This window comes from Balaenoptera acutorostrata, chromosome 12 (genome assembly GCF_949987535.1).
Source record: "Balaenoptera acutorostrata chromosome 12, mBalAcu1.1, whole genome shotgun sequence".
NCBI lineage: Eukaryota > Metazoa > Chordata > Mammalia > Artiodactyla > Balaenopteridae > Balaenoptera > Balaenoptera acutorostrata.
In genome coordinates, this window is record NC_080075.1 from 9,666,632 (window position 1) to 9,776,086 (window position 109,455).

The 109,455-nt window shown below is 52.5% G+C and overlaps 3 protein-coding genes across 3 annotated transcripts in view; 2 read left to right on the top strand and 1 right to left on the bottom strand.

The window, feature by feature from the left end:
* The window catches only part of LOC103015197 (cytochrome c oxidase subunit 5B, mitochondrial), a 1,835-nt gene extending 1,520 nt beyond the window's left edge, over positions 1-315 (bottom strand). The window contains exon 1 of the mRNA XM_007197330.3: positions 156-315. Coding sequence (XP_007197392.1) covers positions 156-258 — 103 coding nt within the window. The 5' untranslated portion in view covers positions 259-315. The remainder of the gene's footprint in view (positions 1-155) is intronic.
* Positions 316-22,977: 22,662 nt separating this feature from the next.
* LOC103015199 (protein FAM178B) lies at positions 22,978-85,391 on the top strand. The gene is made up of 15 exons (XM_057558671.1): positions 22,978-23,023; positions 23,127-23,659; positions 24,659-24,720; positions 27,398-27,502; positions 32,236-32,388; positions 38,644-38,749; positions 39,694-39,792; positions 42,330-42,414; positions 42,645-42,710; positions 61,959-62,073; positions 66,940-67,033; positions 67,306-67,482; positions 67,726-67,823; positions 83,080-83,167; positions 85,353-85,391. The coding sequence occupies exons 1-15, from the start codon at positions 22,978-22,980 to the stop codon at positions 85,389-85,391; spliced, it is 1,866 nt and encodes a 621-aa protein (XP_057414654.1).
* Positions 84,821-107,639, top strand: LOC130709408 (protein FAM178B-like). The gene is made up of 5 exons (XM_057558478.1): positions 84,821-84,856; positions 90,955-91,080; positions 104,713-104,790; positions 105,111-105,263; positions 106,614-107,639. The coding sequence occupies exons 2-5, from the start codon at positions 90,985-90,987 to the stop codon at positions 106,644-106,646; spliced, it is 360 nt and encodes a 119-aa protein (XP_057414461.1). The 5' UTR covers positions 84,821-84,856; positions 90,955-90,984; the 3' UTR covers positions 106,647-107,639.
* Positions 107,640-109,455: the final 1,816 nt, after the last annotated feature.

The window sequence follows — 109,455 nt, forward strand, 5'->3', positions numbered from 1 at the left end:
GAGACGCCCGCGGAGTCTGAGGTTCTCGGGTCCGTTGGGGCGGTCACTGGGGCCCGGAGGAGCTGAACGGCCTCAACCCCCCGCTCCTTGCTGCCTTAACACCACCCCGGGAGGGCAACGGCGCGGGTTCCCGGCGCTCCCGGCAGGCGAAGTACCTCCAGACGCCAAAGAGCGCACCACGGAGACTCCACTTGGACCGCGGGCCCTCAGGGCCTGCGCGGCCACGGCTCTAGCTCCGCGGAGTAACCTTGAAGCCATCACGCCAGCTACAAACACCAGCACTTCCGGGAGCAGGCTCCGGAGGCAGAAGGGACTTCCGGGGGAGGGCTTCTTTCCCCTCCGTGCCCACCTTCCACTTCCTTCCGGCCTGGAGCCCGCCCCACTCACCTGACTCTGCCGGGGGGCGGGGCCGCGGGAAAGGCTGCGCATGCGTAGTTCTGCTTCAGTGCGTCCGCCGTGCAGCCGGGCAGGCGTGGGGGCGGTCAGGGTCTCAACTGTAGGCTTCTGGCGGCCCTGCCGTTTACTAACGCTGGGATTGGGTGCAACTCGTTTTGCGTCTGTGGGCCTCAGGGTCCTCGTCCGTGGAACGGGTCAACCACACTGGCGTTCCTGTGCTTCTTGCATGATCGTTGTGCTCAGGCAGCGTGGAGGCAGCAGCTGATGGAAGACGTGAAGCCAGTGCCTGTCAGGATACTTGCTGCACACCAAACTGTCCAGATTTACGAGTGGACTCCCAAAGGCCACTGTTTTAATTGTGATGCATGCTGTTCTCCTTGCAGTGTGTGAGCCACTGCAAACTTGTGGCCCAGCTTACAAGAACTTGGGCAGGACCTGCCCGCAGTCCTAGCATCAATTTCCTGTTACGGTGGTTTTGAGGTGATGAGGTCCAGGCCTGAAGCGAGGCTGGGGAGGGGGAGAAAGGTAGGGCCAGATTGTGGGCCTCTCCCAGTACCAAAGACCTTGGTGATGTGGGGTAAAGGGGTGGCTACTGGGAGGCTGTTAACTCAGAAGAGGTTAAGGGCGGGGAAGCAGGAAGCGGAGTTGATAATGGAAAATGGAGTCCCAGAACGTACTGGGACCGGAGTTCTGCGTTTAAAACTGAAAACATCTTCCGTAGCTCCCCCATTGCCCACAAGCTAAGTTGTGCAAATTTCTTAGGGTGGGCTTTGTAAACACTGCCTGCCATGGGCTCCTAGGCCCTAGTTCCCATTGTCAGTATAGCCCTGTCACAGTCTGGCTGCATGCAGTATCGGTTTCCCTACCGGATAGAAAACCCCTCCAGAGCAGGAATTATGCTCTATTCACCTTTGAATTCTCAGTGCCTTGCAGAGGCCCGGCATATAATAGGATCAAGTAAATTTTAGTAAATTTATTTTTTGGAGAGAGTATACAGAATCAGTTTTGTAGGGCTTCTCCTGGCCCAATGAGGTCAATTTGAGGTAAATTGGGGAGGGTTGAAGTCCCAGGTGTTCCCACCTGTCCCGTGGGGGTTATATTTTCAAAAGGACCTGGTGGAGCATTTTTTCACATGAGCACAGCTGGTCTTCGTGGGTGCCCCTCCATCAAGAAAAAAAAAAAAATCATCTCTAAGGCCAAAGATGTCTTGATCCTCTTTAAAGGTGTGTTTTGCTTTGAATGGCTTCCGCTGTTACTCCCTTCTTCCTTACCTCCACTACACCCCTTACAAATTAAATTGGAAAAAGGTTCCCTTAAGTCCTAGGAATGTTCCCCAAGAATCTATAGTTGATTTGTACCTATGGTTAGATGTTTAATGCTGGGGGGAAAAAAAGCATTGGTCTGGAAAATAGGTGTTCTGGGATGGAACCCCACCAGCCAACTCAGCAAGTCACTTTTTGTTTTGGCCACCATTTCCTCATCAGTAAAACTATGATTAGACTAGATTAGTATCTCCCAAAGTATATCGCATGGACTCCTGGTCTCCGGATATACTCTCAGTAAAAAGGACTTGGTCAAGATAGGGAAGTTCTGCATTTGATAACCACCCTTTTGGAGATGAAGACACTAGCATGTTAAAGACTGATGAGGACTGCATCAGAGAATGCTGTTTAATTTTCCCATCATAATTGAGCAAGCACTGTTTGCCAAGAAACACCTGCTAACCCAACTCTCAGCTTACCAGGGAGAAATTCTGTTCTGATGTGTTATTGTTCCCTCCTGCCTGACCATAAGATGGTTTATTCCAGGCTATAAAATGGAAATAGAGTTGAGGCTTGTTTCTCCCTCTCACAGTAGGCTTGCCTAATCATAGGATGTTTTTTGCAGGTCTTTGTTCAGCTCACAAAAGCCCTAGGATTATTCAGTCCAAGCTGGTGAGCTCCAGTGTCGGGGCCAGGCTCCAGGGCAGCCCCACAGGTCCCGTCCCTGGCTTCCTCGAGCTCTCACCACCCTCCGCTTACACCCCTGCCCTCAGATGTCTCCTTGAGAAACAGATTGGCTTGGGGAACGGCCTCCCACTCCTTCCTACTCCATCGTCTTTGCCAAAACAAAAAACTTTTATTGAGTATTATTTTTTACTTTTATAGGATAATTCCTATAGTGGTCAAAATAAACACTCATTGTAATACGTCAAACAACATGTATGTTTAAGGAAAAAGTTGATTGTTGACAGTTTCATGTTTATCCTTTTTTTTCCTTTTTTCTATGCCGGGGTTTCTCAAGTTTAGCGCTATTGACATTTTGGACTGGAAAATTACTTGCAGGGTGTTGGGGGGGGAGGTGCTTTCCTGTGTGCATTGCAGGATGTTCAGCATCTGTGCCATTAGCACTCCCCAGTGGTGACAACCAAAAATGTCATCAGCCATTACTGTATGTCCCCTGGAGGGCAAAATTGCCCCTGATTGAGGATCACTACTCCATTCTCCTACAGTCATATTCAAACAAATACACATATTGTGATGTTTCTTAAAAATATACAGAAATGTAAATGAATAGAAAATAGAAAAATATATCACTATTATACAAATCATGAGTAAATTCCTTTTTTCACTTAAAAAATATGTTGTGGGCATCACAAATCGATACATAGAGATCTGACTCGTTTTATGTAATTGCTGCATAATATTCCCTACTATGAAAGTACTACCTATGAGTTTACCCAACCATTTTCCTCTTGATGAATATTCAGATGGTTTCTAGTTTTTTGCCTCTCACTGCTGTGATGCACATCTGCAGCACATATAGCCTTATATTCTGGAGTCTTCATTTATGAGGAATAGGGTCAAAGGATGCGTACATCAAATATAACAGTAAATTCTGCCCAAAAAAACAAAAAAAAAATCTTATTGCAATATATAATATAAAAATTAGTGCAAAAATTTCTGTATAGGATAAGAACAAATCTATGAGCCTTCCAACCGGGTCAAGAGAGCTTTTTTTTTTTTCGTGGCCACACCGTGTGGTATGTGGTGCACCCCCTGCAATGGAAGGGTGGAGTCTTAACCACTGGACTGCCAGGGAAGTCCCCAAGAGTCAAGAGAGTTTTGATAGTGTCTGTAAAGCTTTTTTTTTTTTTAAAGGAAGCTCTGAAGAAAATACGGCAAAATATTAATAATTTAAAAATCTACATTGTCATTAAAAAAAAAAAAATTCTGCCAGACTGTTTTCCCAAAAGTTTGAAGCAGTTCATTCTCCCACCAGCAGGGCACGTGAGTGCCGGTTCCCACCTCCACATGTGAGTGTTACCCACCTTTTGCCATGTCTGCCCACTGATGGATGGAAAATGAGATGCTGTTGGAGTTTGTATTTAAGTTCCCTGAACTCTAAGGCAGCTGAACTTCATTTTATAAGTTTATTGATTATTTGCATTTCCTCGGCTGTGAACTGCTGGCCTGTTTCATTTCTTTAAAATGGGCATACCATCTACCTCTGGAGCTGTTTTGAGAACTAAACGAGTTAACACAAAGTGCTCAGAACCATGCCTAACACATTGTAAGCGCTCAGTTAATGCTGACTTAAAAACTGTCTATTCAAAACTACCATATGACCCAGCAATTCCACTCCTGGGTATATATCAGAAAAAAACAAAAAAAACACTAATTTGAAAAGATACATGCACCGCAATGTTCATAGCAGCATTATTTATAATTGCCAAAATATGGAAGCAGCCTAAGTGTCCATCAACAGATGAATGGATAGAGAAGATGTGATATATATAGATAGATAGATAGGTACACACACACATACATACAACGGAATATGACTCAGCCATAAAAAAGAAGGAAATTTTGCCACTTGCAGCAACATGGATGGACTTGGAGGGCATTATGCTAAGTGAAACAAGTCAGACAGACTGTATGATATCACTTACATGTGGAATCTAAAAAAATACAACAAACTAGTGAATATAACAAAAAAGAAGCAGACTCACAGATATAGAGAACAAACTAGTGCTTACCAGTGGGGTGGGGGAAGGAGGGAGGGGCAAGATAGGGGGAGGGGATTAAGAGGTACAAACTATTATGTTTTTATATAATAACATGTAAGGATCTATTGTACAACATGGGGACTACAGCCAATATTTTATAATAACTATAAATGTAGTATAACCTTTAAAAATTGTGAATCACTATATTGTACACCTGTAACTTATAAAATATTGTACAGCAACTATACTTCAATAAAAAAAATTTAAATCATTAATGAGTATTTTTTTAAAAACTGTCTATTCAGTACATTCATAGTTGCTCATATTTACCTAAAGGAACTCTGGAAGGATACACAGGAAACCAGTACAAGTAGTTACCTCTGTGTCCATGTTGGGTGGGGGAGGGAACTGGGCCCCTGAGGATGGGGTGGAGCGAGACTGTTCCCTGCAGGCCTCTTATACCATTTGGGGGTCTTGTTTTAACTGTGTGAATGTATTATCTATTCAGAAATGAAATAAACATTTTTAAAATTGGCTATTCATATTATTTTGGGAGATTGTTTAATTGATTTGCAGAGACTCAATGTTAGGGAAGTTACATCAATTCCTTTCCATGGGCCAAGGCTGGTCACTATTCAAGAGTGAATCAAATGTGGCTTCTGCCGTGAATCTATCACGAGAAATTGGAAGGGGGGAGGTTGTTCTTCACTTGGGCCAAGTTCACACCAGCTTGAAGGAATGGGGTCAAAAAAAGGACTTAATCTGCATTTCTGTTGCCAGAAAGAGCAGCTCTGACTGGATCACAGAAGCCCCACCTCTTACAAAAGCAGATGTAGGACCAGTTTTTAATTATAACAAGGGGTGAGGGAGACAGTTGCCGCGTGAGGCCTGGCCCCACCCGGCAGCGTTCAGGGACAGCTCGGAGCCCCGGCGCCCCCTAGCGGGGGCTGAGGATCATATGACACAGGGGCTGAACCTCTGGCAGGCTGCTGGGGGCCAGAACCCTTCTGGTGGAAAAGCCAGGTCAGAACCAACTGAATGTTTTTGTGCAGATGCTGCAAATCCAAAATGGGTCACCTGGCGCCGTGTCAGCGTGGGGCCTGGCCGGGGCTGGGGCTCAGAGGGATCCGAGGGTGCTTCTTATTTACAGTGTGTGTGTGTGTGTGTGTGTGTGTGTGTGTGTGTGTGTGAAATGAAAGCAGTCTGGTGAACCAGGGGGCAGTACAGGGCACCTCACACAGGAGAAAGGTGAATTGCCGCCCTTCCTCCTCCTCCCAGGACCCTTCTCTCGCCTACTGATCCCCCTGCCCAGCCCCATAGAGCTCTGTTTATTCTTTCAGGGAGGAACCTGAGCCCCACCTGGGAAGTCCTAGTATTCCTCTCTTCCTCCACATCCACTTCTTCTTGCCTCTCCTTCCCCCTCCTTCCCCCTCCCTCTGGGCCAAGATCTGTTGTTCCCAAGTCAGTTGGGGCCCCACTGCACTGCATGAAAGAGGTTAGAAGAGGACTGTTTGCAGAGGGTGCACAGGGTTTAGGGAGCCCCAGGGGATGGTGAGGACCAGGGACGGCCATGGTGGGGTGCTCTGACCACCTGGGCCAGGCGGTGTTGGCACTTGGTGACCACTGTAGCAGCAGGAGGCGCTGTGCCAGGGCCAGAGCCTGGCAGGGGCGGGGAGGGCCCCTGCTTCCCCAACCTCTCTCTCCTCCCACCCTCCTCTCTGCCTGGCTGGCAACCAGAGGGCAAGGGAGTCCCTGGATGTGGGCCATGAAGGTTAGTGCTCCCCAAGCAGAGAGAGCGGGGAGAGGGGTGGAGGGTGGACCTGGGGGACCAGGCAGGGAGTGACCAGCATGACTCTCCGCCTGGGACAATCCCTGCTCAGATGGCTCAATCACACTGTCACCGACATTTTCAGCTCCTTGCTCCCTTGCCCACTGATCTCAACACTAAATTTACCCAACCATGTTTTTTCTGCTTTCCTGCTTCCAAGGTGGCTAGCACTGCTGGAGAACGTCACACACTATGACAGGCTCGTGACTGTTGCCCTTGGCTGAGCCATTGTTATTGGGAGCTTGGCAGTTCTTTTGCTCACTGTTCTTTCTTTCTTTCTTTCTTTTTATTTATTTATTTTTGGCTGTGTTGGGTCTTTGTTGCTGCGCGCGGGCTTTCTCTAGTTGCGATGCACGGGCTTCTCATTGCCGTGGCTTCTTTTGCCATGGAGCACGGTGCTCTAGGCACGCGGGCTTCAGTAGTTGTGGCATGTGCACTCAGTAGTTGTGGCTCGCAGGTTCTAGAGCGCAGGCTCAGTAGTTGTGGCGCACAGGCTTAGTTGCTCCGCAGCATGTGGGATCTTCCCGGACTGGGGCTCGAACCCGTGTCCCCTCCATTGGCAGGCGGATTCTTAACCACTGCGCCACCAGGGAAGCCCTTGCTCACTGTTCCTAAGCGCTAGCCCTACCCACTTGTATTTTACTCAGCCTCCCTTCCCTCCTCTTCCTCTTCGACCCTCCTCTTCCCCTCCCTTCCTTCCTTCTCTCTGGTCTTGGAGGAACTGGGTCGCCCCTCCCCAGGGCTGCTCCTTCACCTGCCGGGCTCTTCCTCCTCTCCCTGCATCAGGCACCTTCTCTTGGCCTTCAAGCATGCTGAGACATTAGTCTTTCCTCCGCACAGCACCTCTCTGTCCTCAAACTGTCTTCTCATTCCAGACTTCTTGCAAGAGTTGCTCCCTCCCTGAGTCTACATCTTCAGCAACCACTTACACGTAGTCTCACCCAGCCGGCCTTCTGACCACACTGCGCCCTGAAATTCTGTCCTCCTATTTGCCAACCCCCAGACTCCTTTTACAACCTCGTTTTCTTAGATACCTTCCCAATGTTAACCGCCTCCTCCTTGCCTCCCCCAAACTAAACTTCATCGACCTTGCCTTTCAGCATCTCTTTTTGGGTCTTCTCCCTCTGCTGGAGGCTGGATCTCAGCTGCCATTTCCTTCACTCAAGCCCCACCAGAGCCCTCTTCCCGCTCCCAGCCCACTCTCTCCAACTAAGCTGCCCAACCCCATCTGCACCTTGTGGTTCTTTAGGGACTGCAGAATCAAGTTATCCAAACTCACCATCTTTCCCCTCCAAGCGTCCTCCACCTCTTCCCTGCTTACAAACCTTCCGTGACTCCCCCTCTCCTAGAGAATGAAGGCCAAATACCCTGACAAGTCTTTAAATCCTGCCTCTGCTGCCCTTGCCCTTAGCTTTCCAACCACAACTTATTCTTTGCTGTTTTACCAAAGGCCTCTCTGCTTTTTCCCTTTAGGGATTTTAGGACCAGTCCTGACACCTGCCTCCCAGGGTGGAGAGTTCTTTGTTCCCCCATTGTGTTTTCTCATAGCACTTTAGACAAATCTAAGGAGCTGGGTTTGAATCCAGTGTCTTCTTTATTAGCTCTGTGACCTTGGCCAAGTAGCTTAATCTCTCTGAACCTCTGTAAAATGGTAACCTGTAACCTCAGTCCAGAAATAACCCTACACATTAATGGTCAATTGATTTTCAACAAGGGTGCAAAGACAATGGGGGAAAGAATAGTTTTTTCCACAAATAGGAAATGTCCAGAATAGGCAAATTCGTAGAGACAGAAAGTAGATTAGTGGTTGCCAGGAGCTGGGGGAAAAGGGGAATGGGAGTGATTGCTAATGGGTACTGATTTTTCTTTTGAGAATGTTCTAGAATTAGTGATAATGATTGCCAAACCTAGTGCATATACTAGAAACCACTGAATTGTACACTTTAAAAGGATGACTTATGGTATATGAATTATACCTCAATATTTAGAAATCAAGCACACACAAAAAAAAGAAAGAAAGGTCCACTTCACAGGGTAGTTGTGAGGGTCAAATGAGGCAACATATGGGAAATGGCTGTGTTGCCTTTGATGCTGAGAGAGTGGTTGTGTATCCACCTTTCTCTCCCACTAGAGTATGAGCTCCCCCTGGGCAGGACCTGCTGGACCACGTTCATCTTGTTCCTCTCCTTATCCAAGTACCTAGCATGGAGTCCAGCATGTAGTAAGTGTTCAACAAATCCCAGTTGTCTCCATAAAAGACAGCTATACTGCTTTTGTTTTTTTAATTTTTAAATTTTATTTATTTATTTATTTTGGGGGGTGCTGTGGTGTGCGGCTTGCGGGATTTTAATTCCCTGACCAGGTCTGGAATCGAATCTTGACACCACCCCCTTCTGTCCGTGTGCCTTTGGCAAGTGGCCCTTTCCCCCGGGGCCTTGGTGTCCTCATCTGTAAAATGGACACCATCGTGCCCGGATGAGGATTCAGCGATTTACTGAATTTACTGAGGGTCAGCGTGGGGAGGCAAGCCGTTGCGGGCGGCAGCCAGGGCTGGTGCGGGGAGCGCGCCTGCAAAGCCGCCTGCACCCTCGCGGGGGCGCGCACGTGGTGCGCACGTGGACGGAGCTGCGCATGCGGCCCGGAGGCTGGGCGGGCAGGGAGCAGCGGTCACGGAAGCTGTGACTAGAGGTTAGTGGCCTAATGAGGTCGACCTTGAGGCGCGGAGAGGCCCCCACGGTCCAGGAGGTAGGGACCCGCGCCTGTCCCCGGCCGGCCCGTCGGTCCCCCGTCCTCCACCCCCACTATCCTGGAGGCCTGTGCCCGCTCCCTTTCCCCGCTAGCCGGCCCTGTCCCCTGCTACCCTCCCGGGCCTCCTGAGCCCTGCCCTGCCCCCCCTTCGTGGCGAGGGCTCCCTGTGCCGGCCTCCTCCCGAAACTCAGGGGGTAGGCTGGCCAGCTCCGTTTTACAGGTGAGGAAACTGAGGCTGAAGATCCTCGAGAGGCGCATGGTGGCCACACAGTAACTTCCCCCCTGGGACTCTGGTCGGTCCCAAGCCCCGTGTCGGTCAGCTCTCCTCCCGTCTTGCACTTTCATGGATTTCTTTGTTCCACGTGTGCATTTGCGTTTGACTCTGATCTGAGCACAGGGATGGCCCCGAAGAAGACAGGCCAGGCCCTCCTCTCCCCGGGCGGCACAGTCACCAAGGCATGGTTCGCTTTGTTGGAGTGGAGATTTCTTCAGGCTAATTTGGAATTGGTTTGTGTTTTGATTGATTTGGTGATTTGTTGTTGTTTGCGCGTTTGTTTTTCATGTTCCCCAGGGCACAAAGGGTCGCTGTCGTTTTCCTTTCCAGAAAGGCTGTCTGTTCCCAGCCCCTGCCCAGTCTGATGGATGTGTGGTTTATGATACTGGAGACTGTTTGGCTTTTCTTTGTGGATAAAACTCATCTCATTTCATCTTTCAAGTTGTGAGCTGAGTCCTTGCTGACCAGAGCCTCTGCCCTCACTAACATTCCTGAGCTATTAAATATTTGTTTAAAGGGACAGACATAAAGCATGGTGTTAGGAATAAGGCATCTTGAAGAAATGGTCTTCATAAAAGCACAATAGTTGTAATATTCTGAGTTAATCTTGGATCTTAATGTATCAAGGCTCAAAGCACTATGGAGTCCGTAATTATTTGGCCTGGTGGTCACACTTTAAGACAGATTATTTTATTTTTCTTGTAGCCTGGAAAGTAGAAGAACAAAAAAGTGAAGTGATGTGTTGAAATCAAATGTGAGACTGTGATGAAGAATGGGAGAGGCTGGGGACAGAGGCTGGACATTAAAGGCTTTGGACTTGGGTTTGCAGGGCTTGGGGTCCTGCAGTGGGGTACGTTTGACAGATGGAGCCCCAGTCCCTGGGCTGCACTGGGGAGGTGGGAACATGGCCGGACCAGGGAGCCGTGCTCTAAGATGGTCTCCTTAATGTGGAAGGAACTGAGTGAGATTGAGGAGGAACAGGCCCTGGATGGTTGGGTGTTGCGGGCCTGCGGGGGAGACAGCGGAAGGAGAAGTAAAGTTTAGACAATAAGTGTGTCTCCCCATTTGACTGCAGCAGGGCCTTGACATCATCGCTTTTGTCCCCTCCTGTGTTCCCGTCTCGACACCTAGCACACAGTGCTCGGAGCCTGTCAGACTAACCAGAATGATCGTTTTAATTGATTCTAGGATGCATCTTTGTTCACATTTTAACAGCTTGATGTTGAGCTGGGTCCCACAGTGGATGGTGTCTTCCTTTGTGCCATCGTTCATTCGGCAGCTTTTTGTCTTTCTCAGTTGCACAGAAAGTCACAGTGCTCTTAAAATCTTAGCTCTGATGAATTGCAGGTTTCAGAGTTGGAGACTCAGGCAGAAAAGATGACCTGTTATCAGACTGTGTTCTTCTACTGTGGTTCATTTCTTCTTCTTTGAAAATGCTAATGTTTTCAAGGAACTCGAGGGAGGGGGTGGGTAAAAGCCAAGAACAACAGGTACAAGTAAGAAAAATGTATTACTCTGTGGGTTGGAGAGGGAAGAAACAGCTGGTGGATGTGTCTCCTTTGCAGGGAAAATTGGACTGCTGTATAACCACTGGCAGAGCAATACCTTTGAGGGACACGTGCTTTACGGCAGCCCTAGCCCATAAGCCTGCTCATGACCAGCCAATCTGAACACACCTTTTCGTACAGTGGGGCCCAGGCTCCATCATCCACTGGAGTCTTGGTGACGCCGGGTCTGTCTCTTAGCAGACACCTCCCACTGCTGCAAGTTCAAGGGCAGAGGCCCTATCTTCCCCTTCCTTGGTATCCCAGGGCTCAGCACAAGGCCTGACACATCAGAGATGCTAAATTGGGTTTTGCTGAGCAGAACTGTACTGGACAAGTTGGGGCAAGTTGTCTTCCTGGTGCCTAGGTCAGTCTTCATCTCGTAGGAATCATGTTCTGGGTCAAGGTTCCGTTCACGGCCCTCAATCCTCCCTGCAACTGCTTCGTGAGTTACTGGTTTTGTGAGCTAACCTGGAGACTTTCTCTCTAGCCCCCATCTCTCTTATTTCTAACTCCTGGCTTTCAGAATGAGCTTTGGGGACTTAGTCCTCTTATAAATTAGAACGTGTTTCTGTGTCAGCTCACTTGGTGACATTGCTCCCAGGGAGCCTGACTGGTTAAGCTGCAACATAGCAGGATCCCAGCTGGTGCAGCAGGTTGTCTGTGCTGGGTTTGGTGTTTAAACAGGTGAGCAGGTCGCAGCCTGGGGAGAGCTACAGAGGTGAGAATCTCCTAGAAACACAGTCTGAAGTTCGCCTTCTGCTTTGTCTCCAGAGAAGACATGAGCGGGACCCTGGGGACCTCAGGATCAGCCAGCCTTGACACCTGCTCCCCATCCCTGCCCTGGCTGACCTTATATGCTCCTTCTAGAATGAGATGCTTTGAGCATGCAAAACGTCTTTTCTCAGCCTGCATCAAGATTGTCTGCGGGTGGTTTGTACAGAATCGGAGACTTTTAGGAGAGTTGTTCTCTCTCTTCTCTGGCTGCCTCTCAGGCCTTCAGGGGAGGGTTACACTTTGCCTGAGAACGCAGCCACCGCCGGCGCCACCACCAGTTTGCCAGTTTTATTCTTTTAATCTTTGAAGGTGACTCTGGGGATGTTTTTGTGGTAAAAGTCTAATGATCTTCCAGGCTTCCATTTGATTTGTGAGAAGTACTGGTTATTACTGTAAGATTTTTGCAAAATTTGAAGTTATTAAAAACAAACAAAAACTAGTTTTCAACCATTCGCATAAAAATTGTTTCAGGCAAGAATCATCAGTGGATGCTAAAACTAGGAAATGAAAGTATGATGAGAAACAGGATGTTTACATGGTCTCAAAGCATCTTCCCATAAGATGTTAATTAATTACAAAGGGAAAATTGTAATATTATGGTGGAGAAACCTGGCAGATACCACCTTCGCCAAGTGAAGAAAGTTAGCAACGTCAGTAATGGGACAAATTGACATCTGTGCCTTCGAATATGAGGCTCTGAGAAGGACTCAGCACCACATCTGTGTGTTCCTGCCCAAAACATACAACCTGAACCCAATTGTGAGGAAACATCACACAAACCCAAATGTACAGAATCTACCAAGTAACTAGCCAATACTCTTCAACAGTGTCAAGATCACATATTTACACACACACACACACACACACACACACACATACACGCACGCACATACATATTAGAGAGAGGTAATGATAAAGCAAGTATAATGAAATCTTAACATTTGAGAAATTTAGATGAAGGGCATGTGGAATTCTTTGTGTTATTTTTGTAATGTTTGGTAAGTCTGAAATTATTTCAAAATAAAAAATAGAGAAAACTGGTTTACACAGTTCTTTCCAATAAGAATTATAGATGTTGGAACTATAGATGTATTATAGATAAAATATGCTATATGTTTTTGGCAGGGAGAGCTTGACAAATCTAAATGTTTTTCATAGTGTGGTAGCATCAAAGTTTTGTGTATCCTGGTAGATATCCGACATAAAAGAGTGTTTATGTCCTTCAAAAGCATGTACAAGAATATTCATAGCAACTTTATTATTCATAATACCTTGAAATAAGAAACAACCTAATTGTCTCTCAAAAGGAGAGTGGGTAAAGAAGTTGTGACGGGGACTTCCCTGATGGTCCGTGGATAAGACTCTGCACTCCCAATGCAGGGGGGCGCAGGTTTGATCCCTGGTCGGGGAACTAGATCCCGCGTGCATGCCGCAACTAAGAGTCTGCCTGCCGCAACTAAGAAGCCCACATGCCACAACGAAGATCCCATGTGCTGCAACTAAGACCCGGTGCAGCCAAGATAAATAATAAATAAATAAGTAAATACTAAAAAAAGAAGTTGTGATGTATTTATATGATGGAAGAATACTATACAATAATGAAAATGAATGAACAGCTGCAACATGCAACAACATGGATGAATCTCAATGTTAATCAACATTAATGTTGAGCAAAATATAATCAGACCCAGAAGAGTACAAAATGCATGAGTCTGTGTATCTAAAGTTCCAAAACAGGCAAAATAATTGATGGTGATAGAGGCAACGTATTGTTATCTTTGGGGTTATTGACTGAAGGAGGTATGAGAGATCCTTCTAGGGTGTGAGAAATGTTCAATATTTTGATCTGGGTGGTAGTTAACATATATGTATATAAATTCATCAAGCTCAATACTTAAGATTTGTGCACCTTATCTAAGTTATACACCAATAACAATTTAAATGTATCTTGTGTGGATTATAGATCCAAATATGAATTGTAAATAACAGAAATTCTAAAAGTTGACATATGAGGATATGTTTGTGACTTTGAGATAGGGGAAAATTTCTTAAGCAGGATGCAGAATGTGCTAATTATAGAAGACACTGTTGATAAATTAGTCTACATTAAACTTACAAACTTCTTTTAAACACACCTTTAAGAGAGTGAAAAGACAAGCCATCTAGTGGGAGAAAATATTTGCAGCCCATATAACTGACAGAGAGTTCGCCTTGAGAATATATGAAAAATGCCTCCAGATGAAGAAATTTTGAAAAGGACAACTCAATAGAAAAATGGACAACAGGCACTTTATAAAAGAAGATATCCGGGAGGACAATGCAATAGGAAAATTTGCTCAATCTCATTATAATTGGGAAGTACAAATTGAACAATGCAATGAGAAACTAGTACATACCTCCTAGGATGGTAAACATTGAAAAGACTGACATTCTCAATTGTTAGCAAGGGTAGAATGAGGGGAACTGACAAATGGCTGATAGGAGGGTAAATTCATTCTACCACTTTGAAATCGTTTGGCCTTTGCTACCACAAATGGACATAACTATTTCGTGACTCACCAATTCGACCCCTAGGTGTGTTCCCAACAGAAATGCATGTGACTGGGTGTGTGGGTACATGGCTGTGTGTGTACAAAAGGCAAGTATAGCAATGTTCATGGAAGCACTATTCATAGTCAGAAACTGGAAACAACAAAGATATCCATCAATAGTAGAAGAGTTGAGCCTGTATTCGTACACGAGAACACTACAGAGCAATGAAAACGAACATGCACAAACATAACCCTGAACAAAAGAAGCCAGACACAGAAGAATCCGTACTGTGTGATTCATTTACGCATTATTCAAAAAACAGGCGAAACAAATCTATGGTATTAAGTCCTACCTTTTGAGCAGAGGGTAGGGGTCCTGACTGGGAAGGAGTGTGAAGAGGGCTCTGGGGTGCTGGTATATGCTATTGTTTGGACTTAGATCATGGTTACCTGGGTGTGTTCACTTGGTGAAAATTCATCAAGCTGTATTCTTACCCTGGTTCCCTTTTCTGCATGTATATTGTCCTTTAAAGTTGATTAATTTGATTTGTCCCTGGTGTAGTGATCTTTGGTATATTGCACGTCACAATGGGCTGAACTGTGTCTCCCCCGCAGATTCTTGCGGCGAAGCCCTTACCCTCAATGTGATAGTATTTGGAGATGGGGCCTTGGGAGGTAATTAGGGTTAGGTTAGGTCATGAGGGTGGGGCCCGTGCCGGGATTAACATCCTTAGAAGAGAAAGAGACCAGAGCGCACACACAGACTTGCTTTCTACCCACCCCCATCCTGTGAGTGCACAAAAGAAAGATCGAGAGAGATGGCAGCCTCCCGTGAGGCACAAGAAAAGGCCTCACAATATAACCTACCAGCCAGCACCTGGATCTGGGACTTCCAGCCTTCAGAGCTGTGAGAAATAAATCTGTGGTTTAAGCACCCCCCAGCCTATGGTATTTTGTTAAAGCAGCCCAAGCCGACATATAAGTGTACAATAGCATCGACTAGTTTTCTGAGCTTCCTTCTGGGCTGGGCCCTGGGCTTGGCGCTGGGGTAGGGACATAAGACTCCGTCTGTGCACTCAGGTGACGCAGGAAGAGCTGGGACTCCCCAGTGTGGTGATGAGGGTGCAGAGGAGGGGCTGAGAGACTGTGCAGCTTCCTCACTCAGCAAGGACAGCCACCCCTCTAGCCCGCCTCACCATGCTCCCGCCCTGTGCCCTGCACTCCATCTGAGCCCTGAACTGCTGAGCTGTCAGGGACCAGAGCGTGCTGCTTGTCATGATCTTGAAATTGGAACAGCAAAAGCCATCGACTCTGGACTGGAACAAAGGCTGTGCTGTTTTTCCTAAACGTAGTGGGCTCCGCATTGTTAGGAAGACACAGAAAGCACTTGTGCTCAGAAAAGAAACCGATTTAAAAAGGAGAACATAGCCTCTCCTCCCACCCCCTCACCCCTCCCACCCCGTTGCACGCAGCTTTTTCTGCATGGATTTGGTCTCATTATATCAGCGGTTTCTGATTCTTTTTATATTTTATCATCTCCGTGGACTTCTGCTCACCAAAGCATTTGCTTGGTTTAGGCAAATGTTCTAGACTCAGCTTTGCACTAAGAACCTCAAATAAAAGTGTTTTTAAAAAGAGTAGCTGTAATCGCCCCCAAAATTCCCAGAAGGCGTTGTCATTCACATAGAATATTTCTGGAAGATTTTAGTGATACTTTTTATTCTTTGGTCTTCTTTTCCTTCTTGCTTCTTGATCAGCATCTACAGTGTGAACAGCTTTGACCTTGTTTCCCAGCTTCCTGTTACTGAAGTCCTCTGCCCTCTCAGAATCTTCAACTTCATCGACAGCGGTGACCTTTAGTTTTACTCTCCTTGTACTTACTTCCTTTTTAAAAGAAGTTTTATTGAGATAAAATTCACGTACCACACAACTCACCCATTTAAAGAGTATAGTTCATAGAGCTGTGCAGCCATCGCCAAAGTCAATTTTAGAAGTTTTCATCACCCCAAAAGAAACCCAGCATCCCTGAGCTCTCACCCCAACTTCCCTCATCTCTCTCAGCCCTAAGCAACTATGCATCTGCTTTGTGTCTCTATGACTTGGCTATTCTGGACACTTCATATAACTGGAACCCACAATATGTGCTCTTATGAGTCTGGCTTCTTTGCTTGGTGTAATGTTTTTGAGGTTCATCCATGTCATAGCACATCTCAGTACTTCATTCCTTTTTATGGCTAACAATATCCATGTTATGGATATTGCACATTTTGTTTATCCACTCAATGACTGATGGGCACTTTGGTTGTTTCCACTTTTTGGCTGTTGTGAATAATGCTGCTGTGGACATTCATGTGCGAGATGTTGTGTGGACAAATGTTTTCATTTCTCTTGTGTACATACCTAGGAATGCTTTTGTTGGGTCATATGGTACCTCTGTGTTTAATCATTTGAGGAACTTCCAGGCTCTTTTCCAAAGCCCTTTTCTGTGTATTATCAGTAAGCAAAGGGAATATTTTATTGCTCTTTGACTTTTGCAGAATTTTGAAATTTTACTCCTGACCAACTTTGCAGTTTGTCTGTTAAAATGCTTCCATGGACATTTAAAAAAAAAAGAAAAAAAAAAATGCTTCCATGAAAAAGCTGGAGGTGTCATCAGCATGCTTAGACCTTCGCTCCACGTATGTCTCATCCTCTGCGAGCACTGCTGGGGGAATCTGGGTCTTAGTCCCCAGTTTTCTCAGGAATGGAGACATTTTCCACCAGATGCATTGTTATTTGTGGACCAAACAGCTTTTCAGATATTCTGGCTATAAGAGCAATTTTTTTTTTTTTGTGGCTGGTGTTTACCTGTCATCTCACATATTAAACCATTGAGAGTTCAGATAGAAGATTGCTCACAATTTTTGTTTGCCTGAGCTGATGTCTGGGTTGTCCACTGTGATCATGCTGATGTCATGGCCATATTGGCAGTAAAATGATGTCCGAATCAAGAACGTGGGAAAGACCTGGGACTTTCAGTATCATCCTTTCTGATACACATCAAGAATTTTCAGCATTTTTAGAGGCCTCTACTACCAGCCTCCACCTTCCACAGAGCTCAAATGCACATAATAATGTGCTGCCAAATGCACATAATAATGGGCTAAATTGTGATCCCCTAAAATTCATATGTTGAAGTCCTAACCCCCAGCACCTCACAATGTGACTGTATTTGGAGATAAGGTCTTTAAAGAGGTCATTAAGGTTAAATGAGGTCATTGAGAGTGGGCCCTAATCCAATATGACTGGGGTCCTTAGAAGAAGAGGAGCTTAGGACCCAGGCATACAGAGGAAAAACCACGTGGATGACACAGGGAGGAGAGAGCCATGTGCAAGCCAAGGAGACAGGTTAAGAAGAAACCAACCCTGCTGACACCTTGATCTTTGACATGTAGCCTCACAGAATTGTGAAATAAATGTCTTTTATTTGAGGCCCCCAGTCTGTGATACTTGTTACAGCAGCCCAAGCTGACTAATACATGCACCTTGATGCTCCTTCACCCTGACACCCTGCCTGCTCTCCTGTCCTGCGGGCCTGATGGACAACTGCTCTCCTACCTCCCAGACTGTATCCTCTGCTTGGCTCATCCTGAAGCCTCCATTCTGGCTCCCTTTCCACTGGGCCCCACCCTGGTCCTTCTTGTTTCCCCAGGGCCAAAGGGGCCTGCTAGGTAGAAGGCACACCATGGCCCAAGTATCACCCCACAGCGGGAGGAAAAAATGCCACTGGGGGGCTCCTATCAAGACTTGAACCCCCACTGCTCCCACTTCTCCTTTACAAGGGGAAGTTCAGTGATTTCTTAACACTTGCCAGAGTCCCCATTGAGGGCAGGACTGGGAAGGCCAACAGTGGACACTTTATGTCCAGAGATGGCTTAGATTACCCCAGAAGCATTTTCATTTCATTTAACAGAATTTGTATGTTATGTTTTCCTCCAGATGATTTCTAATGTGGAAATAATTTTATATGTTGAAAAGTCTCAATATTTGCTAAGTGGAAGCTGGTGTTATTTGTTAAGTTAGGTTTATGGAGGTATAATTTACATCCAGTAAAATTTACCCTTTCTAGATGTGCAGGTCAGTGAGCTTTGACAATGGTATGTAGTTTTTGAGGAACCACCACCACCACCACAGTCAAGATAGAGAATATTTTCATCACCTTCTAAAGATGCCTCACGTGTGTACCTTTGTCCAGCAATGGCTTCTGACCAGAGGAGGTTACACGATTGAGTTGATGCTTAGGAAGGTTGAATCAGAAGCAATTTTCAGGAAGGACTGGAAGGAAGAGTGATTATTTTTTAAGGCAGAAAAACTAGAAAAAAATCCCACTGGCAAGTGGGAGGATGGGCAATCCTGGGCAACACCTCCTGAAGGCCCAAAGGAGGGCAGGATGTCAGAACCAGGACAGGATGATTTTTAGTGCCATCCTTATCTCACTGGTCCCCTAAAGTCTTCTGATGCTGCCCTCCAGTGCTTAGATAGGCACAAATTTAGAACATTTTATTATTTAAACAATTTTGCAAAAATTACAACCATAACTCCTTCACTTAATATGGTTATTTCATATTTCTGTAATTTTTTTCTTTTTTTTATAAGTATTTTTTTTAATTTATTTTTGGCTGCATTGGGTCTTTGTTGCTGTGCGCGGGCTTTCTCTAGTTGCAGCGAGTGGGGGCTACTCTTCTTTGCGGTGCACGGGCTTCTCATTGCGGTGGCTTCTCGTTGCAGAGCATGGGCTCTAGGCTCACGGGCTTCAGTAGTTGTGGCACGTGGGGTCAGTAGTTGTGGCTCGCGGGCTCTAGAGCGCAGGCTCAGTAGTTGTAGTGCACGGGCTTAGTTGCTCCGCGGCATGTGGGATCTTCCCGCATGTGGGATCTTCCCAGACCGGGGCTCGAACCTGTGTCCCCTGCATTGGCAGGGGGATTCTTAACCACTGCGCCACCAGGGAAGTTCTATTTTTTTTCTTTTTAATTCGTGATTTCTACCGAGTTGTGTTGACCTCTACTTACTTGACATTATTTTGCATACACTTTTCGCCCATGTATAATTTATATATTTATTTATCTTTTATTGTGGTAAAATATACATAAGACTTACACCATTTTAAAGTGTGTAATACAGTGGCATTTGGTACATTCACGGTGTTGTGCAAGCGTTAGCGCTGTCTAGTTCTAGAGCATTTTCGTCATACAAAGAGGAAAGCTTACGCATTAAGCAGTCACTCCTCATTCCTCCTCCCCTCCCCCCACCTCCCACAGCACCTGGCAACCACTAGTCTACTTTCTGTCTCTGTGGATTTGCCTACTCTGGGCATTTCGTATATAGAGAACTATATATATGATTCTTTTGTGTCTGGCTTCTTTCACTTAGCATAACGTTTTTGAGGTTTATCCATTGTTATAGCATGTATCAGTGCTTCATTCCTCGTTGTGGCTCAATAATATTCCATTGTGTGGATATACCACATTTTGTTTATCCGTTCAGTAGTTGATAAGCATTTGCATGATTTCCACCTTTTGGCTATGTGAAGAGTGCTACTGGGAACATTCATGTGCAAGGATCTGTCTGAGAACCTATTTTCACTTCTTTCGGGTATATACTTAGGAGTGGAATTCCTCCCGTCATTTGGTAATTCATATGGTAATTCTATCGTTAACTAACTGAGGAACTGCCAACCTGTTTTCCACAGTGGCTGTATCATTTAACGTTCACAACAGCAATGTATGAGGGTTCCAATTTCTCCAGTCCTCACCAACACTAGTTATTTTTTGTTGTTGTTTTTGTTTTTGATGATAGACATCCTGGTGGGTGTGAAGTAGCATTTCATTGTGGTTTTGATTCGCACTTCCCTAATAAAGTGACTGTTAACATTGAGCATCTTCTCATGTGCTGGTTGGCCGTTTGTGTATCCTCTTTTGAAAATGCCTATTCAAGTCTTTTGCTTATTTTTTAATTGGATTTTTTACCTTTTTGTTGATAAGTTGTAAGAGTTGTTCGTATATTCTGGATCCTAGACCCTAATCAAATAAATGATTTGCAGATATTTTGTCACATTCTGTAGGTTGTCCTTTTATTTTCTTGACAATATCCTTTGAAGTGCAAAATTTTAAATTTTGATGAAATCCTATTTATCTATTTTTTCTTTCGTTGCCTGTGCTGTTGGTGTCATATCTTAAGAAACCATTGCCAAATCTGAAGCCATGAAGATTTACCCCTATGTTTTCCTCTGAGTCATATGGTTTTAGTGCTTCTGTTTAGGTTTTTCATCTATTTTGAATTAATTATTGTGTATAGTGTCTGGTGAGACAAGAGTCCAGTGTCATTTTTTTTTTTTTTTAATTTTATAGCTACTTTTTTTTTATTTTTTTAATTTATTTATTTATTTTTGGCTGTGCTGGGTCTTCGGTTCGTGCGAGGGCTTTCTCTAGTTGCGGCAAGTGGGGGCCACTCTTCATCGCGGTGCGGGGACCGCTCTTCATCGCGGTGCGCGGGCCTTTCACTATCGCGGCCCCTCCCGTTGCGGGGCACAGGCTCCAGACGCGCAGGCTCAGTAGTTGTGGCTCACGGGCCCAGCTGCTCCGCGGCATGTGGGATCTTCCCAGACCAGGGCTCGAACCCGTGTCCCCTGCATTAGCAGGCAGATTCTCAACCACTGCGCCACCAGGGAAGCCCCAGTGTCATTCTTTTGCATGTGGATGTCCAGTTGCCTAGCACCATTTGTTGAAAAGACTCTTCTTTCTCCATTGAATGTTCTTGGCATCTTTATTGAAAATCAGTTGACCATAGATGTATGTGTTTATTTCTGGAACTCAGTTCTATTCCTTTGGTAAATATATATATATATATAGTTTAAGAGTTTGTTTTACTTCTATGTATTTGTGAAATTCCTTCTGTCATTTATTTCTAGTTTCTATTGTGATAGGGAAAGATACTTTATATGAATTCAGTATTTTAAAATTTACTGAGACTTGTTTTCTGGCCTAACATATAATTTATCCTGAAGAAATTCTACGTGTATTTGCAAAGAATGCATATTGTGCTGTTGCTGGGTGAAGGGTTCTGTGTATGTCTGGTTATGTTTAGTTGGTTTATAGTGTTGCTCAAGTCCTCTATTTTCTTTTGATCTTCTATATAATTTCATTGTTGAAAGTAGGATATTGAAGCCTTCAGCTATTATTTTATAATTATTTCTCCCTTCGGCTCTGTCATTTTGCATCACATAGTTTGGAGCTCTGTTTTAGGTGCATATGTGTTTATAATTGTTACATATTCTTGATGACTGACCCTTATATCAATGTATAATGGCTTGCTTTGTCTCATAGTAATTTTTGACTTAACATCTATTTTTTCTGATGCTAATATAGCTACTCCAGGTCTCTTTGGGTTTCTATTTACATGGAGTATCTTTTTCATCCTTTCACTTTCAATCTATTTGTATCTTTAGATGTAAAGTGAATCTCTTGTAGATGGCATATAGTTGGATCATGTTTTTTTAGTCCATTTTGCCAGTATCTCCCTTTTGATTTGAGAATTTACTCCATTTATGTTTAAACTAATTACTGATAAGGAAGAATTTCTGCCATTTTACTATTTGTTTCTTATATATCTTACATCTTTTTTTGTTTCTCAGTTCGTCCATTACTGCCTTCTTTTTTGTTTAACTGATTTTTTGTAGTGTGTGATTTTGATCCCCTCCTCATTTCCTTTTCTGTATATTTTGAAGTTATTTTGTTAGTAGTGACACTGGAGATTATAATTTATGTCTGAAATTTATTACAAACTTGTTTGAATTAATTTTGTGCTTAACTGATTTTTTTTAATGTGTGATTTTGATTCCCTCCTCATTTCCTTTTCTGTGTATTTTAAAGTTATTTTGTTAGTAGTGACACTGGAGATTATAATTTATATCTTAAATTTATTACAGACTTGTTTGAATTAATACCAGCCTAGCTTCAATAGTATACAAAAACTCTGCTCCTATACAACTCCATCCCTCCTCTTTATGATTTTTTTTTTTTTTTAAGATTTGGAGTTTTCCATACTCTAGTCCTTTTTATTTATTTATTTATTTATTTATTTATTTATTTATTTATGGCTGTGTTGGGTCTTTGTTTCTGTGCAAGGGCTTTCTCTAGTTGCGGCAAGTGGGGGCCGCTCTTCATCGCGGTGCGCGGGCCTCTCACTGTCGTGGCCTCTCTTGTTGCGGAGCACAGGCTCCAGACGCGCAGGCTCAGTAGTTGTGGCTCATGGGCCTAGTTGCTCCGCGGCATGTGGGATCTTTCCAGACCAGGGCTCGAACCCGTGTCCCCTGCATTGGCAGGCAGACTCTCAACCACTGCGCCACCAGGGAAGCCCCTCTTTATGTTTTTATTGGCACAAATTACATGTTTAAACATTGTGTGTTCATTAACATATATGTATGATATTTCTTTTTTCTTTTTTAAATGTTTTTCTTTTTTTGCAATTGTATTAATATATAATTGATATATACCATTTTATAAGTCTAAAGTGTACAGAATAATGATTTGACTTACATACATCATGAAATGATTACCACAATAGGTTTGTATAATATTGTTTTATGCAGTATTTCATACAGGTTTAAAAAATGTTGATGTCTTTACACTTGCCCATCATGTCCTTGAAATGAGAGGTCAGATCAAGCCTCCTTCACCTCAGCAACTTGATCTTTGTGGTACATGTGCCGAGTCCTTGGGGTGGAGCTGGAGGGAGAGTTCCTTCCTGGGCACCCAGGGGCCCAGGACCTCCTCTAGAGCACTTAGCTCTCTTCTGGAGGCTTGCCTCACCTGACAGGTGGTTCCTTCCAGGATAAAACGCCCAGTGGTGTGCAGATGGCCAGGCCCGAGAAGGCTGTGCTAGCCCGTCCTTGGAGAGAAGGTAGGTGTAGCTCCCCTGTGCAGGTAGAGCCTTTCTGAGGTTTGGGGCCACGAGGGAGTGGAAAACCCACAGTTGAGGGACTCCCCTTGCATGCTGCCCACAGCAATCCCAAGCCACCCCTCTCCTCAGCCAGTGTGGCGCCGTGGCTGGGATGGTGGCAGGCAGGTGGGGACACTGCAGGACTCTGTCCCGTCCACAGGGGTTCAGGCAGCCGCCGCCAGGCCCATCCGCTTGCCCAACCTGAAGGGCAGCTGCCTCGACCACCCCCTGCACCAGGGGCTCCTGCACCCCTCGCGGTGCCTTTGCAGCCCCTCCTCTGCTCCAGCTCCCAAGTCGAAGAAGCCCAAGATGCAGGCCGCCGGAGACATGTTCCCCAGCGACTGGAGCCCGCCGCCCGTGGAGTTCCTGAAGCGGAGGACCGTGCCGGCTGACAGCGGGGCCCCAGCCCAGAGGCTGGCAGGCACGGCAGGGCCTCGGGGCCTGAGGAGACTGGCCCACCAGCTGCCCGAGGAGTCAAAGCAGGAGCCCCAGGACCCAGACCCCGTGCGGGGTCTGGCCTCACTGGAGGAGCCGTTCTGGAGCACGGCAGGCACCAGCCCAAAGGCTGCAGCGCCACGGGTGGACGCCCGCACCTCGGTAAGCTGGGAACTGCCCCTTGGCCTCCTCTCCTTGCCGCCCCTCTTCAGCCACCTCTCCTTAGTCACCCCCAAGCCACCCCTTTTTGGCCACTCCTCCTCAGCCACACCCCAACTGCCCTCCCTCGGCCACTTCGCCTTGACTGTCCCTCCTTGGCCACACACACCCCGCCACCTCTCCCCACCCCCTGGGCCCTCGTGGCTGGGAGCTTGGGCCCCCAAGGCTGGGCTGCATCTCTCCCTTTATTTCTGCTCCTAACTCCTGCTAATAAAAATGCGTGGGGTAGTGCCGTATTTGATGTCGCCCCTGTGTGGGCCCTTCAAGGCTTTTGCAGCTGTGGTTGGGATTATGGGTCTGGGCGAGGTCAGGCACAAAGCCTCAGGCTAACTGTGATCCAGCGACCTGGGACTCCTAAATGGAAACTCAGTGATGAACTTTAAGCCGGGAATAAACTGGTTGCTGGGAAGACTGTGGGGACATTTGAGCCCATAGATCCGGGAAATTTATTCTAAGACTAGGATTTATTTATTTGTAATAGCTCAAGATTGCCAATAACCAAAATGCCAATCACTAGGGAACTAATAAATTATGTTCTAATCATAAATCAGAATACCATGGAAGTGGTTTTTAAAAAAAAAACAACTATCTCTTTAGTATTGGTATGGAATGACCCTGAAGACATATTGTTAACTGAAAATCAGCAAAGTGCAGAATAGGGGGTGTAGCGTGCTACCACCTGTGTTGAAGGAGAGAGTCTATGATGTATTACTGTTTGCTTGTCTGTGCGTACAGTATATCAGAAAGCACAGCCAGTAAACACCTGTGGTCACCTGTAGGGGGGGACCTGGGTGGCTGGGGATGGAGGTGAGCGAGTGAATGTATTGCCTATTCAGAAAAGTAAACAAAATAAGTAAAGGGCTTAACGTAGCTTCAGTTTTATTCTTTTTCCCTCCGTCTTTGTCTTTCTCTTTCTTGCCCATTCCCGTGTGGCTTCTCCAGCTCGCCTCTGGGGGCTCCGAGTGCTACGTCAACAGCTTGGATTACTTACTGCAGGAGAAGAGGTGAGTGGGGAGGGTCCATCATGGGGCTCTTCATTTCTGTGGGGTTGGCAGTAATTTCATGGGTTTGTCCTCAGAGACTCAGAGCAAATTCCTCTCAGGATAAAGCAGCCTACCCCCGCCATCAGCATGCCTCCTGAGTGCCCTGTGTGCCCTGGTGAATAAGGAGTGTGCAGAACAGTAGCGGGTCAAAGGGCAGCATCTCTGAGGCAGAGAGCCCCGGACCCTCACCACGCACAGAGCCCTCGTTCCGGTTCTCTCTCCACCTCGGCGCTATTCTGCCCAGTTCATGCCAGTTTAGGGCTTGCTCAGCTGCCACTGAGCGAAGCGGAAGACGCACACTGCTTTGATACTGAGGCGCACAGCCTGACGATCGACTCGACGGTGACGGAGGTGGAGTGGGAGGGGTGGGGGGTAAGGTGCCAGCTTTCCCTGCGCCCTGCCCCACGCCGCCACCTGGGCACGCTTTGCTCGTTATTCCGTAGCGCTTGGTCCAGTTCACCTGCCCTCCCCCCGGGATTACGGTGAGCGTGTCTCACGTGGAAGTTGGTTTCTAAAGGCAAAAGTCACATCCCATGAGAACTGGAAATCCCTTAGGGAGGCGGAGGTGGGGATGGAAACCAACCCCGGTGCTCTTTCTTTACTGGAAAGCAGGTGCCATGGTTGGCTTGCACTGAGGGCCCATTTAGTGGTGAAGACACCATTCTAGTGGTGAACACACTAGAATCCTGCTCCTCCATTGCCCGCGAGGACTGGGGTGGCTGGGGTGTGGTGGACTTCACCCCTGGGCTTGCTCTTTGATGCACGGGAGCACGTTGCCCACAGACTTATTCTTCTGTGTTCTCATCCCTTCTCTGGTGGTGTTTGCTCAGTGTGTGCACACTCTCTTTGCGGAAGTTAAGAGGCGGGGCTGTTGTCTGATGCTTGGGTTCTTGTCGGAATGACATCTCACTGGTCTCTGTTTTTCCCAATTCCCAGCCCATGTTCTTGCCCGCAGGAGGGGGTTAAACACACGTGTGGGATGAATGATTGTTTTCTCTCCTGAGAGAAAACACCCCACCGCAGAGTCATCTCCCTCCTCTGGGCTCTTAATAGCCCATGACTTTTGTTGTTTAACTCCTTTACCTGAGTATATTTTTTCCTAACCAGAGGGTAAGTTAGGGAAGGGGCCGTGTCTATATGTTTGTACGGTATCCAGCTGTAAATATATTAGATACTCAGAAGTGTCAGCAGGAAAGTGAACACGCGTGGGGAACTACCCACTCCTCAGTGCCTGGCATGGGAAGGTTCCTGCTCTGCGCTGTGCCCTGTGCCAGGCACCGGATATACAGATATGATGGTGAGCCCCACTCACCTGGAATTGAATGCAATGATTCTAGTATTTCCCATGCTGTAAAGCTGCTATGGAGGGGCCTGGAATAATGGCATCTAACTTAGCCTGGGAGTTAGGACAGGCTCCCCAGGGGGGGTCCTTGTCCTTGGACCTTGGAGGATAAGAGTTGGGAGGGCAGCAGGAGTGAGTTCACGTGTAAAGGCAGGAAGGACAGACCGTGCCTCTCCTGGCTGGCTAGGACTGGTGTTCTCGGTGCCAGAGTGTGGGGAGTGGACAGAGCAGAAGATGCAGCTGAGATGTGAACGGGAGCCTCATGAACACAGGGTCAAGTCGTGGGCGAATTTTAAGCAGGTCCTGATGTGTTTTGCCACGTGTTTAAGAGAGGGCACTCAGGCTGCGTTACGGAGAATGGATGGGAAGCGTGAGGGGGAAATAGGGTGAATGGTGATGAGACGGGGCCTCAGGGAGCTCCCGTGGGACCTGCTGCCCTGGGTGGCTGGGGCCTGTGTAGGGAAGAGTAATTGAGAATTGGGTGCGCGATGTCGGGAGGACCGGCCACATTTGGCTGGAAATCATCATCTAGTGGCTGGCTCAAAGGATCTGAACCCAAGACAGGCTGGGCTGGAGGCGAAGCGTTTGAGAACCGAGGACCAGTGGGCAAAGCCAGGGTGAGCACCCGGAGGGCAGGGTGAGGGCCGGGGGGTCCCAGGGCTCCCTCAACAGCCGGAGGGAACAAGGACACAGAAGGCCAAGCGGGGACTGGTGCCCCCTTGGGGTTTGCGTGTGGTCAGGGCAGGAGGTGAGGGAGCCGGGCTCCGGCAAGATGATGGTCGGCACGCAGGGCCTCTGGTGGGGCCAATTGAAAAGGGAAGTGAGACGCTCAGGCCTGGAGGGAGAAAACGGACTCGGGCAGGGCAGGTGCAGTAGGGAAAGAGCAGGCCCTGGGGGTCTGCCACTTGGGGTCGGAGAGGCAGGCCCGGGGGAGCCATGGGCACAGGGGCTACTCCTGGTCAGTGTGGCTGGACCAGGGAGGAGCAGAAGGGCTAGGCCCTGTCCCTGGTGTGTTAAAAAGCGAGCAAATGCCAGAACAAAGTACACAAATAAAGGTGCGTTTGAAGTTGTGTAGTATAAATTGTCTTCTTTCAGGCAGCACAGCTGATGCAGTGCAGTCCCTCCCCCACCCCAGGAATCTAAGTTTGAGAGCTTTCTGCAGGGAGACAGGGCCCCGGGCTCCCTGGTCCCCATGCCGAGGCCTTGCTGTGCCCAGGGAGGCCCCTGCGGCCCAGTGACGGGGCCGGATGAGCAGGCACTGCACTGACCCTGTTGTCACCTCTCACCTTCTGGCAGGGAACAGGCCCTGGAGCAGGAGCGAGAGAAGCTGCTTCTGCAGGACTGTCTTGACCTCAATTCCTTGGATCCTGATGAAGAAGTGCCGCTCACACCAGAGCACAGGTGCGGGGAGTGGGCACAGGTGGGAGGGGAGGCGTGTGCCCACTCAGGGCCAAATCCCCACACCCGCCTCTCCAGGCAGAGGGTTTAAGTGCTCACCTGCCCTTGGTTTTGGACGGTTTCAACCGTGATTTGTGTGCTGTTGATGAGTTCTCAAGCTGCATCCTTCTCTTAATCCCACATCTGTTCATTGATTCGAGAAGCATTTATTCACCTACTGTGTGTCAGGGTCTAGTGTGGGCCTTTGAAGACAGAGAGGTATAAAATACGGCCTGCTCTTCCCCAGTTGTCTGCCCAAACGTGTGGAACCAGGTCTCAAACTACAGTCTGAATGAACACTGACTTTAAATGGGAAAATACAGCCATGTGACGTTTTCTGTCTTCCCCTGTGTGGGGAGGGAAGGCGGCTTCTGTCAGAGCTGTCGTCTGGGCCGGAGTCTGCTGGCCCATTGTCTGGAGGGAGGGCTGGAGTCATCTGTACCATGGAGTCTCGGAGATACCTGAGGACCACAGTTGAATTCATCTTCAGGGTACCGTTATCCATCCATCCATTTGTCCGTCCGTCTGTCCATCCGTCTGTCCACCCATCCGTTAAACATCTGTTATGTGCCAACTTTGTGCTGGGCTCTGTGCAGACTCTGGGGATACAGCAGGAAGAGAACCAGACAGAGGTCTCTGCCCCCGTGTTGCTCGCCGTCAGGGCGGGGATACCACCAGTGCACACGGTGAATGAAGGAAGCTGTGTGACAAGTGCTCGTGAGAAAGGAGAGAGTGGGGAGGGGGCATCAGCAGTGCTGGGAGGGCTGGAAGGTTCGGAGGAGGGGTCAGGGAAGGCCTCTGTGAGTGGCTGCCTTTTCAGCAGAGCCCTGAAGATGGTGAGAGGCGGCCCTGGGAGGGCCTCGCGGCGGCCGCAGCAGTGAGGGGAGAGGAGGTTAGGGAGGCTGCAGGAAGCTGGCTGCCGCTCGTCTGAACAGGGTGGAGGGTAGACTGGGGGGCGCGGGGCGCGGTGGGGGCGGAGGGCGCCGTGGTAGTAATCCGGGAGAAGTCAGGGCCGGGTGGTGAGGAGGAGGCAAACTCTGGGTACGTTTTCAGGGTAGAACCGACAGGGTTTGCTGACGAGCTGGGTGGAGGCTCTGGGAGAAAGAGAGGAATCAGAGGGACCCCAGGGTTTTTGGCCTGAGCAGCCGGGAGGTCGGAGTTGTCTTCATTTAATGGAGGAGGGCTGAGTGACGTATGCTGTGGGGTGGCAGGCACGGGAAGAAGAGTTCACTTGGGGGACCCCCGGGGTGAGACCAAGACAAGGACCCCCTTGTCTAGAGAGGCCAGCTTGGGAATCACCATGTATAGGTGACATTTAGAGCTGCAAAACCAGATGAGATCAGCTGGGAGCCGGCATAGAGAGAAGAGCAGGGGCCGGAGGGCACAGCGTAGAGGTCACGTGACCTTGACAGGAGCAGCCCTGGGGGGCGACTGGGGGCGAGCCTGCCTGGAATAGGTTCAGAGGAGAACGAGAGGAGATGGCAAAAGAGAAGACTGGGCAGCAGCCGAGGGGGAAAGTGGAGCCAGGACAAATCTGTCTGTCTGTCTATCTGCCTTCCTTTCCTTTCTCCCCTCCCTCCCTCAGGCCCCACGTGCCACCATGTGACTGAGGGCAGGCTGGTCCACACGCCCTGGATTGCCTGCCTGTCCGGGCTTTGCCTTTTCTGTGCGTCCGGGTGACGTTATTCAGGTCCCAGCCATGATGGTCTGGTTTGGGTGCTGATGCTGAGTCAGCATTCTGCATCCACTCACCTCACCGAGGGGCGTGAGCGATGACACACAGACACCTGGGGGCCCCCACTCTCAGGACCCCCAAATGGTTCCCACCGTCACTGATGCCCAGAGAGGATCCCAAGCAACACCTTGGCTGCCCGTGTGCTTTTTTTCTCAGGTCTTTCTGCTAATTGTCTTTGGACTTGATCGGGGATCGGCAGACTTTGTGTAAAGCCTGTGAATAGTAAATATTTCAGGCTTTGAGGACCACACAGCCTGTCAGCGGCTGCGTGGCTGTGCTGCCGTGGCGGGAAAGCACCCGTCAACCATGTCAGCCATCCGTAACCACGAGCCTCCTCGTGTTGCACTGAGACCTCGTTTGCAGAAACAGGCGGGCGAGAGGAGGCCACAGCCTGTGTGCAGTTGCCGGCCCCTGGCCCGGATTAGGGGACGCCGGTCTCCTAACTGGTCCCCGTTTCCACACGCTGCCCAGGGGCAGGGAAAGGGCACCTCGCGGTCTCACGATGGCTCCCTGCACAGCATGAGGACTGAATGGCATCAGCGGGTTTGGGCCAAAGGCCTTGGTAGCATCATGAGTGATGAAGCGGTTTTCTATGTCGGGGGCCGTGGATTCGCTTTCCAGGTTCCCCGCTCACTGGATGGATAGCCTTGGAAGTAAACATTTTGAGGCATCTCTGTAGCCAGAATAATCTTTCTAGCTCTTTGCCTTTCTCCTGAGTGCATCCAGGATTCTGGAAATCATGGCCTGGATGTTTTGAAAATTCCCCACAGAAAGGGAGTTATCTGGGCATACGGTGTTCCAGGCTATGAAATTGCTGATAATTTTCTGGGCACGTGACATTTTCAAGTAGTACTTTGAGAAAGTCTTTTTTGACAGCAGCCACTGAGGTGGTTGTTTTGATGTGGGATCATTTTGATGGGACAGTTCAGTTCTCTGCTTCAAAGAAAATTACTCACTGATGTACAAAGCCAGCAGCCTCTTCCATCCCTGAATGAGGCCGGGGGTGGGATGGGGGGTGCCAGGCAGGGGTGTGGGTCTGGAACGGGTGAGGCCGAGGCTGAGGGCCGGCTACCATCTGGCGGGCAGGTCGCCCGTGACCAGGAGTCATGTGACCACCACAATTACGCATCATAGAAAGGCCCCCAGTCATCCTGAGCAGATCATCTGCTCCTGCTCCAAGGATTGCTTGCGTCTTGAATAGACAATGTCCTATATTCTCTGTTCCTTAAAGTTAAAAGACCTTATGTGTGTGCTGGGGCAGGGGAGGGGAGGATATTTATACCACAGCATCATGCTTTATCCTCAGTGCTGGGCTGCACAGGAAATCCTCAATTAGATGCGAGAGAGTCATCTCAGAGTTCTTAATAATGCACATACATTATATTTAACATCACAAAAGTCCCTTTGAACGATGGTGTGGGGGACAGGAGCTGAGACCTTTTTACAGATGAGCCTAGTTCTTACAGACTTCTAATAATTTGTACCTTTCTTAAAATTATAAAAACAACATAGGGAACCGTAGATAGCCAAAAACTCAAAGAGCAAAGAAGTTAACAGAACAGAAAATTGTTTCACCGTTTGTGTGGTGGTTTGCCAAGGCTACTTCCAAAGGCTGCGGGATCAGAATCTTCCCCAGTTTTCCGACGTCATTCCCATTCATTGTGCCATTTCATCCTTAGGATGACCCTCCTTACCTTGGGTCGCTTGGCCAGAGAGTGACAGGTTTCCTCTGGCCGGCTGGTGGGCCACCAGCTCCGCACCTCCACTTCCAGCGCCGGCCACTCGGTCCCAGATCCTCACGGGAGTCCCTGGCAGTGTCCCCTCCGAGTTCACTGCCTCAGGTCTGGCTGAGAACCTGGGTATGGGCCTTCTGCTGGTGGGAGGAGGGGGTGCAGTGCCTGTGGCTCGTTTTATTTTGTTATTTTTATTGTTAAGTGTATGTTATGTTACTGCAAAATCAAGCCGAACACAGTTGCGAGAAATAAACAGGAAATGTCTCTTCTTCCTTCCCCTCCCCCATCCCGTTCCCTAGGGACGACCCCAGACCTTGGTTAGGCACATCAGATGTGTGTGGGTGTTGCGTGTGTCTAAGAACGTGCGTGTGCATGTCTGTGTGTTGACCTGCACGTGCGTGCACACACACACACACACACGCACTTCCTATTCTGCAGCTTGCTATTTTCACCCACTGCGTACTGTGCTCAGGGGATCATTCCATCCTGCGTGGTGCAGAGATCTGCCTCATTCTTAGGAATCCTCTTCACCGCCTCCCTTAGATGCGTGCGCATAGAGTCGGAATGTATCCCCTCTCCTTCCCCCTGTTTCTAACCTGTCCGTGGGGCCCAGCTCTGGTCCACTAAATGAGCCTCTCAGGGCAGCGTGGGCCTGGGTGTCTGCGTTTAGCAGGCTCCCTGGAGAGTCCTGCTCACGGGAGCTTGAGGACGCTGCTCAGAGGGAGAGTCCGAGCAGGGACCCTCCCCGACTTGCTGCGCCCGCCCAGCGCTTCTCTCCTCTGCCCCTCGAGGCACCGTGTGGCGGCTCTGAGGCTGGTCCCCTTGCTGGAGGGCATTGCCGTGATCCCGTCACACTTTTCCTGGCCGTGCAAGGGCAACCCACGCCTGACTCATCCTTCAGCGCCTGACACCCACAGTCGTGGGCACTCAGTGAAAGTTTGAACAGAGCCCATGGGTGGGGCAGGATTTGGGACCAGGATTCTGGCTCCTGGACTAAGGCCCTGAGGGAGGGGTTGGGGTCTGACAGGGAGTGGGAGGGGGAAGGGCTCCTCAGTCTGCATCTCTCGGGCTCCGCCTCCGTCGGCAGGTGGCGCCGTGTCCCTGGTCTGGTCTCCACCAGGCGGGGGCTGCAGGGCGGGGGCAGCCATCTGGTCCTCCCTGGCCTCCCTCCAGGCTGCAGACCAGGTGTGCCTGCTGATGCCCGGCTCTCCTGCCCCTTGCTTTGCCAGGAAGCTGGTGGAGAGGTTCTCCGTGTCACTGCAGGTCATCCCAGCAGTACATCCAGGCGAGACTGTGTTTCTACCCCGGCATCACCCTCTGCCCTGCATCCTGGACTGTTCACACCTGAAGCCACGGAGCCGCCTGGAAGAGCTGTTCCTCAGGTAAACACCGGCGTGGCATTACCAGGCCCCTCCCTCAGGGAACCCCGTGGTAAGGACCACCCCAAATGAGGCAATCCAAAGCTGTGTTTTGCCAATTTGGATATGTCAGCTTTTAGGGAAACAGATGAAATAGCACGCATCTACTTATAATATTTCATTTACTAATTTAGATGTACACACTTTAAAAAATCTTACATTACAGCAGATACTAGGCATCTGTTCTGTGATTGTGTTGCCTCTTCCTCCCCCATGCCCCAGTTTCATGGAACGGCTCTGGTCACACCCATCATACATGCCTTCGGGGTTATGTCTCCATCAACACTGGAGCCACTTTCCCGGCCATCCAGCAGTTCTCCAGAGCCTGTCATGGCCGCTTCCTCCTCCTCCTTGGGTCTGTGTGTGATGCTGACCCTGAAAAGTTTGTCCCCAGCCCCAGGTACACTCTGTGTAACGTTAGGACCGCCACCCTGGTCCTCCTCTCGTTAGAAGGTGTTCATGGTCATTATCACATAACCCCTGACTATGTTGATTTTTTAGGGGATTTTTGAAAACTTTACCACAATACCATGCAATGCTTGCAACTGTGAGTTCACATGTCTAAGAATAAGAGAGAGAGAAAGCGCGCAGGATACAGTGCAGCGGCCCTCCAGGGGGCTGGTGCCCTGCTGGGCCTTGGCGGCGAGGGGATGGAGGAGAGGCCGCCAGTGCCCCCCCCCAACCCCTGCCCCAGCCTGTAAGGCACGTGGAGGTTGGGGCCACATTAGCACTGGAATGCAGGAATCTTGTTCTGTTTTCCCGCTAGTCCATCTTATTTTATAATAGAAAGATAACAATGTTTTGATGTGTTTCCTTTAAAACTCTTTATCATGGGAAGTTTCAAACATACATAAAAGTAGAGTGTACCTCCATGTACCCATCACTCAACATCAGTTACCAACTCAAAGCCAATCTTGGTTCATCTCTACCCCTGCCCACTAATGTTGTCCCCTCGGGATTATTTTTAAGCAAATCCCAGACACATACAATATAATTCTGTAAGTACTTCAGTCTGTGTCTCTAAAAGACTCTATCTTTAGACAAAACTTCAATACATTATTACACCTAAAAAATATAGGAATTTCTTAATAGCATTAATATCAGTCAGCATTCAGATTTCCTTGATTGTCTTTTAAGTGTTTTTTAATATGTTGTTGAAATCAGGATCCAAACAAGGCCCAAATGTTGCAATTAGACAAAGAAATGTTAATGGTGAAACTATATCCCATGGCATTGATGCCCGAACATATTTAACCATTTTCCTCATTTTCCTCAACATACAGGTTGTTTCCAATTATTCCCCCCATTGTAAACAATGTGGTAGAGAGTAGCCTTATACAGAAATATTTTGCCTGCAGTTCTGGAATAGATCCCTGGATGTGACGTGAGGTGATTGGGTCTGAGGGTATGAATATTGGTAGAAGTTCCCATTGCCAAATTGAAAATATTTCTAATAAAGAGATGATGAAAAGTGGGGGGAAAGGAATGAAGGGAAAGAAGAAAGATAGTGGAGCTGGAGGAAGGAGAGGGACAGAGCACGGCTCCACGGCAGTGGAAGAGATAAGAGGGGAAAGGCAGGCGGCTTCCTGAGCTGCTTCTCCTCGGGCTTTGTGCCAACAGCAGGTTTTCTGTCCCAGGCTGGATGGCCAGCAGGAAGTGTTTGACAGATGAGATGGCCCGTGGTGCGGTGGCCTGGGATCCGAGCGGCCATGCCAGATGGGGCCAGGTGGCCAGCCAGCTTCCCTGGAGCGGGGAATCCAGACCCTGCGCCCTCAGGTTTGCTCACGAAGCAGAGCAGAGATGGGGCTGCAGGGCCTGGCTCGCAGGGCTTCCTGGAGGAATGCCCGCGCCCTGCCCGCGGCCGGGTCAGGGGGCGCCTGCCATGCACTGGGGAAGGGCCACTTCCTGAAGGTCACCCTTTAGCCTGGGGAGGGGGGTGGGTCATCTTTTATTTCCTGTTTGTGCCAAGGACTTCAAGCCCAGACACAAGAGTGAGGATTACTTGCTAGCCGTTCAATAATTATCCCGTTGTGCGCAGCCGGAAGCATGAAGATGGAGGAAGAAGAAAATGTTACTTGATCTCTCAAAGAACAGTATGGTTCAATTTCTCACCGGAGAAAAAGTGAACACTTTGTGAGATTGCAGGTGACGTTTATTCTCCTCATTAGACTCCTCTGTATTTTCCACACTTTCTGTGATAAACATGTATCGTTTTTATCATTAGAGGTTTGGGGGGAGAAGTGAAGGAGATTTTTAAAAATCACTTCTTGAAGTAGATTCGCTTCTTCTTGCTGTTCGGTGAAGAGGGATATTGTCTTTCTTTCCACTGCACAAGGTGGGAAATCTTGGCACAGATTAAGCCAGCAGTTTGTCTCAGATTGCGGAGCGAGGGAGGGCGCAGGGCCTGGTCCTCCCGGCTCGGACCTACACAGGTTTACATGCAAGAAATCTCCTCCCAGAACCCACAGCTGTGGGACTGGAGGTGGCCCGGGCCATCCTCTCTCGTTTGTCACCTGGCTGGACGTTTGACCTCAGGTCGGTTCCTGGGACCAAAGTCACATGCTGTGACAGACGCTGGTACCAGGGTCTGAACTTTTTCCTCCTCCTCTAATCCACCCCCCCCAGCCCCGAGTGGAAAAGCTGTAGGACCCGCGCGCACAGGCAGCTCCAAGGCAGGAGCCAGTGCCTTGGGGCCGGTGAGGGGGGGCGTGGAGATTGCCCGCTGAAGTACCCTGGGCCCCCCCCCTGGCCCCCGCAGTGTGTGCGGGAGCGTCAGGACCCATGTCTGTCATCTGGGTGCACCGGCCGCTCTCCCCGTGAGGTGTTTGCAGTTTGTTCTCGGGGTACCTGATAAGCCAGCGGGGACCTCCCTCCGCGATGGCTTCAGTGGGCAGGGAAGGGGGTGGGTCGGAGCTTCACGGTGTGAATGATGCACGTGCACCGGACCTCCCTGAGGCCCAGGCCCCAGCTCCTGTTTTGCCAGGGGGAAGCCCGGGTGAAATAAGTCCAGCAGTTACAGAGTGTGGGCGGGGCTGAGCTGCCCAGCTGGCTGCGCCTGCCCCCAAAATCCAGAGCCGGCAGAAGCGGCCAGCCGGGTGGTTGCTGGGATCCCTGGGCTGCTAACCAGCGTGGCGCTCACTGATGTTTAAACAAAGGAAGGAAGACGAAGAGGAGCAGGGATGAGCGCTTGGACCGCTATCTGTTGCTGTTCTTTTCCTCGGCATTTCACTTAAGCTAACATTTGGGTAGCCTGGCAGAGGCGCGGAAACTGATACTGTATAAATAACGGCACTCGCTGTTTAGCCCTCTGCCATCACTTGGGATTCCCGAGGCATTTAGAGACTTCGCCCTCTGGGACGGCTGCCCATAAAACAGACGAGAGATGGGGGCTGGAGGGGTCCTGACGTGGGCCTTATCAGGAACCCACAGTCCAAGCAGAAGGTCGGAGCTCCGCCAGGAGCCCAACCTGCTGACCCAGGCTAGGGCCTTTGTGTGATTCCCCTTTTGGGCTGATCACCCCCGCCCCCCGCGACCTTCCTTCCTTCTGTTCCTGTGGCCCCGTGTCCTTGCCACGGTGGCTGGGGATTAGCGCATTCTGACTGTGGCCGCTCCTTGTCCGGGTGGGGACCTCCCCCCGCTGGGATCCTCAGGGTTGGCAGCTGGGGCTTCGCGCTCAGCTGGGCCTGCCTGGCATCTGCTGCCCAACAGGAGACTCTGCTCCTCCCCTTCTTGCTCCACGACATGCTGACATTCTCAGGATAACTTCTGACCTTGGCCTTGGCTTTGCCACAAGCACAGGCACTCACCTGGACCCGGTGTCAGCATTCTTGGCTTGCGGACACGCCGTGGATTTGTGTAAATCTGACAACAGTTGATTCTGTAACCCTCGGTGTCTGAGTTTGCAGCGCACACACCTGCCACCCGCTTCCCTTCTCCTCCAGGCCTCCCCACGTGCTGCTGTGCAGACTCTCCTCCTGCCTCAGATCAGGGCGGTGTCTGCACGCCAGGCCCATCCCCACCCTTCCACCAAGCGGGAGGTTCCTTCTGCCGCCGGCCTGTCCTTCCACCGAGTGGTGACGGGACTCGTGGTGCAGCCGAGGCAAGGCAGCACTGCCCTCACGCCGAGCTCCCTCGGAGGAGATTGCTCGCATCTCATCTAGCTGTCGGCACAGAATTCCTTGAAAGCCATTCGCTTCGAGGCACAGCCGGACCGTGCCCTTTCGGCGTATCTCCAGCTCCTGGTCTTACAGACTAAGCCTAGCTGAGCAGCAGTGAACTCCGAGGCAGACTGATCATTTCTCTGGCAGAAACTGCACTGCAGAGTGGTGTAGCAGAAGGGAGACATTGTCACCCAAGGGGTATCTCTCCCTCTGAGCAGCAGTCGGAAATGTGTTTATCTGAGCCTACAGGGGCTTGTACAATCAATTCCCCTACTGAGAAGCTGGCGGGTGCCCCCCGAGCAGAATGCCAGAGCCAGAGTCTCCTAGAGTCCCCGGAGCGCCAGCCTCCTTACCACATGGCCCCTGGCCAGGTCCTGCCAATTTGTGAGGCCCTCCAGACACGGTGTGCTTGGGTATTGTCCGTGTTCGGGGTGCTGTGCTTGAGCCACGCGTGCATCGCGGGGGTCAGTCCATGAAAGTATCCGTGTGACTGAGCACGTGGAGCAGAGTGGTGTGTGCCAGCAGCCCTGGGGTGCACACGTGTTTGTGTGTACAAATAAAGGACTGCTTTAGAACGGCCAGCTTCACAAGCACAGGAACAAAGCTGCTTTCTCCTCTGAACCTAAATGATTTGAAAAAAAAAAAAAAAAAAAAAAAGACATACACAATTTGTAAATTGCCTGGATATACTCAAGCAGACAGCAGCTTGGCTCCGAGGAGAATCTTTGTTTTGGAGCATTCTGTTCCTGGCAGATTAAGGAGGAGGTTGGGCCGACCGAGGAAATTTCTCTCTAGAGTCATGACTTTAAATGCTGTCTGAAATGTTCTTTGCCTGGATTCGGCCATTAAAAAAGAAGAACAAACATGAAGTTACTTCTTCATTTTCTGGAATCCTTATTAATTGCCTTTAGGACGTTATCTAGAAAGAGAGCAAAGAGGCATTCACCAAACACGGACCGAGTAGGAGAATCCTACCCCACACCCAGCCTCCACGGGATGCCCAGGACTACAAGAGGGTGATGAAGTCTAGCCAGCCCCTCTGAAATGAAACACCTTCCACCAGAGGCCCTAAAACCACACAAAATATATCAACTCCTCGTTGTACAGGGACCTGGGATCCTGTGGGTCCAGATGATCTGTCGGGGCAACAGTGTACTCAAAGCAGGGCTCCTCTCCACGCCAGCAGCTCCTGGCGGGAGGGAAAGGCCCACCGGATCCAGTCGGGAATGGAATCACAGGTTAGGGCCCCAGGAGCATGGAGAGTCTGAGCGCCCTTCCCCCTTGACCCTGGGACCGTCGCTGCTCATGTGGTTTCCAAGGAATCCCACGTGGCACCCTTGGTGGTTATTTCCTTCCCAAAACTTCCCTGTCTTGGGCCCCTTTCTGTTACTTTCCCATCTTCTCAGGTGTCCCCTTTGTTTCGGAAAAACACAAGACAGGGCAGACACACTCTGTGTAACCAGACCCCGGATGCTGGCTCCACGTGGGCCCCACGGGTAATTCTGTCCGCCCGCTGCAGCCTGGAGCCCTTGGCTAAGAGGTGCCGCTCCCAGGCCCTCTCCTCATTGCAACGCAAGTCCTTTTCACAACCCTGGTAAATGCCTCAGTTTCCTCCCACCCCCGTCAAACGGGAAGGACAAACTGTATTCCTCAGTCGTGTGTTTAAAACACTGTGAAGGGAGTTCCCTGGCAGTCCAGTGGTTGGGACTTAGTACTTTCACTTCCGTGGCCCGGGTTCGATCCCTGGTCGGGGAACTAAGATCCCGTGTGCCGCACGGCGTGGCCAAAGAAAAACAAAACCAACCAAAGAAAAACCCCACTGTGACATGTGTTTGTGGACAGCAGGTGATTCTCATGGTGCCAAGGGTTGTTTTACCTTCCAGCGGATGCTTGCACCAGGGCTCCACCAGCACTTTTGTCCAGAGTAGTGACTGATGCGCTTCTAGCATCCCGGTGAAGCGGAAATCTGAACCATCCCCCCCAACCCAGCCTCGCGGAGACAGGCGTGTTGAGAAGGCTACCTCCCTGACCTCGCCCCTCTGTCCCTTCGCTCCCACAGCTCCCCGCTGGCCCAGCAGCTCTCCTTCCTGCGCAGTGGCCTCCTGAGCAGCCTCTACCTGACCTCGGGCCACCACCCCGTGCCACTGCTCCGGTGGCTGTTCCAGGTGAGGACCGCGGCCTGCCGCCAGGTGGCGGGAGCGTGCCGGCACAACAGCCTGGGCAGGGCTGCTGGCAGGAGGGGCTGGGCACCCACCCTCTTCTGGCCTTGGGTGCTGCTGGGTTTGTCCCAGCTGAGGCTGGAGGAGGGAGGGAGGCTTGTGATGACGGAGTCAGGGAGGTGCAGGGACCGGCCTGTGGTCTCATTCCGGTCCCCCCAGAGCATGTGCCTCACAGGGTGTTGCTTTGCCCCCAGAGGCCCTCTGTGTGATTCGGCCGGGCCACTCAGCAGGTGCTCGCATTGTGTCCAGGCTCATCTCCAAGTCACAGGTCCTGGCCCTTGTCCCATGGGCAGCGGGAGCACAGCCCTGCAGCAGCCTTGCAGGCGTGAGGGCCCTGGTGAATTTTGAACTGGGGTGCTCGGGTGTTTGCCTCCCGCTGTGGAGTTGTAGGTCGGCTGGAAAAGCCTAGAACAGCTGCTCTGTCTTCCCCCCCCCTTCCCTTCTGGTTGCTGCCAGGGGGACATGCATTCTGCCCGGGGCTCAGAACCTTTGCACTGACAAAGACAGTGAGAAGCCAGCAGGGAAAGCCCGGGAACCAGCTGCTGGGACCTGAATGCCGGGCACGGGGATGCAGCCTTGGCCCCCACCCAGGACCTTCCCTTGCCCGGGGACCGGCAGGTCCCAAGTTCCAGCTGGTCCCATTCCTGCCAGTTGGAGCCTGGACCCCAGCCGTAAATTAGAGCCAGCATGCGGGGTGGATTGTTCTCGGAACTCCTCGGCCTCGGCAGGCTGGCTGCCTTCCAGAAAGAGCCCTCTGGCTCTCTCTTCTTCCCTCTGGGGTCCTTCCCATCCGCCCTTCGCTGCCCCTCCCCCAGGCCCAGGCCGCACAGGGAACAGAGCGGCCATTATTCTCTGTCCACAGTCAGTGCAGCTTCTTTCTCCTTGCACAGTGCTCGACAGACGCAAAGTCGGGCGTCGGAGGCACAAAGAGCCGGTCTGAGATGTCGCCCACAGAGGGTCCTTGTGTGACCCTGACACGGCGTGGAGGCGTGAGCGAGCCCCGCCCTGTCTCTTCCCCCACCTCTGTCACCTGGCGGGGGGGTCGCCTAGAGCAGAGGACCCCTGCTCCTCCACATCCTACTGTGTGACTTGGGGAGTTATTTAACATCAGCTCCGTGCCTCAGTTTCTACTCTGTAAACTGGGGCCGGCAGTCCCACGTGAAGGCTGAGTGAGGAAATCCTGTGACCTGCCTTGTCCTTAGAGTCCCCCGAGGTTCTGCCCAGGGTCTGGGCATCATCTGGAAGAAATGAAGTTAGCACAGAGGTCAGGTTCTCCATCTTCAGCAAGGAGAAACAAAGCTCCTCCTCTCCCTGCCCGCGGCTGAAGTCAGATCAGTGAAAGGGGTGCACTTGGCCTTGGGGGCCTCTTCTGGGGGAGACCCTGCCCAACATCTTTGTCTCCGGAGGGGAAGGAGGAGCAGGGCAGCTGCTGTCTGCCACTCACATGATCACACTACAGGCTTTAGGATGGGTTCTGATGTTTCACTTCCGAGGTTTTGGTTTTCTTGTCACTTGAAACATTTTCCCACAGCAACAGTAGCATTGGTTCCTTTGCAGACCTTGGTTCAGGACAGGCTACATGCTGAGCTGTAGGGACAGAAAGGTTCTGGAAATGGTGTCCCAGCTAGATGCGTAGAACGTGGCCGTGGGGCTCCGCGTACTTCAGAACTGCACGCTGTTAGTGAGAGGCACAAATCCACGGGGGCTGCCTGAAGCTGCTGGGGTGGGTGGCGCTCCGATGAAGGTGCAGGGGTGGTTCGTGGGATCCAAGGGCAGGGATACAGCTGGGCCTCAGGACGAGCTGGAACCAAGTTGTACAAGGGTCGGGATGCTAGGACAGGCTTTCGGCTTCTCTCTGTACCTCAGGCTCCATGGTTAAGTAAATTCCCAGGAAAGAGAGTCTGATTGGCCTAAGAGGGGTTCAGTGACCACCCCCAATCAAAGGCAGCTAGGGGAGCAGGCTCACAGGGCTGCTGGGGTCCCACATGCATACCCGGGTCCCACATGCATACCCGGGGTTGATTCTGAGAGCTAGGGGGTGGGGGAGTTGGGCAGACTGCTCCAACCCTGCTCCTTCAACTGTCTCTTTGGAAAGGCCATCCTGAGTCCCCATGGGGACTAGTTCCTGCTGCCCGCCACCCTCCCTGAAGCCAGGGGCTTCAGTGGGGTGAACAGTGGGCGCTGGGTGAGTAGGCTTCAGCCTTAGTGCTCATGAATTATGTGAGCTCGTCACTGGAGCCCTAGTGTATGCCTCCCAGGTGAGCCTTGCTGGGGAGGGTGGACAAAAGCAGGAAACTTATGCTGTCAGTGAATTTGTATTCTTGTTGGGGAACGATCACGTGTTCAACTATGAAAAAGTTAGGAAAGGAAGAGGGAGGCAGGGTTCTGGTGTCTTAGGTCAGATCCTTGGGAAGCAGGAAGCCACCCCTGTGAGGGAGGGAGGGCAGCAGGGCCGGGGCAGAAGGAGAAGCTGAGTAGCAAAGCAAATGCAAGACAGGCCACGGCCAGTCCTGGGGGACTCTGGAACTGGGAGTACCCTTTAGAGTTGTCCCATTTGAGGCAAGGGGTCCTGGCCTTTGGACCCCAGCATCGGCTAGTTATCAGACGAAGGCTGCACTTGGAGAGGGGGGTGTGACCTTGGGTGAGGGACTCCCTCTGTCCGAGGTCAATGCCCAGAGCAGCACTCGGCTCAGGGCCCTCGGCCAGCAGCAGTGCCCAGCCCGTGGGGGTGGGAGCCTCAGTCCTGAAGGGGCAGTGCCCGGAGCGCCCACTGCAGCGGGCTTTTCTCAGCACTCTCCGGAGGGAGGATGGTGTGCTGCACGGCGTGGCCTGGCCTCGCCTGTGTGTCCCCAGACTGGATGGCGCTGGTGGGGAGGGTGCACGTCTCCATGTCACACTCTGTTCACATTCCAAATCCCCAGCTGTGACCACAGACTCAAGGAGTGTTCGAATAAGAATCCCAGTGAGTTTGAGTCAGGTGGGTGCCCTGCCCACCCTCCCCCCACCAGCTTGTTGAGGATCCGCACTCAGTACCAAGGACCTCCCAGAGCCAGTGGTCTCCCGAGGCTCAGATGTTCGGAGTTAAGGCACTGACCCGGAAGTGATGTGAGGGTCACGAAGAGGGGCCGCACTTTACCTTGTACAGCTGACGGTAGTCAGTGCTTCTGAGCTCTTTCTCTTCCCTACACCGGTTCCTGCCCTGGAGGGGCATGGCTGTGACCACAGGGAGTGAGGGGCAGAAGGACCAAGACTCCCACACAGGGAGGTGGACAGAGTAGGAGATTTCAAGTCACATAGACCTGGGATTGAATCCTGGCTTTTCTGCTTCGTTGCTCTGTGACCCTAGGGAAGTTGCTTGACCTCTCTGAGCTTGGTTTCTTCATCTGTAAAGTGGCAATAATGACAATATCCTTCTACCGTGTGGATTTGTGAGGATTAAATGGGACTTATTTAACATGGCGTAATAAAGGTTTCTGCTATTACTCCATAGGAATGACCCAGCTAACCTGTTTTTTTCTCCTCCTAGCTGCTGACATGGCCTCCAGAAACTTCTTTGGGAGCCTTTGTTCTCCTGTGGGACCTCAGCGTGGACGGACTCTTCCGTCAGTCTGGTCAGTACCTCGGGTGCAGGGCGGTAGCTTGCATGCTGGGTACCCAAGCTCGAGAGCCTACATAGTACTCAGCTCTCAGCCCCGCACCGCCCCAGCCCAGTGTGTGGGCGAGGTGCTAGTGGGGATGTTGCATCACCGGGACACGGAGACATCAGGCCATCTTTGGCTCTGGCTCCTGCATTAGTAAAAAGCTGAGCCAACAGGCTCCCCAGCACCTTATCTGGCCTCAGATCCATGTCACCGGGGCCAAGTCCAGGCTGACTTCACAGACTTAGGATCCCGGAACAGTCTGGAAGGTGGGTTCTCTGGATTTACAAGGACAGCTTGCCTCCAACTTCTTCCTGAGAGCCCCAATTTGCTTGGGTGGGTTCCAGGAACATCTGCATCAAATCAGGGAAGCTCTTTGGGTTGGAGTCACCAAGGGGGAGGGCCCTGAAGCTGTGCCCCTACTCGCAGCCCTCCTCAGCTCCTAGGGCATCAGAGGAGCCCCTAAGTTTGGACTGGGCTGGAGTGAGAGCCTTGAGTCTGTACCTTGGTCCTGACCTGTAAGGGATACACTTAAGTTATTTTTATTTGTTTTATTTTTTTAGTTTATTTACTTATTTTTGGCTGCATTGGGTCTTCGTTGCTGCACGCAGGCTTTCTCTAGTTGCGGTGAGCGGGGTCTACTCTTCGTTGTGGTGCACGGGCTTCTCATTGCGGTGGCTTCTCTTGTTGCAGAGCACGGGCTCTAGGCGCGTGGGCTTCAGTAGTTGTGGCACGTGGGCTCAGTAGTTGTGGCTCGCAGGCTCTAGAACGCAGGCTCAGTAGTTGTGGCGCATGGGCTTAGTTGTTCCGAGGCATGTGGGATCTTCCCGGACCAGGGCTCGAACCCATGTCCCCTGCATTAGCAGGCGGATTCTTAACCACTGCGCCACCAGTACCTGAGTCATTTTTATCCTTTCAGATGTTCAGAGTTCCACAGAAGCAATTAGTTTCCCCTTTTGTGGCTGCACCCTTCCTGGGCTGTCATCATTTGGTGCCTGAACCTAGACACTTTGGCACCAAAAAATATCATGTAACCTATTGAAAGCTGCTTAGGGCAGACAGTGAGAGGGATCCACAGGTGTCCAGACCGTGCCCTTGCCCACCAGCTGCAGTCTGCCCACCCTCCCGCTAAAACACAGAACCACGTAGCTCTGAAGGCCAAGGTTATAGACCCATGATGCACCATTAACGCCCCCTGCCACCGGCAACCAGCCCTTTGAATTTCTGCTTTTCTGCCTCCCCTGCTTCAGGCGTTGGCTGAGCTGGGGGCCATCTGTCACATTAGAGCATTCCAGAGTCCTCCAGCTCCCCCCTCCCCCGCCCCTGCCCCTACGCCTGGGACCCTCTAACTGAGGTCCCCTGAATAGCGCCAGTCTCGGCCTCCTCTCCCTTTGCATAACCTCTGCCCCTGCAGCCTGGGCTGCCCTTTCGCGCCCCTGTGGCCGCCTCTGCGGCAGGCCTGCCCTTTGGGGAACAGAGGCTCCCTTGTCCCACTCTTCTCCTGCACGAGGTGGTCTGTGTCTCCTCCCGCAGAGTCAGAGGGGATGTCCCACTCTTCTTTGCTTCTTGCCACGTTGTCCCTGATTCGCCCTCCACTAGGAGGGGGTGGGGCTGGGAACGGGCCCCTGAGTTCAGCTCTGGTAGCTCATTCCACTGCAGAGCGATTCTCCGGCATCATGGGGGAGTGGGGCGGTGGTGGGGGATGTCTCTTTCCCTCCCGTTGGAATAGAGACTGGGCCACAGAATGCCGTGCCCAAGGTCAGGATCTTGATTGGTTTGGGCAAAGGCGAAGGCCTGGTTCACAAAAAAAGGGAAAGCAGGGACTATTTGTACCCCCGTGTTCACAGCAGCGTTACTCACAGCAGCCAAATGGCGGAAGGGACCCGAATCCCAGTCGTCCACTGACGCCTGAATGGATAAGCAAAATGTGGTCTATACATGCAGTGGAGTATTATTCAGCCTTAAAAAGAAAGGAAATTCTGGGACTTCCCTGGTGGTCCAGTGGTTAAGACTTCGCCTTCCAATGCAGGGGGTGTGGGTTCCATCCCTGGTCAGGGAGCCAGGATCCCACATGCTTCACAGACAAAAAACCAAAACATAAAACAGAAGCAACATTGTTAACAAATTCAATGAAACGTTTAAAAATGGTCCACATCAAAAAAATCTTTAAAAAAAAAGGAAGGAAATTCTGTCACATGCTACAACGTGGATGAACCTTGAGGACATTATGCTAAGTGAAAAAAGCCAGCCACAAAAGGACAAATACTGTAGGATTTCTCTTATATGAAGTACCTAGAGTAGTCAAATTCATAGAGACAGAAAGTAGAATGGTGGTTGCCACGGGCTGGGGGAGGGGAATGGGAGGTTAGTTGTTCATGGGTACAGAGTTTCAGTTTGGGATGATGAAAAAGTTCTGGAAATGGGTAGTGGTGATGGTGAACAATGTGAATGTACTTAACACTGCTGAACTGTACACTTAAAAATGGTTAAGATGAAAAAAAATGGTTAAGATGGTAACTTTTACGTTATGTGTTTTTTACATAATTTTTAAAAAGTAAAGGCCAGGTCCAGAGTCAAGAGCCAGGTGCCAGGAGAGAATCTACCAAAAGCTGGAACTGGAAATCAACTGCCAGTTCAGGGAGCATTTGTATGGTTAAATTAGATCCAGGATTGATGCAAAAGGAAGTCATGTTTCTCAGATTTGTCAACGACTTGAGGTGCTCTGAGTGTCCTTGTTCTCTGTGGGGCATTGCCCTCTGGGGCAGAACTGTGGGGCTTTGGATCTGTGATTGGTATGTGAGTTTTCAAGTTGCCTGGCCTTTCTCTTTTGTAAAATGGGGGAGACTTGCAGGTGTGTAAATTTCCATCTTTTTCTGGAATATGTAGCTGACCAGAAGTTCTTCCCAGATTATCCCGGGAAAGGTCTTACACAATCGCCTTCTTCACAGCATGCTTCCTGAGTAAGGGGAGAGCCCGGGTGGGTCCGGGTCTCTGGCAGGGCCTGGGATCCAGGCTTCAGAGTTGACTGTCATGGGTGTGCTCCAGGCGACTGGGGCTAAGGGCTGAGAGCCCAGCGTTCGCTGGAGGATTGGAGTAAGGTGGGAATTGTTTTCCTGGTTTAAGAAGCAACACACGTCACCTGTTAAAAGCTCCTTGATAAGCTTGGAGAATGGGATATTCTGGAACACCGACATTCTTTATTGTAAGAGTATTTACTCACGTATTCAGCAAACAGACATTGAGTGCCTCCTGTGTTCATGTACCTCACTAGATGGCAGAGGGAGATACAAGGATGAATAAGGCATGGTTCCTGCCCTCAGGGGGCTGATAGTCAGGTGGGAGGGGATTAAGTGTCCAATTACAATAGGAGATAGAGAGGAGGCAGAGGCAGAACTGCAGGGAAACTACTTCTAGTTAGATGGGGGAGGCAGGAATTGGGAAGTGCTTTGTAGAAGAGGGAGCGGTTGATTCATCTCTCAAAAGACGTGTAGGGCAGGGATTGCAAACTTGGTTGCAGTGGGGACCTAGTGACATCAGTGACTAGAGAGCTCCTGGCCTGTCTAAAGAGGCTGGCTGGTTCCGTGTTGCCAGATCTGTCCATTTTCAAGAGATGCTGTGTTTTAGTTGGGATGTATTTGGACTCTAAGTAACAGATGTCCAATTAAGAACAGTTTATCATCTCACATGGCAAGAAATCCAGAAGCAGGTTGTTCCATGGTATGTTCAACAGATTTGCATCACCAGGACTCTGGCTTAGCTTGTGTCTGCCTTCCCACTACTCCCCCTCAAGGCTGAAAAATGGCTGCTGTAGCTCCAAGCATCATCATGTTCTCACAAGACAGCAGTGTTCAAGGCAGAAAGGATAAGGGTGAGGGATAAGAGATCATTGCTTCTTATATTTTTTCCTCTCTTTTTATCAGGACATTCTTTCCATTTTGTATCATTAGACAGAACTGGATCACAGGCTCTAGAAGACCCTTTCTAACTGCCGGTACCCTTTGAACACCGTGGCTTTGTCTAAAGAATTTTCAGCCTCATGAATCCTATACCTCCAGGGTAGAATCCAGGAGACTCTTTTTTTTCCAGCCTCCTTTCAAATATTTGAATTTTTAGTTTTGGAATTTCCATTTAGTCCTTTATTGTTCTTTTATAGTTTCTGTTTCTCTATTGGGATTTCTTATTTGTTCATTCAATATGAGCAAATTTTCATTTACCATCTTGAGCATAGTCATAATAGCTGCTTTAAATCTTTGTAATGTTAACATCTGGAGCATCTAATTCACTACATGGAAAATTAAGTATGAAAGTGAACATTTACTGAGAATGAGTCAAGAAATCATACCAAGTAAATACCAGGGCTCTTTGTCCTAGATCTCTTTAGGATATTTTCCAGAACTGTTCATGTAGAATTGCCTGCTGATTGCAGCCTGGCTTCCCTACCTAACCTAGAACACTCGCAGGGCCGTGCAGGTGAGGTGTCCTGGAGCTTAAGCTTCATGAGCTTTAAGGTCAACTGGTTTTTGACATATAATAAAACTGTTTTCTGCCCAAACAGCCAGAGCCTGTTTCTGTTGCTGTGGCTCACCACCATGGGATGACGTGGTTTCTCCACTGGGGTGGACCCACTTTCCCTGAGCAGACACCAGGACGAAACCAGCGTTCCCTTCCTAGGGAAGAAGGGGAGCATGGCTCTTGGATAGGCAGCCGGCAGAATCTCTTGTAGCCAGAATACGGATGTTTATGTGAAATCTCCTGTTGGTAACTAATTCTGTTAAAAAACAAAACCCAAAAAACCCCCACTGTGAACCCATCTGCAGACTATTTGACTGTAGATAGAATATAGTTCTACTGGTTTGCAGCCCTGGGCACAGCCCTGGCTGTGGAGAGATTCCAGGGAAGCCAGGAGCAGCGAGAGTGGGGCTTCCTTTAAGGGGCCGAGTAGGAGATAAGACTGGACGTTTCGGGCCAGATCTTGGAGGACAATGGGGGCCATTACAGGTGTAGTGAAGCTTCATTAATATTTGGCAAGACCAGGACAGATTGTTGTTGTCGTTGTTGTTATTTAGATATAATTCACGTACCATATAATTCACCCTTTTAAAATGTATGATTCAGTATGATTCACAGAGCTGTCCAACCATCACCACTATCTAATTCTGGAACATCTTCATCACCCCCCAAAAGAAACCTCAGACCTCAGCAGTCACTGCCCACTCCCCACTCCTCCCAGCCCCTGGCAACCTCTAATCTACCTTCTGTCTCAGTGGACTTGCTTATTCTGGACATTTCATGTAAATGAAATGAGACAATATGTGACCTTTTGTGCCTGCTTCTTTTACTTAGCATAATGTTTTCAAGGTTCATGCATGTCGTAGCATTCCTTTTTACGGCCGAATAATATTGCATTTTATGGCTGTACCACATTATATCCATTCATCAGTTGATGGACACTTGGGTCGTTTTCACTTTCTGGCCCTTGTGAGTAACACTCCTGGGAACATTCGCACAACAAGTGTTCATGGGGACATATGTTTTTAGTTCTCCCTGGTATATGCCTAGGAGTGGAATTGCTGGGTAATACGGTGGCTCTATGTTTAACGTTTTGAAGGACTGCCAAACTATTTCCTGAAGTGGCTGCGTCATTTTACATTCCCACCAGCCGTGTCTGAGGGTTCCAGTTTCTCCACATCCTTGCCAACATCTGTTACTGTCCGTCTCTTGATAATAGTCATACTAGTGGGTGTGAAGTGATATCTCCTTGTGGGTTTGGGTTTGCATTTCTCTGATGACTAAGCATGTTGAGCACCTGCTCCTGTACTTGTTGGCCATTTGTATATCTTCTTTGAGGAAGTATCTCTTCAAATGCTTTGCTCATTTTTTGATTGGATTGTTTGTATTTTTTTGTTGAGTTGCAGTTCTTTATATACTCTGGATATTAGACCCTTACCAGATGTGTGATTTGCAAATGTTTTCTCCCACTTTGTGGGTTATCTTTCCATTCTCTTGACGGTGGCCTTTGATGCACAGAAGCTTTTAATTTTGATAAAGTCTAATTTAGCTGTATTTTTCTATTGTTGCCTATACTTTGATGTCAAACAAGACACCACTGCCTAGTCCAAGGTCATGAAGATGTTCCCTTATGTTTGTTTGTTTTTTTTAATTAAGTTTATTTATTTATTTATTTTTGGCTGCATTGGGTCTTTGTTGCTGTGCGCGGGCTTTCTCTAGTTGCGGCGAGCGGGGGCTACTCTTCGTTGCGGTGTGTGTGCTTCTCATTGCGGTGGCCTCGGGCTCTAGGCGCGGGCTTCAGTAGTTGTGGCTCGCGGGCTCTAGAGTGCAGGCTCAGTAGTTGTGGCGCACGGGCTTAATTGCTCCGCGGCATGTGGGATCTTCCCGGACCAGTGCTTGAACCCGTGTCCCCTGCATTGGCAGGCGGGTTCTTAACCACTGCACCACCAGGGAAGTCCCTCTGTTATGTTTTATTCTGAGAATTCTATAGTTTTAGCGTTTCCATTTAGGTCTTTGATCCATTTTGAGTTGATTTTTGTATATGGTGTGAGATAGGGGTACAGCTTCAGTCTTTTGCATGTGGATATCCACTTGTCCCAGTATCATTTGTTGAAAGACTGTTCTTTCCCACAGTGAGTTATCTTGGCACCCTTGTTGAAAATCAGTTGACCATGGATGTACGAGTTTATTTCTGGACTCTCAGTTCTATTCCATTGAGATATATGTGTGTGCATGTGTGTGTGTGTGTGTGTACACACACATATTTGTTTTTATGCCAGTACTGCAAATTCTTGATTACGGTAGCTTGTAGTAAGTTTTGAAATTGGGAAGTGTGAGTTCTCCAACTTTGCTCTTTTCAAAATTGTTTTTGCTATCCTGGGTCTCTTGTATTTCCATATTAATTTTAGGATTGGCTTATTAGTCTCTGCAAAAATGACAGCTGGGCTTTCCATAGTGATTGTGTTGAATCTGTAAATGACTTTGAGTGTTACTACCATCTTAATAATATTGAGTCTTCTAATCCATGCACAGGAGATATCTGTCTATTTATTTAGATCTTCTTTAATTTCTTTCAAGAATGTTTTGTAGTTTTCAGTGTACAAGTCTTACACTTCTTTTGTTAAATTTATTCCTAATTATCTTATTCTTTTTGATACTATCGTAAGTGGAATTCTTTTCTTCGTTTCCTTTTCAGATCATTCCTTGCTAGTGTGTAGGCATACAACAGATTTTTGTGTATTGACCGTGTATCCTGCAACCTTGCTGAATTTGTTTATTAGCTCTAATAGTTTGGTTTGTTGTTTTTTTTTTTATGGCAGAGTTTGGTTTTGAAAGCAAACATATTCTTGTGCAACTAATTGCTTGCGAGAAATGACCTCATGTTTCTCTAACAAACATGTTTTGGCTGTGCTAGTGTAGGACTGGCCAGTAACCCAGTGCCAATCATACTGACCAGGCAGCAGTGCCTGGAGAAGAGCAGCTCCGTCAGTGAGATCGAAACACTTTGGAAGAGAAGTAAAACAGGTGTAGCTTCTTTCCCACTGGTTTCCAAGACAGTGTGGTTCCTTCTGACCTACTCATTCCATTCCCTGCCAGCTTCTGTGATAGTTGTGTGGGAGGGGGACAATATAACAAAATAAAAAGACCCTGGCCAGTACATTCTTTGGATGTTTTTTAAGTGGGCGAGAAATTTAGCTCTCAGAACAAATTCCTTTTGTTTTCATGAGCAGTGTCTTTGGACACTTTGTCCTTTCTCATTTGGTCACCATGCTTTTCCCTTTGTCCCCAGAGCTCCAGGGTCGTAATTTCTCTTGGGCGAGCCCCGTTTTGCGGGTGGCTTTCCTTTCTGTCATTGCTTGCTTGCATCCTCTCTCCTCCTCTTTCTCAACCTTCCTTCCTTCCTCCCTCCCAGATAATATCTATAAGATAGTTTCTTGTAAAAAGAATAACACAAACCAAAAGATGACCAATAAACTCACTAGCCAATGGAACCCGATTTTATTTTTTCAAAAGTACCCTAGGTACCAAGTGCTGAAAATTCAAATACAAGAGAAAGGTGCAAAGTGAAAAGCGAACGCCTCCCTCCCTGCCCACTCCCCACGGCCCCTTCCTCTCCCCAGGTGCTCATTATTAACAGTTTCTCGTGATGATTTCCAGGAGCAGAATTAATGCACAATCCACATAATGTATGTTTTTATATTTACAGGTTGTATTTACACCATCTTTCCTCCGTCATTTCGGTATTCATCTGAAATTGCCTCCAGTGGAGAGTTCCTCTTCTAAGAGTTTCCCAGCTCTCTCCCTGGGTGTCAGGAGAGCCACAGCCCACATAGCACAAGTTGGACAGGGTTTTCTCCAAAGTCGGGGGGGTCCTGGAGGTAGATGAGCCCCCAGGGTGTGAAAAGAAAACATTAACACTTACATTTACATTTAAACTCATCTTTTAAAAAAAAACAGTTTTGTTGAGGCATAATCGACATACATTAACCTATACACATTTAACGTGTACAACTTATACACGAAACACAGGTATATACCCATAAAACTGTCACCACAATCAAAAAATAATATCCGTTGTCCCCTGCCCCCCAGATTTTCTTGTGCCTCTTTGTAATTAATTGATCTCTCTCCCCTTTTGTCCCTAGGAAACCACCGATCTACTTTTTGTCACTCCAGATTAGTTTGCATTTTCTGTAATTTTATATAAATGGAGCTATGCAGTAGGTACTCTTTTTTTTTTTGGTCTGGCTTCTTTCAATTACTTTGAAATTCACACATGCTATTGTGTGTATCAATAGTTTATCCCTTTCAATAGCCCGGTGGTATTCTGTTGCAGGGCAGTACCACAGTTTGTTCATCCAGTCACCTCTTGGTGGACATTTCGGTTGTTTTCAGTTTGGGGGCTATTAAAATAAAGCTGCTATAAACATTGTTATGCAAGTCTTTGTGGGGAGGTCCCTTAGGGTAAACATCTACAAGTGGATAGGCTGGGTCATACGATAAATGTGTGTTTACGTTGTTAAGACATTGCCAAACTATTTTTCTCTAAGTGGTCATACCATCTCCACCAACGGTGTGGGGGAGTTCCAGTTGCTCCACATCTTCCCTACCACTTGGTATAGTCAGTCTTTTTAAGAAGTATGTAGCGATAGCTTATTGTGTTTTAATTTGCATTTCCCTAAAACCTGATGATCTTTGCATAGGCTTATTTGCCATCTGTATAGCTTCATTTTTTATATATAAATTTTATTTATTTATTTATTTATTTATTTATGGCTGCGCTGGGTCTTTGTTGCTGCACGTGGGCTTTAGATGCAGCTAGCAGGGGCTACTTTTTGTTGCGGTGCACGGGCTTCTCATTGCAGTGGCTTCTCTTGTTGCGGAGCACAGGTCTCTAGGTGCGCGGGCTTCAGTAGCTGTGGCTCGCGGGCTCTAGAGCGCAGGCTCAGCAGTTGTGATGCACAGGCTCAGTTGCTCCGCGGCAACTCCGGGATCCTCCCGGACCAGGGCTCGAACCCATGTCCCCTGCCTCGGCAGGTGGGTTCTTAACCTCTGCGCCAGCATGGAAGCCCCATATAGTTTGTGCTTTTTACATCATATTTAAGAAATATTTGTGAAATGTGTGTTACTGAGATCTTTTCCTATTTTCTTCTAAAAGTTTTATAATTTGGTTTTATAATTTATAATTAAAATAAGTTTTATAACTTATAATTAGCCTTTCATTTAGGTCAGTGATCCATTTCCAGTTAATTATGTTTATGGTGTAACTTAAGGTTAATTTTTTTACATATGGCTATCCAATTGTTCCAACACCATTTGCTGAAAAGATTATCCTTTCTGAATTGAGTTACCTTAGCACCTTTATCAGAAGTCAGTTGATCATGTGTATGTGGGTCTGTTTCTGAACTCTATTCTGTTTCATTGATTTTTTGTTTGTTTCATTGATTTTTATGTCTTGATTACTGTAGCTTTATAAGTGTTGAAATCAGATAGTTTGAATTCTTCAACTTTGTTCTTTTTCGAAGTCATTTTGGTTCTTCTAGGTCCTTTGCATTCTCATATAAATTTTAGAATGAGCTTGTCATTTTCTATAAAACAAAACAAAAAAAATACCGCTGCAATCTTTATTGGGATTGCACTGAATCTATACACCAATTTGGGGGAAATTGACAGTATTAAGTCCTCCAAACCATGAACATGGGATATCCTTCCATTTATTTGAATCTTCTTTAGTTTCTTTCAACATTTCAGTATACAAGTCTTGCAGTTCTTCTGCTAAATTTATTCCTAAATATTGTATTTTTTGATGCTATTGTAAATGGAATTGTTTTCTTAATTTCATTTTCAAATTATTCATTTCTAGTGTACTGATATACACTTGATATTTGCAGATTGACCTTGTATCTTACTATCTTAATAAACTTGTACTTTGCTGATAATTTTTATCAGGAATGTATATTGGATTTTGAGATAATTATATGGTTTTTCTTCTTTAGTCTCTTAATATGGGGAATTACACTGACTGATTTTCAAATGTTTATTCCTTCATCCTTGCATTCTGGAATAAATCCTATTTGGTCATGATATATTAATTTTTTATGTATTGTTGGATTCAACTAGGTAAATTTTTGCTGAGAACTCTTACATTTATGTGCATGAAGGATATTTGTCTGTACTTTTCTCTTTCTGGTTCTGGTATCAGAGTAATGCCGGTTTCATAGAATATGTTAAGAAGTATTCCCTCCTCCTCAATTTTCTGTAAGAGTTTGTGTAGAACTGGTATTATTTCTTCCTTAAATGTTTGGTAAAATTAGCCAGTGAAGCCATCTGAGCTTTGTTTCATTGTGGGAAGATTTTAAACTACAAATCTGGTTTTTAAAAATATATATATGGTTATTTATGATATCTGTTTCTTCTTAAGTTTTGTTAGTTTGTGTGCATTCATCTTAATTGTCAAATTTATTTGATATAGACTTTTTCATAATATTCTCTTATTATCCTTTTTTAAAATTTATTTATTTATATTTTATTTTTGGCTGCATTAGGTGCGTGGGCTTCAGTAGTTGTGGCTCATGGGCTCTAGAGCGCAAGCTCAGTAGTTGTGGCACGTGGGCTTAGTTGCTCCGAGACATGTGGGATCTTCCCGGACCAGGGCTTGAACCCATGTCCCCTGCACTGGCAGATGGATTCTTAACCACTGAGCCACCAGGGAAGTCCTTATTATCCTTTTAATGTCCGTTGAATCAATGATGATGGTCTCTTTCTCATTCTGATATTGGTAATTTGTGTTTCTCTCTACTTCCAGATCAGTCAGGTCACAGGTTTATCAACTTTATTGATCTTCTCAAAGAACTAGCTTTTGGTTTCATTTATTTTCCTTATAGTTTTTTGTTTCTATTTCACTGATTTCTGCTCTTACCTTTATTTCCTTTCTTCTGCTTGTTTTGGGTTTGATTTGCTTCCCTCCCCACCGCCCCCCCCCCCGTTTCTTAAGGTGGAAACTTAGATCACTGTAGCTCATGTTAAGTTCTCTTTTTAATATGTTATATCACATACATATTAGTATCACTGTGCAATTACATAGCTTATAAACGTGTATTTGTTGGAGGTATAACTTAAAAAATTTTAATGACAGATGTGTACCATCAAAAAAGTTTGAAGACCAGCAGACCCAAATGAGAAGGAAATCCAAAAAAGAGGGGATATATGTATATGTAGAGCTGATTCACTTTGCTGTACAGTACAAACTAACACAATATTGTAAAGCAACTATACTCCAGTTAAAAAAAAAAAAAGTTTGGAGACCAGCAAAAGCATTCTTTGATTGGAGCTCTGGGCAGACTCATTATTGGAAATTTTGAGCAGCGACATATCATGGGAACACAGGGATGCATGATTGGTGATGGTGTGTAGGATGGGGTGGATGGAGTGGAGACAGGGTGTCCGACAGTCACTCCCTTGGCAAAACCCTGCAGCAGCGTTGGAGTGGCATCAGGACACAGGTGGAACTGGGCAGTCAGATGCCCAGTTCTCACCTGAGGGGCCAGCACTGAGCACCAAGGATTGTTTTCAGAGTTCGCAGCAATTATGTATGTGAAACACCTGGTGTACAGGGGACACTCAAAATGATAGCTGTTATCAAAACAAAAATGTACTTCTTTATAAATCAGAGATCATTAGATAAACTGAAGGAACTAAGCAGCACAAATGTTCTAAATACTGTCTGTACCTCTTCTTAATTTTTGTAGTCCTGTTTTGGCCATTTATCTCTCAGACTATTCTCAGCTGGTTGGTTTTTGTTTTTCTTTTTGTTTCCTCACATGGTTTTCAAGCAGTCAAAAACCCCTTAGTCTATAAGATCCAGTTGAGGCTTTCTACTCTTCGCGCTTCGCGGTCTTACAAGGAGTTGTCCTCCCTTCACCTGATCTGTCTCCCGTGGTGGGCGGGGCAGTCTCCAGCTGGAGTGGCAGGAAGCAATCCATCCAGAGCCCCTGGAGCCTCCCAGAGTGGAGGCCCAGCCTGTGGACAGTGGCTCCTCAGGGCTCCACACGGCCTTGTTATTCGTGGATCACACACGTGCAAGGAGCACTTACGTGCCAGGCCCAGGGCCCACTCTGTGCTCATGTGTGGGTGCCCTTCACTTCTGAACTTCACAGGGCAGGTGCCTCTATCCCCAGGCCCCGAGAGTCAGGCCGGGATCCAGGTCTGCCGCCCCAGCACCCTGGTGCTGCGAGAGTGTTGTGTAGACCCACATGGGCAGGAAGACACGTTGAGGACCACCCGGGAGATCCCCACCCGGCACCAGCTCCCTCAGAACTGTGAACTGTCGTTGGCTCAGCACGGCCCCTCCAGAGCCCTCAACTGGAACACGACAATAACAGTAATTCAGCTTCATAATTGATCCACATTTTTGAAACATGTTATTGTCTGTGGTGATGATAAAAGTAGTTTCATTAAGGATAATAGCTAACATTTCTAGAGAGCTCGTGCCAGGCACTGAGCCCAGGGCTTTGCCAGTCTCATTCAGTCACCACAACCATCCAACAAGAAGATACTATTATTTTCCCATTTTACAGATAATTAGGGGGCTGGAAAGCCTGAGCTTCATACTCTCTGTATGGAGTGCACAGTTTCCTATGTGGTCAGCCTGACCCCCCAGTCCAGCTCATTTTATCTTTTTCTCTGTCTTGCTCTCTGTGCTCCGGCCTCACTGACCTTCTTTCCCCCACCCCCGATCTGTCCTCCTGCTGCAGGGCCTTTGCATGTGCCGGTCTCTCCGCCCAGGATCTCTCTTCCCTCCTCCCAGCAGCTCCCTGGCTTTTGCCTTCTTCACTCCACCTCTTCCTTGGGCTCACACGGCCTCTCTAGCATTGCCTCCTGAGGGAGGTCTGCACTGCCCCCGCTCCCACCCCCCATCCAGCCCCGCCTTCCTCTACTCCCACTATCCCTTTCCCACTCTTTGTGGCTCTGGTTATAGCTGATGTGTGGATTCTTTGATTCATATTGTCTCTCCCAATGGGCTGTGAGCCCCAGAGCTCAGGGACCATGTCTTTGCTCGTTTTTGTTGTACCCTTCACTTGCATTCCTGGCAGCTCCATGAGCTGAGTACACAGTAGGACGTGGACTATATCCGTTGAATGAGTGGCCACGTCTCCGGGACCGTGTGTGTTGCCCACAGCAGATGTCAGCATCTCTCCCCACCAGGTCCTCTGAAACCCTGCGGTCAGTCAGCTAGGGAGCTGCCTGTCTGCTCCTCCAAGGTCAGGACACGGGGTCCGCGGGCCCCGTGGGGACCAGCATGCGTGCTTTACCCCAGCTCAGCGGGCATCTCCCTGCTCCCTGGACCTTTGACTCCGACCCACCACCTGTACAGCCAGGTCACGGGGTGCCGCTCCGTGAGCTGCTGGGCGCAGGTAGCTTTGCTCTCCCAGAACACACATAGAACAGTACCTGGCACAGGATTTTTTTCAACTCCCAGGTGGTCGTGACGTGCAGCCAGGCTGAGAAAGGCTGGGAGCGAGGCTGTGAGCCCTGAGAGTGATGGGGAACAGGGGCTGCCTTCCTTTCATTCCTCCCTCTCCCCCGCCCACATTATCAGCCAGAGCAAGTGAGGATGGGCCCCAGGGTGCCGCTCTGGAGTGAGGGCCATGGCTTTCCTTAGCTCAGTGGTTTCCGAATTTGGCTGGTATTAGAATCACTTGGGAATTCTTAAAAATTCCAGAACCCAAGCCACACCCACACTAATTAAACCACAGTCACTGGGGGTGGGACACAGGTGGCAGCAATTTTTGAAGCTGCTCTCTAAGTGATTCCAAACTGTACAGACAAGTCAGAGAACCACTGCATCAGGTTCTTAGCTGGGCCCCTGATCCAGAACATACAGCAGACACCACCTTCCCTTAGACTGTCTGCTGCCCAAGCTGCTGTGTGTGGAGACCTTTTCTTCTGTTGTTGTTGTTGTTGTTGTTTGGGGTTTTTTTTTTTTTTTTTTTTTGGCTGCGTTGGGTCTTCGTTGCTGTGCACCGGCTTTCTCTAATTGTGGTGAGCGGGGGCTACTCTTTGTTGCGGTGCGTGGGCTTCCCATTGCGGTGGCTTCTCTTGTTGTGGAGCACAGGCTCTAGGTGCGCGGGCTTCAGTAGTTGTGGCTTGCGGGCTCTAATACGCAGGCTCAGTAGTTGTGGTGCATGGGCTTAGTTGCTCCACGGCATGTGGGATCTTCCCGGACCAGGGCTCGAACCCATGTCCCCTGCATTGGCAGGAGGATTCTTAACCACTGCGCCACCAGGGAAGTCCCTGGTGTCTTCTGTTTCATTTTATTCCAGAGGTCAGGACCATTCCCCAAACTGCAGGTTCAGAAATCCAAAGTGAGAGAGAACCGATGGGCCATGGATTCAGGGACGTTACTGGGACTTCTTTGGTTGAGTTTGAATCAGTCTCAAATTCTTGCTTTTGAAACTTGAGAGGGTAGTTTGCTGCTGCCTTCCTGAGTCACACTGAAGGGGCCTTGCATCCTTAAAAACAACCCAAGAATGTGTACTAAAGTAGCAAAGTGAGGAAGTAGCTGCCTGGAGGTGAGACACAATAGCTGGGCCTCTGGCAACCACCCTGGGCTGCCAGGTGGTCTTGAGAAGGCGGGGCACCTGCTGAGAACGGTGGAGCAGCACCATCACCCAGGCTCCCACAGATCAGTCAGCTCCCCACTGCGTGGCCGCCCACTCCAGGCTGCTTTGTCATCAGAGAGAAATAAAACTCTAGCTTATTAAGCCCAGGTGGGTTTTTGTTTTGTTTGGGGGCTTTTTGTTATTTGCAGCTGAATCTAATTCTAGCCGATACCGTGGATTCAGTGGTTTGGCTCAATGCAGGTCTGTCCTACACACGGGGCCTGGAATGCTCAACGGTGTTAGGTGACACAGGGCAGTGGTGTGAGTTTCGGAGGGCAGGGGAGAGGAGAGGTGGCCTGGGGACGGCATCACCTGCCCTGCACACACCCTCAGCTCGTGGGTCAACGGACCAGGGGCTGACAGAGCCTCGTGTGTGTGTGTGTGTGTGTGTGTGTGTGTGTGTGTGTGTGTGTGTGTGTGAATGGGTGGTGTGTGCGCGCGTCTGTGTGGTGGGGCGTGTCGGTACGTGTGTGGGGATGTGTGTGAGTAGCGTGGTGTGTGGTGTGTACGTGTGGCTGTGGAGGGCGGGCGGATGGGTGTATATGTGTGTGGTGGGGGGGTGCCCGCTGCGTTACATGCAGCGAGGTAGGCAGGGAGGCTGTAGGGCCCCGTGGGGAGGGCCTGAGCTCCGGGGGGATGGCGAGAAAAGGGAAAACAAGGGGCCAGCAGGGTGGGTTGCCCAGCAGAGAAGGAACAGGAAGGAGATTAGGAAGAAAGCAGGCGGCGCAGGTCTGGAGGGGGAGCCGGGGGGCGTGAGAGGCCGGAGCGGCAGCGAGCGGGTCTGGGTCGGGGCGGTGCTCTGTGGGGAAGCCGTGAGGGGCTCTGTCCCGTGCTCATGCTGCAGCTGGGGCAGCGAAATGTGTGTGTTCTTGAAATGCGGGCTGGGTAGGATTTTGTGTTTCTACCACACACTCGGATCATCCCTCTGATAACGTCTCCTTCGCCCTTCGTCCTACCCACAGACGGCTGGGTCTGTGGGCCGGACCCCTCCCCTCCCCTCCCAGGCCTCTCTGGCCCTGTCCTCGTCCCCTCCCGCCGTCCCCCACCCCTGGGCCTGGCACCAGCTCCAACACGCCGGGCTCCTGGCTGGACCCAGGTCTCTGCAGGGCTCTTCCGCCCGCCCGTAGCATCGCCCTGCGTCACCCTGACCCCTTTCCTTCCCCGCCACTTACACACCCTGGCACGGCATGATTATTTTTCGTGAGCGTTGTCTGTTTCCTCACGAAACCTTCAGCTCTATGACACCAGAACTTTAATCGCCTGCTGTTCACTTGCTGTTTGTTGACTGAATAACAGCTTTAAATGACTAGGGCTAGAGCTGATTGACTAAAGCCCGTGATGTAGAACAAGTTTAAGTCTAAATACAAGAGTGCTGAGGGGAGTTAAGTAATCAGAGTTGGGAGGATAAGAAACCATACGATTTTAAGCCTCCCCTAAATGTTATGAGCCCCACCCACACTCGGGTGTGTGATGGGTCGGTAGCTTGCGTTCCTTTGGGAACCAGCACCCCCGTGACAGCTGACGGGGAGTCCGCCTGCTGTGGCACTGAGGGGTCTCAGACGGTGTCAGAGAATCAGGACCCAGTCAGATGGCGCCCGCAACACCCAGAATGCTCCTTAGCAACTCAGTTTGGGGGCGGGGAGGGGGAGGACAAGGACAGATGTCTGAAGACTCCGCTCCCCTAAGGCCCAGGATGGGACCTGGTGGGTGTGAAGAAGGGGTGAGGAGGCCCGGGCAGGGGTGCTGGCATGGCCGGTGCTGGGGAGGTTCTCGGGATGTGTGTGGTTTTCCCATTCTGTGCAAATGGTGCCAGGAGAGTGGGTTACGTGAAGCAAAGCGGCTTCGGAGTCGCAGATGGAAAAGTCACTTTTATTTCAGACCTGATGCCTTTCTTCCCCTGACTTCCCCCGAAGCCTCAGTTCCATCCCAGGAGAGCTTTCAGGCTCACAGTTAATAAACAGAGCCCAGATGCACGGGGCCGTTGGCGCTGGCATTGGACACGGCCCAGGGCCCTGGTGCTCCCCCGGGGGATCACCTCAGATGACTGTGCTGTGGGCGTAGAGGAGCTGAGTTCGCGAGACTTTTCTTCTGTGTCAGCTCTCCAGAAAACCCTCCTTCGGGGCAAACCGTGCTCGGGAAAAGCTGAGCGCATGGCCTACTTACGGGCAGCGTTAATTACGGGCTCTCGGGTGCCTGTCCTCACTTAACCAAATTCCCGGGCTGTCAGATGGGGACTGATTTACCCCGAGGTGACCCAGGCCCCTTTCTCTGACCGCTCCTGACACCTCAGCCCGGGTGAAGCGGGGGTGTGGAGTAATCGCCAGGGAGGCGCAGGGAGAGGGGCCGAGGCCAGGCTGGGCCTCTGGCCGGCGGGGTCCACACTGCTGCTGTCATGGGGCTTCAGAGCAACAGAGGCACCTGCGGGGGCCGCCGCGGGGAGCCGGGTCCAAGGCTGCGGGCAGGATGTCGCCGCCCAGCTGGGTCTCTGGGGCCTTGCCCTCGGTTGATTGTCTGGCCACACCGTCTTCCCCTCCCTGGCAAGGTCACCGGCCGCCCACACCGTCCCCCATGGCTCAGGCTCAGGGAAACAGTCCTCTCTCATTGTGTTCTGCAGCCTTCATTCTTCACAGCTCGTTTGTGAAGCGGGCAAGGGGTAGCATTACCTTTCTCGGACTTGTTAAGCTGCCCAAGAGGAAAAAAATAAACAAGAAGGTTTTTCCTCCTCCCAGAGTCTCATTACTTGTTGGGTGAGCCTCGACCCGTATATGTTTCCAGAGAGAGACACTCGATGCCGACCGGCCGAAGGCTCGTCCCTGGACGGGACTCAGACCCTCTGCCGGCCGTTCCACCGTCTGCTGGCTCTGCAGCCGCACGGGACCGTTGCCGAGACATCTCAGCTCGTTTAGGATGCCCTGTTTCTTGCGCTGGGTCGCTGGATGTGCCGTGCTCTTTGTCATTTCTGTCCCTTTGCCGGGCGTGTGCTTCCCACCTGCCGTTCCGCCCCCCCAGCCCCCAGTTAATTTCCTCTCCCCTGCGTAGGCTCCACACCTTTCACTGGCTTAGATTTTTGCAGGAACACACTCTCTTGTATTTGTTTATCTGCCTGACTCCTCTCCCTCCTAGACTTGAGCTCCCTGAGGTCAGGGGTTCTACTGGGTCGCCTTTTTGTCTTTGGTGACATGGTGGGGTCCATCGAGGGGGGCCCTCAGGTGGGAAGGTTCAAGCCTGAGCTGCTCATGCGCTCCTGGCCCAGCTTCCACACTCTCGATTCCCACAACTCACCCGCTGTCAGATCCCTCATTTGCATTCTCAGCACTGCCAGCTTGTGACTTTTTTCCAGTTTCCCTCTTAGTCATGTACTGCTTGGTCAGGTTTGTGTAGGATGCTCTCCATTCATGTGTTCATTCATTCATCATTCATTCATTCATCCATCCATCCATCCGTCTACACACTGGCCACTCCTCTAGGCTCTGGGTGTGCAGGGATGAACAGCACAGACCTAGTCCCTGTCCTTGTGGGATTTACATTCTAATGGGGAAAGACAAACAAGAAGCAATCAAATCAATACATAAGATGATGTGGAGGAGTGAGAGGGTGGAGACGTGGGCTCTGCCTCTTGATGAGGCTGTGGACGCCGCAGTGCAGAAGATCGGGATGCAGAGGTGCAGCCGTCCCTGGGAAATACGCTCCACCGCGTTGCCTTTGATTTCTCTATTCTCCCGCTTCAGAAAATATCCCTAAATAGCCTGACAGGAGAAAAGGCCCTCAGTCTGTAAGGTTTTTCCCCTTTGTTGATGTGGTTAGATTATCGTTCATGTCTTGTTAAGAGAGAATGTCCTCGAAGCTCGAGCTTGCTGAGAAGATGCATCCTGGGCTGCAAGGAGGGCCCCTGGCAGGGACAGTGGACCTGGGAGTGCCCAGACATTGCCGCCAAGGCGCTGTTGAGTCCGCAGTAGGTGCAGAGCTGGCCTCAGCCCTTGGTGGCAGAGAGCCCAGGGCCGCGGAGCCTGGTGTCTCCTGAGTCTTGCTGTCTTGAGGCCTCTGGTTCAGGACTTGGCATCTGGCTCAGCTCGGGGCAGCTCAGTGCCCCAACGGCTGCCTGGTGGAGATGGTCAGTGTGCCGTCCTCCCCGGTCCCTTGCACGTCAAGGTGGCCATAGCTTGAAGACAGGACAATGAATGTCCAGGTTCCCAGAGCGCCAGCAAGTATCTGAAACCACTGGTGGCTTCACCGCTCCAGATAACACCTGTGCTGCCCGAGGATGGGGCTACCAGCCCCGCTTGTGGGCGCCGTGCGGCCTGTCCTGCTGTGCCCGCCCTAACCCCCCGCCCTTCCTTGGCCTGACAGATGCGGACACGAGCTTGTGGTGCCCCTCGCTGCAAGAGGTCACGGCTGCGTTCCACAGCCTGGGTGCCCACAGCCCTGCTTTGCAGCCCCCGGGTCCCCTCCAGCACGGTGGGAGGTGAGTATCTCCCCCTCCTTGGTGTCCTTCCTCATGCAGTCCACAGCCACTGAACGCAGTTCCAACCCATCTAATCGTGTACATTAAATGTGTGTAGTACCAATTACACCTCAGGAAAAATGTAAAAAAAAAAATATTACCCCCAAAATAGACTCTTCTAAACATATATCCATGCTAGGAAACACTAAAGTATTTCCTTTTCTGTAAATGTAATACGCCTGGCCGTTCATTGTACAAAGCTCCATTTTCATTATTGTTGGTGGTATCCAGCCTTGGCTCAATAAGCATTTTACGAGTTAGAGAAAGGAAAGATTTCCTCTGAGGATTATTTTAAATTATGTGCTTTTTTTTTTTTTTTTGGCCATGCTGTGCGGCTTGTGGGATCTCAGTTCCCCGACCAGGGATTGAACCCGGGCCACAGCAGTGAAAGCCCGGAATCCTAACCACTAGCCCACCAGGGAACTCCCAAATTATGTGCATTTTTTGAGGTTAAAAAAAAAAAGTTACCAAGCTCAGGCTCTAGCCCAAATGCTGAAGCACAGGGTCTGGGGAATCGCAGCACACAGGTACCCCTGAACATGGTTTCGCACCACGAATGAACCGCATGTGATACAGCCTCGAGGCGATGGGAAGAGCCAGGCACGGCTGAGTCTTGCTGCTCTGACTGGCATTTGTTCCCGCCCCTTCCTGACTCAGCTCTCGCCACCCCTCCTCTCCTAAGATGTGTCCCAATCTCTTTGGTCTGTCTCCAAGCCCCTCCTGGCACATTACCTAGTATCAACTCACGGCCAGCAAGGCACAATTTTACATGTAATTCCCACAGTGCTCCACTCTGTGTCGTGGGCGCCCCCTTTGTGCCCTGGGCAGCGATGCTCATTTGTCCCCACCCTCTAGGGACAGAGCCGTACGATACGTAGACGACTCGCGTTGGGTGGATGGGTTGTAAAGGTGTCAGTCATGGCACCGCCAAACTCTCTGTTGGGAGTCCTTTGAGCAGTTGGTTTGAGAACCCCAGACGGGCTGCTGCGTGGGTGCCCTCTCCCTCCTGCCGACAAGCCCTCAGGGCACCGTGGTGGGCGGATGTTTCTCTAGGGGAAGGCCAAAGCTTTCTTAAGAACCTGTTCCACGACTGTGTTTGGTAATTGTCTGCCAAACCAAACCAGACCAAACCACACTTGCTCTGCGGTAAATACCCTGCCCATGTGCCAGCCTGCCGTGAGCGATGGGGAGGGAGGTGAAGCTCCGCCCGCTTGCCTGCTGCTCACCTCCTGCGGTGCGGCCCAGTTCCTGACAGGCCTCGGACCCGTACCGGCCCCGGGGGTTGGGGACCCCTGCTCTAGAGTATTCAGGGAACACCAGGAACATTCTGGTGTCTCTTCCACCAAGGGTGTGGCGTCCTTCACGGTTACGTGGGCCACGAGAGAATCTTCAGGGCAGGCCGTCTTCTCTCTGTCGTCCTCCTCGGAGGCTCGTCCCGTGTCACTTGGTTCCACGTCAGGTGCTTCTCCGTTGACCTCTAGGGTTGTCACCATCTAAGGCTCTGCTGGCCAAACAGATGCCCTGGGGCTCCTCTGGGGTACCCACAAGCCTTGCAGTGGCCAAGACTGGAAATGAGGGCACATGTGGGCGCACGGCTTGGCTGTCTTGCTCGTTGCTATGAGAAAGACAGGTCTTTCACCAGTTGTTCCTAATCTCAGATTTCCTTAAAACTCATCACCGTCTCATTGAATGCTTCAAGATTTCCTTCCAGAAGGAAACAGCCCTGCTGCTGCTGGACCGTGCACGTCGTCTGATGTCTGCCTTGTTGCAAATAGAGTAGCCCTCTGCCCAGTGATAAGGCTGGGGAGGGAGAAGTCAGGAGGATATTTGGGGAAGAAAGGCCAGCAGAGGGGGGACCAGAAGGTGAACACCGGATAGGAAGCAGGCGAGAGCCTCGCATCCTCAGAGGGGGCCTGTGCCACTCGGCTATTCAGGCACTCTTCGTCAGGTACCCCCGGTCTCACCTGGGAAGAGAGGGGGCAGTGGCTGGTCTTCCAAGGCTGCTCCCTGATTACAAAGCCCAGGTGAAGAGCCCTGGTCAGACCACAAGGCTGGCCGCTGAAGACCAGCAGCCTGCTGCTGTTGCCTGCTGCCAGAAGCCTTCATCCATGTGGTTCTCCAAGAGGGCAGCCTGATGCAGAGGCCAAAGGGGTCAATAAATGGCAGCTAAATGCACTGAAAGGGGGCGTTTGGTAACTGGCCGCCTTGGGACAGGGTAATCCGATCCAGGTAAAATTTGCTCCTCCCTCCCTCTCCGTTAGCTCAGCATCTATTCCTCTTCCTTGCATTGAGCTCGGTCCCGCAGAGCCCAGATGACGGGTCTGGTTTGGTTTGGCGGTGCAGGCCTGAGGAGAGCACCCTGCCTGCAGCCCCCGTGGTGGGGCGTCCGACCCACTGCTGGGCTCTCGGTCATGGTGGCGGCAGTGCTCGTAGCTTCCCTTACAGTCTTCCCTCAGAGAAGGTGCAGAGGGTCACTGTATTATTTTTTTTCGAACAATAATAGGGGAAAACAAATAGAGAAGCTGACATACTTCTCTTAAGAGTGCAGAACAATGTCATTGCAGCCCAAACTCCAGCTCCTGGCTGCTGGCCAAGGGCCGAGAGCCCTAACTCCGCCAAGCCTGTGTTGAGGCTGGGAGGCAGGGGTGGGATGAAGCTGCTTTGCAGGTGGAGTCTGGTGATGGGACCCTCAACTTGCCCTTCACCTGCTGAGTCCTCTGGGAGAGGAGTGGGCTTATTAGGCTGTGAATTCCTCTTCTCCGAGGTGGAGGCCTGGGGATGAGCTGATGCCGCGTCCCAGAGCAGCAGTCACGATGCCGACGTCCCAGTCGAGCCTCAGAAAGGCAGGCCGGGGACGAGGACCCCGATTTGTTTCCTGCTGCTCCCAGCAGAGGCGGCACAGGGGGGACTGTTCCCCTGTCCACTTGGGAAGGCTGGCCTTCCTTCCCAGCGAGGAGAGGCCTCTCGTCATAGCCACACTTCACTTCCCCTGCCCAGCTTGGAGAAGACACACCACCAGCGCACATTTTCTACACTCCTCCTCCCACTGGCAGCACCAAACTATCTGAAAGCCCACTCCTCTCGGGCAGAGTCACAAAGTCGGCTCTGAGGCTGCCCCCACCCTCCGGGAGATCTGAAAACATTCCCACCCACGCTTGCATGGCCCCGTGCGTGCTCACGGGCTGGTACAAACCAGAACTCCCCTGCACACACTGACGCAGGCCCAGTGTGTGCCCAGATGCGTGAGCGCCAGCCTCACCCGTTCGTATTCGGGCCCTAATAAATGCTAAAACCTGGAGGAATGTCTGATCCCAGCCCTGTCCCGCACCCCCTCCCAGCTCTGGCTTGTTGACACCAATTTCCCGGGTGCCTAGAGATGGGTTTTCTTTTTTTCCCCTCTGAGAAGCAGCAGCAAGGAGTAAAGAAGAGCGGGGCCTTTTCACTGGAGCCTCCGGGACTGTGGCCAGGGTGGCCGCACAGGAGGCTGTTACTGTTGACGGTGTTGTTGTCGTCATGGGTGTCTTCATTTATAGAGAGGGCGCTGTTATCAGGCGCTCCAGGCCAGTTAGGAAGAGTGGAGGAGTGGAAGAGACAGCAAGGGGAGCCTTGTCATAAAGTCACCTGACTTATTTGAAACCAACAATATACACTTGCCCAGAGAAGGAGCGTCATTTAGTGAGGGTGCCCCTGGTCAGTGTCTCCTCCAGGGAGCATGTGCCTGGGAGGCTTGTGCAGAGGGTGGTGTGGCTCTGCTGTCGGCTAGTGCCTCTCTCCCTGTAGGACTCTCGCCACCCTGAGTGTGACTCTGGTCTTTAAAGAGGGTGTTTTCAGTACGACCCTGGCCTCTAACTTCATCCAGGCTGTTTCCTCTCTAGGGGAAAACTGGCCATGCCGGGCTTGTCCGTGGACAGCATGGTAGTGGGACATCTTTGGAGGGGTTCTCGAGGACCACTTATACTCTAATTTCACCTTACTTGCAGATACTTTGGCGTCTCACCTGACATAAGCTACAAAATAGTGTCCTTTTCAGTGCATGAGCAGACTGAACCATAACTGTGTGGACAAAGAGTGCTTTTAAGGAAGACTTTTGGGGGGCAGTGGAGAATGATTTTCTGGTTTCCAAGTCCCAGAAAACTAAAGCTGGAGGCCTTCCTGGAGTGGCAGCGTTGGGGAGCCAGCCCCCAAGAGGCCCCGGTGACCCCCCACCTCCTGGCATTCATCCCCTTGTGCAGCTGTCTGTCACCCCAAGTCAGGCTGGCCCGTGTGGCCTGGAGAAATCAGCAGAAGCGATGTCACCTCCAAGGTTAGGTTATGAAAGGACTTAACCTCCGTCTCAGGCGGGCATCTCCTCTCTCTCAGGTCCCTCGCTTCAGGGAAGCCGGGGCAAGTTGCAGAGCCCTGTGGCGAGGTCTGCACGTCAAGGACTGAGGCCAGTGACCCCTGAGTGAGCTGGGAAGCAGCTCCTCCCACCCAGTCAAGCCTAAGCTGACAGCGGTGCCCCCACCAACGTCTTGGGGGCAGCCTCCCAAGAGACCCAGAGCCAGACGCGCCCTCCCTTCCCCGCCCCTCCACGCTGCTCCTGGATTCTTGACCCTCAGAAACTGCATAGAATAATATGTATTTGTTGTTTTTAAGCCTCTACATTTGAGGGTCATTTGTTACGCAGCAGTGGGTGACCAGCACACACAGGGCATCAGGGTCCCAGGCTGAATGGATCATCCACAGGCTCTCTGTTCTCCAGCAAGTGTGGCCTCCCTCTCTGCCTCACTTCTCCCCTTGCGCGCCGCCTCCTCCTGTTTCCTTTCCTTTGTTTTTGTCTTACCTCAGCGAGCTTCAAAGTGAGGCTAGCCTGAGCCGGAGGGAGCAGCAGGACACCCCGCAGGAGACGGCCGTGGACAGCAGCCTGAGCTGCATCTGTAAGGTGAGCCCCACCCCTCCCTCTGCTCGCAGTGCAGGCCTGTTCAGCCTCTCATTCAGCGAATACCGCTGAGCGTCGTCGCAGGCACCGTGGTGACTGCCAGGAGGGATGCCACAGGAGCCCGTGCCCTCCACGCCTGCGCCTGCGCCTGCCCCTGACGACCCCAGGGGCCTCGACTCCAGACCTCACTGTTTTTCTCAGTTCCTTCCCAGCGAGGCCCAGGGCTCACAGTGCCAGGGAGGCACCCCTGCCCTAGCACTCTCTCTGCTCTCCAGTTCCTGACGCTGTGCGCGCTGGCCCAGCCAGGGGCCTACACCGATGGGAGCCTCTTGGGCCTGATTGAGCTGCTGTGCCGAGCCGGCTTGGACGTGGGGCTCCGCCTGCTGCCCAAGACCGACCTCCAGCAGCTCCTGCTCCTGCTCCTGGACAACATCCAGGAGTGGCCAGGGAAGGTACGGCAGACGCCTGAGCCAAAGCCCAAGCCCCCAGCCTTACCGCGAATGCTCTCTTGTGGCCCCTAGAGCGCCCCAGGTGGGGACAGCGCTGCTCCCTCCCTTACCTGGCCTCCACGACCCACCCTCTTACTCTCCAGACTTCCCCAACCCCGCCCCCCGCCCGAGTGGGCTGGTAGGGAGGTCAGGGTGGAAGGCGGGCCACGCCCCCCCAGCCCACCTTGATGCCCGCTGTCCCCGCAGCTCCGGCCGCTGTGCTGTGCCCTGAGCCGGGCATCTGATCACCACCACAACCTGCTGGCGCTCGTGCAGCTCTTCCTGGACGTGACGCCCCGGAGCAGGTGGGTGCTTCTCCACCTCTGTCTCCCCACGTCTGAGGCTTATCCCCGCCCCTGTGCTCACCCGCCTGTGGGCCATCCACAGCCTGCCCCATCAGTCCCCACAAACCTCCCCCTCCCGCCCAATGTCAAAAACCCAGGAGAAAGAACTAAAAATACAACTCACTAATGAGTTCATTACAAAGGGGAAAAAGCCTCATTTTCTTAACGTGGTCTTAGCAAAACCGTCGCCTTGTACAGTTAGCCTCAGACCTGCAGCATCCCCAGCCGCCCTTCTTTGCGGCTCCCTCCGCGGTCCTCAGTGGAGGGAGGGTTCCTTCCGTCATTCAGACCTCAGCTGTGTGTTGTCTCTTGATCACTCCCCGCTCCCACCCCCCTCTCAAACTCTCCATTCATCCTTCTGTTTTATTTTCTGGACAGTATTGATCTCTGCCAGAAATTATCTTACTATTTGTTCCTGGTTCATGGCTGCCTCTCCTCCTTGTCACCTCCAGGAGAGCAGGTCCCTTACTGGGGTCACTGCCGTATCACCCCACATCCAGAACAGTGCCTGGCATGCTGTTGGCGCTTTGTAAGTTCTTTTCAAATGAACGAACGAGGTGAACAAACAGAGTCAGCTCACAGGGAGATAAGACCCATTCGCTGGACCTGCCCCAGTCTCTCCCCTCTCCCCTCCTTCCTTCTCCCACTTGAGGGCACAGCCGCAAGGAGTCCCTTGCCCTTCCCTGTGCAGACCACTCCCCAGGTCCCCTCCTCTCCTCTCCAGCCCTCTGTCTGCAGCTCCTCCCACCTAGAATGACACCCCTTCCCACCCTTCCAACCAGGCCTGTCCTGGGCCCCCTCCAGGAAGACCCTTCACAGGCACCCACACAGTCACTCTCCACTGGGACCACCCCCCTGCAACTCCCTCCCCAGGGGAAGCTTCTGGGAGCAGGCTTGGAGTTCTGCTCAGACTCCTGTCCTCAGCAAACATCCCGAGCTCAACTTCAAGCCTAAGATGGGAAGCTCGATCTCTTTCCTGTGAACTGGAAGAGAGGAGACCTTTCCACAGTCCTGAAAGGAAAGCTTTTGCTGTGTATTTGAAAGAACTGGGCTTCTCGAAGCTCTGTCTAAGACCTTTAGGTGATGCATGCGTCAGAAATGGCAGTCCTAGAGGGCTTTCCCGTTCCCACCTCCTTATCCCTGTTCATTCCGAAATCCTGTCCATTCTGCCTTCCACATCCTAAATCCTTGCTTCTAGTGCCTCTCTATGTCAGCTCCACAAAAGCAGGGACCTCGTCTGGGTCACTTTAAATCAGCTACCTCCTTCCCGCCCCCTCCTGCTTTCATTTCACCATCTCTCACCTGGATGGTGGCAGTGGCATTCTGTCCCTGGCTCCTCCTTCAAAGGCTGTTTGCTCTGCAGGTACATGTGATTATCGTGTCCCTGCCTTGCCTTGCTTGCTGTCACCTGCACGGCCAAGTGCAAACACCTTAGCTTGGTCTCCAAGGCCCCATGTGGTCCAGCCCCAGTTTCCCATTTGCTCCAACCAGGCCATGTGATCTGTATTTGTTCTACGTACTTTTATATGTATATATATTTACATGTATGTAAATGTTTATAAATACAGGCAGACCGCATTTCACTGTGCTTCTTCGCTTTATTGCACTTCACAAATATTGTGGGTTTTTTTTACAAATGAAGCTTTGTGGCAACCCTGCATCGAGCAAGTCTGTCAGTGCCATTTTTCCAGCAGCATTTGCTTACTTCGTGTCACTGTGTCACATTTTGGTAATTCTCAGAATATTGCACACTTTTTCGTTATTAGGTTTGTGATGGTGGTCTGTGATCAGTGATCTTTGGTGTTACTATTGTGAAAAGATTAGGACTCACTGAAGGCTCAGATGATGGTTAGCATTTTTTAACGAGGTATTTTTTAATTAAGGTATATACACTGTTATTTGAGACATAATGCTATTGCATACTTAATAGACTACAGTATAGTGTAAACATAACTTTAAAAAAAATTTTATTGAAGTATAGTTTATTTACAATGTTGTGGTTAATTTCTGCTGTACAGCAAAGTGATTCAGTTATACACATATATTTTCTTTTTCATAATCTTTTCTATTATGGTTTATCACAGGATATTGAATATAGTTCCCTGTGTAGTAGTACCTTGTTGTTTATCCATTCTATATATAATAGTTTACATCTGCTAATCCCAAACTCCCAATCCTTCCCTTTCCCACCCCTCCCCTTTGTCAACCACAAGTCTGTTCTCTATGTCTGTGAGTCAGGTTTTTTTGTAGATATGTTTATTTGTCGTATTTTAGATTTCACATGTAAGTGATATCATATGGTATTTGTCTTTCTCTGTCTGACTTACTTCACTTAGTATGATAACCTTTAGGTCCATCCATGTTGCTGCAAATGGCATTATTTTATTATTTTTTAATGGCTGAGTAATATTCCATTGTATATATGTACCATATCTTCTTTACCGATTCATCTGTTGATGGACATTTATATTGCTTCCATGTCTTGGCTATTGTAAATAGTGCTACTATGAACATAGGGGTGCATGTATCTTTTCAAATTATAGTTTTGTCTGGGTATATGCCCAGGAGTGGGATTGCTGGATCATATGGCAACTCTATTTTTAGCTTTTTGAGGAGCCTCCATACTCTTTTCCATAGTGGCTGGACCAACTTACATTCCCACCAACAGTGTAGGAGGGTTCCCTTTTCTCCACACCCTCTCCAGCATTTATTATCTGTAGACTTTTTAACGATGGCCGTTCTGACCAGTGTGAGGTGGTACCTCATTGTAGTTCTGATTTGCATTTCTCTAGTAATTAGCGATGATGGGCATCTTTGCATGTGCCCATTGGCCATCTGTATGTCTTCTTTGGAGATTCTTTGGAGAAATCTCTATTTAGGTCTTCTGCCCATTTTTCGATTGGGTTGTTTGTTTTTTTTTGTTACTGCTGAACAGTAGGAGCTGTTTGTATATTTTGGAAATTAGGCCCTTGTCAGTCGCATCGCTTGCAAATATTTTCTCCCTGTCTGTAGGTTTAAACACAGCTTTTACATGCACTGGGAAATCAAAAAATTCATGTGACTTGCTTTATTGTAATACTTGCTTTATTGTGGTGGTCTGGAACCAAACTTGTAATATCTCCGAGGCGTGCCTGCACATGTGTGTGTGTGTGTGAGATGAGCCTCGTTCTTTTCCATAGCTGCATAGTATTCCCTAGTGTGCATGCAACCAGTCCCCTGTTCTGGATATTTGTCCAATATACAAGCTTTGTGCATCTATCCAAATATTTCTATAGGATCAGTTCTTTGAAATTGCAGTCCTAAAGTATGTATATATAAAATTTGGCCTCCACAAAAGAAGCTGTACTAATCAGTAACAGACATGAAAATGCCTGTTTCTCCACATTCTCATTAACACCGTGTAGTCTCAGTTTTGTTTTTAAGTTTTAATTAATCTGGTAAGTGAAAAATCTCTTCCTGTGGTTCTAATTTTCATTTCCCTGATTGCCAGTGAAATTGAGAATCTTTTCCTATGTTCGTTGGCCTTTTTGTGTTTCTCTAGGTGTAAATTACCTCTTGATATCTCGCCCATTTTTCTATCAGGTAATTTATCTTCTTTTTAATTATATTGATTTATAAGTTGCTTATTACATATATTTTGGACACCGTGTTTTCTCCTAAGTCTGTAAATTGTCCTTTTTAAACCTTTGTGTATATCCTTCCGTGAACTGATATTTTTTCCCTTTTTCAATAAACTTTTTTTTTTTTTAATTTATTTTTGGCTGTGTTGGGTCTTCGTTGCCGCATGCAGGCTTTCTCTAGTTGCGGCGAGCGGGGGCCACTCTTCGTTGCAGTGCGCGGGCTTCACATTGCGGTGGCTTCTCTTGTTGTGGAGCACAGGCTCCAGGCACGTGGGCTTCAGTAGTTGTGGCATGCGGGCTCAGTAGTTGTGGCTTGCGGGCTCTAGAATGCAGGCTCAGTAGTTGTGGTGCACGGGCTCAGTTGCTCCACGGCATGTGGGATCTTCCTGGACCAGGGCTCGAATCTGTGTCCTCTGCATTGGCAGGAGGATTCTTAACCACTGCGCCACCAGGGAAGTCCCTTCAATAAACTTTTAATTTCAGAATAGATTTAGATTCACAGAAAAGGTACATGGATAGTACAGAGAGTTGATTGTAATTGAATCTTTCTATCTTGAAAAGGAAGGCCTTCCCCACCCCAAGAGCATAAAAATATTGTGTTCTATTTTCTTTCAGTACTTACATAACTTTGTTTCTCTTGGCTCTTAATCCCATCTGGAATCTATTTTTTGTAGGTATGAGACAGAGATCTAACTTGATTTTTTCCACCCCCAAAGAGCCAGTGACCCAACACCAATTTTTTTCTGTCGTAGTAATCCATCATTTCCCAACAGATTTGAAACTACCTGTGTCATATCCTTAATTTATGACATCGTTCGTCTGTTAGCCAAACTGTGATATCAGGAATCAGTGTCTTTCTGAGGGTATCTTTTTTATAGCTCCAGGGCCCTCGGTAGATGCTCCTTAAATGCTCATAGTGAGTATAATGGAACGGCCTCACCTGCTTTCAGACAGACACACCAACTAGGGTAAAACCTCCTGCCGAGACCCGTTGCTGGGAAAGAGGGCTCGTCATAGGGATGGATGGTGTGTATTCATTTACTTAGAAATTTTATTTCTTTTTCTAAATAGATGAAGCACTCAGAACAAAATTCAAAAGGCACCAAGGAGTACCTCTTGAACACCTGCCCCTCCCCCTTCCCCGTGCCTGTACCACCCAGCCTTGTCCCCATTTCTCATCTGGGCTCATGGCTTGTCCTCCCCGCCCTTCTGTCCACTTCGGCGTAGGTTTTGGCAGCTGTTCCAAACTGGATCGGAAAGAGCGCCTAATTCTTTTTCACAGCTGCACCGTATTCACTGTGCTCTTTAGTTAGCCGCGCCCTCCACAGCGTCCCCGTGGTGGTGGCCTTGTTCTCCCCTCGCTGGCAGCTGCCCCACTGGGCTCAGTGCCCAGACTGACCCCGGGAAGGAGGGCGTGTTGTTGGACGATGGGCTGCCACTTTCTTCGTCTGCCTGCCTGCCGACTGGTTAAGCACAGAGCGAGAACCCCCGCCAACACGGGTGTGATGCCCCCCTCCCCACCTGGTTGACCAAGACTTCAAGGGATGCGCTGTAAGGCAGAGTTGAGCGTAACCGTGAGAAATGAAAGTACAGACTAGAGCGAAGCACCTGAAGTGGGGCCAATGGGAGGGGGGGCTCTCGGAGGAAAGTCTGTCTTGGGACTCTGCCCCTCTGGGGTGGCTCCAGGAGCTGCTGGGCAGAGCGCGTGTCCGCGCAGGCCTCGGCGGCAGTTCCCACAGGCCCCGTCGGGAGGGAGCTGCCGCTGAAAGCCGATGTTCCCAGGCTCGGGACCCTCCTTCACCACCTGCGAAAGTTTATTAAATGTCCCACGGGTGCTGCCTCACCATGGCCCTGGAAGTAGAGGGGAAGTGACACCAGCTTAAGCAGATTCCTGGTCACGAGGGAGGAGCAGGCAGCCCTGGGAGAAAGCAGCCTTCAGAGTCACCAGGTGTTTGCCCCAGGGATGAGAGTAGTGACAGGTGCAGGCCGCACCAGAGCTCCCCGGAGCCCTCCTCGCTTCCCTCTGGGTTCCACGCTGCTGCCCCGGGTGGGCAGAGGGTCCATGCATGGCCCCGGACAGGTTCATCTTCTCCCAGCCCATCAGCCTCTCCCAGCTTCATTTCCTGGGTCCCTCGCTCCACTGTTAACTCCCTTCCTGCGTGTTCTTCAGATCTGCCCACCCTGAAAACTGCACGGCCACGTGGCGTGGTGCTACCACATTCCCTGGTTCCCCCCCTCGGCCCCTGACCCCTTCAGGCTGCCCAGGAGCCGCCCTGAGTTGCCAGCCAGCCTCCTGGGGGCCCTCAGCAGATTCCAGGCTCCACCAGGCTTCCTGCTGGAGACACCTCTCCCCTCCCAGCAAACAGCGGGGCCCCTTCTCTCTCTACAGGATGACTGCTGCCCCCCCACACACACCCAGTGGACCCACAGCTCTCACCCCCGCCTTTCCTCCTGATCCCTCCTCCACAATCAGGATCTCAACGGTCCTGCCTTTTCCAGACCTTCCTTCTGCATCATCCTTGCTCGTCCTTATACCTTCAGCTTTTTATTCTCTACTGGCTCTTTCTGTCAGCAAAGAAATGTGCTCTGTGTGTCTCCTACCTTCGAACGGCAGTTCCATCTCCACCCACTCCTTCCTGCAGCTCCTGCTGCCGTCCACACTCTCCACCCGCAGCTCTCTCCTTCTCCTTGTCCAAACCCTGCCCACCCTGGACACGGGGGTTCTTCAGAGCTCAGAGTGTCTCAGAGGGAGTTCTCACCTAAGAGACATTCGGGCCTCTGGAGGCGGACAAGTCCAGAACATTCTAGAAGGAGTCCACCAAGACCCCAGACCCTCAAGATTTCAGAAGGGTTCAAAATCTGGAGGAACAAGAGGCAAGAGGAAAGTCATGTCCAGGGGTCGAGGGACCATGGCTGGAGCTGGGAGGACGGCCGAGGGTCCCTGTGGAGCCAGGAGCACGCGGGGTGATGGCTGAGCAGACGCTCGCTCCCCTTTATGAGAGGCTGTGTGGGGGGGGAGGGGCAGTGGGAGTAGAGGCGCCACCCCAGTCCACCTAAAGCGCTCTGTCACCAGTGACCTAATGGCCTGTCCTCGTGCGCAAGCTTCCCATTTTCGCCTTGGCTGGCTGCACGGTGTGGTTTTCCTGGTACCCTCCCCTCCTCAGGCCCCTCCCCCTCAGTGGCCCCCCCGCTGCTCCCTGAGCCTTGGTTGGCCTCAGGGTCCTGCCCCAGCCCCTCCTCTCTGGTCCCTTGGCACAGCCTCGGGGGGCTTTCTGGGCGGGGCTCTGTGGGGCTCTGTCCACACTGCCCCCTTGCAAGACTCGGGCGCCTCTCCCCAGCTGCTGGGAGCGTCGAGCTGCCTCTGCGGAAGGTTGGCTGGGCCCCTTCCTTGGGAGCGGCCCGGGGCTGGGGTTACAAAGGGCTGCCGCTGCCTCAACCCTGCATGTCTCTGAGAGGCGGGGACCCTGCCGGCTCCAGAACCCCTTGTGGGGTCGGCTGAGGGCTTTGCGGAGATTGCATCGCAGCCTGGCTTGCCCCCTGGCCCAGACCTGCTTCCTTCACCCCCCAATAGGAGTGATGCCAAGAGCACCCTTGTACCCGACTCCTGCCATAAATTCCATGCACGCTCATCTCCGTTTCAGAGTCCAGCTCCTTGGGACTCCACCCAGGACCCCATCTCAGCCACTTCCATGGCTTCAACGCCAACTTCGCGCCAGGGGCTCCCGAGTCAATACCTCTGGCCAGACTTTTCTGCTCAGCACCAGATCCGAGTGGGAAGTATTTCAAATTCAGCACATGTGAAACAGAAGTCACTGTCTTCCAAGGGGGACCACCTCCTCCTGTCTTCCATGGCCCTGTGATGGCATCTGCCCATGGCCTGAAGCCTGGGGTGTCAGTGGGCACCTTCTGTCCCTTCAGGCGTCCCCATCTCCCACGACAGTTACCTCTCCACGTCACCCTCCGGTGCCACGGCGGCTCAGGCTCTCAGGACAGCACCCCTGGACGTCTGCCAGGGAGCCGGAGCTGGCTCCTTCCAGGCTCTCTCCCATGTGACCCATCCCCACTCTGTCCAGCGGTGGCCTCTTCCTTCTAATGCACATCTGTCCCTGTCACTCCTCTGCTTAAAATCCTTCAGGCTTCTATGCTCAGGATGAAATTCAAACAACCCAGCCTGGTGTACGAGGGCTTTCGTGCCTACTTTCCCAAGCCTGCCTTCTCCCCGCCACGTCCCCTCACAGGCTTCCACCCTCCAGCCATATCCTGAAAATGTGCGGCTACCCAAACCCATGATGAGCATTTGTCTTGAACTTTTCAACATCTGTTCCCTCTTCCTAGAGAAGCCTCTTTCCCTGTCTTCTTCCTCCTCTTTGCCTGGTTGACATTTCCTCACCCCCCAAGACTAGGCTGAGATGAGGCATCTCCTCTTCGGAGAAACCTCCGGGTGCAGAGCCCTGGTTGTTGGTGCCCCTTGCTGACCCCTTGGGCTGTGAGCGTCGTGAGGACAAGAGCTGTGACTTTGCTCGCTGGGTCCTTGGACCCTGGCATGGAGGAGGGGCTTGGGGAGCGTGCTTGTGGAGTGCTTGCTTCTGGAGGGCAGATTTCAAAAAGAGTAGAGAGAGTGAGAGCTTTTTAGTAGCAGATTCCAAAAAGAAAAATGGTTCAGGGGGGCTAGAGAGATCCTGCAATAAAACTTTGAACATGGTTTGCAAATGGACCCAATGACGAAAAATGCAGGAAGTATCTAGAGGTGCAGGGGCTGCACTCAGAGCTCATGCATGATCTCTGATCTTGAAAGATATGGAAGAGGGAAAGAAAGGGACATGAGCAAGGCAAATGGAGAAATAGCACAGACCAGTGACAGTATTGGTGGGAAAAGCTAAGGCCCGTAGAAAGGGCTTCTGTGTAATTTTTGCTTTTTTTTTTTTTTTTTCTTTTGGCCACACCACGAGGCATGTGGGATCTTAGTTCCCCGACCAGGAATGGAACCGATGCTCCCTGCAGTGGAAGCGTGGAGTCCTAACCACTGGACTGCCAGGGAAGTCCCCTGTGTAGTTATTTTTACATTTATTTATTTATTTATTTATTTTATTTTGGCTGTGTTGGGTCTTCGTTTCTGCGCGAGGGCTTTCTCTAGTTGCGGCAAGCGGGGGCCACTCTTCTTTGCGGTGCGCGGGCCTCTCACTGTCGTGGCCTCTCCCGTTGCGGAGCACAGGCTCCAGATGCGCAGGCTCAGTAGTTGTGGCTCACGGGCTCAGTTGCTCCGCGGCATGTGGGATCTTCCCAGACCAGGGCTCGAACCCGTGTCCCCTGCATTAGCAGGCAGATTCTCAACCACTGCGCCACCAGGGAAGCCCCCCTTGTGTAGTTATTTTTGAAGTGAGGAGTGCTGTTCTGGGCTGATGAGGAAACGTTAACACACGGATGAAGAGAGAACAATACCATGTAATTCCTATTTTGCTTCTGTCTTTCTTGTTGAGGAGCATAATTTTTCATCTGGACTCAAATATTGATCAAAGGGGATTGCAGCCCAAAATATTGGGGGAGACGGAATGACAGCATCCAGCTGTGTGAAATGAGTTGAGGTCCCCTCCAGCAAAAGGATGTCTCAAGCCTGTCCTGGGCGACGTGCAGGTGGGGCGCCCTCACTCTGCAGAGACCTCCGGTGGGTGGGAGGGTGCAGGAGGTCCCGGGGCATGGGGAGGGAGGGTGCAGAAGGTGCTTTCTTCACTCAGTGCCGCGGGCTTGATGTGTCCCTCAACAGAACTCCCCAGGGGATAGCGTGTGAGCACATACATAGACAAGGAAGCACCGCTTTCTAGGATTCCTAAGAATAAATCATATCAGACTAGCCTCATTTCGTTTTTGACAGACTAACCAGAAGAGTACTCTGGAGAGGGCTGTCTGGGTTTTGTAGGGCCTTTGACGGAAACGATCGTCGTATCTTGTGACAACATAAAGAAACGTGGGCTGAGCGATGTCAAATTAGATGGGCTCGTCATCCAAAAGTGCTGCTAGCCTGGAGGGAAGGCCCAGGCAGCCACCCAGAGTTCCGTCTTCACTGACAGGTTGGCCAGCGCAGACCATGGGTCTTGGACGAGGCCATTAATAGAACAATGGTCAGGTTCACACATAACATGAATGTGACTGACAGCAAATTGAAGATCCCGGAACATCTCAGCAGACCATAATGATGGGCTGAGTGGGAAAGAGAGACCCAGCTGCACAATTAAGAACAGGATCTGGGAGATGGGATTTGACAGCGAGACGTGTGAACTAACTTTGGGCCCAATCTGTCAACGGCGTCGCATCTCGAGGCTGCCCCTAGAATGAGTGTCAGCCTCAGCTCTGAGCGCCTCACTTGATGGGAATGTCAGCAACGCTGAGGAACTTCATAAGAAGCAACCCAGAATGGCAACAGGATTCCAAAGGTTAGAAAAGAGTAGCTGTTGCACCGGGGACGGGGTAGCCATGGGAAGTTCGGCGACTTCCTTCAAGTACGTGAAGGCCCTAGTTAAACGGACGGATATGTGGGTACCAGGACATGAGACGGGGTGACTTTTAAGGTATTTTAAGCGTAGTGGTCTGTGGGTTTCCTCATAATACCAGAAAGAGAGAGAGGGAGGGAGGAAGGGAGATGGGAGGATGGAAGTTGGGTTGTGATTGTCCACGTGAACTTTATTTACTAAGCGGTAGTAACCTTTTTATTTGGTTGTACTATGCATGCAGGAGAGGACACATCAGAGGTGGACACTGTACACTTTGCCAGGCGTCTGTGCAACCACTGCTGCCTCACAGGCCAGAACGTCACCTGCTTGCTCCCCAGAAGGCCCCTGGGCCGCCCCCCCCCACCAGGCATTCCCTCTGCAAAGAAAACCGCTTCCCCAACTTCCATCCCGTAGGTGTGTTGTGCCGGGTTTTGAACGTGGGTGCCGGTGGGACCGGTAGATGGCTTCTTCACGTTGCCTGGTGGGACCCCACCATGTGGATCTGAGGCTGTCTGAATCCCACCGTCTCTTCCTGTCTGCACTGTGTGTGCCCACACTTGTGAGTGTCCCAGCGGGTGTGGGGATGACAGGGCAGACGGCCGAAGAGTTTACCCTGACCTCTGAGCCCAGGTCCTTGTCCTTCCTGCCCAGGTGGCACATGCTCACATGCAAGATAGGAGACTCCAGGGAAGGAGTGAGGGGCGGGTGGCATGAGAGGCGGTCGTGATGCCTGAGAGGCGGCGTGGACAGCCCGGGAGCGGCGAGCCGGGCAGACGCCCTGGGGCAGGGTGTTGGGCGGCATTTCCACGGCGGAACAGGCCGCTGCAGTTGCTTCCTGAGCTGCCCTAGAGACATGGAAAAGGCCGTTCACGCCTTTGGCCAGATGCCTGGTGGCCTCTTACGGTAGTTCAACCTCAGCAGAGCCTAGTTCCCCTCCAGGGGGGCTGCAGTGACCTGTGTGGTTGTCCTGACGCCCTAATGGCCCGAGCTGGCAGGTGCCTTTGCGGTCCTCAGAGCACCCACAGGCTGCCCCTTGCAGGAGCTGGAGGCTGGAGGCTGGAGGCTGGGGAGTAGAGCGCCTGCGCTCCACCTCCCGGCTCTGCTGTTGGTTTGGAAAAGTCATTTCCCAATTTCCCAGCGCCTTAGGCCCTCTGAGTGCTGATCTGGTGTCCTGGTCTTACAGCGGCCTGTCAGGGTGGCGGGGCAGGGCTGAGGCAGAGGCCTGGCCTGGTGTGATTTCAGAGGGCTGGAGCCTGTTGCCTTATATGACACTGGCTGGCATGGCTCCAGTGGCTTCTGCATCCTCCTGTGTTCGCCTGGTTTGAGTTCCGGGGAGGCCTCGCCGGGTGGGGTTGGGCAGCTTCTGGGGGAGGACGGCCCGGGGCCAACCTCAGCCGGGCCACGGGCCCCCCTGCTCGCCCCCTGCACAGTGTGGGTGGTGTTTGGGGTGAGTCTTTGCTCTTCCCCTCTGTAGAGTGAGTTCTCAGTGTGGAATTAAAAAGTGGTCCTGTTCCCTCTCCCTGTGTCCCAGTGGGAACTGAGAGGGCAGGGGACTGTGTGTAGAAGGCAGGGAGGGCCGTCAGGATGAAAGGCAGTGGGCAGGCGGGGAGCGCACCGCCCTCAGATGTGGGTTTCTTTTCATCCATTCACCCCCCCGGGGCTCCTTCTGATGCTTGTCTTCTATTTCTTTCTGGACAGCAGCTCTGTCCTGACCCACCCGGCCCACCTCTTCCCTTCTGGAACCACCCCCGGCTCTGCTTTGCCGGCCTGCCAGCACCCCACCCCCGGGTCGGCCCCTCCCCACCCGCTGCGGGTAACAGCGCTCCCCAAGGCCCGGGTTTGGATTAATGAAGCCCAGATGCCGGACTGGGGACTCCGGCTGCAAGTTCTCGCGTTGGAGCAGCAGCTTGGCTCCCCCCCCGCCCCCCACCGCCCCGTGCTCCTGGCCCAGCTGCTGCTGGGGCTCCCGGGGAACAGCTGGAGAGCAGGTTCTGGCGGCCGGTGCTGGGCAGGCGCCGCGGCGGGAGCCCAGGGAGAGACGCGGGTGGGACTCCGGGTGAGGGTTCTGGTGTGGGGGGCGCCGGATGAGGGCTCCCATGTTCTGTCCCATGACGCAGTCCAGATGGGGCTGCCTCTCCCCAGGACTCGGAGGGTGGGTGGGAAAGCTGGGGCGCTCTGCAGAAAGGGAACTGGGGTCACCGGTCCAGAATGGAAGGGGATGGCCGGCCCCTCCCAGGGTGGCCAGATAAAATACAAAGATGGCATAGGAGAAACTCACGCTAAAAAACATTGTTCTTTATCTATAGGAAGTTCATATTTAACTGGCATCCTATATTTTTATTGGCTAAGTCAGGCAATCCTTACCACCCCCCAGCTGAACTTCTTCTTTAAGTAATAGTTTTATTGGACTGCAACATACGAACAGAACACAGACCGTAAGTGTGTGTTCAGTGGGTTTCCACAAGTCGAACACATGTAAAACCAGCACCCAGATCAAGACATGAGGGCGTTCCCCGGCGGTCCAGTGGTTAGGACGCGGCGCTTTCACTGCCAGGGCCCAGGTTCAGTCCCTGGTTGGGGAACTAAGGTTCCCGCGAGCCACATGGTGCGGCCGAATGAAAAGAAAAACAAGAAGAAGAAATGAGACGTGAGCAGAGCCTGCCCGCCACCCCACCCCTGCCAAGTATCCCCGTTTTTGTACTTAATGTAAGTGAAGTCATACACACGTATTCTGTTGGAACTGGCTTCTTTCACACAGCCCTGTGAGGCTCACCCGTGCTGCCGAATGGAGTCGTGGCTCATCCACATTTGTTCCGCGTGGGCTTGAGATGGGTGGGTGGAGCCCAGCCCCTCTGTCCATTCTAGTGGCGGATCGGTGCTGCTCGTCCGCCTCTCTTTTCTCGTACGTCGTACGTGTGTGCCCGGGAGTAGGACTTCCGGGCCGTGGGGCGGGCACACAAACATCCTTATCTTTAGTGGGTCTCGCCAGGCAGTTGGCCGAGGTAGGTGTACGCATTCATGTCCCTGCCAGCTGTGTGGGAGCGTCTCCCCTCTTTCCCATGTTTGCCCTTCTAGTATGTGATGCTGCTGCCTGATGTTGCTTTTTTCCCTTTTTTTTTAATCAAGAGCCTCTTGCCTTGTTGATTCCTCTGATTTTCTTGAATAAGAAGATCAACAAGGCCCCTGCTTCAGGTACCACCTACCCTCCTGGCTTGGAGGAGGCCATTCCCACCTCCGTTCCCCACCAACTGGGAGCCCCCCCTGCACCCACGTGAGGCCACGGCAGCCGCAGGCCCTGGGGAAGTTGCAGGGGTGCCTTCAGCACTGCTCAGGCGGGGCTCAGTCCTGCTTCCCCCAGGTACTTCCTTAGGGAAACATCATTTCCGAGGGCTGCCTGTCCCCGATGTCCTGTCCTTCGTTTCCCCATGAGGTCGTCCCAAGGATGGGGGTAGGGGCACCCGTGGGGACCCTCCAGCAGTGTTGTTGCCAGAGGGCATTTCTCCTCTACGAAGCCGCTTCCAGCCCACGTGTTTTCCTTCGTGTTCCTTCAGTTTCCACTGGCTTCAGGACCTGTCCTTTGCTTCCCCTGGTGGTGGCTTTCCACAGGAAATCGGGACTGTGGGCCACATCTGAGTCCATGCCAGGGGCTGCCTTCTGCCGTCCACGGGGGCAAAAAGTGTGTGAAGCCTCGAGGAAGATGTAACCCTCCACCCCTTCTCCCATCGCCCCTCTCCAGCCTCTCCTGGCCACTGCCACCCCTAGCCCTGTCCTCTAGTCTCTACTTCCCTCCTCTCTTCTTTTTACTCACTCCAGCCGTCAAGGACCCATGAAAATCAGAGCCCCAAACATTATCGTCTGAAATCCCCATTAGAGGTCTTCACTCCTGAAGAGTGGAAACACCAGCTCCATCCTGAGTGAATCAGTTAGGACTGTTTGGTGCTAGACTTAGGAGCCCAGCTCAGACTGACTGAAGAAGCCAAAGGGACTTTATCAGCTGAGCCGACCAACCCATTGACCGCACGGGTCCGGGGGCCGGAGGCTTCAGGCAGGGTGGGCTCTGGGTGTTGTCAGGGCTCTACCTCTGCTTGCTTCATCCTCCAGGCTGCCCCACAAAGAGGCAGGATGGCCACCAGCGACAGGGGGGTCACCTCCCACCTGATCAGTGGTCCTGCTGGAAAGGCACACGCTCTACTGGTAGCTCCAGCCAAGACCCCGAGGCCACCTCTCAGTGGCTCAGACACAGGGACTGATGGGCAGGCCTGGCTCACGTGCCCACCCTGGGAGCCGGGATTTGGGCCGGGTGTGGTGGGTGAGGGTTTCTCCAAAGGAAAGTCACGGGATGCTGGCTGAAAAAAAACAACAACAAAACTTGGCCTCACCAAGCCCCGGTCACCCGCCTTCCACCACCCTACATGGGCTGAAAGATCATAATGCTGCAAAGGAAGGAAAAAGCGACGGTCTGTGCAAAAGAGGTTGAACAGTCCCTATCTCTGTGTAGCACAATATATAGAGGAAAAAAGTAAGACGATAAATACTACTATGGTAGCCTCTGAAGTTACCACTTTTTTTTTTAAATTAATTTATTTATTTTTGTCTGTGTTGGGTCTTCGTTTCTGTGTGAGGGCTTTCTCTAGTTGCGGCAAGCGGGGGCCACTCTTCATCGCAGTGCGCGGGCCTCTCACTATCACGGCCTCTCTTGTTGTGGAGCACAGGCTCCAGACGCGCAGGCTCAGTAGTTGTGGCACGCGGGCCCAGTTGCTCCGCGGCATGTGGGATCCTCCCAGACCAGGGCTCGAACCCGTGTCCCCTGCATTGGCAGGCAGATTCTCAACCACTGCGCCACCAGGGAAGCCTCACCACTTTTTTTAAAAAAATAATTTTTTCTTTTTGCTTATTTTTAAACTTTCCCATCTTGCATGTTTTATTACTTCTAAAATAAATAATAAATGCTATAAACCAAAGGAGAAAGCCAAAGTTCCCCACGTGGCTCTCCCCTGTTCACGTCTCGGTGTGTGTCCTGCCCCTCCCTGCGCCCACCCTGGGGACTTCAATCCCCCCGCCCCGGCCCAGGGTGGTACACCCCCTCAGTCTCTCTCGCCCCTTCTCTCACAGGCAGCTTCGACGCCAGCTCAGCCTCGTGATCATTGCCCGGCTGCTGGACCAGCAAGAGACGCTCCCTCTCTGGCAAGAGAAGGCCCAGGTGAGTCTCTGCCTCAGCATCCGCTGGGGAAGCCCGGCCGGCTCCTCCCGCTGCTTTTCCCAAAGGTTGGGAGCCTCAGGCCGGCGGAGTCAAGGTGAGTGGAATTTTCTGCTCACATCCTTGCATTCGACGGTTACTTTTTGCATGCCTACTATGTGCTCGGCACTGAGGATAGAGCAGTCAGCTGGGAGCAGGTATTACTTTTTCAAAAATTGTGGTACAATATACATAACATAAAAGTTACCATTTTAACTTTTTTTTTTACCATCTTAACAATTCTAAGGGCAGAGTTCTAACCGTTTTGAAGTGTGCAGTTCCACAGTCTTGCGCAACCACTGCCACCATCCACCGCCAGAACTTTTTCATCCTCCCAGACAGAAACTCTGCACCCGCTGAACACTAACTCCCATTCCCTCTTCCCTAGCCCCTGCTTATATAACTTTTTATAGGTGGAAAAACAATAAAGGTGAAAACGAACACTACTAAATTAACCCTGCTCACTCCCAGTGACCCTTCTGCCCCATGTCAGGCATTCTTGGGGCAGCAGGGGAGGAAGTGCCTTCTTTCCTCCGCCCTCTGCTCTCCAAAAAGCTCCGACTGCAACCTCCTTGCAGCTCAGAGAGCAGTAGCTCAGGGGCCCTGGGGGCAGCATGGGTCACAGCCAGCCCAAGGGTGGGTGGCAGAGAGGTTGAGAATGCTCTCACCGGCCTCCCCCCGCCCCAAGGGCCTCCCTGGAACCCCAGAAGAGCTGCCGGGTACAGCTGAGCCGTCTTGCAGCACGAGACAGGCTAAGGCAGTCCCGGCGAAAGGCTGCGTCTCTAGTCACTGGAGGTGCACCAGGCAAGCCCGCGGCCAGAGTGCTGAGAGAATGTTCTGGACCCTCCTGGGGCGGGTGGACCATATATGGCTGAGTCTAAGAGGCCACGATCGCAGGGCGGGAGCTCAGAAAGGTGACCGCTTGGGTTGGCTCATCCAAGCAGGCCCGGCCTGGCTTTGCCCCGGTGCCCCCTCTGCCTTCCATGCTTTCCCCAAGACTTAGGACGGCGTGAGCGTCCTCTCACGCCAGTTCCAGCTGAAGTGTCACCTTCTCCAGGAGGCGTTGGCTGACCACCCAATCCGAAAAGTGCCCTGGCACCATCACACTCTTTGAAAGTATTTGTGGTGCTCACCTCCTGATATTTTTTCTTCGTTCAGGGTCTGTGTACACACACACACACACACACAGCATCCGCAGCTCCTTGAGTACAGGGACCAAACGGTTCCTGCTCACCACTGCCCGTCAGCTCCTAGCACAGTACCTGACACACACACGACCTCAGCACACACGTGTGGGCTGAAGGAACCCGAGGCTGAGTTCCCGGGTGTGCAAAGGAAGGTTCCCCAGGCAGAGACCTTGGGAGGGCAGGAGGGGAGGGTGGCCTGCTCAGGGGTCACTTTGCAGGGGAGGGTGGCCTGCTCAGGGGTCACTTCACAAAGGTGAGAGCCTGATGACAGAACATCTCTGCGAGAAAGAGAACAGAGGAGCCAAACGGGGGCGGGGCAGGCAGAGATGCAGCAGCGAGGACAAGACAGAGTGATCCCAGGAGGCTCCGGCGGGGGGTGGGGCAGCCTGGTAGAGAGGCTTTGGCGTTGACCCGAGTGCGGCCACCGAGCTCCTTGGAGAACCAAACACGTGTCAGCAGAGCGGAGGTGAGAGGCCAGAGCGTTGAGATCAGGAAAGGCAGGACTGGCTGCACGTGGTGGGTGGGAGTAGCCACCGTCCGTCCGGCAGCACTTGGCAGCGATCAGGAAAACACAGGCTGGCTCGAGCATGAGGGTCAGTTCAAGGCTTGGGGTTTTGTTTTGATTTGTGTTTTATTAGCCAGAGCCTACGCAGGGGAGAGTGCAGGGAGCATGATGAGGGCCAGAGAATGGCGAGGGGAGTGGCGCGGGGGAAGAGCTGGGTGGTCTGGCCTGGTGGGGACCTGGAGGGGAGGCGAGTGAGCGGGGCTGGTGGGGGAGGAGGGCCGGGGGGATGCCTCCCCCAGGGAGAGCTGGCCTGGGAGCTCCCAGCCTGTCTGGGGCGAGTCCAGCCCTGCCCCTGTGGGTCCCAGCTCCAGGGCTGTCCCACCACACCTGTCACCCACCTGCCTGCGTGCCCGCCGTGCGTTCGTGAGACCCCAGCCGAGCGCCTCCTGTGTGCCAGGCTCTGCACCAGGAGACGACCTCGGAGGAGAGGGTGTGAGCGAGGCAGGCCGAGGGCCCGGTGACTAACTCTGCCCGGGGGCAGCGAAACGGCTTCCAGAGCCGTCCTGAGCCAGGTCTCGAAGGGTGCGTCAGTGCTCGTGCCGCAGGAAGGAGCGGGGCGGCAGGCGGGCCGAGCGGCCCAGGCAAAGCTGCGCCAGACCCGCGGTGGCTCGAGGGGCAGATGGGCGGCTCGGGCCTGCCCGCTGTCCTCCTGATGTGCTTCCCCGTCCCCACTGCAAGCCCGCGGCTGCTGCACAGCCTCCTGCCAGGTCTCTGGGCCGCAGGCGCTCCCCTTTCCAGTCAGGCCTGCCAGGCGGCTCCTTAGGAGACACGCCTTCAGAGGGCCACCTTGGCCCTGCAGCCGCCCACGTCAAGCCCCCACGCCCCGCTTTCCCCACTCCTCCTCGACCACGTGGCTGCCAGGGCTGCCTGGGCCCTCCTCGCGGGCCAGCCCAGCCACCCTCTGCACGTGGCTTTGTGCCTGGGGCACTTCTTCCTTTCCACCCATTACATCCCAACCGAAGTGGTGGCTCTAAGGTGCTGCAGAGCATGGCTGAGCCCCGGTGTGGTACAGATGGGGAAACGGAGGCAGGCACGGCTAGGAGACTTCTCAGGGTCACGCAGTGGGAAAGCCGTGGAGCCAGGATTCAAACCCAGGTGCCCTGACTGCAGAGTCCGTGCTTGGGGCCCCTGCAGTGTGCCGTCTCTGCTTCTCCAGCCCCTTCCTTGGATCCTGTTGTGGTGACAGCCTGGACCACACGTGCTGCTTCAGCTGAGGTGCCCGGCTGGTCCCTTGAGCTTTGGTCCTGGCTGGCAGATAGGAGGACAAGGGCCGACCCTTCCTTCATCCATGCATAAGTGCTTGATAAACCTTAGCAATTGATTCACCGTGAAGGGGACTTCAGTGGTTGAGAATTGGCTCGTAGAAGGAGAGGATCTGGGGTGAGTGTCCAGGCAGGGGGTTCTCAGGGCACCGCTGGGCAGGAGGAGTCCCCGATGCCTGGATTGCTTGGTTCTCCATCTCGGGCTGCAGCCTGAGGCCCCAGGAGCAGGAGCAGGTGCTGAAGAACTGAATTTGAGGGACAGGGCTTCTGTAGGTGGTCGGGATGCAACAACCCCACGGCTTGCATCTTCCAGGAGAGTCTCAGGGTCAAACTGCTTCCTTCCTGTTGTTCCTGCGAATCATGGGAATATCCCAGAAACAGCAGGGTTTTGGCCCCAGGCACCAGTGTGCTCCAGACACGGCTCAGGGCACTGAAGATACAGCCCTGAACAGCATTCAGTCTCCTTCCCTCATGAAACTCAGCGGGAGACAGACACAGGCACCAAGAGAGAAGTAAATCTTTGGCATTCCAGATGGTGATAAGTGCTATGGAGAAAAATAATGCCAGATAAAGAGGAGGGGGAGTGTTGGGGGGATGCTGTTTTATAGGGGTGAACAGAGAAGGGGACATTTGAGCACCGACCTAAAGGAGTCACGCAGGTTTCTTGGGAAAAAGCATTCCGGGCAGAGGGAACAGCCAGTGCAAAGGCACTAGGGCAGGCAAAGGCCTCTTAGGTTGGAGGCAAAAGGAGAGGCCGGTGTGGCTGAAGCAGAGGGCTGAGGGTGGAGTAGGAGGAGCTGAGGTCAGAGAGGTAAGTGGGGACTCAGGTGGGGGCTTGACTTTCATGCCAAAGTGGAGAGCCACTGGAAGGTTTTGATAAGAGGAGGGACATAATCTGATTCATAAAATTTTTTAGAATTACACTGGCTGCTGTGTTGAGACTAGACTGTTGCGGGTGGAAGGAAGCAATTGCAGTAATCCTGGCAACAGCTGATGGTGGTCTGGCCTGGGGAGATGGCGGTGCACGCAGGTGGCGAGCAGTGGTGAGATTCTAGGTGTATTTCCCAAGTACAGCCAACGGGATGTGGAATGGGAGAGAAAGGAGGCGAGGAGGCCTCCAAGACCTATGCAGCTGGCAGGATGGAGAAGCCCTTTACCGAGACAGGCGAGACACAGGTGTAACAGGTTTGGCGAGAAATCGGGAGTTCGTTTCTTATCCCAGGCCACCTCTTACAACACAGTAAGCCTGCTTTGTCAAGCCATGCCTTCCAGTTTGGAGTTTAGAAAACACGGGCTTCGAATGGCCAGAATCAAGAGAGGCAAAGTCTTGCATCTACTATGGAAAGGCCAGCTGCAGACCTGACCTGCCATTCATTCATTTGTTCATTTAACAAATGCTTATTAAGCATATACAGTAGTCCCTGCTATCCGCGGGGGATACAGTCCAAGATATCTAGTGGGTGCCTGAAATGGTGGATAGTACTGAAACCTATATATGCTATGTTTTTTTCCTATACCTACCTACCAATGATAAAGTTTAATTTATAAATTAGGCACAGTAAAAAATTAATAACAATAACTAATAATGAAATAGAACAATTATAACAATATACTGCAATAAAAGCTATGTGAGTGTGGTCTCTCCCCATCAGAATATCTTATTGTATAAATTTGATGCCTTTTTCATCATAACTAAGCCCTTATCACGCACTGTGACCGTAACTTTTACATTTTGAGATGCAGTAGCAAAACCAGCATGGGTTTCTTTTTCCTTCTTCACAATTTCACGGATAGGAGATTTGTTCTTACTGTAGATCTTAGCAACCTCAGCATATGATTTTTCTCCCTTCCTTCTAAAGTCAGGAACTTTCGCCTTGTCACTTACAGGACGCGCTTTAAGCCTTCTCTCTGTCACGTCTGAATCGCCAGCATCACTGCCCTTGTGCGTTGGGACCTTTATTAAGTAAAATAAGGGTCACTTGAGCACAAGAACACAAGCACTGCAATACTGCGCCAGTCAATCTGGTAACTGAGACGACCACCAGGTGACTAACGGGGTAGGATCCGCTGGGCACAGGGACATTCACAGCCAGGGAGGAACGGAGCAGGACTGCGCGAGATTTCATCACGCTACTCAGAAGGGTGCGCGCGATTGAAAACTTACGAACTGTTTATTTCTGGAATTTTCCACTTCATCTTTTCGGATCTCGGTCGACCACGGGTATCTGAAACCGTGGAAAGTGAAACTTCGGATAAGGGGGTGCAACTGTGCCACGTGCCACGTGCTGTGCAAGGCTCTGGGGACACTGCAGTGACCAAAACTGCCCTCATGGAGCTTACGTTCTAGTGAGGGGCAGGGGACAGATAATAATAAACATAACAAACAAGAAGATTACATAGCATGTCAGAAGGTGATAAGTGCTTGGGAAACAAAAGTCGTGCAGGGAAGGGGATTAGCAAGAGCAGGTGCTTGCTGCTGGGTAGATGGGTGGGCAGGCGGGGCGGGGGGTGCTCACGGGGAAGGTGGGCCCGGAGGAAGGCTGGAAGGCGGAGGGGGCAGCTGTGCAGTGTCCGGTCAGAAGGCCCAGGCAGGGCACAGGCTCCAGGGAACAACAGGGGCCACCCGGGGCCTCGCAGACATTTAAGATGCTGGCCTTCTCCGCTGGGCCAATAGAAGCAGCTGCCGGGGTCTGAGCACAGGAGGGACCGCTGTGTGGACAGTTGCCTCGCTGGAACTGTCTGCCGCCTCTTGCCGGACAAACCGACAAGGCCAGCGGAGGCCTGCCTTTTTGGGTGATCATTTGCTTCTTGCCTGGGGATGTCTGTCCTAACAGGCTGAGTGTTTGCAGAGACGGCTCCCAGCAGTGGGGGTAAAGTGGGGAGGCATGCTGGTCAGAGCCTGGCCCTGCTGGGACCCACGCAGCCCAAATAAGTCCTGACCGCGGAGAAGGGTGTGTCTCCCGGGGAGGGGATGACTGCGGCTGCCAGAGCTGGGAACAAAAGAGAAAAAGCAATCAGAAGGCAGCAGCTTGCTGTGCTGAGCAGAGCGAAGCTGTTTTCACGGAGTGAGAGGAAAACCGTGGGAGCAGCCAGCCGCTGCTGTGTGCTCCCCGGCCCAGCCCGGCCCGCCCAGGGCTCCTGGCAGGGAGGGTCCCAGCTGGGGCGGGGCTGCCTGCCGAAGGGCTGCTTCTGGGGGCGTGGGCTGCAGAGCCCGCTCCTGTGCTTGCACAGCTGTGAGCCCGGAGCAGGCGGGGCTGTTTTGGAAACTATCACCAGACTTGGAAGGCCTGAGCGAGGCAGTACAGCTCTGGTTTTGGTGAAGCTCCAGATGGTGCCTCTCTTCGCCCAGAACCTTCCCCCCTCTCTCTCCCTGCCTCCTGCCCTCCCTCTCTGCGATCAGACGCTAGGCCAAGAAGCCCTGGCCCCCTTCCAGGAGCCGAGGCCCCGGGCCTGACTCCTAGCCCTCACTCAGCCCAGCTGCTCTTGTGGGCTTTCTAAGCCTGTGGCTGGCGGAGGTGCTGAGCAGGTGTCTGCGGGCGAGTCAGGGGGAAGAAGCCAGGTGTGCCAGGCAGGGCTGGGCTCGGGCAGGGAGCTGGCCCAGAGGCTTAGCCCTCTCCCTTTGGGCCAGCCTCCACCTGCTACATCTAAAGACTTGGTGCCTCTGTGAACTCCCCTGGCCCAGCTCTTTCCTTCTGCATCCTCCCTCCCCAGGGTTACAGGTGGCCTCAGAGGGGCCCAGGGCTCAGAGACTGACCCCCGGCCGTGAGTTAGCTCTGGGGCAGCTGGTGGTCCTTGCTGGGGCTCAGCCGAGGCTGCCCAAACCAGGTGCAGGGGCTGGGTGGGAAGGAGTGGCTGGATGCAGACACCTGGGCTTAGGCAGGCCACGTGCCCCCATTTGTTCAGAGATGGGGGGTAGGGCAGCTAGCAGATTGAGTGATATAATACATTAACCAAAGGGCAATGTGTGCACCTCGCGGGGAATCCCATTCCAACAAAACAACTGCATAAGGACATTTTTGAGACAATCAGAGAAAAGTGAACACAGGTGTTTGATCGTGTAAGGAATTCTTGGTAATTTTGTTGGGCAAGAGAATGATGTGATTATGTTGGAGAAAAACTCCTTATCCTTTTCTGTCTGAAGCTCTTTGTGGGTAAAATGATACGGTGTTTGGATTTGCTTTGAAATTCTCTGGAAGGAAAAAAGGCGGAGGGGGCCTGGGGGTGATTGAGTGCAGTCATCATTCACGTTCACACAGATGGGTATGGAGGTAGTTCTCAACCTCTCTTCTTTCAGGAGTGTTGAAAACGCCCGTGGTAACAAGTTAAATGACAAGAGAGGACCAGCGGGCCTGAGCAGCAGCTCAGGGTGGGAAGGTCTTGTCCGGTGGCAGAGGAGACCCTCTTCTGGTCTTGGTTCTTCTCAGCCCTGAGTGTCTGCTCAGTCCCGGGATGTGGGTTGAGTCCTCCTCGTTCACTTTTCTAAAGGATGCATGCCCTGTGAGCGTGAGAGCCTCTTCTCCCGGGAAGAAGGGGTGTGTTTGTCTCCATTTCACAGATGGGGACAGGCTCCGAGAGGCCACACGGCTCCCAAGGGAAAAGGTGCCCCCAGGTCGTGGAGCCAATGGTCTGGCTCCAGAGCCTAGGCTCTGACCCATGCCTGCCAGCCGGGGTGTCCCGGCCATGCGTCCCCAAAGTGCCCCAAGCACTTGTGAGTTATGGCCCTCCTTCTCTCCCCAGCTGTCCTCGCTCAGCCATCTCCTGAGCCTCATGAGACCATCAACCCTGGGGCAGTACCTGGGCCCTGAGACCATGCCGCCCGGCCAGGAGCAGCAGCCAAAGGCCAGTGCCCAGCTAGACTACAAGGTGAGCACCCAGCCCCTGCCCACCTCCTCCAAGGCGCCACCCCAGGGTAGCAGGGAAGCCTGGGCTGTCCACAGGGCACAGCCTGGGGGCCTTTAAGGCTGCCAGTCCTGAAAGCCCGGGGCCTCGGAGCAGAGCCCAGCCAGCTACTCCCGCCCGTCTCCACAGAGCCTGTGCCCCTCACGGAGGCGCAGTGGGCACGGGCGTGCAGGCTGTGAGTTTCGCTGTGTCCTTTGTGGCCTGGCGTGGCTTTGTCAGCTGCGTTAGAGAGGACGCAGGAGATGAAGTGCTGGCGAGGGGAGTGGCGTGGGAAGGGAGTGCCCTAAAGGAGAAGCACAGGGAATGTTCAGATGCAAGAGGCCCCTTGTTTGCTGCGAGTGGAGCTGGGTCTAGCTCCCTGTTCCTATTCCCTGTGGTCCTCACTGAGGCCGAGTCCTTGGCCTTCCCCCAGTTCTTCCTAATTGACTTTCCAGACGTCGCCCAGCTTTCCTGAAAGCTATGCTTTGGCGGGAGTCAGGGGCAACAAGGTACCCCAGAGCCTGCCAGTTGTGGGGCTTGGAATGGTCAGGCCTGTGGCCCCTGGGGTGAATGTCAAGCAGGGGTGGCGGTGTAGGGGCTTCAGCCTGGGAGTCCCAAGCCTGGCTCCCTGGGGAGTTGGGGGTTAGAGCTCAGTGAGCTCCCCCATCCCTGGGGACTCAGGGATGAAGGATGCAGTTAGGCATCTTGCTAATTTAGGAAGGCGGTAGTTCCAAAAGCTCACCCAGGGGTTGGATGTTGACATCCAGAAGGCCAGCCTTTGGGCATCATTCTGCAAATCAGATAAGTGAATTAATTACTTAATGAATACAAATGAACTGTTAAGAAGATATGATAACCCCCAGGTGTATGCTCCTCTTCTGGAACTCGCAGCAAAGGTTATCTCTCAGTTGTGCCTAATGTCAGTGAGCTTACGTGAGCTGTCCCCGGGCCCTGTTCCCCTTTGCCGGCTATTTCCCGTGAAACTGGAGCTCGTTACGGAGGCTACGTCTGGGTGTTCCGGGGGCTCTGGAACAGAGGTGGGGTCAGCCCCTGGGGGTGGTCTGTCTGAGCAGGACACAGGTGGGCAGGCCCCAGGTCTGGGCTGGGGGAAGGGAAAAAGAGAGAAGAAGAAGGGGAGGGGCAAGAGAGAAAAGAGGACACTTGTGTCTGGTCTGGCCAAGGAAGAGCTGCCCTCCAGGCCCCTGGGGCCACCCCTGGACCTCGCCTCACAGTCTGGTAGCACATGTGCCTTCAACAGCCTGGGGAGAGAGGGGAGTAAGCGGGCTGAGGGTATCCTTTTATATTTGAGGACTGTTCTCATGCATGTAAAGGAGGCTGTGAAGTGTCAACCCCGGTCGGCTGCATATTGGAAATGACCCATTTGGCCTGGAAACACGAGGGGCCGGCGTGTCTTGGCCGGGTGCTGGTCCAGGGCAGCAAAAGAGGCAAGTGAGGCCCAGGCAGCTTTTAGATGCCTTTGCTGCAGCTCGAGCCCACTGGGGTTGATGCTGGTCTGAGGTAGCCAAGAGCAGAGAAGGGACGGGGTGGGGGTGGGGGGGTCGGCTGGTGCGGGCACACGGGCAGCAGTCTGCGCAGCAACGTGGAGCATCCTATATCCCCCTGGGCCTCGTACTGTCCAGACCGGGAGGGGCCGGGTGGGGCAGAGGACTGGACTCCCGCGGCCCAGCCCCACTCCCCGCTGAACCCACTGACTCCTCATTAGGGCCCAGGCGTGTTTCATCTTCAAAGATGATCGGGCTACTCACCAGCCAAAAAGAGCAGCGGCGTCATCTGCCCTGTTTTACAGGGAGTGGTGGTCTGGGCTGGCCGAGCCTTTTATCCCTAGAGCTCGCAGTCTCTGCCTTCTTTCTGCTTGGAGTGCAGCGGGGAAATTAAGGCCGGAGTGAGGTTGGCCTGAGGCGACCCAGCCTGGAGGAAATGGGGACAGGCCTTTCCCAGCGTTTGGGGCAGGCCTGCTGGACCCTATCCCTTGGGGCAGCCCTGCTGGGCCCCGCCCCCAGGCCCCTCACTCCTGTCTGGGAGATTTCCTGCCAAGACTGCTGGGTCGCAGCCCTCCTCCAGCTCTGCAGATAAACACTTCTGCCAGCCTCCGCTCCCTCCCCCACCCCCCCTCCTGTCTCTGCCTGGGGCCTTGGCCCAGGCTCCTCCTTCCCCCGGGAAGCTCCCAGCCTTCTTCCCCCCCTGGTCCTGCCTTCCCCGGAGGCTGGGTGCTCCGTGCCCAGGGTGTGACTCTTTCTCCTCACTGATCCCATGGCTTTGCAGTTGTCCATCGACTTATCTGTCTCCCCATCTAGACTGTGGGCACAGCTTGTGTCTCAGCATCGTGTGCTGTGTTGGGCGCTAGATGGTTGAATGAGGGCACAAATGAATGAATGCAATTGTAATTCTCCCGCTCTGAACTCTCTCCTTCCACCCCATTCTGGCCCTCCCACCCCTCTGCTGGAAAGCGCCCTCCCTCTGGATGCCCTCAGACCAGCTTCTGTGTATAGGCCCCCTTGTCTCTTAATGTCCTTGTTTCATTAAGGCTACAAGAGTTGATGGCCTGGGCTTCTCCTGTTGGAGGCCCTTGACTTAAGAAGTGTCACCTGCTTATGAGTGAACCAATCACAGCCATTGTTTGTAATTTTAAGCTAGTGAGATTCCTGCCTGAGAAAGCTAACCACCAAGTTCAACAAAAGAAGCAACTTGCTCCTTCTGCAACACTGCAGGGGGTGGGTGTGGGATGGGAGGTGGGAGGGGGCTGGGGGGGGGGGTGCGGGTTCTGTCCTAGCTCAGAGTCACAAAGTGTCCTAGCAAATCAGGGCAGAGCTTGTGTGGAAAATAGGAATCCTGCTTCTGAATGGGAAGATTAGAGTACTTTGAGCATTTTAAAGTGCTTTTGGATAAAGAAGTTGCTCAGCCCCTGGGTGATTTTTGGCAGCCCTGTGCTTGCCTGGTTTGAGAGGGGTTCTCCCAGAGGAGAAGGAGCATTGAGGTCAGAGTGATGCCTGGGGGTCTGGGGCTGCCCTGCGAGGGGCTGCTGTTTGAGAGAGGTGGGAGAGTTTGTCTTAATGCAGGCGTGTACTCTGAGAGCTGGCCTCCAGGTGCTTCCCTCTGGCCCATGGGTACCAATGCTGCAAGAGGCCATCTCCTTCCCAGGCCTCCGTGTGTGTGTGAGGCTGTCCTTTCGGCCTCTGTGCAAACATCGTGTAACTGGACTCTGTTTTCCACTGTCTCCTCAAAGCGACGAGCTCAGCTGTACAGCCCAGAACCAGGGGTGTCCTGGGGGCTTTCTGTTTTCTTTTAGCTGACTTGCCTAAACCATATTTGCCCAGACTTAACTCATTTTTATCGAGATGACTGACGCTGTGGTCTTGTTAAACCTCCGCCGTGTGTGACGTTCCTGTTGACCACCCTTCCCTGCCCTTCCTGACTTCTCCCTGGCCTTCTGCCACATGGATGCTACAGGGAAGGAATTTTTGGTTCTGTATTTCCCCTAGGGATTTGGAAGGTCTGTAGAACCAGGATCTTTATGGTAGGGTGGAACTTTTCCCCCAGTTTGGTTAAATTTGGGAACTTTGAGGAAGTTAACCATCTCTCATCGTGTGGAAAGAAAACTTAAGGTCACGGAGGGGGACGTCCCAGCACTGGGGCTGCCCTGAGGCACCAGCCGGTTCTGTCTCCTCCTCTGCCTCTTGGGCACACCCTCCTCACAGCCCGACAGTGTCCTCACGGGACAGACGGCCCGGGACCCACTGAGGGTCCTGCATCTGTGATGGGCCCTGTCCCCCCAGGGCCCAGCCGCAGGAAGCCACCCCACCCAGACTGAGCCTGGCAGCTGCAAGGGGCTCCCATCAGCTTCCTCACCATGCACACGCCTCGCCACGCACATGGCCTGTGCTCCCGTCTCTGTGCTCGTGAGGCTTGTTTACAGGAGAAGTGCATGTGTGAACAGGGAAGGGGCGGGGTGTGCTCTGGGCTTGGCTGATGCTCCGGGTAAACCCCGCCCGGCCTCACAGATTCCTTTGAACTCACGCCTGGCGTCTCTGCACATCTTCTGCGGAGGGCACGGGACTGCCGCGCATGTGTGTGTGCACGTGTCTTGTGCGTGCGTGTGTGTGTGTGTGTGTGTGTGTGTTGTGTGCATCTCCTGTATATCTTTATGGTGTCCCCATGTGTTAACAGAGTTGACAAACAAGTTTTACTGCTTTTACTCCTGCGCTGGCCTGTCCCTGTGTCGGGTGACCCTGCCAAGAGCTGCCTTACGTGACTGGGTGTGGCTGGGGAGTTTGGGGCTGCCCTCCGGCTCTCTGCACCCGCCTCTGCTCCCTGCACTCTCCCGCTGGCACTCGACACCAGCAGGGGGACGTGGACTCCCTCAGGCTTGGCTGGGGCACAGGCTCCTGGCCCTCGTGTCACCTAGAAGGACAGATGGAGCAGGAACCCCTCTCTCTCCCTCCACTCTCTGCCTTCTCCCCTGAACTGCCTGCCCCTTGCCCTGCACCTTAGGGAGAGCCACGCCCACAGGGCTGGGGACCTTGGTCAGGCCAAGATGAGGAGGACTGGGAGAAAACAGACTGGTTTTGAAGAATGGCCAATAGCTATTCAGGACTCCTGAGTTCCTCCCCTGGCTAGTCTGTGTTGGGTTCCTCCTCACTTCCTCCAAAATGAGGAACAGCTGGCATCTTTGGAAATAAACTTCAAAGAGGTGACCTCTGGGGAGGTGACCTCTGGGAAGCTGACCCTAAGGGGAGATCCGTACCCCAGATACACATCACAGCCACCTGAGTGGCCGCTGAGCCCCTTCACAGTGGGTACCTCTGAGCATCTGAAGGCACATGGGGCGGGGGGCCCAGGCCAGCTTTGACTGACTCCCAGGAATTCTGGCTTCTTTGCAGGTGTATGAGCAGGGCTTAAAGTGATGTTATTGAGCTGGGGAGGAGAGGCTTAGATTCTGCAGGCAGCTGTTGTTGAAGCCCAGCCAGCTCGAGTCCTCGGCAGCTCTGGCCTGCTCTCTGCCCTGCCCCACCCCAGGCTCAGTCCTCCTAAGGACCCTTCAAGGGTCCCTCCCATAGGCACCATCCTCGCCCCATGCCGGTGACTCACCTGCTTCTGCCCTAAGACCCCCCTACCTCTGTCTCTCCATCCTTCAAGTCCTTCTGGACAACTCGTGATCGTCTTTCTCCCATTCCTTCGTAGGAATAAGCGAACCTGAGTGCCTGTCACATCATATTCAAACCCCCCCATCCAGGGCCTTTGTCAGCTGGCCCTACTTCATCCATGCAGTTTTTCTCCTGTGCATCAGACCACTCCATTTGATTCCAGGCAATGGGTATCTTTCCCAGAAACCCTCCGTTCTCAGGCCCATGTCTTTGCTCCTGCTGGTCCTCCTTCCTGGCGATGCCTGGCCTGTCTCTCCTGTCCTTGGATTCCGGTGGTCATTACAGTCTGTTCACGCAGCCAGTGGCTTGTCCACACATTGCTTCACACACCTGAACAGAGTCGCCTTTGAGGGTTGGGTCCAGGGCCTATCTCAACCACATGCTTCCATTAAAATGCCTGCCCTGAGCAGGTGCAGTCCGGTGAGGGACGCTTCTCCCCTCTCCCTGCACCCAGCCCCACGCAGCAGCCTCGGGAGTGTGGGCGGAGGAGCAGTGCCCGCTTGCGGGATCTTAGTTTCCCGACCAGGGATCGAGCCCGGGCCCCAGCAGTAAGAGGGCCGAGTCGCAACCACTGGACCACCAGGGAGTTCAGCAGTGCCTTCTAAGAGCCCTGTCTGAGCAGCTTGGGCTCAGCTCCCACTATCACGCACCTGAGCGGGGAGCAGGAGGGGTGTGTGAGGCCCCTCACTAGCTGTCCTCAGCCTGGAGGAGCAGTTGCCAGGCAGACCACGGCCCTCTCAGCTGCTCTTCTGCTCGCCGCCTGTCCTGTCCCTTCTCACCCTGTCTTTGCCGGGACCCTGTAGTGACAGAAACACAAACACATGTCCCAGGAGGTCCTGGGACAGCTCATCAGGCTCAGCTGGACCAGGGCTGAGCAGTGTCGTGAAACCTCAGTGTTGCCCTCTGAATCTCTAGGCTCTGCCCTTTGGTGCGTTCCCAGGCAGCTTTCCCGCTGCTTCTGAGACACCCCGGGCTTATTTCCTTCCCTCTGCAACCCTAGCCAGGGGGAAAGAAAGAGCTTCTGTCCTGGATCCTAACAGAGTCCCAGAGTTGAGTCTCATTGGCCTGGCTTGGGTCATGTGCTCACCTCTAAGCTAATCACATAGCCAGGCATGAAGTGATTGGCCAGCCCAGGTCACACATCTTTCCCTGGAGTCTGGGCTGAAGTCCCCACCGTGCGGCACCTTGGCCTGGGTGTAGGGGACGGGAGGCTGGGACTCGACAAAGGAGGGGGCAGGATCCTGGGCACCAGGAAGCCTTAGTGTCCGTGGCATCCCTCTGGTCTTCAGCCGTGGGCAGAGGCCTTGTTCTCTAACACCCACGGGAAGTATTAGGAGGGCAGTGCTTCCCAGGCGCTGGCCATGCCAACACGCCAGGAGACAATACAGAGAGTGAGAAAGATAAGAAAGAGAAGGGAGGAAGCCATTGCTTTCGAGGAAATGGCTTTTGAGGAAGCCACCGCTCCATGGGGCCTCTCCAGCCCCTGCCAACACCCTGGCTGGTTTCAGGGGCTCCCTCCGGCACTGGAATCCGCGTACTGATGTACACGTGCACACCCAGGCGTAGATTCTCAAACACAGGCACCGAGAATGTCGTCCTCTCTGGGCAGCAGGCAGAGCTGGGTTTCCGTTCCAGATCCCCCTGGGGTCAGGGTCTCTAGTCCCAGCTGGAGGAGCAGGAAGGGCCAGCCAATCCCCACCTGTCAAATCCCCCCCGCCGCCGCCCCATGGCCAGCAGGAAGCCAGAAAGGAAGGGTGGGCTGGGTGGGAGCACTCCAGCAGGGGTTTGCCTGTAGCCCCTCGGTTCCTCCCACCCGCAGACATAGGAGGGGGGCAGATGCGCTGAGATAACCCCCTGCAGCAGGGCCACAGGAACAAAAAGCCCTCAGCCTTCCTGCTTTTGTCTCAGCTGCATCTCTTCCCCACCTGGCCCCGCTGTACCACGGCCTCCTAGTTCCCTCCCCACCCTCACTACCAAGAGCAGGGGCCAGGGCTGCTCAAGGTCCAACTCCAAGTTCAGGATAGAGCTTAAAAAAAGAATACCTCTGTCCCTTTCAAGTGAGTTCAGGGTCTCGGGTCTCTGAACCCCCTTCCTCTGGGCAGCTAGAAGAGCAGGTGAGGGGCTCATCTTCTGAGGTGCCTGTGGAGGGGGACCCATGCTGGGCCCCGAGGCCCTCTAGCAGCCTCAGCAGAGACATCCCATCTCTCCGCCCCGCTGGGGCCTTGAGACAAACTTTCTAGGCAGTGGCCATTCGCAGCAGCTGAGCCGGAAGTCCTGGTCCTGTCCAGATGCTGCCAGCCTGTCTCCCGTCAGCCTGTTGGCCTCATCCTGCTCCATGTCTAGGGCCCCACCCACCCCCACGCCTAAACAGGCACTTTCATTTACAGAACTGAGTGTCTGGCCTTGCAAGCCCCCGGGGTGAGTCTGGCAAGTCCTGCCTGTGACGTCTGTTCTCTGGCCTCTGTGCCCTGTGCTTCCACGGACCTGGGCTAGGAAGAGGTGCCGTGTCACCATGTCATTTCCTAGTGATGTCGGTCATGTGTCCTTGTCATTTCCTTCTCTCTAGGACTTTATGACGGATGACCTGTCCTGGTCAGAGTCACTTCCATACTCAGCTTTCCTGTGGGCACAGCCCTCTGCTTGCCGCTTTGGTGCTTGCCCAAGCCAAGGTCAGAGAGTGTAACCTTGGAGCAGGAGCAGCCTGGGCAAGGGGAATAAATCATGCAGTTAACTTGTGGGGCGGAAGAATTTAGGAAGAAACAGCGTCCTAGAGATGGTGGCAGGTGTCACACTCCAGGACAGGTCCAGACAGGGTTCGCCTAGAAGAACACATCCCCTCTCATCCTGAGCTCTGGTGGACACACTAGCCAGACGAGCTTCAGTCTGTCACCAGTCTGAGGCTCTTGGCCCGGGGCCTGCAGGTAGCCCCACCTCAGGATTACTCATGACTGACTATTTTTGTGGTTATTTGCCCAGCCGGTGTGTGATGGAGTACCTAGACCATGCCCTGGGGCTCAGGCCTGCTGCCCCGACTCTCCTCCCCAGGGGGAAGCCTCAGCCTCTCCCTGTCCTGCCTCTAGCAGGCCCTTGGGCCCTGGCTGTGCAATGCAGAAGGGCCTTGATCTCTCTCCAGCGTTAAATCCCCTTTAGGGAATACGTGCGCATGCGCGCACACACACACACACACACACACACACACACACGCACAGCTTGTTCAGCTTAAGGGAGCCCGTATAGACGTTTGCATCAGGCCTAACACTTAGTGGAGATGGTCATGCAGTCAGGGGACCTCTCCAGGCTCAGCTTCCACATCTACTGAAAGGGAAGGTCAGCAGGACCTCTGTGGGAACCTGCTGGGTCAGGGCACTGTGCAGTAGTGCTATAGGGTTCAATTTGGTAAAAGGAGAAAGAAAGGAAGGAAGGAAAGAAGGAAGGAAGGAAAAGAATTCATCAGGGTCCAGCTCTAGCCTTGGGTTTGAAATGGCCCAAGGCAGACCAGCACGGCTTCACTCTTTCCCAGACTTCTAGAACTGACCTTCAGCGCGTGTGTTTGCAGCGAAGTGTCTCTGAGGGAACAGAACCCCTGAGCAGACCCACACGTGGCAATGACAGGACCTATGGCAGAATTCTCCTCCTGGACCTCCAGGCCTTCCAAACGGGGCTGAGAGCCGCCCAGCCAGGCTGTGGCTGAACGCAGGTCCCCCAGGACAGCACCCCCCCCACAACCCCAGAGCCCGTGAGCCTGGAGAGGTGAGACCAAGGGAGGCTGCTCTGGGGTCCTGGCATCCCGGGCAAGGAACCGGCCAGCAGTTGGCCTTGTGGGCCAGCTTGGTGTGCGGGAGCCGGCGACATCTGCAGTGTGAGCCCCTGGGCCCCCGCAGCCTGGCTGGAAGGCTGTGTCCTTTGAGTCAGTGTGTCCTCCCCAGCAGGTGTTCCTGGGTCAGCCTTAGTTCTCTCCCCACCCACCCCCCATGCCCCACGGCAGCTGCCCTAGAGCCTGGCTGGACCTGCTCCCCCAGGACCCTGCAGCCAAGAGCAAGATCTGCCATCCCCCGCCTCCCTTGCACCCACCCTGCCCCCCACCGGGCTGGCAGCCTCCAGGGAGAGGGCTGGGTTCGAAGGGTTGCCTCGGGTGAGCCTGCACTCTTGGTCGGACCTGAGGTGGGAGAAACTATTATGTTCTGGCCAGAGCGAGTGGCTTCCTGGGAGATCCTCTCCCTCCCCCTCTCTGCCCTTTCTTAGCGTAAATAACCCACAGCCAGCTCCCTTGGCATTAGCTAGAGGGGAATTTTTCTAAAGGATGAAGTTCCTGGGAACCGTCCACCCTTTTTCCCTTTCGTCTCATGACGAAAGCTCTGCACACCAAGACTTGGCTGGCGGTTCCCGGGTCAGAACTAGCTGGACCAGAAAAGGAGACACTGGCCTTCCCCTCCCCTGGCCCCTTCGCGGGTGACAAGCCCAGTGGGCTGTCCCTTATCTCTCTGCCTTGTCATCCTTCCCCAGGGAGAGGACGGGGCCCCGCCTCCAGGCTCTAGAGCCAGGAGGGAGGCATCCTGCACAGAACTTCTCAGAAAAGTCTGCCTGCCAGACTCCAGGCAGAGACCCGGAAGATGGAGCTGCAGGCCCCGCTGGCAGCAGCGGGAGGGGACCGTCCTTTCCTGTCAGCATTGGGTTCGGGCACGTCCCGTGCCTCAGACTCTGCCTCTCCCCAAGTCGTTGACTGAGGTTTCCTGGCCCCATTTCCCTTGGGGGCTTCCCAGCCTCCACTCACGCCCCAGTCGGGAGGTGCTGGGTGACCTGAGCTGGGGAGGACCCGTTCTACAGACAAGATGCCCAAGCTTGGATGGATATAGCCCCCACTCAAGGTGTGCCCCTGCACTGCTCATTAACCCTGAAGCCACCCGGCACCCTCCTCTACACACACACATACCCCCGCCCGCCCGTAGGGACTTGGAAGGGGCCTCAGACAGGAGGAAGGGCCACCTTGCACTGGCCCCGCCGATGCCTGGCCTCTGCGCAGCCTCCCTTTCCAGTATCTTGAAAGAGAAGACAGAGCCCCACGTTTCTGTGGTGCCTGCAGGACAGGAACGGGCTTGCTGAGCTCAGGAACTGGTCACAGCACAACTGGAGCAGGAAACGCAGCTCTCACACCTGGCTGTTGACTGAGCGTCCTACCCTGCCTCCCGCCTGCCCCTGCCGGGCTCCTGGGCCAGCCCCTGTCCTCCCCACCGGAGGAAGTTTCCAGAGGAAGGAGACCCAGGTTCAGCCTCCCCCAGCCTGCTAGAGCCCCAGTTTCTGCTCGTGTTTTGCTTCTCTGACCTTCACAGAAACAGGGCCTGGGAGAGGAGGGTTGAGGTGCGGGAGAAGCCTGGCGTGTCCCTGGCGTGTCCCCGGCGCCACGGTCTGTCCCTTTGTCTGGACGAGAGCCGAAGGACCCTCTCTCACCTCTCCTCATCCTCTCCTCAGGGCAGAGACGGCGGGGAGGAGTGGTCTGGGCGACTCTGCTGATAACGAAGCCCTTTTCCCCAAAGCGGGGAGAATGCTCCCAGCCCTCCTTCCAGGTAGTGGGCACGGTTTCCCCGGACCCGCACCCGCCCTTTGGACAGTGTGGTTAACAGGGCTCTTCTTCAGAACCACCTCTTCCTTCTTGCTATTCTCCCCCCACCCCAAAAAAACCCGTATTCAGAATAGTTTTCCGGGGATTTTCCCTCCAGATTCAGTTATGGGAATCGGCATTAAGAATGAAGTTGTGAAACCCGTACACACGTAGCCGTTCTTTTCTCTCAGTAAATCCCCACTGCACAGGCTTTCCTCCAGGGCGCTCCTCAGATCCCAGGCCCACCCTCACCACGCCTCCCTGCCAGGAAGACACATTCTGCAGGGGAGGGGGGATCAGGGGGCTGGGGGCCTGGCCAGGGCCTCCGCCTGAGCCCGCGGCCCAGCGCCTCCGCGCCCCCTTCGGTTGGGGGAATGTTTACAGGTGAAAGATCCTTCTCTCCCCTCTGCCACAGCCCTCCCGGGCTTTCACACCCACCCCGCAGACAGGCCTCCCTCCCGGCCGCCACCCAACGGCTCCATCGCCCTTGGATATTTTCTTTGGCTTCTGCCACCTCTCACCATCAGCTTGCTCAATGCCCCTCTCTCGAAGAGGGTGCTTCCCAAGGTCACGTCCCTCTCCCCTGCCCCACACCTACACCAGACCCACCTGGGCTCAGTCGTTTATCATTGGCATTGTCTTGTTTAAAATTAACTAAAACTTTTTTCATTATATTCTGATTATATGAGTAAAGTACACACATTGTAAAGAAATAATCTTAAAGACAAAAAAAAAAAAAAGATGAAGGAGGAAGTGTAATCCTTCTGAGAGCCGTGTTTTCACTTTGGTGGATTCCATCCCAACGGGTTCTATCCTCTGCTTCCCCCAAGTGCCCCCAGTCTGTCCTCCACAGCCCAGGCTCCCTGCTCCAGAGCAGCGTTGAGTGGCCTCCACTGCCCACTGTCTGGTCCCTCTGCTGCCAGGCCAGTCCCCAGGGCGCCCCTCTTCCCCCGCTGCAGCCCAGCTCGTGCCCCAGCGGCGGTCAGTCCCCCAGCGAGTCCTGCCTCTGTTTCTTGCCATCAGCCCGGGATCTGTCTGGTGGTGTAATCTTGGCTGTGCCCCACCCGCACAGGGCCACCTTCACCTCAAATCCTATGGCTCCTTTGAGACCTGGTTTAGTCACTTCCTCCCTGAAGCCCTCTCAGCTGCACACCACCACCGCTCCCCGCCTCCCCAGAAGAGCCAGAAGGACCCTTTGTCCTCCTGGTCCACGGGAAAGCTGAGATTCGGTGTTCAGTGTCAGTAACCAAATGATTGCCTTCCTGAAGCATCTTTTCCCCTCTGATGTCTGAGTGTGTGTGGCTGTGTCTTAGTTAAGGTACAGTGTCTAGCACACAGGCTTGAGCCTGCCTTAGGGGGTTGGGATGGCGGGAAAGAGCCGTTTGCCATGACTGCAGAGTTCAGGAGTTCCGAAAACAGTGGGCCTCCCGAGGGCAAGGCCCGGCTGGGGAAGGGGAACCCAGCGGGTGGACCCTGCTCACGGAGGCTGGATCTTCCCCAGCCTGGGGCAGTGCCGCCTGGAGGCACACCCAGTGGGCCCCCTGCTTTTCCCCACTGCCAGGTGCCGTGCCGCCCAACCCAGCCAGCCTGTGGGATCAGCCACCTGCGGGCCTCAGCTGCTGTGCTGAAGAACAGGCTGGCTCCTGGGCAGGGCAGGTGTCGCTGGAGGAGGGGGGCCGGTGGCCTGTGGCCTCAGGATTTTGCACGTGGTGTTTGAGCTGGAGAAGACTACACTCCAGAGTGTCTGATGCCCTCAAAAACGGTTCTTCTAGTTTCTGCCCTAAGGAGGCTGCTGGGTCTGTGCAAAGAGGCTGTGACCGTTTCTGGGGCACCACCAGGTGCTCTAAAGGGGGAGGATGATAAGGGCAGGGGAAGTGGGGGGACAGGGGAGCCTTGGCTGGCTCTGAGCTTCAACCCCATTATCACCAAACTGGAGCCCTGCCGGCCATCTCTAGAGCCTGCCTCTCCCCTCCCAGCTCAGCCTCAGGGCTGGTTATCTGCCACAGGCATGATGGTGGGGTGCTTCCTGCCACCCTTCCTATCTTAGGAGGAGTCTGGAGGGGACAAAGCAGCAGGCACTTTGGGGGAGTGGGGGAGGGGTATGCCCACTGAGTGCCAGGAGCAGGCTGTCTTCACAGCAGGAGCCTCACCTGTCTTTGGGGTGGGTGCTCCCCGTACTTCGTTTTCTCTGCACAGCAGGTGAATGTCTCATAAATGAATGGGCACCAACAGAGTCCAAGGGCACCCCGGGATCAAACTTAGCCTCTGATCACATAGAATCGGCCTTCGTCCTGTTTTCACCCCCTTGGTGTCCAGGGGGCAAGAGCGAGGGCATGAGTAGGTGGGTAAGGTGGGCAAATGCTCAACCAGACCTCCTGCCCTTTGTCCCCCTCCCCTCGCCAGCCTCCTCCGGTCAGCACAGTGGGAGTGTCTGAGCTGAGCTGCACATCTGTCTGTGCAGGGGTGTCCCCCCGGGGCTGAGCTGGGCACCCATGGGGGACCCGTGTACGCATATAGTGGACAGTGGCATCCGGTCACAGTGCGCACAGGCGTGGGTGCCTCAGGGAGCAGAGCAGAGACCTCGGGGACCACAGGCACCCGGCAGAGCTCAGAGTGGACAGGCCCCTCTCGCCCACAGGCTTCCTCCTCTGGAGCCCCAGGACGGGGCTGGGTGACAGTGTGGATTTCTGGGTGGCAGGGATTTCTTCTTTTTCTGAGGGGAGGGAGCACGGTCATTCCCCAGGGGCAGAGCTCTGAGGGAGCGGGGCCCTCCCTCCTTGAAGACACCTCCCCAGACACTGTCACAGGGAGCCCAGGGCTGGTCCGGAGCTGCAGTCAGGGAAGCCTGTCTCTCCCCAGGTCTGCTACCTGTGCCACAGCCTCCTGACGCTGGCTGGGCTGGTGGTCAGCTGCCAGGACATTACTCCAGACCAATGGGTGAGTCTCCCAAGAGGCTGGGCTGGGGCCGCTGGGGGAGGAGCCCAGCCCGCTGCCAGGAACTGAAAGGAGTGGGAGGCTGAGAAAGAAGCAGGCCTAGGGGAGCCGGCCTCGTCCTCCTCCCAGCGTCCCACCAGGCCTTCCCAAGGGATAGTGACCCGTGCCCCCAGTTACCCCGTGCCTCCCCTCCCTTTCCTGCCTGACTTCTGAGCAGTCACTCAGACCCGTCCTCCTCTTTCTCCGATTTTGTGCTCCCCTCCCCGGCTGTGGCTGCCGGGCCTGTGCCCCGCCCTCCCCCCCTCCCCCCACGGCCTCTGCAGGGAGAGCTGCAGCTGCTGTGCACGCAGTTGGACCGCCACATCAGCACTCACATCCGGGAGAGCCCCCAGGACATGCACCAGACCAAACTCAAGGACCTGGCTGCCCAGACCTACATCCGCTGGCAGGAGCTGCTGGCCCACTGCCAGCCCCAGGTGGTGCCCACACCAGCCCCCAGGCTTGGGAGGGGAGGGAAGTGGTCAGGCGGCTGACCGGAGCCCTCAGTGTGTCCGCCCCCTCTGCAGCTGCCGGGTCCTGGCTGGAAGATGGGGGCGGAGGGCAGTGCGGGGAGACGCGTCCTCGGTGGGCCATCGCCATTCTTACCGAGAGTCAGAGGCCCCGTGTGGGAGTGCGGTGAGGGAGGCACAGAGCAGCCGACTCCTGGGTGAAGGCAAAGAAAAACTTCACCCAGAGAGGGAAGAGCCTGGGCCACAGGGCCAGTCTGTCGTGAGCTGTGCCAGGAAGGGGCAGCAGAGGCACCAGCTGTCCACCCTCTGCCCAGTTGTCCTGTGGGCCTGAGGCTGGCCTCCCACTCTGCTGGGGGGAACGCGCCCAGGCTGCCCTGGTCCCTCCAGTTTTTGTAGCAACAGCCCTCACGTTCCTGACTCCCTCAGACTCCCTGGGTAATAAATATTCATAGCTAATGTTTATTGAATAAAGACCCTCTTCTACGTGAATCCACGTAACCTCCATGAGGCAGGTATTGTTATGATCCCATTTTACAGATGAACAAGCTAGCCAGAGTCACTGAGAGGTTAAATAGCTTGCCCCATCATGCAGGCCGGGGCGTGCAAATATCAGAACCAGGGCGCAGAACCAGCCTGACTCGCAAGCCTGCACACTTAACGCACAGTCCAGCCCCTGCTCTGGCAGCCTCCCTTCTGGCCTCTGTCCGTTCCTCCAACAAGCAGCCCTCCCACCCCCTCGCCCCCAGCCCTGGATGCAGATGAGCTAGGTCTCATAAAAACTCTTTCTCCAACCCCCCTCCCAATGCTCCTGGGCTCCCAACTTGCCTTTCCTCTGACTCCCCTCTGCTTGTCCTTCCCCCGTAACCTCTGACTTGGGGCTGACACATCAGCCACAGGCTGTGGCTTGGGTCTCAGATTTCACAAGTCTCTGAGAAAGCTGGAGAGCAGACCTCACCCTCAACCCCTAAGGAACTAGATCACACTGGTCTCTGGTGAGAAGCAGTGTGTTTGTCATGAAAAGAAGGAAAAGTGGTTCGTGGCCTGGCCGAGCCCGGGGGCAGGTCCCCCCTTCCTCTCACACCGCCCTGGGCCTGTGAACGGGGAGTAGAGAGAACCAAGGCAGAGCTGTGGTTGAGTGGCCTGTTGACCTGCCACGTCCTCACCTGGCCTGGGAGCCCCAGGAGCCTTGTGGCTCAGCACCTGGCACGGAGGAGGCCTTAGTGGAAATTCAAGGGATGCTGGAGCGCCAGGGAGCATCACATCGGTGGGCCCTACCTGGGCCCAGACCGTCACACCCTGCTTTTCTCTTTGCCACAGACCCGGTACTTCAGCCCCTGGGAAGACATCTAATGGAGCGGAGCAGGGGTGGCCCAGTGCTCCTGGCTCTGGCAGCAAGTGAACATGGCCCAGGTAACTGGAGGCGTGAAGAATGGAGGCCAGGGGAGGACCAGCCAGCTGAAGCAAGCACCTGCCTCCCCCGCTGCCCTGAGCCCCCTCCAGGCAAGGGTCCTGCCTCTCGCTGCCTGGCTCACCTCTCAGCTCTTCTTCCCTTCCCCACCGTCTCCTCTCCCCAAGACCTTTGTCTCCAAAGCTCTGGTTTCCCTGGGCCTCCTGGGTCCTCCAGCCACCATCTTCCCCACCCTCCTTCCCCTTTCTGTGTGTCCCTAATGTGAGGGTTCTTTGTGCACGCTAAAGTCTCATTTCAGCATCATTGGTTACAAGAGTTCCTTCAGTCCCTTACTGAGGGCCCGTGCTCAGCGTCCAGTTTCCTGACTTCTCGCTTACACTTTGCAGAATTCTCACCCCAGGCAGTCATGTGCCCCGCCCCACCCCCTGCAGCTGAGGGCTGTTCGTAAACCTTCAGGGAGGGGCAGTTCTGGCTGTGGCCTGAGAGCTGTCAGACACCCAGAGAGCAGGGATGGGGAACGTTTGTTTGGACCGGTCTGGGACCACTCCCCACGCCCCGCTGCCACTGGGGAAGATCCACGGAGTGAGATGGTAGCTCAGGGCTGTAATTACACTTAATTCAGTTTATTGTTGAGCTCTGAAATCAACTCCCAGACTTAGGAGTTGGGCATGGGGAGCAGTGCCGAAAGATAGTTCCCAATACTTTTTGTTTTCCCTCTGCCTTACCCAAGATCAGTTTTGTGGGCCCTGATCCCTAAACGGGTGCTGGACGTCTTTGACCTGCTCCCCTTGAGAAGTGAGTGAGCCTTCGGTACCCCCAGGAGATCTTTGGGTATCACTTTCTCTTTCTGTCCACACGTCCAACCCTGAGAATCCATTGCTAGTCCCTGACCCCTCCTGCCTCCTTTCTGGGTTGGGATGGGGTTTTGCAGGGGCCACAGGAGGTAGATAGGAAGTAGCAGAGGATGAGCCCTGCCCACTGGGCCTGTGCCCATTCCTCAGCTCAACCCTAGCATCTGCCAGTGGAACTTCACCATGGCTGGTGCTTGTGACTTTCTCTGTTTATTTGCCCCTCTCCTTTGTTCTTTCACACCACGGGGGTCAGGGTAAGGCAGGTTAAGTAGGAAGCTCCCCCAAAATAAAGGACCTTCAGGCCAAGTGCCTCAATTTGCAGCCCCAAAGTGTAGTCCATCGCTTCCTGGGCCTGTTTTGGAGGCTCTCGCTGGGTGCCCAGAATGCTGGGAGCCAAGGCAGATCTATAATTCAGAGGGCATGAGCACACGGCAGAGGGCCGGGTACCATGTCTCCCTGCCTCTCTGCCTTCGCCAGGTGAGAGGTGGAAGAAGCTCTCTGCCAGGGAAGCTTGGAGGCCCAGGCGGCTTGCCTGAGAGTTCTGGTTTCTGTTCCTGGCCACGTCACAGGCCCCCTCGGCCAGGGCACCACTGAGGCCCCAGCGGCATCAGGTAGGCCTGAGATCCTTCGATAACAGAGCGGGGCCGTGCTGAGCCACCTCCTTCACCCTCCCTCAGGGCTGCCCCTGCCCCCGAAGCCGCACATCCTGACGGTTAATCCTCGGCTATCCAGTTTGCTCTGGAAACGTGGAAATCACCTTTGAAATTTCCTTTCTTCAGTTTGCTCTGGAAACCTGGAAATCACCTTTGAAATTTCCTTTCTTCGTTCTCGCCGCCAAGGGCAGAGAAGGAGTAGGGAGGCCTAAGAGTCTGAAGCGGGGAGTTTCCAATTCTCGAAGCTGCCCCTACTGGGCTCTGAGAAAGGGTTCGAGCGGTCCAGTGGTGCAGGCTTCTGGAGCCCTCCTGCCCAGGCCCGGTTCTCGTGCACTGCCCCCCTCCGCCCCTGCTCCCGAGCACACTCACCCCCAGGAGAGAAATAGATGCCAAGGAGAGAGGAGGTGTTGGTGACAGCTCAGGCCCTCCAGAGGCCTCCCTGTAACCTGAGCAGAGGTGTGCACTTTGAGGTCACCCAAGGGCGTACGGTGTCCCCCGGGACGTGTAATGGGCCCTCTCTGGAACTGGCTGGGAGCTGACCAGATCTAAAACCAGTCCAGGACCAGTTAGAGAGCCAGCCTCTAGGCCAAGAATTCCACAGTGATGCTGGCAACTTCACCACATAGTCTTTCCAGATCCCTAAGCCCCTGGGAAAAGGCTGAGGGATATCCTGGTGGAAGCCACTGGAAAAGCAGCATCCGGGGCTGTGATGACGGATGTTTTCCTGCTTCCTTTGGCGATGGTGGTAGGGAGGGGCTGGAAGGGAAAGGCTTCCCAGGTGGACGGCTTTGATAACTCTCCTTTAGGAGGAAGTGGAGAGAGGAAGTCCTTTTCCTATGTCCCCACTCCCCTCGGTCCCCAGGCCCTCAGAAAGGCCCCTGAAGGGTGGCTGACCCAGGCTTTTTCATTTCCCCCCTGTGGGTTGACAGCAGCTCCTGACTCCCTTGGAAGTCGGCCAGGCAGTGTTGACTACACGAACCCCACTGTGACCCCTCAGCCCCGCCCTCACCCCCCCTCAGAAAGCACCCTCAGGAGAGCTGGAGTTCACAGGAGGGGCACCATGGCACATGACCAAGGTGTGGGAGTGAGGGGGGCCTTGCTTTCCAGAGAAGACTCTTGGGTCCATCTCTAGGGGCCGGACTGAGCCGCCAGTGGGTCCTCAGAGAAACTCGGGGGACATTTAGCACATCTGCCTTTTCTTGGCCACAAGTGGTTGAACGAATGGGGAAAGTAAGAGGGTCTGTCAA

Coding starts and splice junctions, on each gene's coding strand:
- LOC130709408 (XM_057558478.1), top strand. CDS start 90,985: ATGAGACCATCAACCCTGGGGCAGTACCTGGGCCCTGAGACCATGCCG. Junction 91,081..104,712: donor GTGCCCAGCTAGACTACAAG/GTGAGCACCCAG, acceptor GTCTCTCCCCAG/GTCTGCTACCTGTGCCACAG. Junction 105,264..106,613: donor TGGCCCACTGCCAGCCCCAG/GTGGTGCCCACA, acceptor TCTTTGCCACAG/ACCCGGTACTTCAGCCCCTG.
- LOC103015199 (XM_057558671.1), top strand. CDS start 22,978: ATGGCCAGGCCCGAGAAGGCTGTGCTAGCCCGTCCTTGGAGAGAAG. Junction 67,034..67,305: donor GCCTGAGCTGCATCTGTAAG/GTGAGCCCCACC, acceptor TCTGCTCTCCAG/TTCCTGACGCTGTGCGCGCT. Junction 67,824..83,079: donor GACGTGACGCCCCGGAGCAG/GTGGGTGCTTCT, acceptor CTTCTCTCACAG/GCAGCTTCGACGCCAGCTCA.